The sequence below is a fragment of the Nicotiana tomentosiformis genome, chromosome 5 (genome assembly GCF_000390325.3).
Source record: "Nicotiana tomentosiformis chromosome 5, ASM39032v3, whole genome shotgun sequence".
NCBI classification, from domain to species: Eukaryota; Viridiplantae; Streptophyta; class Magnoliopsida; order Solanales; family Solanaceae; genus Nicotiana; species Nicotiana tomentosiformis.
The window spans coordinates 11,118,690-11,262,868 of NC_090816.1; the positions used below are offsets into that span (position 1 = coordinate 11,118,690).

At 38.0% G+C, this 144,179-nt stretch overlaps 5 protein-coding genes and 3 long non-coding RNA genes across 8 annotated transcripts; 2 read left to right on the forward strand and 6 right to left on the reverse strand.

The window, feature by feature from the left end:
• Positions 1–15,396: 15,396 nt before the first annotated feature.
• LOC138891921 (uncharacterized) lies at positions 15,397–16,452 on the reverse strand. Its single transcript, XM_070175609.1, has 2 exons — positions 16,384–16,452; positions 15,397–15,924 (listed from the first exon to the last, which is right to left on the reverse strand). The coding sequence occupies exons 1-2, from the start codon at positions 16,450–16,452 to the stop codon at positions 15,397–15,399; spliced, it is 597 nt and encodes a 198-aa protein (XP_070031710.1).
• Positions 16,453–17,316: 864 nt separating this feature from the next.
• LOC108946132 (uncharacterized) lies at positions 17,317–20,001 on the reverse strand. The gene is made up of 2 exons (XR_011408077.1): positions 19,750–20,001; positions 17,317–18,365 (listed from the first exon to the last, which is right to left on the reverse strand). It is a non-coding gene; the product is annotated as an uncharacterized lncRNA (long non-coding RNA).
• A 17,724-nt stretch (positions 20,002–37,725) lies between these two features.
• Positions 37,726–43,435, reverse strand: LOC104101939 (endoglucanase 12-like). The gene is made up of 6 exons (XM_009609489.4): positions 43,132–43,435; positions 41,669–42,082; positions 39,525–39,611; positions 39,263–39,418; positions 38,860–39,144; positions 37,726–38,087 (listed from the first exon to the last, which is right to left on the reverse strand). Exons 1-6 carry the CDS (start codon positions 43,327–43,329, stop codon positions 37,767–37,769), a joined length of 1,461 nt encoding a protein of 486 aa, XP_009607784.1. The 5' UTR covers positions 43,330–43,435; the 3' UTR covers positions 37,726–37,766.
• Positions 43,436–47,205: 3,770 nt separating this feature from the next.
• On the reverse strand, positions 47,206–50,742 carry LOC104101940 (xylan O-acetyltransferase 1-like). The gene is made up of 5 exons (XM_009609490.4): positions 50,183–50,742; positions 49,416–49,587; positions 48,396–48,595; positions 48,144–48,302; positions 47,206–47,843 (listed from the first exon to the last, which is right to left on the reverse strand). The coding sequence occupies exons 1-5, from the start codon at positions 50,671–50,673 to the stop codon at positions 47,492–47,494; spliced, it is 1,374 nt and encodes a 457-aa protein (XP_009607785.1). The 5' UTR covers positions 50,674–50,742; the 3' UTR covers positions 47,206–47,491.
• Positions 50,743–57,020: 6,278 nt separating this feature from the next.
• LOC104101941 (uncharacterized) lies at positions 57,021–64,974 on the forward strand. The gene is made up of 7 exons (XM_009609491.4): positions 57,021–57,152; positions 58,185–58,634; positions 60,463–60,515; positions 60,760–60,824; positions 60,945–61,023; positions 63,637–63,942; positions 64,516–64,974. The coding sequence occupies exons 2-7, from the start codon at positions 58,207–58,209 to the stop codon at positions 64,668–64,670; spliced, it is 1,086 nt and encodes a 361-aa protein (XP_009607786.1). The 5' UTR covers positions 57,021–57,152; positions 58,185–58,206; the 3' UTR covers positions 64,671–64,974.
• A 532-nt stretch (positions 64,975–65,506) lies between these two features.
• Positions 65,507–83,313, reverse strand: LOC138891756 (uncharacterized). The gene is made up of 5 exons (XR_011408078.1): positions 83,205–83,313; positions 82,557–82,609; positions 82,131–82,199; positions 81,844–81,935; positions 65,507–67,949 (listed from the first exon to the last, which is right to left on the reverse strand). It is a non-coding gene; the product is annotated as an uncharacterized lncRNA (long non-coding RNA).
• A 7,594-nt stretch (positions 83,314–90,907) lies between these two features.
• On the reverse strand, positions 90,908–91,460 carry LOC117273224 (uncharacterized). The gene is made up of 2 exons (XR_004503201.2): positions 91,195–91,460; positions 90,908–91,115 (listed from the first exon to the last, which is right to left on the reverse strand). It is a non-coding gene; the product is annotated as an uncharacterized lncRNA (long non-coding RNA).
• Positions 91,461–122,534: 31,074 nt separating this feature from the next.
• Positions 122,535–123,116, forward strand: LOC138891922 (uncharacterized). The gene has a single exon (XM_070175610.1). The coding sequence runs from the start codon at positions 122,535–122,537 to the stop codon at positions 123,114–123,116; it is 582 nt and encodes a 193-aa protein (XP_070031711.1).
• Positions 123,117–144,179: the final 21,063 nt, after the last annotated feature.

Consider the following 144,179-nt stretch of genomic DNA (forward strand, 5'->3'; position numbering starts at 1 on the left):
AGACTACTTTGGATTGGATTGAAACCTGGCATAGAGTCCCACACTGAAAACAATGTCTGGTCTACTTGCTGTGAGATACAGAAGTGACCCAATAATGCCTCTATACATAGTCTCGTTTACAGGAGAACCAGGTTCATCCATATCCAGGCGAGTAGCAGTGGCAATAGGTGTATCAATGATCTTTGAACTCTCCATCTCAAATCTCTTCAGAAGCTCTTTGATGTACTTTTGCTGACTGATCATTGTGCCCCTAGGAGTTTGCTTGACTTGTAGACCCAAGAAGAAATTCAATTCCCCTATCATACTCATTTCAAACTCACTTCCCATGAGTCTTGCAAATTCCTCACACAAAGAGTCATTTTTTGCTCCGAAGATAATGTCATCAACATAGACTTGAACTATGAGCAGGTTCCTCCCCCGTTTCTTTAGAAATAGAGTGTTGTCAATTTTCCCTCTTGTAAAGCCATTTTCTAGAAGAAACTTGGAAAGCCTTTCATACCATGCACGAGGAGCCTGCTTTAGTCCATATAATGCCTTTTCAAGTTTAAACACGTGCTCAGGATGCTCATGGCACTCGAAACCAGGCGGTTGCTTGACGAAACCTCTTCTTTCAGAAAGCCATTCAGAAATGAACTTTTAACATTCATTTGAAATAATTTTAATTCCATATGAGATGCAAAGGAAATAAGGATTCTGATGGCCTCCATTCGAGCAACTGGAGCAAAAGTTTCATCATAGTAACTTTCTTCTTCTTGATTGTACCCTTGAACTACAAACCTTGCCTTATTTCTTATGGTGTTTCCAAACTCATCAAGTTTGTTTCTAAATACCCACATGGTTCCTATGACAGTTCTGTCAGCAGGTCGAGGCACCATGTGCCATACACTGTTCCTCTCAAATTGATGAAGTTCATCTTGCATAGCCGTAATCCAGTCAGCATCTTTCAATGCTTCTTTGATATTTTTTAGGCTTGAAGGAGAATCTGACTTGCTTTCCTTTTACACATGCATCGCACACCTTGTGATCCTTGAAGCTTGAGTTGGGCAGGCCTCGAACCACATCCTTCTTGACAACTTGTTTAGCAACATAAAGCTTGCATGACCCAATCTTCAGTGCCATAGTTCAGAATCATCATCTATAGCACTCGGACAACTAAGATCTCCATTTTGCAGAGATTCAAAGTCAGCAATATAGATGTTTTTGTATCTTTTGGCCACCAACGCCACCTCACCAGTCACAAGGTTTGTGACCGTGCATATTTTTGACACAAATTCTACCTTGTTTCCCTTGTCACAAATTTGGGAGACACTTAACAAGCTGTACTTCTATCCATTCACGTAGTCCACATTTTCAATTAAGTGAGAAAGAGACTTTCTAATTCTTCCAACTCTCAGAATGTATCCCTTTTTGCCGTTTCCAAAGGATACACTCCTTCCTTACAGGGCTTTGAGTGAAAGGAAATTTCCCTTTGGAACCCTATCCCTTGTCTGTTTCCCCCATTGTTTTTATACAAGGCAGTGATGGCGTCAGAGGACCAGGTCTACTTGAGTGATTTTTCTATATTGCTCTTAACCATATCTAGATCTTCCTGAAGTTGCTTGTTTTTCTCAAGCCCAGCACACAAACTAGATTTCATTGATTTTAACTCATCTTCAGTCCTAAGAATTTCCTCACTTGCAACTTTCTTTCCCTTTCGAGTACTCTCATGACTGCCTTTTCATCTTTGCTCATCAGTTGTTTCCTTTAGGTCTAATACTACCACTAATAGGTCATCTCTCTCATGATCTATGTTAGCTACTTTCTCAATCAAGGCTTCTTTATCCTTTTTGAGGCTCTCGATAGTCTCTTTTAGATCAATCACAACAACCATTAGGTCATCTTTCTCATGTTCTATGTTTGCAATTATTTCAGTTAGGGTATTTTTTTTCCTTTTTCAAACTCTCAATGTTTTTTTTAAGCCCACCACAACAACTACTAGATCATCTCTCACATGTTCTACTTCTTCTAGTTCTATAGTTAAGGCATTTTTATCATTTATAAGATTATGTTAAGCATCGATTAAAACATTTGCCAAAGACATAAGTTTTTTTGGAGAGTAAGACTTCAGATTTCTTTGAACATCTAAAAAGTTTACCTCATCGTCATCGTCATCGTCATCATCAAGATTGAGCCATCATGGCAAAGATAGAGTCATATTCAGTTGTTTCACTTTCTACTGCCATCATGGAGCTGTCACCTTTGTCATCATCTTCGCCAGATTCACTAGATGAGTCTCACCATGCAGCAAGAGCTTATTTCACAACGTTGTCGGCAATATCTTTTCTTTTGAATCGTTTGTCAGGAACCTGGTTCCTCTTAACTGCTTTGTCTGAGTTGTGTTTGTACTAATCTTGCTTGAGGAGAGGACAATCTTTGATGAAGTGAACACTTATGACATAAGTTATAGCCTCTTGGCTTGCTGGAACTGCCCCACTTTGGAATACCTCTATTTCTGCAAACTATTTTTCGGAATATTTTTGTCAGGTAAGCCATATCAGCATCCTCACCACCTGAATCATTGATGTCCATCTTGAGGACTAGGTTCTTCTCCTTTTTGGGCTCTCTTCTCTCACTATTCTTCCTCTTCTTTATTTCATACGTCTTCAGATTTCCAATGAGCTCATCGATGGTCAGCTTCTGTAAATCCTTTGCTTCCGTAATAGCATTTACTTTGCTTTCCCAGGAACTGGGTAATACACTAAGTATTTCCAGACTAGTTTGTTACTTGGAATAATTTGTCCCAGAGAATGGAGCTCGTTGATGATGGAGGTGAAGCGAGTGTGTATGTCCTAGATGGACTCGTCGTCCTTTATCCTGAAAAGCTCGTACTCTGTGATAAGCATGTAAATCTTTGACTGCTTAAGTTGTTCCTTCATGAGATGTTTGGAGAGCTTCCCAGATCTCCTTAGCATATTGACATACTGATATCCCGTTGTATTCATCTGGTCCAATACTACATATGAGAATTTGTTTTTGCTCGGAAGTTCTTCTATATGGCCTTACGATCAGCATCATTGAATTCTTTACTTATTTTGGGAACTGTTACTATTGGGTCACCAATGGTCTTTGTAGGGACGAAGGGTCCATCCATATAACGTCCCAGAGCTCAGAATCTTCAGTCATGATGAAATCATATATTCTTGTCTTCCACCATCCATAGTATTGGTCGTTGAACCTTGGTGGTCTGTAGGTAGATTGACCTTCTTCAAAATTTGGTGGAGCAGCCATGGGGATCCTTTCTATGTGTTAGCTTGATAGAAAGAACCTGCTCTGATACAAATTGATAGAAACTAAGGGTCCACCAAACTATATAGAGAACTAGGTTCTCTATAGAACACACGCACACTGCAGTAGGTGAATGACACAAAGAAGTTTTACGTGAAAAACTCCTAGCTCACGGGATTAAAATCCACGACCTACCCTTGTAGGATTTCAACTTTACTACTAAGCAAACTTTAGATTACAACCTATTGTAACCTAGGAATTAACCTCTTAATCCCTCACTAACTTATAACAACTCTATTACAAGCCACTTTGTAATAACTCTATTACAAAGACTTACAACTCGACTAACTCTAGCCAAGACACAAACACAAGGCTTATGATTGTATAAAGATTTCCTACACAATGCTTCTAACTAAGCTAAGTGAGAATTACAAATAAAGTACTTTAACAAAGGCGCAACACAATTAGGGACATGTAATGACTCAATACATAAAACTGGTCATTCGTTATGTTGTTCTTTGTTCTTGATGCCCTTGAGAATCACTTGCAAGATTTGCACATACTTGAGAGAAAATGCTTGATCGATTCTTGAATCTGCAAGTGTTTTATTTTACCTTTTCTTGATGTAAATAACCCATTTGTGATATCACTTGAATGATGTAAGCAAGTTAGGTAAAGGGCATTCCCCATAAAGTTGACTGTTGCACTGTTTTTGCACGGTTGCGTCTGCAGACAGCACTTTACAATTGTGAGGAGTTGACTTGTACAGTCACCACGGGAACTGGTGGCCATCTATTCCCCCTATTGTTCCTTTGATTCTGAAGAGTTGAACCACGTCCCCAAACTGAGACTTGTTGTTCTTTAAGTACTTGAGGATGTGTAACAGATTCCTTATCTGATTCTTATCAATAAGTTTGTTAGATCATTAAAACATAATAGGAATACATATAACCTATCAATGCTTAATTAAGGAGTTCAGAAATCGTTAAGCTATAGAGTTGAAGGACATAAACATGATCATTAAAAACCCTAAAAAGGCTTTTGAGGTAGGGGTGAGGGGGAAAAGGAGAAACAAAAAGAATGGGACAAGTGATATGATAATTTGGTAGAGGTTCCCAAATGAAACTACTAATTTCTTCACAACTAAAACATTAATACTACTTATTTCTTCTCCTCGCTGACTTCTTCCTCCTTTCTTCTTTCTTCCTCCCATCACAGTCTCCATCTCTAATTAACATTCCGAGCAAGAAATTTGTTAAACTGATGGGAGTTATTTTCATTTCGTTTACAAATTGAAAATTTCTTAGTAGTTTGAAATGAAATCCTAAGAATAGCTAATATTCCAAATTACGTTGACAGGTAAAAGTCCAACAAGAGTCGAGCATGTAGGGAAACATTTTTTTTTTTTTGGCTGGACCCCTACCTTGTTTATATGATAAGCAAAAGATACAAATGAGGGGGACATAAAACCAAAACCTCAAGGAATAAATAGCCAAATACATGTAACAGTAGTTGACTAAGACCTAGGCTTTGAGTTGTGCGAGCACATTACAAAAAGGAGAGGGAAGAGCTACCGGAGGAATGAGGATTCAAGTACATTGTAGCTCTTCCGATGGTGCTTATGGTGGTTCGAAAAACTAACCAGAATATTTTTTTGCCCTTATCCTAAAGGCTGGAATCTGCATTTTGTCCATTCGAAGGGCGCCTCTGTCTTCATTAGGCAAATTAGTTTCATTGAAGAATAATTAGCTATCAGAAATTGAAGTCGCATATTTGAATAGCGAGTCTGCCACCTCGTTTCCTTCCCTTAGTGCTTTACAGAGACGCCATATTGAAATACCTTATTTTGAATTTGGGAGATGTCATTGTACAGATTCCATGAAGGGTTGAATTTCCCTAGTATCATATTGACAACCAACAGTGAATCCATTTCAAGGGTGAGGTTAGTGCAGTTTTGATTGCAGCACCAAAGGATTCCTTTTAGTGTCGCTTGAACCTCCGAGTAGTTGTTAGTTAAGAATTTGATAGGTGCGGCATAGGCCATTACCATTTGTCCATTTCTCTTCCTAACAACACCACCAACACCTGCTTTACCCTAATTAACCATGGAACTTTCGTCTGTGTTCGGCTTCCATGCATCCCCTTTTGGCATGTCCCATTTAACCATCAAACTTTGAATTTTTGGCTTGTAGGCTTCTACAACTTGACATACTTTGCTCCATGGCCATTCCCAATCCATTTGACTGTACTTTTTTCCCGAAGAGACCTTTGCCTGAAACAACACTTGTTGGCATATCCTGAAAGTTGATATTGATTTGTTTCCATATTTTTTTTCACATCTTGCCTTCCATAATTTCCAGCATATCATGATTGGGGTAATTTGTAGGAGAAATTTGTGGATGGAATTCTTTGCTTGCATGCTCCACCATTGGTTTATGATGCTGAAAATTGTGCTACCTTGTGGTTGGAATTTCAGAGGTGTAGCAATTGTTGTCCATATCCTTTTTGTTGTCTCGCTAGTAGCAAATAGGTGATTTATAGTTTCCTCTACTGGAGTCATGCAACAACAATAATTAGAGATAGTGTTAATGTCAATTTTTTGTAGCACTTTATTTAATGGTAACCTGTTCTTCAAAATTCTCTAAGTGTTAGAAGGAGATTTTGAATGGCAGATCTTTGTTCCAGATCTTGGCTACTAAAGGACTAGTTCCTCTTTTCGTTCCAGATCTTGCTGAACTGAGTACTAATGTATTCCACCTACTCAATGAGTCAATGTTGTATTGGGGTATATTACCCACCGTATATACCTTTTTCTGTCCTTTTCAATTTTAAGTTTCTATTTATTTTAAGTAAAATATTTCACGAATTGGAGAAATATATGCATCATGGGTTAGATGTGTTAGATTATGACACTCGACACCTTTATTTATTTAAACCTTTTTTTTATTTATTGTGAAATCTCCAAGTTCTTATTGAGCTACGAACATTTATAATTAAAATGCAAAAATGAAAGTTCATACAGACAGGAAAAACTTTGTAATATCTAAATACAATATAATTTTTCTTAGTGAGATCCCTACTTGTCCTCTCCGCTGCCTTTCGTAAAATCATAATCGTCTTTCGTACCATCTCGATATGGGTATAAAATACAACATAATTGTACCATCAATAATCACACCTTGTATTAGCTTCCAATCAAGACAACCATTTTTTCTTGCTTTCATACGTAAGAAGTGAACTTGTGATCTGCCACACCTCCTTTTTTTTCCTGAGCGACAGGGAGTTCTTTCAATTAAAGTAACATTAATCAAAATATAATTATTTTTTTAATTAGATTCATCGCTTGAAATAATTTTTATGATATCCCAAATCACCGGTTTATTTTAAAATCTCAAATCGAGAAAGATGACTCTATTTATGGTCCGCGAACACAGAAGACCGGGTAAGGAATTCTCTTAACCCGGGAGAAGATGTGAGGCACTCCCGAGTTTCGTGGTTTTAACACAGTCGCTTAACAATTAATAAATGGCCTAATTATCTAATTTATTACATGTTTATAAACCTATTGTGCATTTTATCTTTTAACGCTTTCAATTATTTATTTAACTGCTTTTAGTATTTATGAAATTTATTTGAACAAGTCGCGATATCGCGCACTCGTTTGTTTTTGTACATATTGCAAATCGCGCCACGTAAAACGCACCCGCAATCTACAACATGTTTGTTTTATTATTATTTGAAGTTATGATCGAGTCGCATAAAATCCGCACACGAATTGAGGAATTATGTATCACGATTCACGACTATACCAGGGGAATCGTACCCATATTCGTGATGATTTAATTACTCGCCTAAAGCAAACTAGGATATTTATGAATTAACAACTTACATTTGGGATTGTTGTGAGGTGTCGAAGTATGGAATTTATTTTGGGAAAACATGTACATTAGTAATTTACTAAAACTAATCTGTTAAGTATTTCAGTCCTTTGATTTAAACAACATGATGGTTCTAATGATATTCTCACCTATAACTAGCATAAACTTGATTCCATTGAGATGATTAGTATAGTCTGAAACGGTAAAGGATTCAAATCAACTCCAAATCTAATTACTTTGCAACTTGGGGGTAACCAACAGAAAATCATGGAAAAGGGTAGGTCTTGGGCCCAATAGTTTTCATGAAACTGGGCCTTGATAAAATATTCACATTAGGGTCCAAAAGCTCCATTCCACCATAAGGGAACGGAAACTGGACCTGTTGGAGCATCGGGCCCAGTCAATTTCAGCCGACAAGACAACTTAGAGTTTTGAGAACCAGAATATCTAATCAATTCATAACATTATCAAATTAAACCAACATCATGCTAAATAACAATTAATCAGAATATCACAAGAATTCCAGTCTGAACAAACTTGAATTACGTTAATGAATCTTTCTATCAATTACAACTATAACCACAGGCATTCACACATTGTAAGAAAAGACTACTATTTATTGAAGAATAAATCTCTTAAGCTATTTTACTCAACATACTCACTCTTTTAGTTCAATAATTTATATATCATTTCTATAGCCAAGAATCCAAACATTTCCACGTCTATGTACGATTTATGTCAGGCTATATAACATATCCTTAGAACTACTTATAAATTCAATTATATCCGATTTTTCGGGTAAACAGTTTGGCGCCCACCGTGGGGCTGAGGATAAAAGTGGTTGTTTGATACAAATCCGCAATACGCACCACTTTATAACTCCGAACCAGCAATGGCAAACCCTCGTTTCATGGCTTTACCTATCAACCACGAAGCCGGCCTTCAAGATGAAACCAACTTGATACCCAGGGCCGGAAGGCCACTTAACGATGTCACTGAAGCTCGAGTCGAAGTACCACTAGATGTCAATTCACAAGTGGCTCTTGAGGCGAACCAACATTTCGAACTGGAAATAAGCATTCAGGGCGGTACTCGATCAGTAGCTCGAGACGCCCATAACGTGGAGGAGATCGGAGTCAGCTTACAGATGATCTTCGAGATGTTACAAGCCTAGCAAATAGCGATAGCTCAGTTGCAGAGCCAAACTCAGGTACAAAGCAGGTCGGAGCCCGATCCGCTTCGGGAAATCACCCACAGAACGGAGCTAGCCATAATGAAGTCAAACGAGCAAGAATCGGGGACTACTCCCGAAATTACCAAATTGCTCGAGGAACTCACAAAACGAGTCGAAACCAACGAAAAAAAAGTAGAAATATATAATTCCAGGGTTGATCAGATCCCGGGAGCTCCACCAATGATAAAAGGGATGGATTCGAAGAAATTCATCCAAAAGCCTTTTCCCACGAGTGCAGCCCCAACACCAATCCCCAAAAAATTCCGTATGCCCTAAATTTCCAAATATAACGGTATGACCGATCCCAACGAACATGTCACCTCTTACAAGTGTGCCATCAAGGATAACGATTTGGAAGACGACGAGATCGAATCTGTGTTATTGAAAAAAATCGGAGAGACCCTCTCGAAGGGAGCGATGATTTGGTATCATAATTTGCCCCAAAATTCCATCGATTCTTTTGCCATGTTAGCGGATTCGTTTGTAAAGGCACATGCTGGTGTCATAAAGGTTGCAACAAGGAAATCGGACCTCTTCAAAGTAAAGCAAAGCGGTAATGGAATGCTAAGGGAGTTCGTGTCCCGATTTCAAATGGAACGCATGGAATTGCCACCTGTCATTGACGACTGGGCCGTCCAAGATTTCACCCAAGGGTTGAACGAGCAAAGTTCAATAGTATCACGTCGGCTGAAGCAAAATTTGATCGAGTATCCAACAATAACTTGGGCGGATGTACACAACCGATATCAGTCAAAAATTAGGGTCGAAGACGACCAGTTGGGACCTCCTTCCGGATCCATGCACCAGTACATGGAAGCTATTAAAAACCAGAGGGATATCGACAGAGAACAAAGGTCGAACAGATACCGATATCAACCGTACGTCGCAGATCGAATGAACAATGGCTCAGCGCGCAATTCCGCTCGGAACAATCGAAGGAGTGATCGAGGACAAAATTCTCGGGGGCTTATGAGCAAGAGTGGCTTCGATAAATATGGCGATCCTATAGAGGCACCTCGGCTATCGGAGTACAATTCCAGCATTGACACATCGGGCATTATATCGACGATCGGAAGAATCAAAGATACTAGGTGGCCCAAACCCATACAAACTGACCCTTCCCAAAGAAATCTGAATTCGATGTGCAAATATCATGGCACACATGGCCACAGGACCGAGGATTGCAGACAAATAAGAGAAGAGGTAGCCCGCCTATTCGATGAGGGCCACCTTCGAGAGTTCCTCAGCGACCGAGCCAGGAATAACTTCAGAGAAAGGGACGCCAGCAAAAAGGATAAACAAGAGGAACCTTTGCATATCATTCATATGATCATCGGTGGGGTCGATACTCCGCAGGGACCCGTGCTCTATTACGGCAAGATACCGGCCACAGGGGAAAAACAAACTCGAGGTTATGTACCAGAGGGCACTTTATCATTCGAAATTGAAGAAGCCGAGGGCATCTCTCAACCTCACAACGACGCTCTGGTAATTTCTATCCTATTAAATAAAGCTCAAGTTAAGCGTGTTTTAGTGGATCCAGGTAGTTCTGCGAATATCATCCGATCTTGGGTAGTGGAGCAGCTCGGTTTGCAGAATCAAGTTGTGCCCGCAGCTCGGGTCTTGAACGATTTTAATATGGCTATTGAAACAACTAAAGGGGAGATTACTCTACCACTGAATGTAGCTGGAACCATCCAAAATATCAAATTCCACGTAATCGAAGGGGATGTGAGGTACAATGCCCTACTCGGAAGACCTTGGATCCACAATATGAAGGCAGTGCCTTCAACCCTCCACCAAGTAATGAAATTTCCTACGTCAGACGGCATGAAAATAGTATACGGGGAGCAACATGCTGCGAAAGAAATGTTTGTGGTCGATGAGGTAACATCGATACCAATACTATCGGTCTCGGAAAGATTGAGCACTAAAGATAGACGAGAAACCAAATAGCTATCACAGCCACCAGTCTCGACCGAACCGGTGGAACAGGAAATAGAGGATGTCAAGGAAGACTTTCTGACACCTCGAGCTTTCATCATCCCCGACGACTCCGACGCCACCAAATCTACGATCGAAGAACTGGAGCAGGTTATATTAATCGAATATCTGGTCGAGAGAAAGGTATACCTGGGAACGGGATTGACCCCCGAACTCAGGGAAAAACTCATTCAATTTCTTATCGATAACATAGACTGTTTTGCTTGGTCCAATTTAGACATGGCAGGGATCCCACCCTTGATAACAACGCATCAGCTGATCTTGGACCCTAGGTTCAAACCGATGAAGCAAAAAAAAAGACCTCAATCCGAGGTAAAACACGCATTTGTAAAGGATGAGGTAACTAAATTTCTCAAAATAGGGTTAATTCGGGAAGTAAAATATCCCGAGTGGTTAGCCAACGTAGTTGTAGTCCCTAAAAGGGGGAACAAACTTAGAATGTGAATAGATTATAAAGATCTAAACAAAGCATGCCCTAAAGATTTTGCGATCGATGCCACAGCCGGCCACAAGATCCTTACTTTTCTCGACGCCTACTCCGGGTATAATCAAATTCGAATGAACCCGGAGGACCAGAAAAAGACTTCATTTATCACCAATTACGGAACCTATTGCTATAATGTAATGACATTCGGGCTAAAAACCGCAGGAGCTACTTACCAACGCCTAGTGAATAAAATGTTCAAAGAACAAATAGGTAAGTCGATGGAAGTTTACATTGATGACATGCTAGTTAAGTCCCTGCGCGCAAAGAACCATTTGACTCATTTGCAGGAAACGTTCAAGATCTTAAGGAAATACAACATGAAGCTCAACCCCGAGAAATATGCTTTCGAGGTTGGATCGGGCAAGTTCCTTGGTTTCATAGTATCGAATAGGGGAATCGAGATCAACCCCGACAAAATTAAGGCCATCGAAGACATCACCATCGTGGATAGCGTGAAAGCAGTGCAAAGGCTGACCGGGCGGATAGCTGCCTTAGGCCGGTTCATTTCGAGGTCATCAGATCGAAGCCACAAATTCTTCTCTCTACTCAAAAAGAAGAACGATTTCGCCTGGACCCCGGAATTCCAACAGGCACTAGAACAATTGAAGCGGTACCTATCGAGCCCACCACTAAATCAAACTCTGAGGACATATGAGAAGTTGTACTTATACTTGGCGGTATTGGAAATCGCGCTAAGAGGCGTCCTAATTCGAGAAGAGGTACACAGTTTCCTGTTTATTATGTAAGTCGGACCTTAGGGGAAGCAGAGGCTAGATACCCTCACTTAGAGAAATTAGCACTTGCACTAATAAGCGACTCTAGAAAGTTAAGACCATACTTTCAATGTCACCCCATATGCGTTTTGACCACTTACCCACTTCGCAATATGTTGCACAAGCCCGAATTATCGGGTCGATTGGCCAAATAGGACGTCGAACTCAGTGGGTACGATATCGAATATCAACCTCGTACGACCATCAAGTCCCAAATTTTAGCGAATTTCGTGGCCGATTTCACGTCAACCCTCGTACCCGAAGTTAAAAACAAACTTTTGTTAAAATCGGGTACGTCGTCGGGGGTTTGGACCCTCTACACAGATGGTGCTTCAAATGTGAAGGGGTCCGGGCTAGGCATCGTACTGAAACCTCCCACAGGTGAAATTATTAGACAATCCATCAAAACCACTAGATTAACTAACAAGGAGGCCGAGTACGAGTCCATGATTGCAGGTCTGGAGCTAGCTAAATGCCTGAGAACAGAAGTCATTGAAGCCAAATGTGACTCTTTACTAGTGGTAAACCAAGTAAACAAAACATTTGAGGTTCGAGAAGATAGGATGCAAAGGTATTTGGACAAATTACACGTAACTCTACACCGTTTTAAAGAATGGACCCTACAACATGTGCCTCGAGAACAAAACTGTGAGGCCAACGCAGTTTGGGGTCGTCGGTCGAGGAAGATAAGATCGACTCGGGGACTGTCGTTCAACTCTCGAGATCTGTAATCGAGGATGGGCATGCCGAAATAAATTCCACGAGCTTAACCTGGGATTGGAGGAATAAGTATATTGAATATTTAAAGTACGGAAAACTCTCATCGAACCCTAAAGAATCGAGGGTTCTACGAACCAAGGCTTCTCGATTCATATTGGTTAAAGATGGAACATTATACAGAAGGACGTTCGACAAACCACTGGCGGTATGTTTGGGATCAGGAGACACCGATTATGTTTTACGAGAGGTTAATGAAGGCACTTGTGGAAACCACCCCGGCGTCAAACCATTAATTCGCAAAATCATCAGAGCAGGGTACTACTGGGATAGCATGGAGAAGGACACTAAGGAGTTCGTTCAAAAATGTGATAAATGTCAAAGGTTTGCACCGATGATCCATCAACCCGGAGAGCAGCTTCATTCGGTCATTTCTCCATGGCCATTCATGAAATGCGGAATGGATATCGTCGTCCCTCTACCATCGGCCCCAGGTAAAGCTAAATTCATTCTGTTTATGACTGACTATTTTTCTAAATAGGTTGAAGCACAGACATTCGAAAAAGTGAGAGAAAAAGAGGTTATAGATTTCATCTGGGACCACATCGTGTGTCGATTTGGGATACTAGCAAAAATAACATGCGACAATGGTAGACAGTTTATCGGCGGTAAAGTGACGAAATTCCTCGAAGACCATAAAATAAAAAGAATAGTGTCTACACCATATCATCCTAACGGGAATAGACAGGCCGAATCAACGAACAAGATTATCATCCAAAACATAAAGAAAAGATTGAACGAAGCTAAAGGAAAGTGGAGAGAAATTTTTCTCGAAGTTCTTTAGGCATATCGGACAACATACAAATCCAGTACATGAGCAACCCCATTTTCCCTAGTGTATGGATCTGAAGCTCTAATTCCGGTCGAAGTCGGAGAACCAAGCGCAAGGTTCCGACATACATCGGAATAATCAAACTACGAGGCAATGAATACTAGCCTCGAATTATTAGATAAAAAATGAGAGGCGGCACGGGTTCGAATGGATGTACAAAAACAACGAATCGAAAGGTACTACAACAGAAGAACCAACCTCCGTCATTTCAAGGTCGGGGACTTGGTCCTAAGGAAGGTCACCGTTAACACTCGAGATCCTAATGAAGGGAAGCTCGACCCAAATTGGGAAGGACCCTATCAAGTCCTCGATATAGTCGGGAAAGGGTCTTATAAACTTGGAGCAATGGATGGAAAACTGTTACCAAACAATTGGAACATATCGCTTCTCAAACGATATTACTATTAAGGTATGATTTTCTCCTCTATCGTCTATATACGTACATTCGACACTAACTCATTGCAGGAATTCGATGAAAAACATCAAGACCTCTGGTTTCAAAGCACGCGTTGTACTCTTTTTCCCTTAAGTTCGGCTTTTATCCCAAATGGGTACTTCCAGCAAGGTTTTTTAACGAGATAACAACTATATGCTACCCGGGGACAAATCAATAGTATCTGAGGCTCCTTCATAATCAACCTCGAATACTAGGGGCTACCAAGCGAATAAATCAAGTTCGGCACAAGAAAGTTGCTCCATATCAAATTCATGACAAACAGGGTCTCGATAGAGAAAAGTGTAAGGGCCAAATGGTCAAAACGAACCATGCCCACGTAGTTTCGCTCGAACTCTGGCACAAGATACAAACACATATGTAATGACTTATAAAGGAGAACTTCTTTTTCAGATATCTCATACTTTGAAAAGATTTTCCTGCTTCATGATTCAAACAGGCTTAAAGGCCAACCACCATCAAAGGGATTTTTGATACAAGCGATCATAAAAGGCCTACGGGCTAAGATATTCTGAGTTCGAATTCAAAACAATCACTCACTCAATTATTAAAAGCCTAAGGGCTATCTTACTTCGAGTTCGAGCAATCACTCACTCGGTCATAAAAAGCCTAAGGGCTAAGATATTCTAAGTTCGAGTTCGAAACAATCACTCACTCAAATTAGAGCCTAAGGGCTATCTTACTTCGAGTTCGAGCAATCACTCACTCAGTCATAAAAAGCCTACGAGCTAAGATATTCTGAGCTCGAGTTCGAAACAATCACTCACTCAATTATTAAAAGCCTAAGGGCTATCTTACTTCGAGTTCGAACAATCACTCACTCGGTCATAAAAAGCCTATGGGCTAAGATATTCTGAGCTCGAGTTCGAAACAATCACTCACTCAATTATTAAAACCTAAGGGTTATCTTACTTTGAGTTTGAGCAATCACTCACTCAATTATTAAAACCTAAGGGTTATTTTTACTTCGAGTCCGAGCAATCACTCACTCGATCGTAAGAGCCTACGGGCTAATATACTTTGAGTTCGAGTTTGAAACAATCACTCACTCAATTATCAAAACCTAAAGGCTATCTTACTTCGAGTTCGAACGTTCACTCGACTACTAAACATGTGGGCTACTTTTATTTTTCGATTTCGGGCAAGCGCCCACTTGACCACTAAGCATGTGGGCTACTTTTATTTCGAGCTCGAGCGAACACTCACTCGGCCATAAAGGCTACGAAGGTCGAATTAGATGAAATCACCTAAATCCTCATGAAAACATCCGCAAGGCATGAATAAAATCTTCACGAAGCAAGTCAGTAAAAGAAAAAGATATATATATATATATATATATATATATATACAAGGATGGTTTACATAAATAAATGCAACATAGAAGAAGCTAAGGGCTAAGCTTACGAGTTATCATCGAGAGCGGTCTATTCTCCACCGGGCTCCGCCCATCTTCGAACCAGCTCGTGCTACCATCATCATCATCATCATCATCATCATCATCGCCATCAGAAGCCAAGGCTTCAGCTTCAGCTTCGAGTTCTTTAGCCCTTTTTATCTCTTTAGCAAGGTCGAAACCTCGAGCGTCCATCTCCTCGAGGGTCTCCCTCCGAGACCGACACTTAGCAAGTTCGGCAACCTAATGTGCCTGAGTGTCGGCAGTATCCGCTGCCTCTCATGCCTCTATTTGAGCGGCTTAGGCATCGGCCCAATACACGGCAATGGACTTGTCCGCCATGACTTTCGACGACTCAACCTTCGCCTTGGCCTCAGCAAGCCGTGTTTCAAGCTCCTCGATCCTCTTGGCCTGAGCCGAACCATTTTGCTTGACGCTTCCAAGCTGAACATCGGTCGATAATAATTTGGCCAAGATGGTTTCTTTTTCTGTAGCCAGGCGGTCGATAGTCGCCTTCCACCGGTTACATTCGGCCTTGATTTGATCGACTTCTTCCCGAAGCAACCCGATCTTTTCAACCTTTTGCTGCAACTGAGATAACGAAGGGTTAGCTTCTAGAGTTGGGTCAAACCCATACTCTAACAGAACGATGCTCACCTGCTTATCTAGTCCGGCCTCTTTTTCACCAGCCTTAGCCAAATTTGCTTGGAGATCCTTTATAGCCTCGTCGTTTTGGCTGCAAAGAAGCCGCAAAGCATCTCTCTCCCCTGAGACCTTCTGAAGCTTGACCTCACACTGGCTGAGGTCGACTCGAAACCTGCTAATGGCCTGCATAGTTGGGAAAAAACACAAGTCAAGTTTAAAAAAGAACGAAGAAACCAAGCACAGTAAAATCATTACCCGCAAAATGAAACGTTGGGCCTTTTCTAGGAGAAGAGAAGCGTCACTAATGTCGGAAGCATCATCGACTCCAGTAAAGAAATCCCGAAAAGGGTCCCCTACACTAGAGCCTCTGCCCATATTAACGTGAAGGGGTAAGTATAAACACTTAAAAAACCCTCCACATGAGTGATGACGCTCTCTTCGAGAGAGAATTTGCAACACAACCTCGGGACCCCAGTTGCAGTCTTTCCTCACAACCTCGAGATGGCCCTCTGTTATCGAGCACATGTACATCGACACATGCTCACATCGACCCAGAACAGATGAAGGATTTTCAACCTTAAAATCAATCTTCAGAGTACACGGGCCAGGAACATACTTATGGGGAGGCGGCATCACCAGCACCTTATCGCCGGATGGCCGTGAAGAGGAAGCTTTCTCCTTCCGAAGTACGGTTTTTGAAGTTTTTGCCATTGATGAAAGAGGAAAAAAAGAAGCAAAGGAAGAAGAAAGGTTGATGGTGCCAAACGCTGATGAAGGCGACTCTACAAGCGACGAAATAGAGGCAGAAAGAGTAAGAAAATTGGGGAGATTGAAGATGTAAAAGTGGTAAATGAAAAATGGAAGGGCTATTTATAGGTTTCTACCGTGGCGATTCAGTATCAGCGGTGGCCGACCACCGTCTGACGTGCATTAAATACCTTGAAAGACTAAATTAATGGGACAACTATCGCATACGTCATGATCGAGTCCATTGAAAACATCAGCTTATAATTCGATCGAGCCGTCGAAAATCATATCGCTTCTCACCACATTCTTCTTAAGAAACGAGGGGACTATCTATATACGATCGAAATAGATTTCAGCCTCCGTACGTTTGATCGAATTCAAATGGTAAGCGATCGAAGTGAGAGCTTGAGACAAGTTTCAAGAATAGTACAAACAAGACTCGAGCTCCAAGACTGATCGAGGAATCAGCTCGGTATCACTATCAAGCCCATGACCAAATCGAACCACAAGTCAATGTGAAGGTTGTCGGAGATGCACTGACCAATTGACACTCACCCCGAATGTCAAACTCGAACCAAGGCCGAGGGCTCGACCCAATACCGAGCTCGAGCCAGTATCAAGCTCGCAGACATGAGCCGTTGCAACCGCACTAGGGGAGAAAATTTTGGCAAGAATCAAGAAAGAGACAATTCATCATGGGTTCTTCACTATATATTTTTTATTATAAATAAAGTAAGATCTTTCTACTATAAATGATGGAATCCATGTAAGCACAAACAGATTCACGCATTGTAAGAAAAGACTACTATTTATTGAAAAATAAATCTCTTTAAGTTTTTTTAATCAATAATTTATATATCATTTCTATAGCCAAGAATGCAAACATTTTCACTTCTACGTACGATTTATGTTAGGCTATATCACATATTCTTAAAACTACTTATAAATTCAACTATATCCGATTATCCGGATAAACAACAACCATTATTTACAACCTTGCATTAAAATAGAAATCTCAAATGAACACCTATACTATCGCTTCCAGCACTGGAGATGGGCAGACATTAGAATCGCATGTTCAAGCCGTAACTCATGACTTTGTGAGCCAGACACTCCACAGAGATGGATCTGACCAACTGGTGGTCAGATTCATCAATTAGTCATTCTCAACCTTCCTTCAAGTGTGAATCACCATTAATATTGAAATTCAATCAACTTGGACTTAATTAGGACATACGAGTTGCTTATCACAACAAAGAAGTTCAAAGCTTGAAATTCATTTATGAAACAGTGAAAGCATTACAGGTACTCTTAGTCTTACTTCATGAATTTGCAAAGAGCAGGCAGAAATCCAAAGGCATAAACCATATTTTATGAAACAGTGAAAGCATTACAGGTACTCTTAGTCTTACTTCATGAATTTGCAAAGAGCAGGCAGAAATCCAAAGGCTTAAACCATATTTTACAAACACAAACCAATCAAATGCTAATAACAGAAGTCTAATAAAGAATGAACTGATTTCAATGTCACTGTATACGGTCGAAATAGATTTTGGCCTTCGTACGATTGATCAGGGTCGAAATATAATGGATCGAAGAAAGACTTTGTAATATCAAGATGGGTCCCGAATATGATACAAACAAGCTTCAGATCCCAGGTATAGGTCAAACACCGAGTTCGAAGTCATCATCGAGCTCGGGTCCAGATCGAACTATGATGAGATGATTTCGAGCTTAAAGGGCAGAGGCCAAATCTGAATCATCACTTAATCCCGAGTCCATATCAAGCTCTAGAATCACTATCAACCGGCACTGAGGCCGACCGAGCTCGAGCCCACAGACAAAAGCCGTTGCAAACTCACTAAGGGAGAGAATCTCTGCGGGAATAAGGAAAAAGCTGATTTATCATGGAGTCTCCACTATGTATTTTTAATTATATCTAAAGTAGGGTCTTCCACTATAAAGAGGATGGCTACATTTCTGTACAAGGCAGTCTTTTTATTACATGATAACTCAAGCACCATATTCTCCTATATTCAAGAACTATTTTTTGAGGCTTTATTAATTGATTCATTTTGCTTAGTCTAAACCATCATCTTCTTTCCAATCTTGCTTATTTTGCATTCTTTGTAATCCATATTTGATATTTCTATTTTGTCCTTACGATTTGTATCAAGCTATATCACATATACTTAGAACTACGTACAAATTCAACTATATCTGTTTTTTGGGTAAACAGTCACAACTATTATTTCCTCATAAAAGCTGTAATACATCCAGAGAACTATCAAAGAGCTTATAGTGAATTACCTAGGAACAGCTTAAGAAAAAGAAAGTGTGACCAAATGAAGGTCAGCCACTTCACAGCTACAAACAAACAAATAAATCCAGCAGCAAACCAGCCAAAAATAGCTTCGAACCTACTCCTAGAGATCTCACCAAGAACTCAGAAGCTAAGAATATGCAGAGAATCCATGTGCTTTTCTTAAAGGAAAAGTGCAAGGATTTTTTCTGAAAATTGCAGTCAATGAGTGTATGTATTAGTGAGGAGAGAAGAGTGTCCTTAAAAATTAGTGAGGATGGAGAGAGTGTGTATGAAAAACTTCTTCCCAGAATTCAGTCTCTCTCTCTCTCTCCTTGATATATAAAGGAATATCAAAGAGAATCTGTCAGCCGTAAAAAAGGGAACAAAAGCATCGTTTTAACCAAATTTTTGTACAGCTATCTTTTTTTCAGATGTTTATCTCATTTTCAGCATCTTTTTCCAACAAAATTGGACAGTTGTCCCCTTTTTATAAATTCCATTCAGTCTCAACCCTTTTACCTTCTATATTTTACTTTCAAGCCCCCAATTTGACCTACTTTCCTTGCATTTTAATCCCTACATACTCTCTTCTAGAAAATTCAACAAAATTCCCTAAATCTTCCTATTTCAATTAACTCCCTCAAGTTCCTGATAGTTGCAAACAACTATCACATGAAAATCAGGCGAATCCAAAGATCAAAACAAGACAAACAAATGCAATTTAAATAATTTTAAAACAAGAACCTGTTTCAACATTCAAGACCAACTAGATTAACAAATCATTCAATTGAACTAGTTAATAAACTACTGAACTAAATCATGCAAAACACAAAACTAAACAATTTTAAATCCTAACGAGTCCGAATCAATTTAACATAGGAGAAGAATGGCATACTCTTTGAGAAAAACTAGAAAGAAGGAAAAATTACTTAATCGGACAGAAAGAAATTACATACTAATGACAACAAAGAGTTTCGAAAGAATCTGGACAAATCAATAGTGGCTTCAACCCGAAATGAGACCTCCAAGATACGGCGTGAAACTTATATCATTGGATAGTTCCCATTAAAAACGTTCAAATGACGTAAATTTCTACCATACATGGGGTGGAATCCACCAAGTAATCAAAGAGGAGGAAAGCGGCGGCTAGGGTTTAGTTTTGAGATTTAAGAATCGACAAGAATCAAGAAAGCTTTGACAAAAAAAATAAGGGGTTTGGTGTTTAGGGGGGATTTGGACACTTATGGGATGGGGTGGGGAGTTGCGGACCGTAGAATCAGGGGAAATCAAGGGTGAGGATTAAGCGTTACCAAAACGCTGCCGTTTGGGGTTTAAACGGCGTCGTTTGGTTAAAGAAGTGTGGTGGACCGAATTGAAGTTGGGATTTGGGCTGGGTGTTAAGGTAATTGGGCCATTGAAATTTGGCCCAGTCCGATGTAAGCTCAAAATAACCTTCCCCCTTTTCCTTTCTTTATTTCTTTTCCTTTGATTATTATTTTAAATTAAAATCCTAAACTTAAAGTCAATTTTCAAAATTAATCCTAATTTACCAATTAATCAACTTAACACTAATGAAAGGAAATTATCAAATTAAAACTAAAAGCTAAAAATATAAACATGACCCTTGTATTTTTTGTGATTTTCATTTATTAAAGCATTTAATTAACATAATTAAATCCTAAATGCAAATAAAAATCTAAAATGCTATGCAATGAAGATTTAAACATTTTGATGGTATTTTTTATGGTTTTTAAAACACTTCTAAATATGCATGAATAATGCAAACAAATGCAAAATAAATTGGATAAAAAATAAAGAAAAATTCCTACAATTCTATGAAATAATTAAAGAAATTATTTTGGTATATTTTTAGGAGTGATTTGCATTAGGGCAAAAATTTGATGCTCACATGATCAATGTTCTTTTAATTTGAATTTCCGTTTCGGAAAAATGACTTTGGATCAAGCTCTTGAGAGTAGTCGATCATCAAATGATCGGACCCACGAGTTAAACTAGCTAATTTGTGTATTTTTCCTACACAACATTGGCGACAAATATAATTTCACAAACTACATATATAAATGAAATAACACCAATTATATATGATTCTTGTAAAATTACGTGAAAACATGTATATATGACTTAGATTTTCCTTCAGCACGATATCTATAAAATCTTGTTTATTTGATCTATTAGTTTACTATAAACAAAAAAATTCAGCACATGGTACAGAAGTTCCCGTTTCCCAAGCAAACCATCGTCAACAACGACCATGCTACGTATCAATTTTCTTTTTATATCTGTTATGCTCTATTTGTTCCGTTTCATTTCAAGAAAGCTATCAACATTAATAAAGTACCATGTATACATCCATCTTTAGGCAAAATTCACCAACTAATTTAGAAATCTCAATTTCGAAACTGAGATACACATCATAGATATAGATAAATTATTCTTCAAACGACAAAAAATGTTGAAGTGCAAGTAAAAAAAAAAAGTAAGAGATAAATCGGTCTAACAAATAAGTACTCTCTCTGTCCAATGTATGTGATATATTTTCCTAATTTATTCCAAAAGAGAGTAGTATCTTTTTATATTTAAAAAAAAAGAATTAATAAGATGATTTCAATAATAAAATAATGGGATAAAATACATATACGACGTAGTAGAACCCCTTTTTAATACTCCACTACTCTTATATTTCCAAAGGACGCACTCATATCACAATTCACAACCAAAAGGTCACAATTCTTCCCTTCTCCCTTCTCCCTTCTCCCTTCTCCCTTCTCCTTCTGATTTCCAATAGGGAAAAGGGCCAATATACCCCTTTACTTTGGTATATTGAGGAAATAGTCTCAGCTGCATCTACTTTCATCTTCCTCTTCTTTTTGTTTTATTTACTTTTTCTTGGGATTTTATTTGTGTGTGTGCGAGGGTGATCACTGTTTCGTCAAATGTTTTTCATAATATGTACTTATAAATAATAAATAAAATTAATATATTGGGTACAAAATATAGAAAATAATATCTTGCCTTTACTATCATTTATTTATTTGCTTGCTTTTTCAGTTGTTGATACCGTTTACGAAAATTCTTGCAGACGCCACTTAAGGTATAACGACCCGGTCGATCGTTTTGAGAGTACTAGTCCTGATCCCCTATTTATTGCTCCCTCTATCTCATTTTGTGGTTACTTGACTGTCGGGACGCTTGGTGTCGGGTTCGGGTGAGTTTCAGAGTGAAATGGGACACATAGTCCCTAAATTGAAAGTTAAAGGCACAGGAGTCGACTGTAGTTTGACTTGTGTGAAGACGGCTCCAAAATGGAGTTTCGATGGTTCCAATAGCTCCATATGGTGATTTTGTTATACCATGTACGTCCCAAGGTGACGTAATGAATGTGAGACTTATTAATTATTATTTAAATAATTTTATAGTCATAATATGACTATATTTGATGTTTGGATAGAAAATATAAAGTTTGGGAAAAATCGAATTTGAGTTGGAGAAAAACCGACTAAGGATTTGCCTTGTAACAGAACTTTTTGAGAAATATATTTCGGGTGATATATGAGGTCTTTTTGGGACATATTATATACCAAATTGAAGGTCTATGAGTCTAGTTCCCAATGTATTAAACTGTTCATTGATACGATATCGGAGTAGAGAGATATCCGTATTTTCGCGAGCTGCGTAAGTATTTTGGTTGGGACCCACTTGAGACGACCTCCGACCTTACGTTTTTTTTTTAAAGGTGTTTCAGCCTCATTTCGGATCATTTCTCACCCAAATTTCATCTAACAGCTCTCCAAAACCCTCCCTAACATATCCCAAGATCCCAAGAGCCAAACTCAAGGGAAATCAATTAAATCATCATCAAAGGTGTTAAAGACTACAAGAGAATGCTTCTATGATGTTGTGGTGTGATTGAGGGCTATTGTGAGCTAAGTTAAGACAGGGTTTCGAGTTGTAGATGTTTTCCAAGGTATGTATAACATCTTCTTGATTGTGCCTAAGGTTAATCTTGTATTGGTTGTGTTGTTTGTATGAGAAACCATAAGATAGCACTTGAAAGAACATGGAATGTAGTTGTCTTTTTGGTTGGACTATTTTGTGGCTAAATAGATGGTTTGTGATGGCTGTAAATTATAAGAAATAATTTAATAATGTTGTATCTGCTGTTGTTAAGCTTTTCTAGGTGTTAATTAAGTTTATTGAAGAAGAAAAGATAAAAAATAAGTGATTGACGATAAACATTAAGGTGCTAGACGTATGAAGCTGTTATGGAAGGCATTTTGTGGATGTTTTGAACTAGAAATAATATAGTACATATAAGTATGATGTTCTAAAGGTTATAAACTAATTTATGGAATAATAATTGGATTTAATTTATATCTCGTTGTGAGTAAAAATGAACTTGCCTCTCAATTTGGTTGTTAAGATAATCGGAGAAACTCATATTGAATTATATTGTTGTTGTTGCTATTTTTGGTTATAGTGGTTGTTGGGATGTTGATGACCCTTAGTGGTCTTTGGTATGTATTGAAAATAGGAGAGTTGTGGTTCGATTTTCCTTAAGCCATACGACTAGCCAAATACGATGGTACGACATTATATGTTAACGGCAATATCATTTTACTTGTTGTAGATGCAAAAAGTTATGTTGAGCTTGGTTGAGTAATAAGGAAGAGATCATACTGGTATGTTAAGGCTATCATTTCTTTCCTTTTGGCATGATCCATATGATGCAATGAAACGAGCAAGCACGTAACTTTCACAAATAATTCTATTCCTGGAGTACTAGGGTTGTCTATGTTCTTGATTCCCTATATGTCCTACTATCATATCGTCTGTTCATGGGTCTTATGATATTCCGAGAGTTCTTATAGACTTACTTCCTTATGCATTACATTTATTTATACATGTACATTGACCCATGACCAGATGGCGTTATATATACGTATATTATATGTATATGGGATATGAGAAAAGGTTATGGCATTATATACGCACCACCACCTGATCAACTGGTATACATTTATGATTTCGCCCACAGAGGCTGAGATGATATGATGGGATGCCCTCAGAGGCTTGATGATGTTATGTACGAATTTATCTATGCATGATATGACATTTATACACATATGCATGACATTATAAATGTTTCATGATTCACAGATCTATTCAGACTTACAAGTTGAGTCCTTTACTCCATGTTTCTTTCATGTCTGTTATATACTAAGTTTTATGCCTTACATACTCGGTACATTATTCGTATTGACGCCCCTATTGCCTGGGGGCCTGCGTTTCATGCCGTAAGTGCAGGTAGACCGGTTGACGGTCCCCCATCTTAGGATCCTTGCTTAGCGAGAGTTGGTGTGCTCTATTTGATCTGGAGCTGCTATTGATTTTTGGTACGATACTTTTGTATACATATGGGTATGACGGGGCCCAGTCTCGTCCTCTATACAGTTGTACACTCTGTTAGAGGTCTGTTGGCAGTCATATATAGTTAGGTAGTATGTGGCCTTATCGGCTTGCCCTACTGTATTCCGCATGTATATGTATATATATGTCTTTTGAGTATGTCTCCTCACGTATGTTATTCACATGATTCAGTAGTTTAGGGACAGATGTTATACATGACCTACACTTATTTCATGTGTATATCTTAGGCGTATGCTTAGGGGTGTTCGGTAAGTAGAACTCGGGCACTCGTCACAGCCCATCGGTTTGGGTCGTGACAAAAGTGGTATCAGAGCAGTTCCATCCTAGGGTTGTCTACAGACCGTGTCTAGTAGAGTCTTGTTTATGAGTATGTTGTGCACCATACTTATAAACATGAGGCTGCAGGACATATAAGTTATTACCCTCCCTTCTTATCTTAGATCGTTCCATATAAGAATTCATTTTCCTAACGATATGTTATGTTTTTAGCGATGCCCAAGAAGGTTACAGTTGCCCAGAAGGGCAAGTCTGTGGATGATGAGACTACAAGTCGAGCACCACGGGTTACCAGGGCTCAGGGAGAATCACATAGTGAGACTCCATCTCAGACTTCACATACCCTACCCTCTCCGGAGGAGAACCGAGGGGAACTAGCTCCAGCGCCGCTCCAGTACCCCCAGCTCCTCAGCCAGATGCACCAGGTCAGGAGATGAGAGATGTTATTCAGCTATTGACTCGATTAGTGACCGCACATGCTTGACGTTAGGAGGTAGGTATTGGTCATGCAGATAGAGCCATCGGTGCGAGGGTTCATGATTTCATTAATTTGGACCCTCTGATATTCACTGGAGCATATCCAAACGAGGACCCTCAGGTATTTATCGATAGGATTCAGAGGACTTTGAGGGTAATGAAGGACACTGCAACTGAGTCAGTTGAGCTTGATTCTTATAAACTTCGAGATGTTACAGTTAATTGGTACGAGTCTTGGGAGTTGTCCAGAGGTGAGGATGCCCCTCCAGCAGTATGGCAAGAGTTTACAGAGGTTTTTCTTCATCATTATTTGCCACCAGAGCTTAGACGGGCCAGAGTTGACAGGTTCTTGACCCTTCGGCAGGGTAATATGAGTGTTCGGGAGTACATCCTTCAGTTTGATTCTTTGTCTAGGTATACTCCCACTATTGTAGCTAAAATGGAGGATCGGGTTCACCGGTTCGTGATGGGGTTGGAGCCGCACCTGCTTAATGACTGTATGTCAATCTCACTTCATCCAGGCATTGATATTTCTCGTATTCAGACATACGCTCAGGGTGTAGATGAGCGTTAGCAGAAGCAGAGGGCTGATCGTGAGCATGATAGGGGCCAGAGTAAGAGAGCGAGATTTTTCAGGTTCTTCTGATGAGTTTCGAGGTGGTCAGAGACAGCAGTACCCGAGGTATCCAGCCCAGCCATCAGCTAGTACACCCATCAGTTTGTCGGTAGGAGATTTGATCGTTCAACATATTCAAGGCCCAGTCAGAGTTCCAAAGCCTCTAGTTCTCAGTATAGGGGTGAGCCAAGTCAGATGAGGCCACCCTTACTGTGATATGCTCAGTGTGGTAAGCAGTATGCCGGGCAGTGCCTTGTAGGGTTGGGTGTTTGTTATACTTATGGTTATCCAGGCCACGTTATGAAAGATTGTCCGACGAGAGGTGGTGCGGGTATAGTTTAGCCATCGAGATCTGTAGCCAGTTCGTCATCATCAGTACGCCTCACTGGGCAAGGTTCACAGGCACCATCTGGTCGTGGTAGAGGCAGAAGTGGAGCATCTAGCTCGGTCCTTAGAACCGTATCTATGCCTTAGCGGGTCGATAGGATCATGAGTCATCACCTGATGTTGTTACAAGTATATTATCAGTCTCCTCGTATGATCTATATGCATTGATTGATCCAGGTTCCACCTTATCGTATGTCACTCCGTTGGTTGCTAGTAAGTTTGGGATAGAACCTGAGTTGATTGAACCTTTTGAGGTGTCTACACCTGTTGGGGATCCAGTGATAGCTAGATGATTATATAAAGACTGTATAGTAGTAGTTCATAGTCATTCTACAGTAGCAGACCTGATTAAGTTAGATATGGTGGAATTTGATGTTATAATGGGTATGGATTGGTTGGCTTCTTGTTATGCTAACTTTGATTGTAGATCAAAGATGGTTCGGTTCCAGTTTCCAGGGAAGCCAATTCTGGAGTGGAAAGGTAATACTGCATTGCCAAGAGGTAGGTTTATTTCCTATCTCGAGGCAAGGAAGATGATCAGAAAGGGCTATATTAATCACCTAGTTTGGGTACTGGATGTGAAAGCAGAGTCACCGACCCTTCAATCTATCCCCGTGGTTAATGAGTTTCCCGATGATTTTCTCGATGAGCTTCGAGGCCTTCCGCCAGAGAGGGAGATTGAGTTTTCTATTGACACATTACCAGATACCTATCCGCTATTTATTCCTCTATATACAATGGCACCTGCAGAGCTGAGAGAGTTGAAAGAACAACTGAGGGATTTGCTTGAAAAAGGCTTTATCAGACCCAGTACATCATCGTGGGGAGCACCTGTGTTATTTGTAAGAAAGAAAAATAGTTCCTTGCGGATGTGTATTGATTACAGGCAGTTGAATAAGGCGACGATCAATAATAAGTACCCGCTCCCAAGAATTGATGATTTATTTGATCAATTGCATGGTGTCAGGTGTTTCTCGAAGATAGACTTGAGGTCAGGGTACCATCAGGTAAGGGTTAAAGAGAAATATATTCTGAAGATAGCATTTAGGACCAGATACGGGCACTTTGAGTAATGAGTTATGTCGTTCGAGTTGACCAATTCCCCAGCAATATTCATGGACTTGATGAACCGTGTGTTCAGACTCTTTCTAGATCAATTTGTGATTGTATTTATAGATGATATTTTGGTTTACTTCCATTTAGAGGTTAAGCATGCAGATCATTTACGTACTGTACTCAGAGTTCTACAAGAAAGGAAGTTGTATGCAAAATTCTCTAAATGTGAATTTTGGTTGAATTCTATAGCCTTCCTTGGTCATATTATTTCAGGTGAGGGTATCCGGGTTGACACACAGAAGATTGAGGCAGTGAAGACTTGGCCTAGACCCACGACACTGACGGAGGTTCGTAGCTTCCTGGGTTTGGCAGGATATTACAGGAGATTTGTAGAGAGTTTTTCTTCTCTTTCAGCATCATTGACAAAGTTGACTCAGAAGGAAACTAAGTGTCAGTGGAGTGATGCTTGTGAGCGGAGTTTCCAGGCATTGAAGGACAGATTGACTTCAGCACCAGTTCTGATACTTCCAGAAGGGACCGATGGTTATGTTATCTATTGTGATGCTTCGGGCATTGAATTGGGTTGTGTATTGATGCAGCATGGTAAGGTTGTTGCTTACGCTTCTAGACAACTAAGAAACCATGAGAAGAATTACCTAACCCACGATTTAGAGTTAGCCGTGGTGATTCATGCACTAAAGATGTAGAGGCATTATTTGTATGACATTCATGTTGATATCTATACGGACCATAAGAGCCTTCAGTATATATTCAAGCAAAAGGAATTTAATTTATGTTAGAGGCGATGGTTGGAGCTACTGAAAGACTATGATGTTAATATTTTATACCATCCAGGGAAGGCGAATGTAGTAGCCGACGCCCTCAACCGTAGATCTATGGGTAGTCTGTCATATTTACAGCCAAAAAAAGTGAGATAGCTCGTGAGATTCATCATCTAGACAATCTTGGAGTTCGATTACTATATCCGGGTGGTACCGAAGCTACTATTCAGGATACGACAACATCCTCTCTAGTAACTGAAGTGAAGGAATGCCAGTATGAAGATTATGTGCTAGCTCACTACAGAGATATAACCCCTCAAAAGGAGAAGACACTATTTGATATTATAGGAGATGGAATCCTCAGATATCGAGGTCGATTATGTGTTCCTAATGTGGCAGGGTTGCGCCAGCAGGTTATGGGAGAAGCTCACTATTCTTGTTATTCTATTCATCCAGGAGCGACGAAGATGTATCATGATATCAGGGGAATATACTGGTAGGACGAAATGAAGAAGGATATACCAGAGTTTGTTGCTCAGTGCCCTAATTGTTAGCAGGTTAAGATTGAGCATCAGAAGCCCGGTGGATTATTGTAGGCTATAGAGATTCCGACTTAAAAATAGGAAGTGATTAATATGAATTTCATCATAGGCTTACCTCGTACCCAACGTAAGTTCGATTCTATATAGGTTATTGTCGATAGACTTACAAAATCAACCCATTTTCTGCCTGTCAGGACTACGTATTCAGCATATTATACAAGGATTTACATTAAGGAGATAGTATGACTTCATGGTGTCCCTATATATATTATCTCATATAGAGGTGCTCAGTTTACAGCTAATTTCTGGAGGTCCTTCCAAAAAGGATTGGGGACTCAGGTAAGTCTTAGTACAACATTTCATCCCCAGACAGACGGTCAGGCTGAATGTACTATTCAGACATTGGAGGATATGCTACAGGCTTGTGTGATGGACTTCAGGGGTAGCTGGGATGATCATCTTCCACTTATTGAGTTCGCATATAATAATAGTTATCATTCCAGCATTCAGATAGCTCCATACGAAGCTCTTTACAGACGAAAGTGTAGGTCTCCTATAGGATGGTTCGAGATTGGGGAAACTAAGTTAGTCAGACCAGAGTTGGTACAATAGGCAGTTGAGAAGATTAAGCTTAAAAGGGAAAGGCTATTAGCAGCTCAGAGTCGTCAGAAGTCCTATGCCGATAATCGATGATGAGACTTGGAGTTTCAGGTAGACGAGTGGGTGTTCATAAAGATATCACCGATGAAAGGCATTATAAGATTCGGTAAGAAAGGAAAGCTTAGCCCTTGGTACATTGGACCTTATAAGATCATATGCAGAGTAGGCCAGGTAGCATATGAGTTAGACTTGCCTTCCAACTTGGTGTTAGTACATCCAATTTTTCACGTGTCTATGCTCCGCAAATGTATTGGAGATCCTTCTAGAGTCATTCTAGTTGACGATGTTCAGGTCACAGAGAAACTATCATATGAGTAAGCTCACATTGCTATACTAGATAGACAAGTTCGGATATTGAGAACTAAGGATGTAGCTTCAGTTAAAGTACTTTAGAGGAACAAGAATGTAGAGGAGATGACTTGGGAAGCTGAAGAAGAAATAAAGACTAGGTATCCTCACTTGTTTCCGCTTCCGAAGGAGGATCAGACTGAGACATCACAGCCTTTAGGTTGGTAGTAATACCGTTACATAGGAGACTCTTCCAAAATTTCTATAGATTTCTCGGAGTTTAACATTCGAGGACGAATGTTTCAAATGGGGGAAGATTGCTACACCCTATGCGTCCCAAGGTGACGTAATGAATATCAAACTTGTTAATCATTATTTAAATTATTTTATAGTCATAATATGACTATATATGATCTTTGGATAGAAAATATAAAGTTTGGGAAAATCGGATTTAAGTTACGGAAAAACCGACTAAGGATTTTCCTTGTAAAAGAGTTTTTTGAGAAATACATTTCATGTGATATATGAGGTCTTTTTAGGACATATTATATACCAAATTGAAGGTCTACAAGTATAGTTTCCATTGTATTAAACCGTTCATTGATACGACATTGGAGTAGAGAGATATCTACAATTTCACGAGACTGCGCAAGCAGCTCGGTTGGGACCCACTTGAGACGACCTCCGACCTTACGTTTTTTTAAAGGTGTTTCAGCCTCATTTAGGATCATTTCTCACCAAAATTTCTTCTAACAGCTCTAAAAACCCTCCCTAACATATCCCAATATCTAAACTCAAGGGAAATCAAGTCAAATCATTTTCAAAGGTGTTAAAGACTACAAGAGAATGCTTCTATGATGTTGTGGTGTGATTGAGGGCTATCGTGAGCTCAGTTGAGACATGGTTTTGAGTTGTAGCCGCTTTAAAAGGTATGTATAACATCTTGTTGATTGTGCCTAAGGTTAATCTTGTATTGGTTGTATTGTTTGAGTGAGAAACCATAAGATAGCACTTGAAAGAACATGGGATGTAGTTGTCTTTTTGGTTGGACTATTTTGTGGCTAAATAGATGGTTTGTGATGGCTGGAAATTGTAAGAACTAATTTTATAATGTTTTGGCTGCTGTTGTTAAGCTTTTCTAGGTGTTAATTAAGTTGATTGAATAAGAAAAGATGAAAAACAAGTGATTGACGATAAAAATTAAGGTGTTAGACGTATGGTGCTGTTTTGGAAGGCATTTTGTGGATGTTTTGAACTAGAAATAATATAGTACATATAAGTATGATATTTTAAAGGTTATAAACTAATTTATGGAATACGATTTGGATTCAATTTATATCTTGTTGTGAGTAAAAACGAACTTGCCGCTCAATTTGTTTGTTAAGATAATCGGAGAAACTCATATTTGATTATATTGTTGTTGTTGCTATTGTTGGTTATAGTTGTTGTTGGTTTGTTGATGACCCTTAGTGGTCTTTGAGATGTATTAAAAATAGGGTAATTGTTGTCCAATTTTCCTTAAGCCATACGACTAGCTAAATACGATGGTATGGCATTATATGTTAACGACAATATCATTTCACTTATTGTAGATGCAAGAAGTTGTGTTGATCTTGGTTGGGTAATAAGGAAGAGATCATACTGGTATGTTAAGGCTATCCCTTATTTCCTTTCTGCATGATCTATATGATGCAATGAAATGAGAAAGCACGCAACTTTCACAAATAATTCTATTCCTAGAAGTACTAGGGTTGCCTATGTTCTTGATTCCCCATATGTCCTACTATCATATCGTCTGTTCATGGGTCTTATGATATTCCGAGAGTTCTTATAGACTTACTTCCTTATGCATTACATTCATTTATACATGTACATTGACCCATGACCAGATGGCGTTATATACGCATATATTATATGTATATGGGATATGAGGAAAGGTTATGGCATTATATACGCACCACCACCTGATCAGCTGGTATACATTTATGATTTCGCCCACAGAGGCTGAGATGATATGATGGGATGCCCTCAGAGGCTTGATGATGTTATGTACGCATATACCTATGCATGATATGCCATTTATACATATATGCATGACATTATAAATGTTTCATGATTCACAAATCTATTCAGAATTACAAGTTAAGTTCTTAACTCCATGTTTCTTTCATGTCTATTATATACTAATTTTTATGCCTTACATACTCGGTACATTATTCGTACTGACGCCTCTATTGCATGGGGGCCTGCGTTTCATGCCGTAGGTGCAGGTAGACAGGCTGACGGTCCCCCATCTTAGGATCCTTGCTTAGCGATAGTTGGTGTGCTCCATTTAATCCGGAGCTGCTATTGATTTTTGGTATAATACTTTTATATACATCAGGGTATGACGGGGCCTATTCCCGTCCTCTATACAGTTATACATTATGTTAGAGGTCTGTAGACAGTCATGTATAGTTGGATAGTATGTGGCCTTGTCAGCTTGCCATACTGTATTCCGCATGTATATGTATATATATGTATTTTGAGTATGTCTCCTCACATTTGTTATTCACATGATTCAGAAATTTAGGGGCAGATGTTATGCATGACCTACACTTATTTCATGTTTATATCTTACACGTATGCTCAGGGGTATTCGGTAAGTAGAACTCGGGGACTCGTGACGGCCCATCGGTTTGGGTCGGGACAGATTTGGTCTTAGAAACATGTCTGGATATTGATTTGGAGGTCTATAGGTCATTTCGGCATTAACTGGCGAAAGTTGGAAGGTTTTTGAAAAGTTTGACCGGGAGTGGATTTTTTATATCGGGGTCGGATTTTGATTTTGGTAGTTGGAGTAGGTCCATAATGTCAAATGTGACTTGTGTGCAAATTTTGAGGTCAATTGGACGTGATTTGATAGGTTTCGGCATCGAATGTAGAAGTTAGAAGTTCAAAAGTTCATTAAGCTTGAATTGAGGTGTGATTTGTGGTTTTAGCGTTGTTTGATATGATTTGAAGGATCGACTAAGTTCGTATGATGTTTTAGGACTTGTTACTTGGTTGAGGTTTTGGGGGTCTCGGGTGGATTTCGGATGGCTAACGGGGTAAAAATTGGACTTAGAAGACTGCTGAAGATTTGTTGGTGTCCAGTACTCGTTTTCTTCTATGCGATCGCGTGAGTAGCTACGCGATCGCGAAGGATTATTTGGGGGCATATGGATTTTCACTCAATGCGTTTGTAAGGTGGAGTACATGATCGCGTAAGTTGGCCAGGTAGAGCATCACGAACGTGTGGGCTAGTCCACGTTCGCGAAGAGGAAGTAAGGCAGTTGGGTTGACGCGTGTTATTCCATGCGAACACGCGTGCCACTCCGCAGTCGCTTAAGGCCTGGGTATTTCTTATCTGCATTCGCGTGGTGCCAACCGCTTTTGCGTAGGTCATTTTGTTGGCAAAAGTTATTTTGTTCTATGCGATCGCATGGGAATTTCCGCGATTCCGTAGTGTAGACACCTCGGTAGCATATTTAAAATTTCAAAAATCAAGGGTTTGCTCTCATTTTTATTTTGGGACTTTAAGAGCTCGGATTGAGGCGGGATTTTGGGAGATTTTCAGAGAAAATATTTTGGTAAGGATTCTTTACTCATTTTTGATTAATCTCCATTAATCTATCGTTAATTTCTTCATTTAATTAAGGATTTGGGTTGAGAAATTTGGGAGGAAATGGTGAAAGTGCTTAGACCGAATTTATGGGTTTTGAAAGGCAAAATGAGGTAGGATTTGGATAATTCTTTTATGGTTGGACTCGATATAGAATGGATATTCGGTTTTTGTAATTTTGGTCGGGTTTTGAGACGTGGGCCCTGTTTGACCTTTCGGAGCGACTTTTCAATTCTTTGCTAAAGTCATAATTTTATTATTTAAATTAGTTTCCTATAGTTATATTTATAGTATGAAATTATTTTGGCCAGATTCGAAACGATCGGAGTTGGAAAATCGAGGGAACGGTCTTCTTATTGATTGATTGAGTGAGGTTTGAGGTAAGTGACTTATCTAACCTTGAGTGGGGGAAATTCCCTTAGGATTTAGTAATGTTGTGATAATTTGTGATATGTGAGGGTCGTGTACGCGAGGTGACGAATGCGTACACGGGCTAAATATTGAAATTCTGGTTTTATCTAAGTAGTTTCCTTTTTATGCCTTAACTGACTTACTTTTGCATGTATAGTCATCATGTTTAGCTTAATTTCACTTGTATACTTGTCTTATCTATTATTTGCAACTTGTACTACATGCTTAGTTGAATTACCTGCTTTCTTGACTCCATACTCCTTTTTTAACTGTGGAATTCTTAACTTGAAATTACTACCCTTAAAATATCCTTTTTGTTAGTTGTTATGTTTTGGTTTCCGTGATTATTGTTGAGATGATTGTTTGGTTATTGTACGAGGTTTCTGTCGTGCGGTTGTTATTATTGCACAAGGTTTCTGTCATGCGGTTGTTATTGTTTGCACGAGGTTTCTGTCGTGCGGTTGTGATTATTGATATGCATGCGGTGGTATAAGATCTGGGTGTTGAAACACATGCGGTGAGATATGGTGAACTTGATACACGTGGCTAGTAGGGGAACTACTAGAAGTCATGCGGTGTGATAAGGTGGGCTAAAACACGGGATGCTATTTCAAAAAAATAATTTTCAAACAAAATATAAAGGATCCCACGGTGATATAAGGAAAAATTGTGAGATATTTACTTTTGGGACTACGAGGTGGTATCTCGGGAGTGCCCCTGTTGATTTCCTCTATTTGCTGTATTGTTGTTGTTGTTGTTGTTCCTTAACTTGTAAGATTTGTGCTTTCATTTCATGTTGTATTTGTCTTTCTTGATTCTGTGTTATTACCTTCCATAAATTCTCATTGTTTCACTTCTTTGTCATTTCATTATATTATTATATTTTTTGCCTTATTTCTTATTATTCCGAGTAGGGCCCTAACCTGACCTCGTCACTACTCAACCGAGGTTAGGCTTGGCACTTACTGGGTACCGTTGTGGTGTACTCATACTACGCTTCTGCACATCCTCTTGTGCAGATCCAGGTATTGCCTATCATACCAGGTATCAGTGAGCTAGTCCGTACGTGGAGACTTCAAGGTACATCTGCCAGCGTCTGCAGACCTCGGAGTACCCCTCTATCTTTGTCATATTGATTCTTTATCCTCATTAGACTATAATGTATAGGGATATTTAGTAATTCTATTTAAAGCTTGTGACTTATATCTACAAATTTTTGGGAGTTGTTATTACTTGAATTGCAGTCTTATTTATTACAAATGTTGACGTTTTGAGTTTAGCTTAATATCTTAGTTATTCTGCATACTTGTTAGGCTTACCTAGTCTTAGAGACTAGGTGCCGGCACGACATCCTATGGATGGAAAATAGGGTCGTGACAAGTTGGTATCAGGGCACTAGGTTCACATGTGTTATGAGTCACAAGCAGGTTTAGTAGAGTCTCGCGGATCGGTACGGAGACGTTTGTACTTATCTTCGGGAGGCTATGGAACTGTCAGGAAAAGCTTTACTTCTTTGATTCCTTATCGTGCGAAATTTTTGACTTCTGATTCTAAATTTCTGTCTTTTTATTCTCTCACAGATTGTGAGGACACGTACAGCAAGATCAGATGACCATACACCTGCGCCCCTGCTAGAGCCATGAGAGGCTGGGGTAGAGGCCGAGGACATCCACGAGGTGCAGCCAGAGCACCCGCACGAGCTGCTACAAAGGAGCCTCCAGTAACTCTAGTTGGAGGGCAGACACCTGAGACGCATGTTACTACACCAACCCTCCAGGAGTCTCTTGCCCATTTTCTGATCATGTTCAGCACTTTGGCTCAAGCAGGGTTGATACCACTTGCTCCTGTCACGTCTCAGGTCGTGGGAGGAGCACAGACTCCTGCCACCCGTACCCTAGAGTAGTGGGTCCAGGTCGACCAGGTTCTAGAGGTCATAACAATGCAGCCGGTAGCCCCAGTTCAGTCCGAGGTTAAGGCAGCCATTTTTGAGGAGGAGCAACTCAAACTCGAGAGGTACAAGAAGTACCACCCTCCTACTTTCAGTGGCTTGGCATCAGAGGATACCCGGGATTTTCTTGAGGAGTGCCACTGTATCCTCCATTCTATGGGTGTTACAGAGTCTAGTGGGTTTTCTTTCACTGCGTTCCATCTTAGAAGAGCGACCTATTAGTGGTGGCGATCATATGATATAGGTAGTCCAGCCGAGGCAGTTTTACTCACTTGGACTCAGTTCTCAAATATGTTTTTAAGGGAGTATGTTCCCTAGAGCTTCAGAGATGTATGGCACGCAGAGTTTGAGCAGTTACGCCAGGGTTTTATGACCGTGTCGGTGTATGCGGTCCGATTCAGTGATTTCGATAAGCATGCACCAGCCTTGGTTGCTACTGTTTGAGAGAGGGTTCGTCGATTTATCGAGGGGCTCAACCCCAGTATCAGATTTAGCATGGCCCGAGAGTTGGAGATGGACATCGCATACCAGCAAGTAGTGGGGATCGCCAGGATATTTGAGGGTATGCTGACTCGGGATAGAGAGAAGAGGGAGGCTAAGAGGTCTCGAGACTCTGGCACATACAGTGGTACTTGTTCCTCAGTTGCAGCTCGTCATGGTAGGGACTATGTGAGTCGCCTTGTTCATTCAGCAGTTCCAGCTTCTAGCGGTATTCCGGCTACCCCTAGGCCTCAAGCTCCCTATTATGCACCGCCATTGTCTAGTGCACCTCCTGCACGGGGTACTTTCAGCAGTCAGTCCAGTCAATCAGACTCGAGCCAACCACAAAAGCCACATCCTCCGAGAGCTTATTTTGAGTGTGGTGACACTCGTCATGTGGTGAGGGATTACCCCAGACACAAGAAGGGTGCACCTCCACAGATTACTCAGGCTCCGCATATTCCACCGAGCCCTCAGGTTTCTCAGTCCATGGTCGTCGCCCCAGTTTCCACCCCACATGCACAACCAACTAGAGGTGGAGGTCGAGCAGGCAAAGGTCGCCCTAGAGAGGGAGTCCAGACCATATAATATTCCCTTCCTGCTAGGACGGAGGCAGTTGCATCTGACTCTATCATCACGAGTATTATTCCGGTCTGTCATAAAGTTGCATCCGTCTTATTTGATTCAGGCTCCACTTACTCCTACGTGTCATCTTATTTTGCTCCATATTTGGGTGTATCCCGTGATTCTTTGAGTTCTCATGTTTGTGTATCTACACCCGTGGGAGATTCTATTATTGTTGACCGTGTGTATCGGTCGTGTTTGGTTGTTCTTAGTGGTTTTGAGACCAGAGCCGATTTATTATTGCTCGATTATGGTGGATTTCGATGTTATCTTGGGCATGGACTGGTTGTCGCCCTATCATGCTATTCTTGATTGTCACGCCAAGACGGTGACGTTTGCTATGCCAGGTCTATCGTGGCTAGAGTGGAGAGGTGCTTTAGATTATGTTCCTAGCAGGATTGTCTCATTTCTGAAGACTCGGCGGAAGGTTGAGAAGGAGTGTGATGCGTATCTGGCATATGTGATGGATGTTAGTATTGATACTCCTACCATCAAGTCAGTTCTGGTAGTGAGAGATTATCCAGACGTATTTCTGGCGGATCTTCCGGGCATGCCGCCCGACAGGGATATCGACTTTGGTATTGATCTGTTACCAGGCACTCAACCTATTTCTATTCCACCCTATCGCATGGCCCCAACAGAGTTGGTCATCGGCCCCTTGTAACTTCGAAAAAATATATGTATATATATGTATATATGTCTTAAATGACAAGTTTTTAGTTTTATTGGCACCTTAAGATTCAAATTTTAGGCAATTACATTGGTCGATTTAGAGAGCGCAACTTGACTTTTAGTACTCTGCCTGAGTTCGAATCTGAATCTAGTATTTGCTCAAAATTTTATTCGATAATGATGCTCCCGTCATTTTTAAATCTTGGATCCACCTCTGATCTTAGGTGGCTCTTTTCCTGTATATAATACTCTATATAAGATCAAATATTTAGAAGGGCATATGTAACCTTACCTCCTGAATATATGTGATATGAATGGACATATTGAACTACAACAATAACATAGCCAGTATTATCCCACACTGTAGGGTCTGGGGAAGGTAGTGTATACGCAGACTTTACCTCTATCTTGTGAGGATATAGAGGTTGTTTTCAATAGACCCTCGGCTCACGAAAGTATAAACACCACATTAATGAAAATAAAGACAAGAAGGGTGAGTACCAAAAACCATATAAAAACAGAATAAAACAACAAGATAGTAAGGTGATCAACAATGAAAGAAACCAACGGTTAGCCATAAAAACCTACTACCAACAATAATATATAGGTATAGAACAAGACATTAAAATAAAACAATAATATAATTAATATATATAAAAACATTTATTCAGTTAGTCGGGCTAAAACTCCAACTAATGGAGCTGTATTAGATGTAGCTGCTTCAGCTTGCTGAAAATTACTTCTGGAATCGTTATAGTTATCACTAAGATCAGGTCCTCCAACTATTGCCCCATCTAAAACATTTGGATTTGCTGCATTTTTATAAAACCATAAACTGAAACCTTCACTGCAACTCACGGTAGTCCTGTCTTTCTTGATTGACACAATTGATGCTCCTCTATGATGAATCTTTTGTGGGTAATTTGTCCCAAACCCTACCATGTAACTCATTTTTTTCGGGTTTTCGCCAAGTATATAATCCACCTGATCATATGATAAAAGTTAGAAAATTCTTAGTAAAGAGTATGTTATGTACTTATGTTGGGTCCTTTTTATCTTTTGGCTGTCATCAATATGGTTATAGAAATATATTACATGTGTCCGATACTACGATGATACGTCCAAAATTATTTTTCAAGATAATAGTTCTCATGAGAAAGTTATTTAAAGGGCAACCCGGTGTATAAAGCATCTTGCATTCACGCAAAATCTAGGGAAGGCCGCACCTCAAGGGATATAATGTAGACAGTCTGCCCTATTGCAAGCATTAGTGGCTGCTTCACGAGAAAGTTATTTGGTCACCCAAAAACGTATCCAAAGAGAACATTTTTTATTAAAAGAGGAAAAATGATTTTTTCTCACTTATGGACGGGAATCATTTTCCTCACATCATCTTATCTCTTGACTTCAGATTATTTACTCTTACTAATACTTAGACACTATTACTAATCTTTAATACTAAAAATAAAATTGTCAAAAACATTAACCCATTTGCTATATTATTATTATTAATTTTTAATATATTTTCTTTCAAGAAATATTTTTCACTCACTAATCAAACATCAAAAAATATTTCCTAGGGATATCTTTTCGAACAATTTCCAAATTAATTTTTTCCAGGAGAAATGAATTCATGCCAAACACATACTGTAAAGTCACTGTACCTACATGTGTTTTAATATTTGTACCTTTTCAAATCGAAATTATTTCGGTAAAATTGAGTTTTGGGATAATATATGTATGTACATGTGTGTACCTGAGATTTAACGAACGTGATTAGGTTCGAAGATTCCACTGTTCCAGTAGCACATTGGAGAGAATTTTTAGTAGCAAATAGTGTATCTGCATAACTGGTTATAACAAATGTTGCAGCTGTAACATATTGAAGATTATTCCAAGGTTGCCACCATAGAAGTCCTCCATTAGTCTTCTTTATGTTGTTGTTCCCTTTTTGTATGCAGTTGCATATGAATTCCTCAGCATTTTTCTTGTATTGACTCAATGAACTTTCGTTTCCTGGAAATTTCTTCTCTAGCAGATTCTGTTCGTGACACGAATAGTAGAATCAAACGAGTATAAATGTGTTTTTATCGACCATTATGGGAAGAATTTAACTTTATAAATACTGACAACGTAAAATATTTGTAACAGTTAATTACCTTGGCGATTAGAACTTGTGCGCCGACATACTTGTCGTCCCAAGAAAACATGGATCTAGTGCCACCTGAACTAGTGGCTTGATCATTGATGTAATCTAGGTATGTTTGGTCTTGTGTGGCTTTTAGCAACCAAGTAGAAGCCCACAAGAGTTCATCCTGTGATAAGCCAAATGAGAAGTGAAAAACATATATAGACATCCCATAAGCTTTCCTAAAAGATGACTTAAAAAATTAGAGAAATTATAATATGCATCTGTTTTACCTCATAGCCGGTGCTACTGTAGAATTGACCTGCCACTGAAATGCTAGTTTGGTACTTGCCTTGGAACTTTTTAGCAAAATCAAATAACTGCAAAATAATGCAAACAATGGATGAGTATTATTTGACTCTCACTAAGATCACATTAATACATTCACACAACAAACTCAGCTCTAATTAGGGCTGTCAAATTTGGCCCAAGCGCAAATGACCCGTCCAAGGTTGGGCTGGTTATTGACCCGCTCATTTATTGAACTCAGCCTATCTTTACCCAACTTATCTCAATCCATTTAAAATATGACTGATTTTTAGCCCAATTGATCTATGAGTAACTTTACCAAAATATCCTAGAAATATTTTTTTTTTGTTTGATATGTTATATATGACTATAACAAAAGAAAAAATATTTTATTTAGTAATTATACAATTAATAAGAATACAATACATATAATGTAAAGCTTGATAAGAGTTTGGCGTATTGGGCTATGACCCAAATTTTAGCCCTTCTTAGCCCAAGTAATAATTGGGCGGGTCAAATGATCCGCCCAAGTAATAATTAGGTGGGTCAAATAATCCGCGCAATTATTGACTCAACCCATTTTGATATGCCCAAAATTGGTCAAATCTGCCCATTTGACACCCCTAGTTCTAATTAATATGGTAGGAGTTATAGTATTTATCTATCGTATTAAGTTCCCAAATTTCTCCACCCGGAAAATCTAAGGTGAATTAGAAAATTGTTTGAATTGGTCAGGTATTTGTTTCTTGAAAACAATTTCTATGTTATTCTTTTATTTTGAAAAAAATATGTCTCGGAGAAATTCTTTTTTTAAATAGGCTTTTGGTTGTTTTGTTTTTCGAAAAGAAAAAAAGAGAAAATTCAAAAATTTGCTGAGCTGTTTTTTACTAAAACAGTTTTTTCGTTAATATTTGTTACCTAATCAACTCCACAGGCATAAACAAACTACCAAAAAGCAATCCTTATTTTTGGGTCAAAATCTGTAAGACATAACACCCTTTATTCAAATTACTTAGGCTACATGATAACTAATCAGCTATAACAAATTAAAACATAATATAAATTTATGTAAATCTCTACCTCCAATATTTATAACAGAACAATTGAAATCTACCGTGATTTAATGCAAATTCACATGAAAAGGCATATTAATTTATTTTAGTTAAGTGAATTCTTTAATGACCAACAATTGAATTTCTTAATTAAATAATTAGAACTAGCCAATATCTTTTGCCAATCATTTTTTTTCACTTGAATCGCAATTACAAGAATCTAGATTTGAGTATCGGACTCATAAAAAAAAATCTCTCCTTTTTAACTGGGTGTAGAGGACACGCGTCGGTAATCATTAGTTTGATGTAAATACCGAGTGTGGTAACTGATAAGGATTCCTATAAAAATTCTTATAACTGCACTTAGATTAAATATCAATTACTTCCTCCATTTTAATTTATATTAACCTATTTCGTTTTTAGTCTGTTTAAAAAGAATGACTCTTTTGTAAATTTAAAAATAATTTAACTTTAACTATCATTTTACTCTTGATGAAATTTTTTTATAATCATACAAATGCTATGGCATGCTAGAAAAAAACACTAATTTTAAAACTCTCATAGCCACAGAAATATTATGGTACATTTTAAACCACAAATTCTAAAAGTATTTATTTCTTTATTAAACTCCACGTCTAGTCAAATAGGTTAACATAAATTAAAACGAAGAGAGTAATAATAATTAACTATGTTTTCGGCCTCTCTGAAAATATCGTCGAGGATATGTCGGATCCAGGAGTGGCTCAAGCACATGTGTAGCCTAAAGCTAAAAATTAATGTGAGGCATTAAAAAAATATTATATATATATATATATATATATATTTGAAGTCTATTCTTCTAATTTTTTGTGATGCAAAGTTGTTAATTTTTTTTAAAATACCTATTAACTTATTATTTCTAAAAAAAATGGGGGCCTCAAATTTGGGAGCTTAAGACACGAGCCTTATTAGGTAGTATAAAGTTAGAGTCAGTCCTGATCGGATCCTCCAAAATTAATGTATTTTTAGAGAATCTGTACGGGTGTGATAATATTTTGGAAAGTTCTAACATAGATAATTAAGAGCTTAGTTGTCACCTCTTTAGCATGGATGAGAAGTTGAGAAGAATAATTCGAATCCGACTTGTTAAAAGCAATGGCAGCAGCAGCAAAAGCAGCAGCAGTTTCTCCAACAAGATCAGAACCAGGATGTTGTTCATCAACTTTGTAAGAATTCCTCGGCGTTGTCATATCTTCTGGTCTTTCCCAACATTGGTGATCAGAATTGCCATCTCCAACTTCACCATAAAAAACATGAGGTTGTGTATGTGCTTTAATGAAATAATCAGTTCCCCATTTGATTGCATTTAGAGCATTTGTTAATTCTTTCTTGGCTTCTAATTCTTCGCCAAATTCAACTACGCTCCATGCTAGCATTGTCACTGTAAATGCCATTGGAAATCCAAATTTGACATTGTCTCCAGCATCATAATATCCTCCTGTTAAGTCAATCTAATGGCAAAAGAAAAAGAAAAAAGTGTAAGACCTTTAGTGGCAACCATTGATAAGAAGCGGCAGAAGCAAAAATTTTATCAGGGAATTCAAAAAATAAAAAGGATAAACACGTGAAGAAGTTAAGAGGATTCAAAAAAATAAAAAAGTAAACGCACAAAGAAGCTAAGTGGATTCAACATCTAATATATATACAACGAAAAAAATTGACCTTATATACACCGTGTAACTTTCGGCAAAAGGGTCGGCTGAACCCTCCTTCTTGCTACTCTCCGCCCCGGTTGATAGTTATATTTCGCCACTAAAATTTAGTACATACTAAAATGTTACTTTTTGTTGCGACTACAAGGGTTGCCACTAACACTACTACTTTTTAGCGATCTTTTTGAGTTGTCACCAAAACCTTTGCTTTTTGTGGAGACCATCATTTCTTTTAACGGATCAAAACAATAATGGAAAAATAATGATATATAGAAAACTTTTTAAAAACTAAAAGTCATTAATACTGGCAGGGGATTAGATAGATTTCAATATTAAGATCAAAAGGGAAAAAAACATATGGGAATAGAACTCGAAATTTAAGATTAAAGGAAAAAAAAAAAAAGATATAGGAGGGACATGTTGCCTAATCTCTTACTTTCTACGCAGAGGAGTATCTAGCTAGGAATGATTAAACTCAGTTTCAATTGTTTGAATTATTGCTTTATAGAATTATAGCTTATACATAAATATTCTTTACTCACTAAATTTAAATCCTAGATTCGTCTCAATTTGTACGAGGTGAATGACATACCCTATCGTTAAAATGCAACCCAGCACACAAAGCATCCCACATTCACACAAGATTCGGGGAAAAGTCACATCCCAAGAGGTGTGACGTAGACAGTCTATCCTAATGCAAGCATTAGTGGAGCTTCCACGGCCCGAACCCGTGACCTATAGGTCACACGGATACAACTTAACCGTTACTCCAAGTCTCTCTCTCAATAACATATCCTATCATTATCCCTATAAAATGAGAAAAGTTTTAGAGAGCTTGATATATATACCCCTGCGTCTTTGCCATCTTGAAGTGCTGAATCTCCACGCCATTGAACAAGCTGGTTAGGGGGCAATTTTCCTGATCTTTGAGCTTCAAAATACAGTAAAGATTTTGTAAGGGCTATTCCATAGTCTATTGAAGCAACTGCATTTCCTAATAAAATCACAAGGTAAAATCCAGTCACAAAATGACTTGTTGAAGACATGATTATAAAATTTACAAGAGGAAGTTTTGATTTAATTTCTTTGGAATTGGTTTGTAAGTTGTCCCTTATATGGTTTTAGCTGGCTCTTGCATGACAAGCTTGTAAATATGGAGAGTATATATATTTAACAGCTCAACTCAGTTGAAGCATTTACTATAATTCTCATTCAAAATTGGCATTATTTAAGACAAACTAAAATTAAAAGAGATATATTATTGTTTGTCCTTTTTTAACTATAGAAAGTAGTTGATGTAAAAATGGAGAGAATTTAGGCTAACAAAATTTTTTGATAATTTGTTATTAATCCGTTGCTAAACAGGGTTAGCAATAAATTTTTTGTTTAGCTACAAAATTTGTTCGTAGCTAATTCATGTTTTTTTAGTAATGATTCAGGCACTGACAATTTCAAAAAAGATTCTGCTTGTGATTTATATCAGATTAAAGTTATTTTGTTTAACTCTAGGAGGAACATAAAAATCAATGCAACTATGAGTTGTTTTCTTATTCCCTTCTTGATTATGAGTTAATACTAGTTTAAGTTCTAATATTTGAAGCTGCTGTTTGAATTTTATAAAAGACACATGATACTACTATATTTACTTTAATTTGGAGTATAAAACTTAAACAATAAATAAGATTTTAAAATATTAGTTTTACAAATACTAATTAACATTATATTTAAAAATAAATTTAATTATGATAACGTGATAAGAAATTAAGCAAACAAATAACAACATCATGTGCCAAGTATTTAGTAGTTTGGCGTAAATATCAGCCGTCTACAAGTTTTTCCTACTCTATAATCTAATTTTAGGGGAAAAGAGAAAAGACAAGAAAATCTAGCTACACGCTTATACGTTTTGAAAAAGTTTAAAAATAAACAGATTGGATTGCGTAGATAGATTACCTTTTGATAAAATATTTTTGGAGATTTAATAAAGTTTTAGGTCCAGCATAAATGTTTTCCGAAGAGTTTTTCGGAAAATAATGTTATTAAAATTATTATTTTAAGATTTTGGAAAATCATTTCTGAAAACTTCTCTAGACAACACCACTAGTAAAATTGCTACCCATGTGAACCTAAAAAAGAAACCATACATATGGGCAAAGTGTTTTCACCATTTGAGATGTTTGAATCTAATGCTTATAATTTAGGTTTTGACTTCGATTTATATTTTTATTTTTAACTCATGTCTGGTATATGCTTTTGGAATTGGACTAATTCTAATTCGCATAGCAAGTCCTATTTTGGTGGGTAAAACGCTCCCTACTAAAAGTTACTTCAAGTCTCAAGACTCAAACCCGAAACCTTTTATTAAGGATGAAGATGTATTTACAGGTAAAAACTTAACGCACCCGGTGTTTATACCAAACCATGTTAACTTACTATAGCTAGGCGATTTAATGATGTTAAAATGCATATAATTAACCATGATTAAGCGTTTAAAGTTTATACGCCAAACACATATTATGCATTTAGTGGTTTGACGTAAACAATGAGTACGAATAAGTATTTCTACTCAACAGTTGGTTAGATTACTAAAACCAAGTCTAAATATTTAGTGCACTGGATTACCTAAATTATTATTTTGCAACTAGAATATACCAAAACTCTGCCTTTATATAACGGTACAAAGCATAACCCAACATTTTCTCTTATGAAAATCTATACACAAATTATTTGAAAAATCTTACTCACCTATTACTCATTTTCTCAACCCATTTATCCATTGTCCAATGACCGATTTTAATTACCTGTCCCAATAAATTATGAGAAAATGATATTGTATAGTTGTTTTTAAAATAATTGTCGAAATATATATATATATTGTATATATATATGTATGTATGTATGTATGTATGTATGTTATATTCAAATTTTATACACCTTTCGGCTATAGAATGTAAATAGTTTCTGGCGCGGGCTAAAAGTAGAAAAAAAAAAAAAAAAAACTAAATTACTCCCTGTTTAGCATCATTGATGCATCAGTTTGTACTTTGTAGCAACTCCCTTCGAAACTCGCTTTAGACCTTCGAGTTGATATAATAATACAGTAGATGTAGTATCAATTTTGTTCGAAAATAAATGAAAATTTCAACAGTTATGCAAGGGGTAGAAAATCTTATATATTAGTATCTGAATATTCAACACAATAAAGATTCTAGCCCGTCATGTCCATATTTACACTCCAGAGCTTACTAAGAATCAAAAACAACAAACCAAAAACAATCCAAGTACAGTTAATTTGCTTTATTTTTTTTTAAACAACAAACCAGAAATTCATCTAAACTGTCAAACATTATAAAATAAAGGAAAATTTTACAGTATAGCCGCTCCCAAAAATAATAGTAGTCGGTAAAATATATATTTTTTGGATATCAATCTATAATATACATATAACATACCTGTTTTATATATGTGGCAAGTGAATGTAATTATTTTTTATCGACCAACTAAATAAGTAACTTGCTCTCCAGCAACTCAACAAGGACAATGTCACTGTATAGGATATCGAGAGCCCAATATCCCGGCCATGGGCTAATCAAAATGTATAGGGGAAGTACACAAACAACCATTCTTAGGGCAGTTATTTACTGATTAACCAGTACTTATTTTGTCCTGAAAAATTGAACTAAAAATCTTAATTTCAGGGAAATTCAAGACATTTGTGTCCCAAAAAATTGAACTGAAAAACTGAAGTTCGAGACATATTGGCTAATTCCTAAATAACAATCTTTTAGAGTGACTAACTAGTGTCAATTCTACAAATTGTATACTTCCCCACAAACAATGGACTTTCTTAACTTTTGAGCATAATTCTTGCAACCTGAAGACGTTTAAGATCCCATTTGATTGTCAGTTGGTGGGCATAGACAATCCTTCTGCATATGCTGATAATGAGTTTCTAATTGTTGAATGTAAATTTCACAAAATGTTTGAATGCAACTGCGCGGGATTATATTTAAAAGAAAATTAAAAAAACCCGGTTATATTAAGTTATTACTCTATTTTTCATATTACCATATCAAGAGCACTCTGATGAGTTCTTTTGCAGATAACGTTCACCTGATATACTGTTAGTGCATAAAACTTCAGCTCCAGTTTTCTTCCTCGCTTAAGAATTTTGTGGAAATAAACAGCAGCTTCTTGTATTATTGTTCAGTTGTAAGTACTGCAATTTCTTTTCTCACGAGTCATTTTAAAATACTATTGTATACAATAGTTATTTTAGCTTCAGTAGAGTTATAAAATGACTCAGATGGGGCATCCAAACAAGATAAGAATTTTCTAGCATAGATTATTTTATTATGGAATAATTATGAATGTGTTGTGACAGAAAAGGCAAAACTTTGTAGTATAGGATAATCATTTTAAACTAATATGGAATTAATATTTTTTTTTTATCGAAACTCATTTGGATTATGGATCAAATCACATTAAAGGATAAATGAATCTAAAATGGGTATGACCCATATTAGCTTATGTGGCATTTATTTTTGGATTTTTATCATAAAATTTAATGTCATGTCATATTTATGGTACGGGTTTGAGGCAAAATGACTTTTAAGTGACAATGATAAAGTTTAGTTACTTTTAAGTGACAAAAAATAGTTATATGACTTTAGTAAATTGAAAGATAGTTCAACCATCAGTGAAATTAACCCATATCAAGAGCATTGTGATGAGTTCTTTTGCAGATGACGTTCACCTGATATAGTCGAAAAAACTTCAGCTCCAGTTTTCTTCCCCGCTTAAGAATTTTGTGGATATAAACAGCAGCTTCTTGTATTATTGTTCAGTTATAAGTACTGCAATTTCTTTTCTCACGAAAAAAGGAAGAAAAAAATAAAAGTAAAAATGGGATGAGCAAATGCCCTAATCAATGTGCATACAATCTGCATCTATTATTTATTTCCTTTAGACAATTTCATTGTACAATTCTGTTCGTCCTAAGTTTTCCTCCAATTTGCAGACTCTTCAATAGTCTTATAAGCAGAATGTAAAGGCCCAAAAGAGCACAAAAAATACTAATCAGCATATCAAAATCAAAATGAGGAATAACCACCAAAACTTATAGCCTAGTGGTATCCGCGGAAGCCTCACACTATAAGTGTGTGTTCGCATTAGATTACCCTTTCCCTTTCCCACATCTGCAAAATATCAAGAACGGGACATTATACGCGTATATAGAAACTCATTCCAAGTGTCAGGCAATCCGGGGAGGCACCAATGTATACAATCAGCATAAATGGCTGGATCAGCTTGCTGCTCGGGAGTAAGCATTTTGCCTTGTCGAATAGTGTAGAGTGAAGTGTGTGCGTCTTTCCTATACTCTGATAGAGATGTGATATTCATGAAGTATACTGGAACGACTTTCATCGATTGAGTTACATCTGATGCTATTGCAAATAGCCTCTTATCAGTCCCAACATTAAGTGGCCTTGACATGTTCAGTACTGGTGTCGTCTCTTTCGCGCATTTTATCCCATTCGGATTGTTCCAGTCCATACTCCTGTTTCATACATTTCCATACAACCATTAGTTTACTTAGTAGATTTACTGTTATTCAAAGGAACTGTTTTCTTGTAAAGTGTATAGATTTTACTATATACACAGAATTTTGCATTACCAACCTATCGTAGCTAGTAACGTACCTTATTTTCTAGGTTATTGATCTCACTTTTTATAGACGATTTCATATATATATAATGATCATTTCAGGATCTGACTGTCAGTGTATAGAAACTATACTCATAAATTATAAGCGCTAAGGGAAACAACAGCTGGCACATAAGAACAAAGGGATCATTACTTGATATGCATAGGCGACATGCTCATGAAAAAGACTTGTGTACGATTAGGATCCACATTGTTTTCGATCCATTGAGACCACGTTGTCAACACTCGTCGATAAGCTATCGTCCTATCAATCTCATCGTACTCTGTCGATCCTTCATCAAATGAACCTCGTCTGTATGAAAAATGAGTTAGAAACTTAAATGTTGAACATTGCAGATAAGAAAATGAAGTCGGTATTTTCTTTCTGCTAAAGATGTTTACTTACAGAACTTTCATTTTGCCACCACCCATCCACCAAACATAAGTATTGAAGATGAGATAGTCCACATTTTTCCAGTTATTGCCATGTTTTTCAATTGATTCAGGCATAATGAATCGGGTCGAAACGCTGTGTAGTGCTGGATCATCTGAATTTGACTCCACAAGATATGGAGCCCAGTAAAATTCTAATGTGGCATTATACTCCTGCAAAATTTACCTCCAAAGTTAAAAAGAGTAGCCCGGTGCACTAAGCTCCTGATATGCCCGTGGTCGGGGAAGGGCCGGACCACAAAGGTCGATTATATGTAATCTTACCCTGCATTTCTACAAGAGCATGGTTTTATGGCTTGAACCCGTGACCTCCTGGTCACATGGCAGCAATATTTACCTCCAAAGTTAAATAGAAATTTTTTTTAGGGTAGTGACATTAGTTCAACTACTAAAGGAAACTTGCAATAGAGATAAGCAACTCACAATTAGTATTAGGTGCAAATGGTCTTAAGCAATCAATCATTCCCTGTTTACTTAAATTAATGTTATCCAATTAAGTGAAGGTAAATCATTATTTTGACATGTAATCAAAAGTCAAAACTACCAGCCCTGCTGATTAATCAGGAGTAATTTATACGGGGGCAGATCCGGTGTATAAGTTACGGGTTTGGCCGAATCCAACAACTTTAGTCAAAATCCTGTATTTGTCCTAAAATATTTATTGAATATATATAAATTATTAATTTTAAACTCAATAACTTAAAATGACTAAAATCTAGAACCCGTAAACTTTAAATCCTAGTTCCACCTATGAATTTATAAAGTATCAATAGACTCTTATCATCCCAAAAAAGGAGAATTCCTAATATACCAGAACATATTCATTTTGATGCAAAAAAGTAATTCCTACTCGATACGAATCTGATTAGTCCGCTAGTGAGTTTCTAATACCGAATGATTAAAAAAAAAAAATATCATTTGAAAAGTTTATGTTATTACTCAAATAGAGGAAAAGAGAAATATAGATATATACCTCAATGCTGAAAATATTCAAAGAGTCAATCTTTTTGAATTTGTTCCAGCTGAAAGGAACCCCAGACTGAAGCAAACAAATCATAGATTCCCATTGGTTCCTATTCAGTGAATCTCCCACAAACATTAGTCTCTTATTCCTCAGCTTTTCAAGTAGCAATCTTGGTCTAAACCTGAAAATTTAATGATACAAAAATGGTGTTCAGAAAAACAAAAAAAAAACTGAGAAAACAGAGAAGAAGGCCATAAAAATGTAATCTTTTTGAATGGGAGCCTTAAGGTCAAGATGTCTCTCTATGAACCTATAGGTCACGAGTTCACACCGTGGAATATACTTACATCAGGGTAGGGTGCCTATGTCACACCCCTTGGGGTGCAGCTCTTTTTCGAACCTTACGCGAACGCGATATGCTTTATGCACCGGGCTGCCTTTATTTTTGAAAATTCAAGAATACAACAACAACAACAAAAAACCCTGTGGAATCTACAAGTCAGGTCATGGCAAGTTAGTATATACGCGGACCTTACCCCTAACCTTGGAGTTAGAGAGGATGTTTTCGAAAGACTCTCGGCTCGAAAGATGAATAGAAAACAATCAAATAGGAACAACAAAGGCCAGAAAAATGATACCAACAATGTAAGAACCAGAAAAATAGATAGTAAGAAACCAGCCATAATACTAGCAATCTAAGAGCAACGATAAGATACTAACAGACTAGCCCTAAACAACCCGGTACGGTAGAATTCAAGAATGATTTTTTAACTTACTTAGGTAAAGAACAATCTCTGGGTTGCCACCTCCAATTCTGATACAAAGAATCTTTTCTTCCATTTTTCATGCAAGTAACCTGTTGTGTAAGAAACTTGCATTCATATTCTTTATAAATTGGATGAGTAACATTATCATAAACCCATTGCCCTTTAAAAAGATCACATTTTTCAGGTGGCAATTCAATTTTCTCCTCTTCTTCTTGATTGGCCATTTCAATCTTCATATCATCACTTGACTTCAAGATTGTGGAATTTTCTAGAACCCCATTTTCCTTATTTGAAGATTCTTGAACCCCATTTTCTTGAATTTTATTAGGTCTTGAGAATTGGAATTGAGCAATGGACTTAACATCTTCACTGTACATGAAAAGCCCAAAAATGAATAAGGAGAAAACTATTATGCATATTGGCAGATTGTTGAGTTTTCTGCTACTGCTGCAGCTAAATTGTTTCATGTTGAATAAGTTGGAGGAGAAGAAGAGTGGCATTTTCTTTGAGTTGGAGTAAATGCATGAGAATTAGGAGTTGAGTAAGCTGAGATAGGGGGAAAAAATGCAGGTAAGAATATAAGTAGTAATTATAGGGAAAGAAAAGAGTGAAACAAATATATTATATGGAGTATTAATTTTTTTTTTCCTGTTATAAAATTTTGTTTTTTAATGAGATTTGGTGAAATGGGATTTTCTGCAAGAAACTGATTTGAGAATTGGTGATTGGATGCATGTCTTTCTCACCTTCTATCTGTTTAAAACTACTTTGTTCTTCCACTTCTAGAAAATAAGAAAACTAACTGTTTTTTATCCTTAAATAATAATTGCGTTAGTTTCAATTTGTACACACTTCAATTATTTTATTGGTACACTGTATATGTTATCTTCCATCAGTACTGGTAGTAACTTAGATGAAAAAAGATTGCTAGTACTGTAGTAACATTTTTGTTTATGTTAGAATTTTAGTTGTGGACTTTCATGATTTTTACTCACTTTCTGACCATTAAGTTACACTCTTTCTTAGTCAAATTAAAATATATTCTCTACAGTTTCACCATAGAGTTGAATGATCGCTTGCGTTCAGTTGTAACTTAACATACGAGAAATTTTTCTACCTTATGACGGTTATAGTTACTATTATCGTTCACTAGGGCTACAATTGTTGGTTCCACTGTCATCATGTTACCAACTTTCTTAACTTTCTGGCACTGAGCAGGTTTCGGACCCCCATATCATCTTATGATTTTGCGGAGACTTATATTTTTGGTAAACTTGAGTGCGCAAAAACTAACCAGTTAGACATCTCTATAACAATCATCATCTATAACAACACTTCACTGTAACAACTTTTCTTTAAAACCATTTTTTATGTTATGTTATAATATATATTCTTTATAACAATACTTTACTAATATTAGTCAAAAAAATATAGAAACAAATGAGAGAAGAGAGTATTGATGGTACTCTTGTTAGTGGAAGGAAACCACAAGAGTTATTTCAAAGTGTTCCTTGTTTGCTCGTTTATAGGGCTGTTTTCAATCCTGTTTTATAATGGCATAAATAGGAAATGGAAAATTAGTGCTCACCATTCAGAAAAGGTGTTATTTATTCTGTCTTATTTTCAGCTGCTAATTTCTTTAACTTCGAGAAGTCTAAATTTCAGGCGTCGACATTTTAAGTCTTAACTCTTTTTAGGATTTGGAAGTTCCAAATATTAATAGTCGTGACACGCACAATTCATTTGTCATTTGTGGGGTTGACATTTAAATTTTCGTTTCTATGCTTCTGCTTTTATAATGAGTTTAAGTTATATACAAATAACGTAAAAACTATTTATATAATAAGGTTAATTAAAAGATAATTATGGATAACTATTTAATAAATATTGATCGATAATCTAAAATAAATAAAAAGAAATTTGCTATAGGTGGTCAACTTACATTGACAAATCTATAACTCAAATCCTTTTATAATTTATTAATTAGTTGATCTACAACGAAATTTAATACTAGAATAATAATCCACCATACTTATAAATTAGTTACTTTTTCCATCTCAATTTATGTGATGGTGTTGAATTTCGAGAGTCAAACAAATAATTCTTTAACCGTAATTTTTTATATGTCGTTTAGATATTTTGAACTATTAATTAGTGACTTATAGTACTTTTTACGTAGTTTCCTAATATATAAATTTTATTTCGAAAAACTTAGAGATTCTATGTTCATATACACAGTCAAAATTAATAAGTTTGAATCTCAAAAAATTAAAAAAATATCATATAAATTGGGACGAAGGGAGTATATACCTATAGCATGTGTTGTTCTGTCAGCTAACTAATCTTTCACTTCAATTGAAATAAGTACGAGCTTTAACATTTAATTCGTCGAGCTTATTCAATTAACAATGAAAAATGAATAAATTAAATAACAAAATGCGAGTTCATTAATGAGCAAAATTTAGGAAATAATTGGTTGTTTTGCCAAATGAATTGATTAAATGCGTTTGCCAACAAATTTAGAGGGCTAGTGCTATTGCATGAGCATTATTAATATATTCCTCATTATACCGTATTAATATTTTAATAAATGGACAATTAAATGAGTTTTTTTTGTCACCAATAATTCGACGTGGGGGTGGTTGGGGAGTACGTAGTTGATATCACGATTAAGGTTATTAATTAAACAATAAATTAAGGTAAGAGTCAAACAAGTATAGGAAATAATGGATAGCTTTATGTTTGAGAAAAGTTAAGGGTAAGGATTAAGGAAGCTTTTTTCCTTCTTCTACACCAACAACTACTCCAATGTCTATCCCTACAGTTAGGGCAGAGCTAGGAGTCCGGTTACGAATTCAGCCAATCTAATAATATTTGCTCAAAAAAAGTATTTTTGTAAAAATTCATAGAATATGTGCAAAAATTAAATTCAGAATTCACTTATAAATACTTAAAAACGATGTTCTACAATTTAAAATCTATAAAATTGAAATCTTAACTCTACGTGTCTTTCACTTCTTTGGAGTTTGTATATGTGATGGATGACCCCATTATATTCCTTTTTCCAAGTTAAGACAATTTCAAGTATTGCATTTTTATTTTAAAACAGGAGAAAAAAATATGGGAAAAAGAAAAAAGAAGAGGAAGAAGAAAAAGAACTAGAAGACCAAAGAAAAGGAAGCTAAAGTAGAATACTTCACACTTGTTAAGGAAACTGTATTGGGATTAATTGTAGTTTAAGGATTACAATTTCACCATATTCTCTACTCATATAACATTTTTTTTTTACAATTATCACGAGTCCATCTCGATATCATGCATGCGTAAGTAATAATTGTTAAATTGTTACTTTATATACACACAAATTATTACTTACGCATACATGGTTATAGTGAGAATACAAATTAGTTAACCATGCATGCGTAAGTAATAATTTGTGTGTATATAAAGTATATGTCTTGCATTTATTAACTTAGTATAAATATCATGAGTAAGTTCTTTCCTAATTATATAAATCTCCTCTAGCAAAATGAGAGAAGAAAAACATGGCTAACAAGACGATAATGAAATTAAAAAAATTCTCGAGAAGAATGCTACATTATACTACTAAATATTTGCATTTTACAATATCGATCAATTTCTGTCAGTATTATAAATATATAAGATTGAATATTTAATACATAATCAAATTTAAAGGAAGACACGTTTGATGTTACTGAATCTTGGATTTTTCTGAATTGATCTGGTTGTCGGTTAAATTTATCTTATTATAATATTTTTATCTTTCCTGTAGCTATTATTTAGAAAAGTTAGCGTTACTTTTAATTTCCTATATTGAATACCTAGTAAAGTGCATTTCATAAGTATAATTCAAATATTGTATTTTTTTCTTATATAGTGTTATTAGAGGTTAGTTGTGATAGCTTAAGGCAGGCGCATCGCCTTGTTAGGCAACACATTTAAGGGTCCGTTTGGCTATACAAATTTTTTCATAAAATTTTTACTTTTTTCAAAATCAACGTTTGGCCATAAAAATTTCAATTATCACTTGAAGATGAATTTCGGAAGTTTTTGAAAATTTGAAAAACTTCAAAAGACTGTTTTTCCAAAATTTTCACTTCAAATCACTCACAAAAATTGAAAAATAGCCCAAAATTATATTTTTGTCCGAACACAACTCAAACTTTCAAATATCATTTTTACTTGAATTTTTTTCCATTTTTTTTGAAAATTTACAATTTTTTTGTCCAATCGCACATGGTAGTCGTTCATAACAATTGGAATGTAACTATCTAAAAAAGGAGAAGAAAAGGGTTGATCAAAGTTTTGTATTTTATCGACATATAGTCTGTTTGGCCAGGGTTTTCCCTCCTTAAAAGCATTTTTTATCAAAGTTGAATTATTTGGCCAAGGTTTTAGAAGGGAAAAGTGCTATTGAGTATAAGGAGAAGCAATTTTGGAGAAGCGGAAAAAAATAGCTTTTCCCAAAAATGAACTTTTTTGAAAAGCATTTTTGAGAAAAATACACTTAGAACCACTTTTTAAAAAACAGAGCCAAATAGTAATTGATGCTGAGAAGTGATTTTCAAATTAATTAGTCAAACACATACTGCTTCTCACAAAAAATATCTTTTTGAGAGATGTGTTTTAGAGAAAAAACACTTCCCAAAACAAGTTTATTTTAGAAGTTTGGTCAAACAGACCGGCTATTAATATACTAATCTGCGGGGTTAGGACATAAATGTTGCACCGAAAAAACTTAACGACCCTTGTATGCCCCCAGATTGTTAATTACCTGCACGCACCCCGAAAATTCGAGGCACTCCCCACGGTCAAATTGACTTACATATTTGTGTATTTGTTATTGGATATCTTACATAGATATCCCAAATAAGTTCCAACTTATCAACCTCTAGCCATTAATCATCGCTTATTGGTTTATTGGTATCGAATTATTGGGGTAATGGATGGTGAACGGATTGAGATTTTATAATTAACGGCTTAACGGTTTGATGACGGATTACTCAATTTTCTTATCGGATAAACCGTTAACCCGTTAAGAATTTTTATATTTAGATCTTCCTATGGATCTTGAAGTAGCAAAAACTCCTAAGACTCGATATCCATTCCAATTTATAACTTTTCCACCCGAATTTCTAATTCTATCCGGCTTATCAAGTTTGTTAGGATGCATACAGGAAGTCAGTCAATAAAACCATTAATAAAAAAGAATCCATTTCAATATTATACGGAAAAAAATCTATTTGGTTTAGCCGATAAACCGTCCGATAATCGTTAATTTGATACCAATCTGCCCATTGTCTTATTGGATGGCTAGGAGATTACAATATTTATAATTCGATAACCGATAAGCCGAACCGTTAAGCCGAACCGTTAAGCATAATTATCCGCCTGATCCGCCCAAATAAGCATCCCTAATATTCTTAAAGAGAGAGTGGTACTAAATAGTGTTTTTAAAAAGTAAGGACTTGAGGTGGGGCGTTACACGTAATACAGGGCGAGGCAAAAGTCTCGAGACACGGGACGTAAGCCCCACAAATCTTTACTTTTTAAAATTTATGAATTAATAATATAGCACTATAACAGAAAAAAATATAAAAGATATATTAAAAGTTCAAGAAAACTATTTTTTTTAAAGAAACTCATACAAAATAAAATATCTAGCATGTTTTACAAGTATAAATAATGCAATATTGTTAAATTTACTATGAAATATAAATTAACTACAACGTCTTAACTTTCAAGCAATTAAAAATTATAATTTCTTAAAAAATATTATCAAACTGCATATTTTACCTCTTTAAAAACTCAATAAATTTTATCAACACTGTAATTTAAAATATTACTCCTTCATGAGTAAATATAAAGTTATTTTTAAATAGTAAAATAATAAATGTATGATAATTTTAAGAGACATAGAACTAAGACATGAAAATCTATCAAGTAAAGATATAAATTTTGGTTATATATTTTTAGAAGAAATATTCAAATGATATTCACTCTCTCGATATTCTCAATTAGTAAATATGCAATATTATGGTTCGTTATTTGAGTTATTCACAATTTTCATATTCTAATAGATAAAAAGAACTTTAATAATTTTTTTGTTAAAGAATATTGAGAGTCAATAGTGCTAATTAGTGAATTCAACACATGATTTGCATAAGAACTGTTAGGCGAGTCCCGAGCTTTGAGCGTTAGGCATGTTTATGGCGTACAGTCGGCGCTTAGAGCGTAAGCCTCATAGAACTTAGTCTCACACATGAGTCTCAAGGCGTTTTGATAGTGCCCCGCCCCGAGAGCGAGCCCCGATGCGAGTCCCAAAAAAGCCTTTTAAAATACTGGTATTAAATAATAGATATAACGAATAAGAGTCATATTTGTCCTATTATTTTAAACAAATAATCATATTTCTCGTCCATTTGAGTATCCAAATATACATATCCCTACGGTTGCATTTTTGAACAAATATACCCTCATATGTTAAAGAGATTCGGACCAACAATAAAATAGACACGTGGACGGCTTATAAATTTTGATATTTTTACCTTTCTATATTATATTATAAATTTATGTACAGAGAAGTTATCATTGAATTATATTTTCATATATATATATATATATATATATATAAAATAATATATTAGACTAAAATCTTTCACATTTTCTGTCCCTCTCTCTCTTTCTCATGCCTAATAGTTTCTTGAATCAAACGATTCTTTCAAAATTCATTAAACATATTTTTCTAAACTGGGTAAATATTTTTCTAATTTTATATCTATACGAAAAAATCACAATAAACATTTTAAAATACCCGGTTCGTTTACCCAAACCCATTATCCGACCCATTAGGTGTCTCAGAACTCTTTCTTCTTCATTAGCTCAATTGTTCACCACACTGTCCAACAGTCTACTGACGCCGCATTTCGTCTGCCCCTTCCAACTTCGCGCTCTTCAGGTTCTTTTCATTAACCAACTATTTTACACTTCTCATTCGATGAATAGCATATCTACTTTTTTCTCTGTTTTTTTTTTTGGGGGGGGGGGGGGGGGGGGGGGATTTTTCGTGTTTACTTTATCATATTCTTCCAGCTAGGAATATTTTACAAAATGAAGAGCAGAATTGAAAACCTATCTATTTGGATTCCTGTATTTATACCACTAACGGAAATGATATGGGAAAAAAGGATTTGCAAGTGTAGAACCTAGATAAATTCAAAGCTGGATTATTTAATTTTGAGGTCTTGCAATAAATTCACACTAAGGAAGGTAGAAGAAAAAGGAAAAAAAAAGCAAACTTGAAACTGGAAAGAAAAGATGCTTGTGTGTGTGTGTGAGAGAGAGAGGTTTAGGCCTTTAGGGTTTAGGGTGGTGGATAATTCAGCTGATGAAGAGGAAGAAAGAGTTCTTGACACCTAATGGCTCGGATAATGTTTTTGGGTAAACGAATAGGGTATTTTAAAATGTCTAATGGCTGTCCTCGTCTATTGTAGTATTTGGTCCGGGGTTTTTAATGGTTGAGGAGTATTTTTGTTCAAAAGTGTAACAGTATACAATAAGGGTATATATAGTCGAATGCTTAAATAGAGGGAAGATATAAACAATTTTTGAAAGTAAAGGCGAAAATGTTACATATTTCTAATGGCCGCCCACATGTCTATTGTGGTATTGGGTCCGGGTCTTTTAATGGATGAGGGGTATTTTTGTTCAAAAGTGTAACGGTACACGATAAGGTTATATACATTTGAATGCTCAAATGGAGGGAAGATATAAACAATTTTTGAAAGTAAAGGGGAAAATGTTACACATTTCTAATGGAATATGGATACAGGAGATCAAACAAAATGTTCATTTGATATTGCAATTTCCTTTTGGCAAATCGAAAGTTAGTATTGGTTTCAATGTTGTGATTGGAAGTTATTTTACTTTTGAAAAGAAATTTGGTTGTTACAAACTGTGGGCAATTTTAACTATGAAGATATATCTGCAGTTAATTAATCTGCTCGTGCGATATGCCGTATCTGGTTCGTGAGCATCTATTCATTGGCAACATAGGCGATGCAGCAGAAGTTCTTGAGCATGGTAGTGATGAAATTACGCATATCTTGTCCGTCCTTAGCTCAGCTTCAATATCCTTTTTCTCAGAATGGCGTTCTAGTCTTTCAATACCAACGAAAGAGATTCGGAAGGAATATGTTGGGGATTCAGGAAGTGCCGATGCTATAACTGATGAGAATAAGAGCTCATCATCACCTAAGAAACTCCTCTACTCGTTAGAGCATGCAGGTAAAGATTTAAAGTTTGTAAGGATGGCTGCGCCCTTGAGAGACATGGAGAATGAGAATTTGCTGGATTCTTTGGATGCTTGTTTGGATTTTATCGAACAAAGTAGAAAAGAGGGGTCTGTGTTGGTGCATTGCTTTGCTGGTGTATCAAGAAGGTATAACTTCTACACGGCTAGTTTTTGGGTCAATTATATCCCAATTTCTGGATGCTGTAAATTAGATGGGACGTTCTTTTAAGTCCCGATGGACCTCCACCCTATTAGATTGACCGGGTTTGAAGAATAGTGTGAATCTTTGACTTGACCAAAGTTAATCAGAGATATAATATGGATATTACAAAACCATTTTCAATTGAGGAAGCTTATACTACATATCAGAAAAGGGAAAAGCTCTTACAAAGTAGTATTATTTTATAAGAAGCTGTAGCTTCTTTTCAGTCCACATGAAAAAGCAAGATATTCAGTTTTTGTCCAACATAATTGTGGATTAAACAGATTAATATGGATACTTACTGATTCTTGATGTTCTAAATTCTCAATTGATAAGAAACGCTCAGTGTTTTTTTCTTTCCCCCTGCTGATATTCTACATGATGTTATTTGATGTACGAAAGAACTGTTTTAAGTTGCCTTAGCTGAACTGGCAAGTCTATTCACCGGTTAAAGTGGTACAATACCTCATGGAATGAATATGTCCTAACTGATTCAACGAAAAAGATGTGTCAGATATGGACATCTACCTTTTATTACATACCTTTTGTAGAGGATTCAAATTCATACAATGGCTTCTTTTGCTTTTCTTCATGAACACTTGAGTTAATTTACTGCTTAGGCTGTGCTACAGTTAAGCTATAAAAATGAAAATAATACATCAAGGCTTAGTAATTACTAGTTTAAGCAGTTACATGCATCAAGAGCTGGACCTTATCCTCGCGTTTTTTCTTTCTTTTGTTAAGATGAAACTCATCCATTAATTTTAGTTGTCAAGTTTTGGAAAATGAGATAGGGTGGATACTGCTTTATCAATAACTTGCCAAACTAGTAAAATACGAATTGAGTTTTGTTGCAACGTAAAGATGCAAATGGTTCGATAAGGTTACCATTAAGAAATAATATGCTGCTTTCAATGTTGAAACAGTAACTTTGGTAACAAGCTACTGTATCGAACCATTATATTGTACAATATTTTCTTTTTCTTTTTGGTTGAAGACATTATGTTACTTTCTTGATGTATATATCCATATGACAAGCATAAAAATGGGGTCTGAAATTATGATGCTTGCTTGGCAAAGACGAAATTGGTCAAAACTTAATATTTTCATTGGCTTATACTTCTTATTCTTTCTTTTCTTTTTGGTGGTTGGGGGGAGGGGGGAGGGCCCTGCCCCCTAGGCCGAACTCTATCATGATTTAATCTTTTTGCTTAGATGCAAAGCTCCTCTCCCATGTCTATCAAATTGACTTATAGTAGTTATGCCCTTCGCGGCCAATATGATTAGTCACCAGCGTAAATTGGCAAGTTTCTTTCTAGAGTTATTATTTGGCTTCATTATAAACTCTGGTTATGTCACACTGAATTGGGTTTCCTAATATATTTGTTCTAAACAAAGCTAAATGGAAATTTGGTGATAAAGTGTTGGCCTCTTGCTCATTTCATTTTGAGTTAAATTGTGTTTGATTGCCTAATGTTTCACGTACTTCTTAGACTCTTCATATTTTTATGGCGCAGTTCCGTGTGTATCACGGTACTTCTGTGTTTATTTAAAGGAATGGTCATTAAATTATCTCCGATAATATTCTTTTCTACTGGTGTGGTTATTATGTACTTTTCCACTTGAATGTAAGAATGACGGGAGATACTTCTCTGTGTATGGCTCTCTTATGGAGACCAAGCAGCCTACATTCTTCTTGGTACAAGTTCTACTGCTTACAATCTCCTGCTAACTTTACCAATTGACACCCTCATTTTGCTCTTTTGGTTGCAGTGCAGCCATCATTGCAGCTTACCTGATGAAAACTGAACAACTATCTCAGGAAGGTTCGATTTTTTTCCGTTTCTACATGTGGACCTTCACTATCGAAAACTTATTCTTCCCTTTATTGAGAGCATATTTCAGCATATAATAGGAAATGTTGGTAATTTCCTTTTGAGCTGCCTGGAAATATTACACAATTTGCTAAGAATTAGAGATTATTCTTCTGGTTTTACACATCTTGTGATCTTGAAGCTTGATGCTTTTTTCTTATTATTGTTTGAAATTTCTTCTGTCTTTTTTCTACAGATGCAATTGAATCTTTACGTCAAAGCTGTGAATTTGTCTGCCCAAATGATGGTTTCCTAGATCAGGTGAAATAGGCAGTAAGAATTGATTTGTAAGCAACGGTTTATGATGATTACTGAAATTAGTTTCCTGCTTTGTCCACTACCTGACTGGATTCTGAGTGATTTTTTTTCTTTTTTCTGCAGTTGAAAATGTTTGAAGAGATGGGTTTCAAAGTTGATAATGCTAGCCCCATTTACAAACGCTTCCACCTAAAAGTCCTAGGTCCCTTTTTCACTTTCTATTGCTTATCTTGAGATTACTATTACTATTTTTTAACTAAATTGTTAAAAGAAGAAAAATGGGAAACTCCTGCATATGCAAAGGTACATGAAGTAGCTTTATGTCAAAATGACCCATCCAATAATCTATACAAATCTAGAATAGCGAATTGACTGAAGAATATGGGAAATATACAATATTCTAATGAGGACTTTCAAATCTGTGGGAGCCTCGATATTGCTTTTTACCATATGAATTGTCTTTAGGATTTGTATTGATGGACTAATCTAACAATCCATGTACCAAGATTTAGCTCTTAATACTAGATTGCTTGAATATTCAATTATTTCATCTTCTGTCCTCATTCACCTTCTAAAGGTGAATTGTTGTGATTTATTAAAAATCTCAAGCGTTGGAGGAGAGATATACTTCTAGTATGAAATTGCACGTGATATCTTGTGCTAGTTAATTTGTTGATCATGAATATATAGGGCTTACCCAATTTCATTGCCCATTTTTTCCCTCTTCTGGTTCCTCAAGAGGCACATTGCCCAGGAGCTGGTGGTCCAACATATGATATACGTGAAATGGGAGACCTCCAAGAATTATCATAGCAAACTGTTTTATGAAAAATTGACGTTCTATCTATCTTATACCACTAGTTGTGAAGTAAAAGAGCAATTCAAAATATTTGGATTAGAAAAGACTATGATCCAAATAGTATCCTATAGAGGTTTGGAAGTGTCTGGGAGAGGTTGGATTTGTACGAGTAACCAGCTATTCAATGTTATAGGGAGGGATAGAAAGATGCAAAATGAGTGGACAAAGAGTACCTTCGTGTCGATATATAAGTCCAAGGATATTCAAATTAGTGCGAACTTTCTTGGTATAAACTTACGAGTCATACAATAAATTTTTTGAAATGAGAGATAGAGAATAGACTTAGGCACATTACAAGGGCATAAAACTGTTTTGGATTTAAGCTTGGTAGTGGATATAAGATAGTGGCTATTTTTGTTAAGAAGGTTGGTGGAAATTTATTACAAAAGGAGCTACACATGATATTCATTAACATAGAGAAATCATATGATAGAACACCAAGAGAAGTTCTATGGTGGATGCTTCAGCAGAAATTTTTTTATAAATCAATAGAAGAGGGCAAAAATGGAGTCAATTAAGATATAGCTTTTTAGTAAAGTTGCATAATAGATAAAGAGGCATGCTCATAAAATTAAAATGGGATGGCAAAAATGGAGGAGCTCTATGTGATAGAATGCAATAGGAAGATAAATGGAAGGATAATTATATAGAACGACGGTGAGATCAACGATGTTAAATGGTAGTGAATGTTCAGTCTATTAGGCTAACACACATAGAATATAAGTGTTGTAGAAAAAGCATATGTTAAGATGGATGTACGACGAAACAAGATTAGAAATCAATAGTCTGGCAAAAGTTGCAAGTATTACACTTACAGGATAAAACCCTTTTAAATATTTGATGGCACTTGTTGCTAAATATCAATTAATTACATTTACCAATAAAAAAAGAACACTTAGAGGATAAAACGAGAAGAAAATTACTTAGATAGCTTGTCAAGTCTTTACGTAGACCTCTAAAAGCTCCGTTCTGTAGCTGTAACATTATGATGATTGAATGTGCTAAAAGGTTATTTGATAGACTTAAAGTCATGGAGAGAAGTTGTCGTAAAAGATTTCTCTCTCAGATTTAATACAGAGTGAGCTAAAAGCGAAACATAAGGGCAATAAATGATCCATAAAGGTAATAACTAGTTGTATGCCAGTGTGCAAATTAGTGCAAATTTACGAAATCTCAATAGTTTTAGAGAACCCCTTAACTAGCCTTAAAAGCATATTATTTAAATATTGGAACAAAATTGTCCAAATAGAGCGGAGCAGACATAGATGATTTGTACTGCCTATCCCAACTAGTTTGACATTATGGTATAGTTGATTGACAAGATTTGACTTGTGAAGTACTCCTATTGTTTTAAGGGTTATCCCTCTTTAGAGATATTTCTATTTTCCCCTAGTTTCATATGTACCAATTTAATTTTTCAAGTTTTGCTGCAGTTTTATCTATCAATAAATCACTGTCTACGAGTTTTTCCCCAAAAACCTTTTAGCTTGTTTGTGTTCAAGGGAATAGAACTTGATTAAGGCTCTTCATTTTTTTAATGTAACAACTTCTTGAATTACTTGGTAAAATTATTACTAGCTTGTATCATTGCTTTAGCTGATTAGAAACTTTATGCAAGGTTCATTGTTGTGGAGGATGGAAGGAAAGAATTACAAGTCAATAGCATCTTATTTGGACTTCCAGATTATAAAATTTTATTGATAAAAAAACTAAGTTGCTGTCTTAGTAGGCCACAAATTGAGAAACTTGACTAGAACCATGATAATAAATACATTATATTGCCCTGCGTGAGAAAGATGAGCATGAAATAAACCTTCCACCATCAACAGTGTAAAAACTATTGGGGGGGGGGGGGAATTGCAACATCTTGAACTCTTTGCATAAATATATGTTGCCTTACAAAATTATATTTTATATTTCCATCCTTGAAATAAATATATTTTTTTAATGTATCAGGTGATAGTTATAATCGTGGAGAAAGAATAGACACCTCTAAGTTTGGGGCTGATCCAGGCTCGGCAACGGAAAGCATTCCCTCAGATGTGGATGTGTCCTTGACCAAGGAAACAGCTCCTGCCCGAGTTTATCGCTGCAAGAAATGCCGGAGAGTTGTGGCACTTCAGGGTAACGTTGTAGATCATGTTCCAGGAGAGGGTGAAACAGCATTTCAGTGGCATAAAAGGAGAAGTGGCAATCCTTTTAACAAACCTGATGACGAGTGTTCATCTGTCTTTGTTGAGCCTTTAAAATGGATGAGAACAGGTATTGCGCACTAGTTCACCCCTTTATTTCTAGGCCAACATTACCTAGATATGGTTGGCTCAGTTCATGGAGCAAGAATTAAATGCAATATGTAAAATAACCCGAACGGTGTGTCAGAAAAGATGGGATTAATTCAGCTCATACGTTAATATGTCTTAAGAACCCTCGACTTAGATATACTCTTTCCTTTTTTTGGAAAAAATAAATAAATACTATACTCTTTCCTGAGTCATGGAGGACTTAAACTAGATACATATGAGCACACATTTGATGTGATGGAATCCTGTTCATTAACTTTATGGGCAATATATTTGTAGTTAGGTGAATCTTCTATATGCAACACATTTGTCCATAGGACATAAGGGTAACCACTTGGACCCTGAGTTTCTCATCCTTCATATGTTGCCCCTGTAAATTATTGTACACATGGTTCAACATGAGAACATTACCTGGTTATTATTTGACAGATTATATTGCTTACAAACAATCCCTCTTTCTTGGTCATATATTTGTACAATGTTGGATATCTGCATTGCACCTTTTTCTGATCTGCCTCGAAAATGTCGCCTGCAGTTGAAGAAGGTGCCCTGGAGGGCAAGCTTTTATGTGCGCACTGTGAAGCTCGCTTGGGTTACTTCAATTGGTCAGGTATTCAGTGCAGTTGCGGAAGCTGGATTACCCCTGCTTTTCAACTCCATAAAAGCCGAGTGGATATCAGCAGCATGTGAAATTTTACAAAGGAAGAAGGTTGTGGCGTGGAAATACTAATACATTGGGAGCTTATTATACATTAAAACCAAATTGATCTTGCTTATACAGTTTTGAGAACCTCTACAAAGATAAATACTCGGGAACCAATCCCTCTTACCTGCTCTTTCATATAAATTACTTGGAGGCTTGGGACTGGGCTGCACCTCTTATTATAGGATATACATTCATAAGCTGTATAATCAAAGTATACCGAGTGAATGCACTTTCTTGTCCAATGGAAGATTTATCTGCACAAGTATATAAAGATTGTGTCTTTATCTATTTGTTGGAAGCTTTTAGATTCCTAAACTAAAGTTATTACTGTTCCTGCCAAAGTTTTTTAAAGTGCATTATTCAGATTCAGTCAGTTTGGTGAGTATTATTACGGGGAATTGTTTCAATTTGCAAAAGAATTCTTATAACGTGCCATGTATAACTTACAAACTGCATGCAAATTTATTTCTTTGTTTCCTTTTCCTTTTTTAATATTTCAAAAAAAAATAATTATAATCCCTACCTAAAAGGAAGTGTGTCCACACTCTTTGCCACATCAGTATTCCGAGGTGAAAGACTTTCAATAACCGTAGGTTTAGTTGACATGACCTTATTTTCCCTTTCCCTTCCTACGGGCGGGGAGGGGCAAAAGAGAATACATTCGAAGTTCTTTCGCTAGAATGTTATACTGTACATGTAGGGTTAAATATTTTTTATGTATATATATTAGATATTAAATTCTCTTGACTTTCATGTGGCCATTTTTTTATTTTTGAATCTCCTCGATAATAATCCTGCTTTTTAAAAATAAACTTCGCATTTTATTCATCTCCAAAAAAGATACATTGAGTTGAGGGAGTATAAATAAACTAGCTAACTCCCTAGATCACCATTGTATGACAGCAGATGCCAACTTTTACAAATGAGAAGTAAATACATATGAGAAATATAACACAAGTTATGTGCCTGGAAGAAGTAGATCCAGCCTATGCAAAAAAAGTACTACCATGAAGTCTATCCCTATTGTTAAAGACTGCATGGTCAAGGAGGATCAAAGGTAATGCAGTTTAGTCTAGTCCTTCGAAATACCGGCAAGTCCCATCTATCCATGTTCATGAGGCCCTTGACTTGAGGGGGAACGTCAGAAAACACTCGAAACAGTTGGGAATGAGGGATAGAGTGACTGATGAATGCAAGCTTGTCTGCAACTTGATTTCCCTCTCTATAACAGTGATTAAGAGAGAATCTCGACTAATCCATGAACTTTTTAAGTTCTTCTACCTCCTTGCAATATTCCAGGGAATTGTATTACGACCATTAACACAATCCATTAATAATTTAGAGTCGCTTTCAGCACTAATAAAATGATAATCATTAGACAAGTGAGGCTTGCTCAGTTGGTAAAAACACCTCCACCCACGACCGTTAGGTCCTGAGTTCGAGTCACGCTGGAGGAGAAGTGTGGAAACACTATAGATCCTCCTAATTTGGGAGGAGTTTTAAAAAAAGATGATAACCATTAAATAGACACCATTTAATGATGTAGTGAAGAGCAACTGCTTCTGCCCAGTTGCTAGTTCCTGAACCAAGTACTAAAGAGTAGGCAAAGACAAGGCAACTCTCTTTATCCCTTATCACACCTCCAGCTCCACACTTTCCCTCTTTGCAACTACCATCAGAATTTAATATAACATATGATGACTTCGGTTTAATCCATTTAACAATAATGGATTTCTCAAAATGGATAGTACTTCTCAAAAGCTGACTGATCTCCTTCCAGTTGGGAACCAACTGAATTTGCTGGAATTGAAGATTGACAAGTTGGGACATTGAGAAAACAATCAGAGAAATTGTTATTCTCACATTAGTCGTGGTAGAGTCATACTTGATGCTACATCTAGCTCTCCAAATCTCCCAAGATGTGATAATAGGCAGGCATTTAACAATGAATGCATGGACATGATTTGTGACTTTACATCTCCACCAGTTGATCATAAGTTGTCGGAAAGAGATGTTTGAATATGCAATGCCAAATGGAACACACAAGATTCTCCATAGCTCCCGCGCAAAGAGGCCACTGCAGAAAAGATGGTCAATAGTTTCTAAACTTGAAAATCTATAACAACAACAGCTGGAGGAAGTAGGGATGCCCATCTTAGCTACTTTAGCATATGTGGAAATCTTATCTCTCAGAGCTCTCCATACAATAAAACTCATCTTGAATGGGACACATTTCTGCCAATTCATAGTATAAATTCATGACTTATGCTACTTCTTTCTAAATAATTGCCAAGCTGAAGCAACTCAAGAAGAACCACTATTATCCGTTGTCCAAACTGGACTATCAAGAATTGTGAATTTTAATGATATCGAAAAAGTATTCACTTTATCCACCACATGTTGCGGAAGCAAAAGATCTAATTCTCTCCAGTTTATGTGATTACTAAGCAATATACTAGAGAGAGTAATATTCTTAGGTTTGTAACCTTCCGGAAGAAAGTTGTATAATGGACCTAACTCAGACTAATTGTCAAACCAGAAAGCAATATTTCCACAGCTAGTTTTCCATAGAATTTGCTTATCCACAAGCTTTTTAATTTTGCACATTGCATTCCATGATTGTGATTTCCCAGAGTACCATTGTTTTATAAGTGGATGAACTCTCTGACAATATTTGGCCATTAGGAACCTATTCCATAATGATTGACCGGTTCTAAAGTTCAACCACTGCTTTGCAGTGAATGCATTGCATATGTCATTAAGTTTCCTGAATTTGGCACCCATTCCTCATATGGAAAACACAGGTTATCCCAGGAAGCCCAATGATTTCTTTTCTTCTCAGCCGACCCTCCCCCAAAAAACCTGGTAATCATCGTCTCTATTTGGTTGAGAACACCCTTCGGAAGATTAAAAATATCTAGTAGATATGTAGGCAATGCTATTAAGACATGTCTACTTAATGCCGCTCTACCCCAGAGGACAAAAACTTGGAATGCCACCCTGAGATCTGATTCAGGATCCTGGTGATAATCTCAGAGAAAATAGAATTCTTCTTCCTTCCAACATACAAAGGGCAACCCAGGTATTTGATAGGAAGACTTTTGTGTTCCATCTCAGTAATATTTTTCACCCTTGAAATTTCCCCCACCTGTACATTAGGGGCTAGAATAAAGCAAGACTTTGACTTGTTGACTAGTTGTCCTGAGACCTTTTGATACACTGATAATGCTTCCATCAACATCAGCAAAGAGTTCCTGCAACCACTAGAAAAAAGAATGACATCATCAGCAAAGGCACGATGATTTATTAAAGGACCATTTCTGTTCATGTGAAGGCTTTTGAACTCCTCAAGAGTAGTTGTATATATATATATATATATATATATATATATATATATATATATATATATATATATATATATATATTTAAAGAAATTCAGCACAAATAACAAAAAGAGAAGGGGAGATAGGGTCTCCTTGTCTTAACCCTCTTTCAGACTTGAAGAAGGCTTGTCTAGTACCATTGACAATAAGGGAATACCAATTACTCGAAATGTGTATAAAGATTATGTCAATCCGAATTTCACAGAATCCAAGTTTTCTCATAAGGATACAAAGATATGGCCATGACACCCTATCATATGCCTTGGCCATATCTAATTTTAAAGCAACATTTCCTTCCTTATTTGGCTTCCCTATATCTTGAATGATTTCCTGGACGAGTAAGATAATTTCACCGATAGATCTGCCCTTTACAAAATTACTTTGATTACAACTTATCAAGTGAGGTAAAATGAAACTTAGTCTAGAGTTAAGGAGTTTAGCAAAAATCGTACTTATCACATTGCAAAGACTAATAGTTCTAATATCATTAAAATATTGGGAAGAAGGTACTTTAGGAAGCATAACTATGCAAGTATGAGTAAATCACTTAGGAATGTTAGCACCACAAAAAATAGATTCAGAATACTAGATAATATCATGGGAAATAATAGACCAACAAGATAAGAAGAATTTAGTAGTGAATCCATCAGGGCCAGGAGAACTATCTAAGTCCATAGAGAAAACACTTGTTTTCAGCTCTTCCTCCGTGGGAAAAACAATCAATTTTTTATTAATATCCTCTGAAACAACTGGGTCAATAATATTCAATTCAGAGTAGTCATTATACTCAGGTTTCTAACTAAACATTCCCTGGAAATATCTCGATGCACCTTCAGAGACTTCTTTAGTTCCTTCCACCCATCGGAAATGTTCATTCTGAATCTTGTTGATGCCCAGTTACCTTCTTTTATCCTTGATCACACTGTGAAAGTAAGAAGTATTAGAATCACCTTCAGAGAGTCATTTACTCTAGCTTTCTGTCTCAAGATAAAATCCTGAATTTTGAGATAACTAATATATTCAGCCTTTGATTTGTACAACTTGGTTCTATTGCTCTCGTTGTTATCATTCATTAGAACCATTTCAAGGATAGAAATTTTTCGCTTGAGTCTTATAGGTTCTTCATGAATGTCTCCATAAGCTTCTCTTTATCAGGAACTGAGTTTGGAGGCAGTCTTTTTAAGCTTCTGGTGTAAGGACCAGAGAGGATTACCTTGGATATCCTCTTCCCATATACTTTTGACGACATTAGAGAAATCCTCATGATCCGTCCAGAAAGTGAGAAATTTAAAGTACCTTACATTAACCTCTTCAATATAGCTTAATTGGATAAGAAATGGCATATGATCAGAACATGCATTAGCAAGGTGGGTAACATTAGTCCTACCATACAATTCATACCATTGTGAGTTATAAACCATCCTATCCAATCTCTTCCATATAGTATTGGGAGCTCCCCCGTTATTACACCATGTAATCACATTGCCAAGATACCATGCATCCTGCATACCACATTCCCTTAGGCATTCTAGGAAGTCAAAACTCTTGTCGATCCTATAATAATTGCCTCCTATTTTTTCCTATGGAGCTGTGATAACATTAAAATCACCCATCATAGCCCAAGGACCTGTAAGAGTGTTGGATAGATTGAGAAGGCTAGTCCAAAGATCCTTCCTCAAATTTGTCCTACATTTAGCATAAACAAATGAACAGTGGAATTGAGTATTTGTACAAATATGAGATATTTTGCAAATCACTAGTTGATCAGTGTCTTTAACAATATCAACAACAAAATCACTAGACCAAAAGACCCAAATTTTATTGTTAACATTTGAGTAGTATCCATTCATATTGAGTTGTCTCATGTAATAGTTCATATAACCCACTCTCCCTTTAGGTTCTTGCAGGCAAGTGAGGGAGATTTTATATTGGTCTTTGAGAGTTTTGAGTCGCTCAAAGGCACTTTGAGTTCTAATACTCCTTATATTCCACAAAAGAGTGTCAATCATTGGAAACATTTGTGCAGGGAACTATGTTTTGAGTTTTGATAGAGATAGTCTTTTGAGAGTTGGACCAACCAGTCTTTCCTCTTTCTAGACCCCTAAGAGATAGATTGTTGACCTCATCAATCCTGTTATGCTCTTGAGTTATATTCAAGTCAGCTCCAGGATCTACTTCCATGCAATTTTTGACTATGACATCGACTTCATTTTTAGATAAGGAAGCTTGCACCTTTTGGAACTGAGTCTCTTCCACCTCTTCTTACAATTCAGATTCAAAGTGGGAGTATTCATCTACTTCATTTTCATCAAGATGTGAACCAAACTTAATACATGCATTCTCCATATTTACATCATTAAACTTACAATGCTCCTCAGCTCTAATTCTAGAGGAATCACCAATGAAAACAGTCGAATTGTAACCTTCCGTGTTATTAGGTACACCTTGGTTCCTATCCAGATCTTCTGGAGGCCTCACAATCATGGAGGAAGCTTGTATAGACAAGTTTTTTGAACCACTGATTTTACTCTTGTACTTTTCACTTCCAGACTGCTTCTTCTTTTTCTCATAAGGAGGAACCACTTTCTCAAAGGAGGACTTCCTATGCCTTCTGACCTTCTTGGTAGAAGTGCATTTCATTTGACCATTCGAGCTTATTACTTCTTCCGTAGGTGCCCGGGGTTGCATGATTATATCAGTAGTCGAAATTTGTTCTTTCCCTTGGGATTCTGGATTAGTAACATTATTTTCAGATGACCCATTATGTATTTTTTTTGGAGGATTTTGAATTTCTTCTAGCTCCTTTGAAAGAAGAAGATTTTTGTTACTATTTCTGCACTTCTTCCTCCCATTATTTTTGCCTACAGTGGTCCATCCTTCTTCATCTTTGATCTCCACCTCCATAGTCGAGGTATCTTGCTCCTTGTTAATTTCACCGCTTTCTGCCTTACTACCCACTATCAACTTACCAATGTTTCCTCCACTTGTAGCATCAATAGAAATGTTATTAGCAACAGAGTTTATATTAACTTTTTCTCTATTTTTTTCCAGTAGATTGTCTTAATTCAGGATGCAATATACCACACTTGAGATCACTATGTCCCTGCATCTTGCAATGGTTACAGTATTTTGGAATGGTTTCATATTCCACCTTCTGAACTATAGTCTCCTTTTGACTTGATTCATTAAGGATATCAATCAATACTTTCTTGAGAAAAGGCTTTGTTATATCAATTTCGACTTTGAATTTAGCAGTGGTAGGCCTCATTTTTTATATAGTCGCCTTGTCACAAATAATTGGGATGCCAATTGGTTCGACAATTAGACAAAGAGCTACCCATTCAAAGAAATGCCACTGTAAACCAGGAAGATTAATCCAAACTGGTGCCATAGTAGTTTCAATATCTGGCTTGAAATCGATTTTCTATTTTTGTAGCTTCATTTGCATACCACCAATTCGGATGAAGTCCCTAGCATAGACACTTTTGTGATCCTCTTCAAAATCAAAATCAATGAAAACATTCTTCAGATTATACGCACCTATTTTGACAACACCTTTAAGCGGAATCGTTCTAATAAACTCAGAACGAATTCTTTCAATGGTTGGTCTGGTTCTAGAGAATTTTCTCACAATAGTTAGACGACAAGTCTTTGCCAAAATCTTATGTTCTTCTTTTGTGAAACTGACCACCGCCCTTCGTGATAAAATTTCATATGGTCTGTGCTTGAAATGAACCTTCTTCTTTGAAATACTGACGACACTTCCAATAACAGGTGCATACTTTAGTGGATTATCACCAAGATGAGTGTTTTCAGTAATCATGGGGCCTCCGATTTGGTGGCGGAATATTTGCGGAGCAGGGGCATTAGGGTGAATCAGTAGGGGAAAAGCAACATATTGTATGTTGGAGGGTTCCGACGGAAATGGCACCGAATAGCCCGTGCGACGCCTACAATTCCCTTCGCTGCAGGCCAGCCTATCTCCTTTCCCAGATTTTCCAAGCACGATCTTGTGCATGTGGTGAAGCTTGCCTAGAAGGCCTGCTCCAATTGTGCTGCCCGTATGATGTCTAGGATCTTAGCCTCAACATATTATGGCGCTTCTGTCTTAGGATCATAATACATGCGCGCCTTGGAGGTTGGCTAAGGACATGTCTTGTCCCTCGCCTAGAACTAAGCATCGCTCTCGCGTGCACATCCCAATCCTCAAGATTGACACTTGCCTCGTGCTACCGCACCCTGCTTGTGCCTTGCCCGAGTAAGGAAAAATTTAGTCCTTGACCATTGTCATGTGCGTCTTTCGTGGCATGCCCATACATAGACCTCGCGACACACTTCCCATCCCGAATAGTGCAGTGTAGCCCCACAACTGCACGTTTAGGCCAATAGACCCTTGCTCGTATGGCTGAACCCAAGCCATGCTTACAAGTCGACACATGATGACCCTAATATAGGTGCATCAAGTATCCAATCGGCACGTAGGTCTCTATCCAACACTTCGGCAGCCCGCTGGGCATACTGTCCCACACATCAAGCCTCCGACACCCGTTTAGTTCCCAATGCTATCCCGAAGGCGTCGTGCCGTCCATAGAATCCCCTAACTTGTATGGATACCTAGGACACTCCTTTGAGTCATCCAGGAAGGCCCTTGAGGTTCCCCCTCAAGGTCGCTCATTTGATAGGGCTTGGTGGCAGCACGTATGTGGGAGGCAGGTTGAGCTTTCAACACCTATACCCCCTTATATATGCTTAAAATTAAAAAGCCCAAGTTCATAGAATCAGAAGAGCATTTTCTCACTTGTTCCGAACGAAGTCACAACCCCAAAATACGGGTTGTGACATCCTCCCACACTCATTATGTCATCGTCCTCGATGACACATCAAGGCCTACGACATCCCGGAGTCCTGCTCAAAAGGAGTCGTGCCCCATGCACTTCTCCCCCAAGTATCTTCTAAGCGTGCCTCTACACTTCACCTCCTTTTGGTGTTCATTTGGAAAGTGCCTCCGCTCTTGCACCCTCTGGTGTCTAACTTTGTGGTTGACCCATACTAGTCAACCACACCATGACCCTCACGGCCTTCATATTCGTCTGAAGCTTTTACCTCAATAGTAAGCACATCAACGTGCTCTTTCACGCGGCCCCCATAGCCTTTTCACGCCCTCTGGCATAGCTCCCGTAGCATAATCGCTCCCATAGTCTTTTCCTTACCCTCATTACCTTTGAAGATGTGTTTGCTTCCAGACTCATAATTTCGCCCCAATGCCTCTACATAGGCAGATCCTCCCACACTCAATGGGGAGGATACTTCTTAGCACACACGTCCCACTTGGCATTTGGCCAGCTCTTGGGACGTACTCTTGGTGAGTACTACATTCTCAAAGTTACAGCCTTGCCGCATTCCCGAACAAAGCTCTTTATTTTCCAATTGTCACTTCCTCAGCAAGTACCCAATGTTCCTGGTAGTACGTTTGTACTCGCCCTATAGTCAGGTACTCTCTTGGTCTTGCTAGCACGATTTTCCGGTCCGGTTGTGCATTGCACTTGGACTCTCAACAGTCCCCGATAATTCGGCATAATCCATTCCAGAATGATGACATCTTCCAACTTGGAAATCCTCCCAATTCTGAAGCTTCGCTATTTCTTCGAATTAGTCTCCTCACCTTGGTAATACCCTGAGGCAGTGCAAAAGTCTATCCCGTAGGAAAGACACTTAACTTATGCGTTGCATGCATCCTTAGCAAGATCTCTGCTGCGATCATGCCCAAAGTTAATAGTCCATGTCTCCTACTCTTTGCAATATGGTTGCTCGTTTTGGCAAACAAAGCCTTTTCTTGACCATCCGACTCATCGGCATATCACCACATTCAATAGAAGTCCAGACTTTCTTCGACCAGCAGTATCAGGTTATCGATCTCTAGTGGCATATGTACATCAATCTCTACTTTGACATGATCTCCGCACTGACATCCAAAATGCACTCTCCATATTAACTCTTGACTTGACATCATGTCATGGCATAGTATGGCCTTAATCAGCTATGATACTATGTTACGGGACCATTTTCTGAGGGCTCCGTGAGGACAACAAGATAGCTTGACTACTACTCTTGCTTTAGTCCTAACCAATAAATAAGCACAATGTTGTGCTTGAACCAAGGCAATCACGCAAACTCAAAGGTTGGAAGATAATGAAATGAAAGACACACAAATATTGGGAGGCCAAGGCCAATTTTCGGGTTTACTTCATATATAAAAGAAGGAAATGCAAGTAAAGATATCTTGCCAGGGATGCATGCAACGCATCAGTTGAGTGTCTTTCCTACGGGATAGACTTTTGGACTGCCTGAGGGCATTGCCAAGGTAAGGAGACGAATTCGAAGAAATAACGAAGCTTCAGAATTGGGCGGATTTCCAAGTTGGAAGAAGTTATCATTCTGGAAAAGAGTACGCCGAATGATCGGGGACCGTTGTGAGTCCAAGTGCGATGCACAACCTGACTGGGAAGCCGTGCTAGCAGAACCAAGAGAGTACGTGACTATAGGGTGAGTACAAATGTATTACCGGGAACATTGGGTACTTGTTGAGGAAGTGACAGATGGAAAACAAAGATCTTTGTTCGGGAATACGGCGATGCTATAACTTTGCGAATATAGTACTTACCAAGAGTACGTCCCAAGAGCTGGCCGAATCCCAAATCCCGTGACAATTAGTATCTAAGCGAGGTTAATTGACCATGACAATTGATGGAGATAATGTTAATTTAGACAACATTCGTGGGAGAGATGAGTCACCAACAAATAGACCGAAACCAAAGAAGAGAGGAACGAGCAAAGCACGAGATCCCGCCATAACCATAACAAGTGAAGCACCAGTTCTTGAGCTACCCCCACAATAGGTTGGCCGTGGTGAAGATTATGAGGCTTCTACCTCAAATCTCTTAGGCATGAGAATGGATCTCACCGAAGCTAGTTTAGATGCTTTAAATCGGCACATACAAGTTGTTGAGCACAACTTTATCTCGCTTGAGTCTACTACCCTAGATGGTCTAGGAGACGTCAAAGAGACATTAGATCAAGTGATTGATGAGCACAAGGAAGGACTGACCAACCTTGAGCTTAAGCTGACTGAGGCTGTATCGGTATTGCACGGGGAAATTGAAGCCCTAAAGAAATAACTGTAGGCAGCAAGGCTATCCGGTGGCACTGAACATGTAACAGTGCGTGAAACCAAAATCGAGGGCCCAAAACCGATGGAGTTTAGGGGTGAACGAAATACTCAAGATGTAGAGAGCTTCATCTGGAAGATGGAAGACTACTTTGAGCACCTTAGCATCGTTGATGAGGCTGCCAAGATCTGGGCAGCAACGATGTATCTTGCCAACAATGCTATACTTTGGTGGAGGAGGAAGAAAGCCGACATGGAGAAGGGAACTTGCTCCATCAAGAGCTGGGAACAGTTCAAGTTCGAACTTAAGCGCCAGTTCTGCCCCCAAAATATTGTCAATGAGGCACGTAGGAAGTTGAGAGAGATCAAGCAAACAACTTCCACTAGTGAGTATGTGAAGGAATTCACTAATCTCATCCTTCAATTTCCGAACATGGCAAGCGATGACTTGCTATTCACTTTCATAGATGGCCTTCAGAACTAGACAAATAGGAATTGCAGTGGCATCAAGTCCAAGACGTCGATGAAGCTATCGCGGTGGCTGAGTCCTTAAATAATTATAGGATAGAAGCCACAAAGGCAAGGGACACCAACTTCCAACCTAGTGGAGACCATGAACATCGAGACAAGGGCAAGCAAGTTATTGCCCTAGACCGCGATTCCAGACAAGAAGGCAACAAGGCGTCTCACTGGCGCGATCGGTATAACCAAAATAAGAAGGAAGTTGGTCCCCGCAATGGTTGTTACATCTGTAAGGACCCTAGTCATGGCTACAAGGATTGTCCTTCTTTGAAGAAACTCGGTGCCTTAATTGCAGCCGAGCGGAGGCTAACGGAAAAGAAAATCCAAGCTGACGAGCAGGACGAAGAGGTAGTTCAACAACAGTCGGGCATAGCTCATATTAAAGCCAGCTGCCCAAGGGAAGCATGACATTGCCAAACTAGTTCACTCGTTGGGTGACAATGTGATTGGAAAGGATCCCCGATCGAGAGAGCCAGGATACTTGTTCGTGGATACAAGATTGAACGGACAATCTGTCCATATCATGGTAGACACCGGCACGACACACAACTTTGTGTCGGAAGTAAAGGCTAAGTCACTTGGCCTTGCGTTTGGTTCTAGCAATTCCGTACTGAAGACGGTAAACGCCAAACCCACCAACGTGAAAGGAGTTACCCGCAATGTGCAGCTCAACTTAGAAGATTGGCAGGGAAATGTGAGTTTCTTTGGCGCTTCCCTGGATGTGTTTGATCTGGTACTAGGGCTAGACTATTGGGGTGAAGTGAAGGCCTTTATCTGCCCATATCTCAACTAGATCTACATTTATGACCTGAGGGGTCCATGTGTGGTACCGACAATTCGGGTGTCGCAAGTGGTTAGTCAACTGTCCACGATGCAAATCGTGAAAGGCTTCAAGGAAGAGGGAACAACGGTTTTGGAAGTCTGAATAGAGACTACGGAGGTCAAGGTGGACGAAACCTTGACTCATTGTGAACAACAAATCCTTAAGGAGAAGGACTTCATACCGATGGTGAATCCACCTGCCATGGGTCCGTACATGGCACCTCTAGAGTTGGAGGATTCAACGAAGCAACCCGAAGAGTTGCTTGGGTCGGGGCATGTCTATCCGTCAGAGGCACCTTGTGGAGACAAGGGTGATATGGACCGGAGGCAATTCAACTGACCAAATGTTTTCGTAACTCCTTCAGTCGTCGACAAGGAAGTCGAGGCAATTATCAACCATCAGGTGGTACAAGGAGTAGATTGGGGCAATTCAAGCGCCCAATTTCTTGTCTGTTTGAAGGGGCAACCACCAGAAGATGCATCGTGGGAAAAATATGAGGTGCTATGGCTGTTCAAAGATCAAGTTCACGATTACTTGAACCATTGTGGCACCGCGGTCGTCGCCATTTGAAATGGGAGAGGGTGCACCGACCCGCATATTTTCCGACCAAATTTTCTGCCTAAAGGGCTGAAATCAGAGCCAAACTTGGCTGCCAAAGACCAGAAGGTCTTAGAACATGGAGGCAACAATCCCACAGGCTGTCCGACCCCACATGGAGGCCACACTCTGCCAGCAAAGTCACATATAACACAACTGGGCAGGACTATATCCTGCCAGGACAATCATGGAAGCAGCTCATTACCAACAAAGGCATGTGCTGCATAGATGTGTAGGACTATAGCCCGTCTGGGCAATCATGGAGGCAACTATCTGCCAGCAAGAACTGGGGCACATCAGCTGGACAAGACCATTGGCACATGGGCTGCCAACACATTCATGGAGATCACATGATGCCAACATAAAGCAGTGCACCACATTTGGACGGGTCCACAGCCAACCTAGTTGCCTGTGGACATTCATTGTATATATAGACATATATATGCCTTGTTAGAGGGCATATATCTTTACTTGTATTTCCTTCTTTTATATATGAAGTAAACCCGAAAATTGGCCTTGGCCTCCCAATCTTTGTGTGTCTTTCATTTCATTATCTTCCAACCTTTGAGTTTGCGTGATTGCCTTGGTTCAAGCACAACATTGTGCTTATTTATTGGTTAGGACTACAACAAGAGTAGTAGTCAGGCAATCTTGTTGTCCTTACAGAGCCCTCAGATAACGGTCATGTGACGTAGTATCAGAGCTGATTAAGGCCATACTATGCCATGATATGATGTCAAGGCAAGAGTTAAGATGGCGAGTGCATTTTGGATGTCAGTGCGGAGATCATGTTAAAGCAGAGATTGATGTTTATATGCCACTAGAGATCGAGAACCTGATACTGCTGGTCGAAGAAAGTCTAGACTTCTATTGAATGTGGTGATATGCCAATGAGTCGGATGGTCAAGAAAAGGCTATGTTTGCCAGAACGAGCAACCATATTGCAAAGAGTAGGAGCCATGGACTATAAACTTTGGGCATGATCACAACAAATATCTTGCCACGGAGGCGTGCAACGCATAAGTTGAGTATCTTTCCTACGGGATAGATTTTTAGACTGCCTGAGGGTATTGCCAAGGTGAGGAGACGAATTCGAAGAAATAGTGAAGCTTCAGAATTGGGCAGATTTCCAAGTTGGAAGATGTCATCATTCTGGAAAGGAGTGCGCCGAATGATCGGGGACCGTTGAAAGTCCAAGTGCGATGCACAACCGGACTAGGAAGTCGTGCTAGTAGGACCAAAAGAGTACTTGACTATAGTGCGAGTACAGACGTACTACCGGGAATATTGGGTACTTGCTGAGGAAGTGACAGTTGGAAAACAAAGAGCTTTGTTCGGGAATATGGCGATGCTATAACTTTGAGAATGTAGTACTCACCAAAAGTACGTCCCAAGAGCAGGCCAAATGCCAAGTGGGACGTGTGTGCTAAGAAGTATCCTCCACATTGAGTGTGGGAGAGTTCGCCTATGTAGAGGCATTGGGAAGTAATTGTGAGTGCAGAAGCAAACACATATTCAAAGGTAATGATGGCAAGGAAAAGGCTATGGTAGCAATTGTACTATAGGAGCTATGCCAGAGGGCGTGAAAATTCTACGTGGGCTGCACCAAAGAGCACGTTGATGTGCTTACCATTAAGGAAAAAGCTTCAGATGGACATGAAGGTCATAAGGGTCTTGGTGTGGTTGACTAGTATGGGCCAACCACAAAGTTAGACACCAAATGGTGCAAGTGCGGAGGCACTTTCCAAGTGAACACCGAAATATGGTGAAGTGCAGAGGCACGCTTGGAAGATACTTAGGGGAGAAGTGCATAAGGCACGACTCCTTTTGAGCAGGACTTCAAGGAAGTCTAACCCACATGACAAAGGGAGCCGCGATGAACATACCTGAGGGGGCTGACTCCGGGATGTCGAAGGCCTTGATGTGTCATCGAGGACGATGACAGAATGGGTGTGGGAGGATGTCACAACCCACATTTTGAGGTTGTGACTTCATTTGGAACCGGTGAGAAAAAGACTCTTCTGATTCTCTAACGTAGACCTGTCTACTCAGGGAAGTTGGGCTTTTTAATTTTAAGCATATATAAGGGGGGTATAGGTGTTGAAAGCTCAACCTGCCTCCCCCATACATGTTGCCACCAAGCCGTATCAAATGAGCGACCTAGAGGGAGAACCTCAAGGGCCTGGCTGGATGACTCAAAGGAGTGTGCTAGGTATCCATACCAGTTAGGGAACTCTATGGACAACACAACCCCCAGGGTGCGCATGGATTATGATCCTAAGACGAGAAGCGCCACAACATGCCGAGGCCAAGAGCCTAGACATCATACGGGCGACATAATTGGAGCAGGCCTTCTAGGCAAGATTCACTACACCAGTGTCTTTTTGATCCCTATGTAATAGAAATTAAAATAATAACAACTAGTGTTTATTGGCGAGTCAGGATTATGGGCAACCACGTTTGGTTGGGTTGTGGGGGGGGGGGGGGTGAATTGGGAATGTATCAAAGCAATGCTGAGTTGATCAAGGGAAAATAACAGATGATCAATAACTGGATTGTAATTTGGGTAGATCCTTAAAATATACTAAAATCTAGTTTCATGGTCTACATTGAATTTCGAAATAGAAGAAGAAATTATTTTGATAGAATTCAAATGTGTACAAAAAGTCAAAGCAACTCGCTTGTAAAAAATCCTTGACCAATTCAGTCTTCTTAAAACTGAATTTTGCTAAGCAAAATTTCTTTGCATGTCATATTTTCATTCTACTTAAATAGAACTATTTTCTTTTTTTTTTTTAAATTATTTTTGCAATTGTCACATATTTTCTTCGGGTCTCTCTAAAACAGTGTTGTACAATTTCTGTTGACTTATTTTTTTCTACGATAGGAAAGTACACTAGTCTATATATGTAATAAGATCACGTTATTATAAACTCACTAACTTCAAGTTTTGGATTTTCCTCTGTTGCCGCCGATGAGAGCTCTAAATTTAAAAGAGTACATGTGGTACCAGGAAAACTTAAAGAATGCAGGCTGTTATCTCCACTGTTATAAGTGGATCATATGCTAGATTTATCCTAGAAAGAAAGATTGCAGACAATGTCATCCTTGCACATGAATTGGTCAAAGCATATTCCAGGAAACATACCTTTCCCAGATGCATGATTAAGATTGATCTTTAGAAGGCTTATGATTCTGTTGAGTGGCCTTATTTAAAGCAAGTTATAGAGGATTTGGGATTTCCTCAATTATTCACTTCTTGGGTTATGGAATGCATACAGATTGTGAATTACCCTATTGTAATTAATGGTGAACACTCAAGACCTTTCAATGCTGCCAAGGGACTCAGATTGGGTGATCCAATGTCACCCTTCCTATTTGCAGTGGTAATGGAGTATCTGAGCATAAGTTTACAGGATCTTAGGACAAACAAGGAGTTCAAATATCATCCTAGATGCTCTAAACTAGGAATAACACACCTGTGTTTTGCTGATGACTTATTGCTCTTTGCTAGAGGTGATGCAGTATTAATGAAGGCAATCTATCAAAAATTTACACAGTTCACTATAGTATCTGGATTGCAAGAAAATCTGACCAAAAGTGCAGTATATTTTAGGGTAGTCACAATAACAGAACAACAAAAGATTCTACTTTAATTAGGCTTCAGTGGTGGTGATCTTCCTTTCAAATATCTTGGAGTTCCCTTAACTACAAAGAAGATGAGTATCATGCAGTGGCAACCCCTAATAGATAAAATGACAACAAGAATTTCATCATGGACTTCACACAAACTCTCTTATGCTGGAAGGATTCAACTAGTTCAAAGTGTGCTCTTTGGGATACAAGCTTTCTGGGCACAATTGTTTATCATTCCTACTAAGGTGATTAAAACAGTTGAAAGCATATGTCGATCCTATGTTTAGTCAAAAGCTAATGTGATCACAAGAAAGGCTCTCTTAGCTTGGGATAAGGTCTGTATACCTAAAGCAGGGGGGACTAAATCTCTCTAATATGCATCTTTGGAACAAGGCAACCATAGCCAAGACATGCTGGGACCTAGCTCACAAACAAGATAAATTGTGGATCAGGTAGATTCATACATATTATATCAAAGGCCAACAATTTGCTAGTGCACCAATACCCCAACAAGCATGCTGGATGGTGAAGAAAATATTTGAAGCTAGAGTAAACATTGAGAATGTGCAATGGGAACAAAATGCAAAGAAGAGTTTGATAAGGCATATTTACTTTAACCTGCTCGGTGTCTACCCAAGAGTTGAATGGAAGAGTCTTATTGTCACGACCCAAACTGTAGGGTCGCGATGGGCACCCGATGCCTAACTCAACCGAGTACCAACGTAACATATCATTCTTATTATACCGTCATGGGTAAGTGGCCCAGAAGGTCCGTCATGAGATAACGGAAATAAAACATAAGGGAATACTAGACATAGGACGACCCAACATGATATAAAAACTCATACATGTGACATACGGGCCTATAAGGCCGACATGATTATTCGTATAGTCAAAACATAGGCCGATAAGATCATACAAGTATCCATATATGCGACATTTGTCTACAAGCCTCTAAGAGTACATGCACGTCATAAAGGTCGGGACAAGGCCCCACCATACCAATAAACACATATTTAAATTATACTGACCAAATAGGCAACTCCGGAACAAGTGGAGTGCACAAACACCTTCCGCTGAGCTGATAGCCTACTAGGAGAACTCTCAACCTGTCTATCGGGACCTGCGGGCATGAAACGCAGCGTCCCCAGTCAAAAGGGACGTCAGTACAAATAAAGTACCGAGTATGTAAGGCATGAAAGTAGTATATAAAAGACATGAAAGAAACATGGAATAAAGAACTTAACCTGTAATTCTGAATAGCTCTGTGAATCATGAAAAATTTATAATGTCATGCATATGCGTATAAATGTCATACCATGCATTGGTATATGCGTACATAACATCAACAAGCCTCTGAGAGCATCCCATCATATCGTCTCAGCCACTGTGGACGAAATCATCAACGTATACCAACTGATCAGGTGGTGGTGCGTATATAACGCCATAACCTTTCCCCATACCCCATATACATATACTATACGCGTATATAACACCATCTGGTCATGGGTCAATGTACATGTATAAATAGATTCAATGCATAATGAAGTAAGTCAATAAGATCTCTCAGAATATCATAAGACCCATGAACAAACGATATGATAGTAGGACATATGGGAAATCAAGAACATAGGCAACCCTAGTACTTCTAGGAATAGAATTATTTGTGAAAGTTGCATACTTGCTCATTTCTTGCATCATATGGATCATGCCAAAAAGGAAAGAAGGGATAGCCTTAACATACCTTATCACAATCTTTCCAATCACCATGTTGAACTCTCCTCTTCGTACCTTAATCTACAACAACAACAATAATACTATCATTAAGTTACGAAAGGTACAACTATCGCACAACGAACGACAAGCTTATTTTGTATTAAAACTGGCAACATCTCCCCTATAATCCTTACTTTCTTCAAATTCAAGATAATACCAAAAATAATAGTATAAACATGTATACATTATTTTCCAACATTATATACACCACAAAATACTACAAAGCATCCCAACACACCCCAATCTCTTCATACTCAAAACGACTACCGTAGTAGTGTCAAACGACCCGAAAATATTACGACGAACGACCAGCCCACCACCCTGTATTTATGTGGTGTTTCTCCATAACCTTACTCCTCCAAAACTCCACAAAACAACAGTAAAATATTCAGCCCAATAGCAACACAAAATAATCCACAAAACAATCCGCTATAAGTGAATAACTCGAACTCACGACTTCTGATCACCGTTCCGTGAGTTCTAACTATTAGGAAACGAATTTATCAACCTTCCTTGATATTTAAACACTTAAATACAGAAAGTACACGCTTTATTAACTATAAAGTACCTTCCAAAACTCAAACTACAAAAAAAGAGGCGATATAGCGATACTTACATCGTAGGGATCATTTTAATGTTATCGTTTCTTGATTCCGTGCCCGGGATGATAATCTTGTTTGAAGCTCTTGCAGAGAGCTTAAGAGTAAAGTTAGAGGTCTTATTTGGTTGCGTGTTCTGGAAAATTGAAGAAAGAAACGAGATAAGGATATAAATATCCATTTTGTTTGAAAAGTCAAAAGGTGCTACTTGGCACCCTAGCATTGGTCCTTCTTCCAATACTTATAACTTTTTATCCGGGTGTCGTATGAACGTACGATTAAGAGAGTTATAAACTACATTCCAAGACCTTCAATTTTGTATATAATATGTCCTAAAAATACCTCATATAACACACGAAATGTATTTTTCAAAAAGCTCTGTTACAAGGCAAATTCTTAGTTGGTTTTTCCGCAACTTTAATCCGATTTTTTCCAAACTTCATTTTTTCTATCCAAACATCATATATAGCCACATTGTGACTTTAAAATTATTTAAATCATAATTAACAAGTCTCATATTCGTTACGTCATCTTGGGACGCACAGGGTGTAACACGTATGTTCAACAATGCAGCGCGCCCAAAAGCAAAGTTTGTAATGTGGTTGATGATGCACGGAAGAGTTTTAACTGCTGAAGATTTAGTAAATGGGGTATGAATGTCAACACACAATGTACATTGTGCCATATGCAAGAGGAGACACGATACCACTTACTTGTGCAATGTGAAATATACAAGGAGAATCTGGCACAAATTGTGGCAATGGACAGGGATACATGAGGTGAATACCATGAACTGGGATGGCTTTAGCCGATGGACCATCAAATGTGCTAAAGGGAAATCTCAAAAGGCTCAAATCTTTAAATTGGTGTATGCAGAGACGAGTTACCATATATGGATTGAGGGGAATATTAGGATATTTGAACATAAAAGCAAGTGCTGGGAGGACATTGCCATATGTCTGCTGTTCACGAGCCTCTTCTGGGATTGTCCATAAACTTAGGAATTGTCTGTTTTGAAACATCTTTGTAGCTGAGTAGATAGTATACTGTCATGTCCCGCCACATCATCATGCCACATAGGTGCTCTTTGGCATATATTTTTGTCACATGAAAGCTTACCCGCCACATCATCATGCCACATAGGTGCTCTTTGGCATATATTTTTGTCACATGGAAGCTTACATATGAAATAGACTATCACATGTGGGAAGGTTATAGAGAAATATGAAGATTTTTCATGAAAGACCTTAGAAACCTATGGAATTGCTAGGAAAGTCCTTAGAAGATTCTAACTATGTAGAATATTCTAGAGAAGGGACTTACTTGTAAATAATAAGAGCCTTGTGTAATAATTATTATTTATCACTAGCCCCTGTGAAATTAGTATATAAATGAGGTTATTCATTTGTAACTCATCAAGCAAAACAATAAGTTCTCTCTAATACAAAAGTTTCTTTTGGCAACTCTCATGTGTTCTAATATTCCCTTAGCGATTTTTAGTGTAGTAAGGTTGACTTGGCATAGCAAGAACGTGAGCAAATTGTGCAAAATCGTGAGCGAGTTGTCAAGTGCCGCACGTATACTTAGTCAAAGACTAAGGACGTGACAATACTGTGTAGAAAAGTTCTTTTGTTTCCAATTTTAGATACCTATCTTTGTTGGCTTAGCCATGCTCTGTAAATACTTTACATTGGTGATTAATACAATTAAATTAGTTACCAAAAAAAAAACTTAAAGAATGCCAATTAAGCACAAGTACTTATTGAAGTATTTAACTATGAATTTTATGAGTACAAGGAGAAGCAATGCCGTTAGAATTTATGAGCTGTATTTCCCACCCGAAGAAAATGGCATCTTCTTCACCAAACCAATTTGAGAAACTTACACTCAACTCCTCCCAACATTGGGAATTCCAACTTTCACCCATGCACTTACATTTATTATTTCATTACCTGTTAAGTTTCTACAGTTTGAAATCGACGTCATTTTTACATTTCAACAGACCAAGACCCGAAAACAGAAAGAAGTTGTGTTTCTAAAGAAATTGGTGTTAAAGATTTCAATTTAATTCATAAGTCCATACTCCTAAATAGAATTCAAGGTGCAAGTATAGTAAAAAAGTACTGTAGTTCAGTAATTGGGGAAAAGATTTTTATATTTGTAATATTTTGACGACATGGCCAAGTAGAGTGAATCATTAATTAAAAGAAGATTTCAATGAGTCTAGAGTATCAATGTACCATCACTCCTTTGTAACAATGTGTACAATACATACATTTTACGATTTAAATTATTTGTTGACAGTGTAAAATTTTTTACATTAATAATGTATTACTTATTGTAGTAGGTTATTTGCCTTATTTTTCAGGATATTAGTATACTTTTTATAAAAAATTACATGTGATTATCTTTTAGCTGATCTTGTTGGTAAATATAATATTATATAAAGGATGAACTCTAATATTAAAACTTTTGAAGTTCTTGTCAGAGTCGAAATCAATAAGTATATTATGAGAAATCCATCCAAAATATGGGCTGATTCATCATTTCAGTTAATTCCTTCTGTCTGATCCAATTTCTTGCAAAATGGAGTCCATTATTATATTTTTAATAGGAAATTTTACCTCTTATGGTAAAGGTATACACCTTATTTATTATAAATTAAAATTATTTTAAAATATTATTTTCTATAGCTACATTTTATATTTTATAGCAAAAAAAGTATTTTATGGTACATACTATCATTGAGGCATGAAATAAGGCATGTAATACGTTATTTATGTTTTTCCTCTCTCTTAGACAACTGAACATACCTATTTTTAAGGGATTGCCGTTACTGTATTCATGAATACATAACGCGAATATATGTGAATACATGCACGTACAACTGTATTCATGAATACAGCAACGCGAATACATGCGCTATAGCTGGACTGCCCTAATTTTAGGCATTTTTTTCTGTTGTAATCATGAATACATGGCGCGAATACATGTGAATACATGCGCATACAACTGGACTGCCCTGATTTTAGGCGCTTTTTACTGTTGTATTCATGAATACATGGTGCAAATACATATGAATGCATGCGCGTACAACTGGATTGCCCTGATTTTAGGCGTTTTTTGCAGCGCGAATACATGTGAATACACTACCGTAACAACTGAATAGTAGCTATAAGAAGTAATTATATATATGACAACTATAGAAAGTTAATAGCCACTAAACAATAGTGGTTTCTGAAAATTACTCTTTTTGATATCCTCAATTACAAGGAATCTACTTATAATTAGGTAAGTAATTATTATGTCTTGGAGCTTTTTGGGTAAGTAATTATTGTTTTGGAGCTTTTAGTTGCATAATTTGTAATATCAAAATTAGTTGTAGTTTATATAATTAACTCTTATAAATTATGTATTTATGACAATTTCCCTACATTTTTCCCGATATTAGATTGAACAGATTATCCTCCAACTGGATCCTCCTGTCATTGACCTAAAAGCCAACTTTCTCGGCAAAGTCCACCGCCCAAATAAAGAATTTTCCTTTCATCAATTTTGAATATTTTTTTTATTGTATGCATGCATATGCATATAGACAATACAACAATATTATTTTATCATTTTTAAGGAAAAATTGACAAAGACAATTTGGTATTAAAATTTTATTAGATTATTAATTAGTTAGTTTCTCATTTATTTTGATGTTTCAAGCTACAAAGTCAAAGGTGGTTAAGTTCTGCAACCATGAGGCCTCGGCTTCAATTCTCGCTAAAATATAAGGTTATGTTCAACTTCTATATTTTTTTGGAAAATTCCCAAGGAAATTCGCCGGCTCTATCCTTCGGAGTGCAATAGCTCGCAAAGCACATAGGAGATGTAAACCGTACTAGTCAAGTCAGGCGACGAGCTTTGACTTCTATATTGATATTCCATATTATCAAAGTCGGATTCAAAAGTTAAATTTTATGCGTTCGGAATTTTACAACAATGACCTCAAATGCAATATTTTTAACACATGTGTTGGATCGAATTTCGTCGCTAATATGTTCAAAATCGCTTGCCGCTAACGGAATTTCTTAATAATTTATCATTAATTCTTCGCTAAATAGAATTAGTAATGGATTTTTTTTGTTTAGCTATAAATTCTGTCTGTCGCTAATTCTCTTTTTTTTTTTTTTTCTGTGTGGTTATGATGCTTCTTTAAGTAGAAAAATATAACATTGTAGTGTGTTCTTCAATTAGTTTCCTTATTATTGGTGTCCCTTTTTTCTTAATTGGTAGATTATATCAAAGTCAATTTTTACTTGGCGAATATCTGAAGTTTTCCTTCTTAGTCTGTCGATTGGGTCTTATGTGATAATACCTTTAAGACGATTTCTTAATTTTGGTTGCTTAGAGTTGTGATGAACTGATTTATCTTTTTTTTCATTTCTATCTTCTAGTTATAATTTGATAATCTTGCTAATATGATTTCTTAAGAAAAATATTTGTTATCATTATATTTGTTAATAACGAAAAAAATGCTAACATACCTAAAAATAGTATCTAATGGTTACAATTACATCTTGCATCTCTTATTTTAATACAATCAAAGACCTCTCTTTTTAGTTATTTCCTCGCTCCAATTAATCCGGATTCGCGTCATGTAAGACTTATTAAAGGGGCAGCGTTACCTATCAGAATTTTTTTAATTTTGAAGGATTCGAACTTAAAACCTTTGAGCAAAGATGGAGAAATCATATTCATTCCATCACGATTCTTGATAATTCCTTACTCTCATTATTCATTGACCAAGTCGTCCAAAAAATTTAGACACAAAGAAAAACATGAAGTTTCTTACAAGCAGCCAAACTCAAAGCTCTCTATCAAGTATTAATCATTCTATACCTTCGAAAATCAACGTCAACTCAAAATCAATTATCGCTATACTACAAAATCACAATTGTCATTTCTATCATACTTATCTGTACGAGGTGTTTACAATAAGCTGATTAATATATAATATAATAAAATTATCTTATATAAAAATTGGATGCAGATAAATTTTTATCGTTGCCAACTACTACTACATGAGACTACAAATTGAATTAAAACATTGAGTAACAGACAAGATGGCCAGTTAGGGAAGTAGTCATCAGAGCCGGAAAAATATTATGCTATATAATATTAGCATCATTAAATGAAATCTAGTTAGTTTTATACAATATTGAGTATTTTTCTTAGTTAATTTTATTTTGAGAAAAACGTATAATAGCCTATCTCTTGAATGTTATTTTTGACATTTTGAAAATACATATAACAATTTAATTTTAAATAAAGGGAATTTATTGTTTCATTTAATAGGTGAAAAAGGTATTATTTATTAAACTCTAAAGATTAATGGGATTAAATGAAGTTTACTCTATTACTCCATATATTTCAATTTATGTCTCATGCTTTCACTTTTAGTCTGTCTAAAAAAGAATATCATACTTCGTTTTTTAGAAATAATTTAACTTTGAAGTTCCTACTTTGCCTTTAATGAGATAAATTATAGCCATACAAATATTTTTTGTTTGTTTTAGGACATAAATATTAAAAAAATTTCCTTCTTTCTTAAATTTTGTATCGAATCAAATACCACAAAAGCGGAGGAAATACTAATGATATTACTTATTATCGTTTTAAAGAGGGAAAAAAAAAAGAACGAAAGAAGAAAAGGAAAGAGAATCTAATGTAGCACAAGAATACGTCAAAGTTGCTTTCAAAGATAATGGGATTTTGCCAACCAGCAATATTAATGGTTCTTATACTTTCAAACCTTTTTTCAAATATAACCAAATTCTCTTATAACTCCCATCTAAGTTGCTTTCTCTTTATCTTCTGTATCTATTTTCCTTCATTTCCTTTAGGTGGTGGACCAAAATTATCTTTGTATTTAGTTTTATTTATACTTATTGTTTATACATATGTATAAGGTTCGAATTATTATCACGGGTTGCGATGATGTATAAGATCAAAGCTCCGAGGGTCGACTAATTAGAGGTCTTGTATTCGAGCCCTAAGTATGAGAAAATCTTGATAACAAAAGTTTTTCCTTAAATGAGCCTTACAAGAAGAGCATCTAGCTTAGTTGAGCCTCGTTACATATATCGTACCCCGAATGAAAAATCAAAAAAAAGTTTGAATTCAACACACCAAATTTGCCGAAACCGCTAACTCATGGTTGGATTTGCCCTGTACGTGGCATCTTTTCATACCCTAAGAAGTGACATACTATTTAATAAAAAGAAAAATGCTTTATTTGCTGAGTTGAATAGGTCATACCACTTTGAATAACATAGGTAATAAGGGAATCAAAAATTCATATTTATTCCCCAGGTGTCAATTGAGCCATTGAGGGTTAAAAAGAAAAAGAAAGAATAGACATACCACTTAATTTATCATTCATGTTATACCAAGAGATATACCAAGAGATAAACAAATGGCACTGAGGACTCCAGTTTCTCTCAAACAAAAACAAAGAAAAGCCACCAAAAAAAATGGATACACAAAGCATTTCGTATTTACACAGAGCCCACACAAAATATTCTGCATTCACGTAGGGTCCGAAAAAAGATCGTATCCCAAGGGGTGTAATATAGACAGTTTACCTTAATGCAATCATTAGTGACAGCTTCCACGCCTCGAATCTGTAACCTTATAAGTTAAACGGAGACAACTTTACCATTATTCGGCGGCTACCCATGGCGGCCCAACCCTAAAGCAAGTGAAACACTTGCTTTAGGCTCCAAATATTTAAGGCCCCCAAAATTACTAGTATTTCTCTATATATATAGTAGTATATTATTTATATAATTATCTTTTATTATTGATAAATTTATTTCTTTATTGTCATATTAATTTTTAATAACTCGATTTCTTCCTCTAATTAATATAACTAAAATAGTTTTCTGTCAATCTCATTTTACTTTTTTACTTAATTATATTTCTCTATTCATTAGTTGGTCACGTAACTATATCTAATAATCTAACTTATTATTTATTTTCCTTACATAAATTATTCTCTCTCCGTCCCAATTTATATGAAAGTGTTTGCATGGACATGGATTTTATGAAATAAAGGAAGACTTTTGAAACTTGTAATCTTAAATAAATCATAGAAGTTTTTGGGCTAAAAATCATCTCATTAATGGTAAAAAAAAAAAAATCTAAAGTTGAATTGTTACCAAATATAAAAAGGGACTTACTAAAAAAAAAAATGAGTCACTTATGTTTTCTGGGTTCTCCCATTTCAGTTGTGATGCAATCAACGTTAAATTCATTTAATTTTCTGTATTTTATAAAACTAAATTCTCATTTTTTAATTCCACATCCTCACTTATCTAATTTTTTTAAAAATAATATTCATTAAATAATAAATATATATATTAAGTCCTCTTATTAAGATTTTGCTTCTTCTCAAAATAAACAATAAATCTTTTGAAAACAGGAGTTGCATTCCTTGACTTAAATAGCAGAAAGACTATTCAAAATATCAATGCTATATTCAGAATCAATTTGACTTAGCGCACGGAGTTTAAGAAAAGAGATTTTTTTTTAAATTTGTGGTGAAAAATGAGTCACATATATTTTGTGTCACTATAAATCATTGCATAAAGCTAAATTGTTTCCAAACAAGAAAGGTAATATTTTTTTTGACACGGATTAAAAAGAAAATAAGTTCACATAAAATTAATAATTCATTTGACAAATCACTCACTGCCTCCATTGTTGACTATAGTCATTTGGCACTGAAAATAAGCTTATGAAATGGCTAATATCCCAGTAGAGAAGATCAGGAGTGATGACTTCTCTCAGATTTCCCATTACTAGAAGTCAATCGACTTTCACTAAAGCCACCATTTTACACCGTATCGCGTCCTCATCTCCAGGCGCAGACGCAATAACTTCAAACAAATCCATTAAAAAAATTAACAATGAATTTCATTAAATGCTATATTGGATCGAAATTAAAATTGAACTGACTTTGATCAGAAACTTTGACGGCTTGTTCATATTCGGATCGTTGGATGTGGCGATTGAGCGAAGTGAAGAGATCTTCAATGGATAAAGCTATGGTAGCAGCTGATGCCTTTGGTTTTTCTTTGGGCTTCAGAGCCATTTGTGTTAGAATAGCTGGCCCAAACCATATAGGCCCAAAAGCTTGAAGAAGAAATGGATTCTTGTAATATTATTGTAGAAATAGCCACAAATGTAATAGATAGCCATTCTTTATTGATTAGTATAAATAGATAAATAATGGTTAAGTTGTACAAGAGAGACATATTATCAATACACACATAATTTTCATCTCTGTCTTTTCTCTCTAGAATATTCGATCTAGGATTTTCTATCAAAGGAAAATCATGGATTTTGGCTCGATTATCTCCAATCTAACATGGTATCAGAGCGAATCCTAGTGAATACTACTCTAATCTAAGTGTTCATCGGAGAAATTATCAGAAATTCTCGAGTTCTCTGGTTCCGACGAGTTTAGAGGATTTTCATTTTTTTATTTGATTCAGATCCTTCGGCTGGGTTTTTCGTTCAAAGGTCTCGTTGAACAATTTCTGTGTAGATTCTGAACCATTTTCATCGATCAATTTCACAGCAATTGCGCCATGAAGATCAACTTGGAAATTAGAGTTTTCTGTCATCATCAGTCTTCGCATGCGGTGACATCCTTCTTCGCATGTGGTGACATCCTTCCCTGGCATATGTTTTGGGGATTTGGAAGGAAGGGATACTAATTTCTCTGTCCGCAAAGAACAAAGTCCAGTTAATTGATGGATCTATAATTGAACCTATAACTAACTCTTCCCTATATCCTCATTGGCAACGATGTAATAATATGGTTAAAATATGGATAATTAATTCATTTTTAAGGACATAGCTAAAACAATCCTTTACTATAAGACTGCTAGAGAAGCCTGGAATAACCTTGTGGAAAGATATGGTGTTGCCAATATTTTTTAATATTACAATCTTTAACAATCCATTTCTTCTACATCCTAAGGCTCATCTGATATTGCCACCTATTATACTAAACTCAAGGGGTACTGGGATGAATTATATACAATTTTTTTAGGGAGACCTTGTACATGTGGTGCCATGCATGAATTCGGTGAAGCACATAAACTTATTCAGTTCCTATCAGGGTTAAATGAAACCTATTCAACTATTAAGAGTAATATTTTAATGATGAGTCATGTTCCAAGTGTGGAAAAGCATATGCTATTCTGATCAGAGATGAGAAGCAAAGAGAAATTAATTCTCGTCCCCAACCTTTTTCTTCTAATTTCACTTCCTTCATAGCCAACTCTAACTCCAATTCTGGTCCTAGTCAACCAAACACCACTAGAAATTTTACTCAAAGGGTGAATTTTGAACCCAGAAGATACACACTCTGTTGCAAGTATTGCAAGAAGCCTGGTCACACTGTAGACAAGTGATACAAGCTACATGGCTTCCTACCAGATTCTAAATTCACCAAAGGAAAAAGAGTTGTTGCCTGTGTTCAAATTGAATCTACAGATCAAACTCCACCCAAGCTTGATTCACTTCAAACTGAAGACATTTCACATGGGTTTTCCAAGGAACAATATGCTCATCTTATGTCTCTATTCCATCATATGTAAATGTCTTTTTCAAATCAGCAGTCTACCTCCCAAGACTCTCCAATATATGTAAATTTTGCAGGTTGGCATGATAATCATGTTAGTAGGTTATATAGTTATCTTGTATGTCATGCTAGTCATAACAATTTCAGCTACTGGATCCAAGATTTAGGAGCAACCAATCACATGACACCTCATAAACACCTACTTCATAACATACAACCTTTACTCTCTCTTTCTCTTGTCACTTTACCAAATGGCTATAAAGTAAAAGTTACTTCTTTTGGATGTCTTTCTCTATCCTTCAGTGTCATTCTAACTAACGTACTATTGGTAATTTTATTTCATTACAACTTAATTTCTATACATTAACTTCTTTCTCAACTCAAATGCTATGCACTTCTTACTAATATTTCTTGTTGGTTACATGGCCCTTCTCTGAAAGGGCCATTGGAAATTGGTAAGGTTGAGCATGGACTGTACATTCTGAGATTGCCATCTCATGGTATTGCTACAACTGATCATACTCAAGTCAATGACTGTCCAATTTCTTCTTTTCCTAAGTCTACTTCAACCTCTATTTTTCCTGCTCCTAATTCTATACTTGATACTTCTAATATTATTCAAGTTGCTTGTAATTCTAGTTCTATCAATAAAAATGATGTACTTTGGCATCAAAGAATGGGACATATGCCTTTTGTAAAAATGGTTTCTATTCCTTTTCTATCCAGCAAAATTTCTTCTAGACAATCTTTTACATGTACTATATGTCCAATGGCTAGACAACAAAGACTTCCATTTCCTGCAAGTTCATCACACTCTAACAGACCTTTTCAACTTGTCCACATCGACCTTTGGAGGCCTTACCACACTGCCACATACAATGGTTTCAGATACTTTCTGACCATTATAGATGACTACAGCAGGGTTACCTGGACACATCTTCTTTCCTGTAAAGGCAATGCCTTCTCTATCATCAAATCCTTTATTGCCATGGTGTCTACTCAATTTCATACTTCAATTGAAACAATCAGAACTGATAATGCATTTGAATTGGGATCTGCTCATTCTCATGCTACATATCTCACTTCCTTTGGTATTTCTCACCAAACTTCTGGTCCACACACACCCCAACAAAATTGCATAGTAGAAAGGAAATATAAGCATTTGTTAGAGACTGCTAGGGCCCTTCTATTTCAATCCAAATTGCCTACCAAATACTAGGGGGAGTGTGTACTTACTGCAACCTACCTCATCAATAGATTTTCTTCCACTGCTCTTTCTAACAAAACACTCTATGAAGTATTACTTGATCATCCTCCTACCTATGATCACCTCAGATCATTTGGATGCCTAGCATATGCCATTGTTCCTCATCCTTCCAGGGATAAACTACAATCTAGAGTTATCCCTTTTGTGTTTCTAGGTTATGGTTTTGGTAAAAAGGGTTACAAGTTACTAAACTTAGGAACCAAATCTATATTCTATTCTAGGGATGTCACCTTTGTTGAGCATATCTTTCCTTCTACCTCTACACCTTTTGGTTTCCTTCCTTCTTCTATTTCCTCCTTTTCTGATCACTTCACCTCTAATCCTGCTCCCTCTTCACCCCATCATTATCCTGTTTCTTCCCCTGATTATGCTCATGTTTCTTCACCAACTATTGAACCACAAACACAAATTCCTCTTTCTTCTCCTTCCTCTCCTCTTTCTTTGAGAAGATCCTCTAGGACTACATCTGTTATGTTGTACCTCCAATTACTTCTACCATCTCTTCATCATCTTCTTAATCTTCCTCTCCTACCCCTTTACTTGAGCCTTCTTTCTACCATCAAGATGCCTCCAATCCTGCCTGGCAAGGGGCAATGTTGAAAGAATTCCAAGCTTTTGAGTCTAATCAAACCTGTGATATTGTTCCTTTACCACCTGTCAAGAAGACCATTCCTTGCAAATGGATGTATATGATTAAGCAAAAATCAGATGGTAGCATTGAGAGATACAAGGTTAGGTTGGTAATAAGGGGGGATACTCAACATGTTGGTGTTGATTATTTTGAAATATTCTCACCAGTGATCAAGTTCACTACTATTAAGTGTCTTCTTGCCTTAGCTGCCGAACACTCTTGGCCTGTATACCAGCTTGATATAAACAATGCATTCTTGCATGGGAATCTATCTGAGGAAGTTTACATGAAAGTTCCTCTTGGTCTCACTGTCTCTTCCTCTTCTTCTGGCCCTCCTTTGGTATGCAAACTCAAGAAGTCATTGTATAGTCTCAAGCAAGCATTAAGACAACGGTTTACCAAATTATCCACTGCTCGCACTTCTATGGGGTATTCTTCCAGTTTGAATTACTACTCACTATTCACTAAAATTACTCCTTCTTCTACTGTTTTTATTGCTGTATATGTAGATGACATATTGTTAGTTGACAATGATGTCTCTGAGTTGGACTCTATCAAATCTTTCTTAGACAATCAATTCAAGATCAAAGATTTAGAATCTGTTCACTATTTTCTAGGTCTTGAGGTTTCCCACCTACCTCAAGGTCTCCTAATTAATCAACATAAATATCTCAAGGATCTCCTTAGTGAGTTTCATTGTGACTCTGCTTCTCATGTTGTTACACCATTGGACATGTCTATTAATCTCACTCCTTCTTCTGGTGATCCTTTGGCTGATCCTTCTCCTTATAGAAGGCTCATAGGCAAATATAAATTTTCTGCAACACACCGATCCTGGTATCTCATTCTCTATTCAACACCTTAGTGAGTTCCTTAATGCTCCATGAACTGCTCATATCCAGGCAGGTCTACATGTTTTGAGATACTTGGTTAAGGACCCTGCTAGAGGCCTTCTACTAAACAACAGTCAGGATTTTTCTGTTCTTGCCTATTTAGACTCTGACTGGGCAGGGTGTCCTTCCTCTAAGAAGTCTGGGACTGGTTATTTTGTTACTCTTGGGGGAAGTCCTGTTACATGGAAGTCAAAGAAACAACCTACAATATCATTGTCATCTGCAGAAGCTGAATACAGGGGCCTTAGGAAGACTGTTGCTGAGCTTACTTGGCTTGTTAGGCTTTTAGCAGACTTGGGTCTCTTTATCTCTGCTCCTATTCCTTTGTATTGTGACAATAAATCAGCCATCAACATTTCCAAAAACCTCTCACAAGCATATTGAGATTGATTGTTTCTCATGAGAGGACCAAGCATATTGAGCTTGATTGTTTTTCTGGGAAAAGCTTACTAGTGGTCTCATCTCTCTGCATTATATTTCTACTGAGTCTCAACTGGCAGACATTTTTACTAAACCTCTCACAAGCATTCAATATCAGGTTCTCTTGTGCAAGCTGGGAGTATTCTCACCCTCCAACTTGAGGGGGGTGTTAGAATCGTTGGCCCAAACCATACAGGCCCAAAAGCTTCCGAAGAAGAAATAGATCCATGCCCACATACTTGACAATATTAAGTCTTGTAATATTATTGTAGAAATAATCACAAATGTAATAAATAGCCATTCTTTATTGATTTAGTATAAATAGATGAATAATGGTTAAGTTGTACAAGAGATATTTTATCAATACACACAGAATTTTCATCTCTGTCTTTTCTCTTTAGAATATTCGATCTAGGGTTTTCTATCAAAGGAAAATCATGGATTTAGGCTCGATTATCTCCAATCTAACAATTTGTGAAACGATTAGAGATCTTCTCCTTCTACGATTGTTTTGAGAATAAAGAAACGAAAAGTCAAAATTGAGGAGGGTTTGATGATTGGATAATCTAATTTGGGCCTACCTCAGATAAAATATATTTGGGCCGAATCTATGTACTAGTGGGCTGTCCTCTTGCTTGTTGGATCCAATCCAAGTACTTGTGTGTAACTCTTTGCTTTAAGTTAAGAAGAATTAAGAACAAAATTCATTTATAGCCACTCGGGCAAAACTTTTAACACCCGGTAGCCCAAAATTATAATATATATATATATATATTTTTTTTTTTTTTTATTACCCAAAAGTAATTCTAGTGGCTAGCCCAAAAGTACTTAACTAAGAGGCTTAGATCTGCAAACAAAGATCGCGAAAAAGAGAGGTGACCACGCCATGGCTGCAAAATCATCGATTGCATGCAAAGTAAAAACCTTTGAATCGTCGACCGTCCAGTGATTTGCTAGGCCAAGATACGAGTCGGATATCCTTTATGCCTGGTTTAGTTAGCCCAAAATCCATAAAAAATATCATCACTGCCTCAATTGTTATGTACCAAAAAAGAGGAACTAAAATCATAGAAACGGAGATAGAGAAAGAGAGATCTGGTTGTTGTTGTTGATTGATGCTGAAGAAATGACTGTATAGTAATATGTATTTCCAGAAATTTAAGGGTTGTTGATTTTGTTCTAAAAGTGAAAAAGGAAAATCATTGGCTAAACAGAGAGGGGCAACCACCCTTTGAATAAAAATCCCAAGCTTTCTGTTATTGCTTCATTTTTTTCTGGGCTAACTTTCTTTGCTGGGGAAATCCTTTAATTTTTACCAAATAAATTTCCACATATATGCCATTAGTTGATTTTGATGGGAATCATAATTTTAGGCCCACCATTAGTATATATTTACATGGATATTTATGTATTTCTTTCAATGAAAATAGATTTGAATATTGGTATATTACAAAATATATACAAAATAGACTGTCACAATACAAAAGTTATACAAAATAAATTATCACTACACAATTTATGTACAATAGACTGTCACTATACAAAATATATACAAAAATAGACTCTCATTATACAAAATATATATAAAATAGACTGTTACTATATAAAACTATACTAAATATACTGTCGCTATACAAAATATATACAAAATAGACTGTCACTATATAAAATATATATTAATTAGACTGTTACTATACAAAATAGACTATCACTATACAACAAATATATAAAATAGATTGTCACTATACAAAATAGATATTTCGGGCTATTAGATGTAATATGTTTGAGCCGGAGGTCCATTTTGTGTCAATGTGCAAAAACATGGGTTATTAAAATTTTGAGGGGCTATAGAGGGTAGTTTTCTCAAGAATTAACCCAAATAGCCGCCCACCTAATATTTTAAATTAAAAATAGTCGGAAGATGTATAATATATGTATTCATGTATAAAATATGTATAATTATATATAATTAATGTATAACCAATGTATACCGACTACAAAAAGTAAACATTGAATCTAGCCGGCTATTTATGTAACAATACCTTAAATTAAGGGCAAATCCCATAATTAGTGAGTCGGTCAAAAATAATTGCACCACTAACTAAATATACACTGATTTTTTTAATATATATATATATATATATATATATTATATACATTAATATATGAAAAATATATATTTTATAGGCTATTATGCATCATCTGGGGTCATGAGAAACAATGAAGGAGATTTGGTGACCGGGTTCTACGACTATACTTATGGAGCATCTCATTCCTATCCAAGTTAAGCTACTTTCTTTAAAAGCAAACCTCCATTTGGCATACAAACTTCTGCTCATTCAAATAGAAATTGAGACAGACTCGTTAGAAGTAATCAAGAAGGTTATCCTTCATACGACGTTATTATTCGTGATTGCAAGTTTTAATGCTCCGATTGAAGAAGGCGATAAAGAAGGAACACATTTTATTAGACTTATTATAAATAATATTTGTATTATGTTGGCGGAACTTGGCAATCAAAATGCCCTAAGAGGCGTTTTTATGGGATGTAATACTATTAACCAACTTTAGTATTAATATATAAGTTTTTCCATTTCCTCAAAAACAATAAAAATAATGCTAAAAATAGGTTTCACCATCACCATGAACAAGGAGGGGACGAAGACATGTAGCTTCTCTATTTTTTATAACCAACTAAATGGTAAGTATTATTTTATCATTAATATAAGATATTTCGGGTATGAGTTCTGGGTATGAAGTTATTTTTGTTAATGTAAGATTTTTTCGGTACGAATTTGAATTTAGTCGGATCTCAAAACACGCGAATATCATACACAAGTGAGAAATCAAAAGAATGTAAAGAGTATAAGTGGGCTCCTTTATATCTAGAGTTGCATATGATATACATGTGATTTCATAACTTTCACACAGACACTGTCATGTCTGCCGACAAAAGGAATGAAGGAATATAATGACATGACAAAGATTCCTTCCATTGCACGACATTTTTTGTTCTCTTCCACAGTGACGATGATTCACATTTTCGCAGGTAATGCTTTTGCCTTTTGATTGTATGATCTATCTACCTCGTGTAGGTCACTTAGTTAGCTTTTTTTGTAGACGAAATAGAGGAGTTGAATGGAGAATTTTCACAACTATCGTTCGTTTAGTTTACTGGAAAATTTTCACTACCAGATAATTATCGTTTTTCGATTACTAAAATAGCCTATAAGTAGTCGAAAATCCACTTTTTGGATTATATTCCGACCACTTTGGGATTGTAAGAAAATAGTAGGTCAAAAATTACTCTCACTACTTTAGTTGGAACTTTACGACTATTGTAGTGGGACAATTTTATTTGCCAAATGACCAGAAAACAGTCGTAGATCTTTTACTTCAATTTGTATGTCTTTTGACGAGTTTTATATGTTAAAAAAATAGAAAGTATATAGGGAAGTGATAAATATATGAAATATAATCGAAATAAAGCAAATGATGTAGAAAGTTGGATTATACCAAGCAAACTTCATCTCATTTCACCGCCACTCTTTTTTCCTAGAAATATCACTAAACTTTTAATTACCTCATGTTTGCATTTGATCATTGAAAAAGAAATAAAAATTTGAGGATATGTTTCTATAGCTTTTCTTTGCTACATTTTTAAAGATTTTTATTCTAGCAGCAAGAAGCATATATGAAAAAGGGTATAGCTCGGTGCATGAAGCATCCTGCATTCATTACACAGGGTCCGAAGAAGAATCGCACACTACTAGAAATTGCCAAATTTTCGACCACGAAAATTTTCGGAAATCAGTCGCCGATGGATTTCAAGTGGTTGGAAAAATTATGGTCGCAAAATATTTGTGACGGAATCGGTCGCAAATTTTCGACCATTTTGGTCGCAAACAAGAATTGTGTAGTTGACTGGATGGAATTAAAGCTTGCGACCACTTTGGTCGGTATTTTATTAATATAAATTAATTATATATTTAATTTTCTGATTGATTTGGTCGGTAATTTAATTATTATTTTTTATTTTATTTAAACTTTCTGACCGAATCGGTCAGAAATTAAGAAATTACAAAATAATTAATTAAAATGCTGACCACTTTAGTCTCAAATTTGGGAATTTTTGGGTCCAATTTGCGACCACTTTGGTCGAAAATCAGTCGCAAAATTTGATAAAATACAGCAAAATCCTATTGTATTTTAAGCCACAACCCTTGTCAAATCAAATAACCAATATACAACAGCCAATATCACAAATATTCTACCAATGGAACCTAAAACAACAAGTATCAAACTTGTTCAAACATAATAAAACCATCTATTCTATTACACCACATAAAAATATAAAGCTATCAACCAAAATCACATTACACCAAGACTAAAACGAACAGAGTTTTGTAACAACCAATCAAGTCTAAATATTCTATTACACAATCTAAATTACTACCTATCCTCATCGGTTTCACTCTCCTCATTGTTAGATTCTTCTATTGAATGACGTTGTTTTCCATGGTTTGCCATGAATGTCCGTATCATACTTATTGTTTCTTGAGAATTATTCCATTGTTAAGACAATTTATTGATTTGCGTCCGCATAGTCTCAATTTCTTCAGGTGAAGCAGAAGCACCAGTAAATAATGCGGTTGGACGACTAGATGACGGTTGTACTCCAAGTCCGTAGACTTTACCTTTATTTATTTTTATGAAAAATAAAAAAATATATTTAAATGAGCAAGAGAAGATACATACAACTTGTGCAAAATAATATTAAAACGAAGTCATATCTAAAAAATTACTAAAATATTTTATACCTTTATTTACTCCACCGGCTGCCTGTGTCCATATCGAAGTCATATCTTCGGGCGTTGGTTGAGAGTCGGGCTGAGTTTGTTGCCACTCCTCCATTCTTCTTTGATACCTTTCTTGAAATGTTGTTGACATAACATTATATAAACAAATTAAACTTAACCAAGAATAAAGGTAGTATTGAATTTAGAATCTCACATATGTCTCTGATGCACGCGGTTCGACCCATCTTTCTCTTGTGCCATCCTCCTCCTCCTCCTTCTTCTTCTTCTTCTTCTTCTTCTTCTTCTTCTTCTTCTTCTTCTTATGTACTGATAAGTGGGCATTTTGACTACTTATTAGTGCTTTTTAGCTTTTGTTTTAGTCTAAGAGCATTGAATTATGTTCCCGAAACTAGTAAAATTGTGCAAAATTACAGGAATGTTGGAAGTTGGGCTCCCATGATAAAATCCGACTAAAAAAGAAGCAGTCCAAACACAAGGCAATAAAGGGTACAAAAGCATACAATATGCGGTCCGCAGAAGAAATTGCGGACCGTAGATTTTCATCTGCTGCCGCAAATAAAGAAGGAAAAATTAGTAGACATTTGTGCAAATTACAGACCACACATGAAGTGTGCGGCTGCAAAGCTGGGCTAAGGGTCGAAGATCAGAGAGTATGTAAAAAGACCAAGTCCAGACCCTCAGTGAATTGCAGACCGCACAAGATTTGTGCGACCGCAGAAGATTGCCTTGCGGCCATAATCCTAATATTGCGGACCGCAGAAGAATGCCTTGCGGCCGCAGTTCTAAATCTGCGGACCACAGAAAAAGTTGCCTTGCGGCTGCGGTTCAGAAATGTGCGGCCGCAGAACTCTATCTCCTGCCAGATGAAGAAATCTGCGGACCGCACATGGAATTGTGCGGCCGCAGAATTCAGCCTTGTATAAATTAATGAGTTTCACAAAATTAGATCAAGTTTAAACCTCTGAAATTGCTGTAGCCGTTTTTCTTTGCTATTTTAGGAATTTTTACTTTGCTTTGGTGTATTTACAATAGATTTAATCATTTTTAGTTTCCATTATGAGTTTAATTAGTCTTTCTTCTCTATTTTCTACAAACCCAATTATGAGTAGCTATATTTATACTAGGGTTGTGACCCAACCCTAGTGTGTAAACCTTATGGGTATCTAATTTAGTGCGTGTTTATTATTGGGTGTTTATTATTTAGCTTAGTTCATGCTTTAATTATGGAATTAATGGTTGCAAACATTAGTTCATGCCTATTTGACTTAGTCTCTACTTGAGAAAGGGAGACTTAGTATAAGATAACTTAGCTAACAAGGAATTGGATCAATTGAGAGATTGATTAAACCAATTAAAGGGTTCAACCTAGATATAGTAATAACACGACTTGAAATCTTATCAACTGTTTTGGGTGATACACATTTGGGCTTAAGAAAGCCAATATGGACAAAACCACTCTCTAACCAAGAGGTATTGAGTGGGTAAATTAGAGTTGATAGCTATAATACACCCCAATCAACGAAACAAGCATTAAAGTCTTTATCCCATTAGGCAAACACGTAGGTCATGGTCACAACCCTAGGCTTTTTATCCATTTGGAAAAAGTTTAAAAATAATTTTCTCTAGTCTTCTTCCTTTATTTTGAAATCAATAGAGTAAAATTAGAAACAAAAAACAAATCTTATTGTGGAAGTTAAATCTAGATAATCCAATCACTCACATTAAAATATATACCCCTAAATCCCATTTTAGATCCATATAGATTCGACCCCGACTCTTAGTTGGGTTTCTATTATTGCAAACGACCATTTCATACCTCTTTTAAGGTGTGCTTTGGACGTGATCAATTTTTGGCGCCGTTACCGGGGAGTTAAAACGGTGTTAGCTATATATTTGGGGTGTGTTTTTAGAATATCTTCTTTTCCTTCTGTGTTACTAACTTGTTTGAGAAATTGTAGGTACAACCACGACAAACAATGAGCTCAGAAATATTGCTTTGGGGGATGTGGACATCAAGGATAAGCAAGTTGATGAGGTTCCTCTTGAACCTCAAGCCAATAGAAGAGGCCGAGTGCCTCATGACAATGTCTGTGTTCCACCCCCACCTCCATCACGAGCGGCTCCACACCAGATGTTACCCAATGAAGGATATGCAAGTACAATAGTCCATCCTCGTATTATGGCCGGCAACTTTCAAATCAACAATGTGATGCTCACTTTGCTAGAGCAACGAGGTTTCTTCACCGGTACTCCAAGTCAAAATACATACAAATGTTTGAAGGGGTTTGTGGACACTTCTTGGGGGAGCAAACAAACAAATGTCTCCGAGGATGCATTGAGGCTAAGGCTTTTTCCCTTCTCTCTACGGGAAAATTTTTTAGATTGGTTGGAACGTTTGCCGAACCATTCCATTCACACTTAGGATGAGTCGGCGGAAAAGTTTATTTCTAAGTTCTTCTCTCCGGGGCACATGGCTACACTTCGGGATGAGATTTTAGAATTCAAGCAAGAGCCAAATGAACCACTACACGAGATACGGGAACGCTATAGAACAATGGTTAAGGAATGTCCCAACAACAATATGACAGAGAATATGATTCAACAAACTTTCTATCGTGGGATCAACACAACCAACCAATATGTAGTGAATCAACTTGTCGGTGAGAACTTCATGACTATGCCTTATGCAGAGGCGTGTGAGATTTTAGATGAAATGGCGAAAACATCATCGACATGGCAATCCCGGGCTAATGTTCCACAAGGCGATCCCAATGTGATCCACCTTTACAAAGAGTTGCATGACAATGGGCAAGCCATTGCCGAATTGACTACCACCATGAATCAATTAGAAAAGGCTAAACTTCAACAAGTTCAAAATCCTAAGCAAGTCAATGTCATGGAGGGAGTGAACATGATGGTGAACAAAAGGAGAACCAAGGGTCCACAAGTGCAATATCGAGTGGAAAATTTTGTGCAAGAGGATAGTGGTTTTGATCAAGATGATTCTTACAATGACCAAGAAGAGGAGGTTCAATATGTGAACAACTTTCAAAGGCAACAAAACAACTTCCAAGGCCCAAACCAACAACAATGGCGACCTCAAAATAATCAAGGCAATTGGAATTCTAACAATCAAGGGAAATGTTATAACAACAACAATCAAGGAAATTAGAACGATAATAATCAAGGAAATTGGGGGGGGGGGGGAGGGGTAACAATCAAGGCGGATGGAACCATAATCAAGGCATTCGGGGCTCGGATTTTCAAAGGCCTCTAATGTATCAACAACCGAACAACCCACCTCCTTATCCTTCCCATGGTCCTAGTTCTTCAACCAATGAGATGGGGTATATTGAGAACATGTTCAAGCAAATGATGGAAAATAATGACGATTCGGACGTCCAACTTGCCTCACACAACACATCGATCCGCAACTTAGAAGTTCAATGGGGCAAATCTCTCAAGCTCTAAATTCTCGTCCTAATGGGGTACTACCAAGTGACACGGTGGTAAATCCAAAGGGTGGAAACAACACAGAGCATGCCATGGTCGTTACTACAAGAAGTAGAAGAGGTAGGAATGCATCCACCTCATATCAAAAGCAACTTGTGGACGATGAGCAAGTGGAACAAGAAGAAGAAATTCTGAACAATGTGGTGCAAGCAAATGATGAAGTTCAGATTGATATTGATGATATTGTGGAAGAGACTTAAGAGGAGGTGAACCCGTCTAGGGATCACATCATTGACATATCGTAGCCGGTAGTGCAAAAGGCTAAGGCACCATTGCCTAAGCCTCCACCTCCATACCCTCAAATATTTGCCAAACAAAATGGCGAGAATCAATTCAAAAGGTTCATTCAAATGATGAAACGTCTCTCAATCAATGTGCCATTAGTTGAAGCTTTGGAACAAATGCTTGGTTATACAAAGTTTATGAAGGATCTTGTGACAAAGAAGAGGTCAATGAATTTTGAAACTATCAAAGTCACTCATCAAGTGAGTGCAATTGTGCATTCAACGGCTCCTAAGTTGGAAGATCCTGGTGCTTTCACGATTCCTTGTACAATTAGAAGTGCCGAGTTTGCTAAAGCTCTTTGTGATCTTGGGGCAAGTATCAATTTGATGCCCTATTCGGTTTTTAAGACCTTGGAAATTAGGCAACCAAGACCCACCTCTATGAGATTGCAAATGGCCGATCGTACCATGAAGAGACCTTTGGGAGTGATTGAAGATGTCTTGGTTTGTGTTAATAAATTCATTCTTCCGGCGAATTTTGTCATTCTAGATTGTGAAGTTGATTATGAGGTGCTGATTATTCTTGGAAGACCTTTCCTTTTTATGGGGAAGACTCTTTGTGATATTGAAGACGGAGAACTCACTTTCTGGGTGGGTGATGAAAAAGTGATATTCCATGTGTGCAAATCCATGCGGCAGCCAAATAGCAACGAGGTGTGTTCTTTTGTGGACTTGGTAACCGATGTTATTGTTGATGATACAAGTGCCACGATCAATGTTGGTGATATATTGGAGGACGTCTTGCTTAACTTTGATGATGAAGAGATGGATGTCTTCATGGAATATGTGAACTCTTTGCAAGGAATGAGGTCGTACAATTATGCACCCCGAAAACTATCTTTGGATCTTGAAAATAGGACAACTCCTCCTACAAAGCCTTCTATTGAAGAGCCTCCTACCTTGGAGTTGAAGCCATTGCCTCCACATCTTTAGTATGAATTTCTTGGCCTTGTTATACTTTACCTGTTATTCTTTCCTTTTGTTTGACTAACATGCAGGTAGATTCTACATTGGCGGTGCTACATAAGAGGAAGAAGGCTATTGGGTCATTGGCGGATATTCGGGGGATAAGCCCCGCATTTTGCATGCATAAGATCAACTAGGAGGAAGGCGCCAAACCATCTATTGAATATCAAAGGAGACTCAATGAGGCGATGCAAGAAGTTGTCAAAAAGGAGATTATCAAGTGGTTGGATGCCGGGGTTGTCTACCCCATTTTCGATACTTCGTGGACTTCTCTGATTCAATGTGTTTCGAAGAAGGGGGGCATGACGGTGGTCACCAATGACAAGAATGAGTTTATTCCTACAAGAACTGAGACCGGTTGGAGAGTGTGTATGGACTATCGCAAGCTTAACAAAGTAATAAGGAAGGATCGTTTCCCAATTCCTTTCTTAGATCAAATGCTTGATAGATTGGCCAACCGTGCTTTTTATTGCTTTCTTGATGAGTATTTGGGCTACAACCAAATCCTTATTACTCCGGAGGACCAAGAGAAAATAAACTCTACATGTCCCTATGGTACTTTCGCCTTCAAGCGGATGCCATTTGGTTTATGCAATGCACTGGTGACTTTTCAAAGGTGTATGATGACTATCTTCACGGACATGGTAGAGGACTACCTTATGGTTTTCATGGATAACTTCTCGGTGTTTGGGGATTATTTTGATGACTGTCTTGCAAATTTAGATAAAGTGTTAGCAAGATGTGAAGAAATGAATTTGTTGCTCAATTGGGAGAAGTGTCATTTCATGGTCGAGATAGGCATTGTCCTTGGCCACAAAATCTCAAAGAATGGAATTCAAGTTGACAAGGCAAATATTGAGTTAATTTCTAAACTTTCACCTCTAACTTCGGTGAAGGGTGTGCAGAATTTCTTAGGCCACGCAGGGTTTTACCGGTGTTTCATCAAAGATTTCTCTAAGGTGGTGAACTCGTTGTGCAAGCTCCTTGAGAAAGATGCTAAGTTTAACTTCAATGATGACTGCATGAGAGATTTTGAATTGTTAAAGTTCAAGTTGACAACTACTCCCATCATCACCACTCCAAATTAGAGTTTCCTATTTGAACTTATGTGTGATGCAAGTGACGTAGCAGTTGGGGCTATTTTAGGGTAATGGATCAACAAGATTTTTCATCCGGTCTACTATGCTAGTAATACCATGAATGGTGCCCAAGTCAACTATATCGTTATGGAGAAAGATCTCCTTTCCATTGTGTTTGCAATTGAGAAGTTCCGCCGTACTTGATGGGTGAGAAAGTTATTGTCCACACGGATCATGCGGCACTTCGTTATCTTATGAGCAAGAAATATTCCAAAGCTCAGTTGATTAGATGTGTGCTTTTATTTCAAGAGTTTGATATTGACATCCAAGATAGAAAAGGGAGTAAAAATCAAGTGGCGGACCCCTTGTCTCGTTTGGAGGAGGAGGGGAGGCCATATGATGGCATTGAAATCAATGACTCATTTCCCGATGAGCAACTCTTGGCCATTTCAATGAAGGAGGTTCCATGGTTCGCGGATCTAGCAAATTTCCTTGTGTATGGTATCATCCCGGATGAGTTCTCTTCAAACCAAAAGAAGAAGCTCAAACGTGATTGTCAAGATTATTATTGGGATGAACCATATCTTTTTCCGGATTTGTACGGATGGGGTGATTAGAAGATGTGTACCGGAAGAAGAGCAATATGAAATTTTTGGGGTTTGTCATTCTTTGCCATATGGTGGTCATCATGGTGGAGCAAGAATGGCGGCAAAAGGGCTAAGTTGCGGTTTCTATTGGCCCACTCTTTACAAAGATGCTAGTGAGCTAGTGAAAAGATGTGATGAATGTCAACGGGCCGGTGGAATGTCGAAGAAAAATGAAATGCCACTCACTACCATTTTGGAGATTGATATTTTTGATGTGTGAGGTATTGACTTGATGGGTCTTTTTGTGAGTTCTTGTGGAAACACCTATATCTTGGTCGCGGTGGATTATGTGTCCAAATGGATGGATGCCGTTGCTCTACCCAACAATGAAGCGAGAAGTGTGGTGGAGTTCTTGAAGAAGAATATTTTCACAAGGTTTGATACTCCGCAGGTTATTATAAGCGATGGGGGTCACGTTTTTGCAACAAGTCTTTCGACACTTTACTTAGCAAGTATGATGTTACTCATAAAGTCACTACTCCCTATCATCCACAAGCTAGTGTTCAAGTGGAAGTCTCCAACCGGTAGATAAAGAGTATTTTGTCCAAAACAATGGATGCTAACCGGACGGATTGGTTCAAGAAGCTTGATGATGCATTATGGGCTTATTGGACGGATTACAAAACACCTATCGGAATGTCGCCATACCAGTTGGTGTTCGGCAAAGCTTGTCATCTTCCGGTGGAACTAGAGCACAAGGCCATGTGGGCTCTAAAGAAGTTGAATCTTGATTGGGATGTATCCGCTAACTTGAGGGTCGCACATTTGAATGAATTGGTTGAGTTCTGATACCATGCTTATGCAAGTTCGTCCTTGTACAAAGAAAAGATGAAATATTTTCATGATAAATACATTTGGAACAAAGAGTTCAAGGTAGGGGAGCTTGTGTTGTTGTTTAACTCAAGGTTGAGAATGTTTCCCGGGAAGTTAAAGTCTAAATGGAGTGGTCCTTTTGAAATTGTGGGTGTGACACCTTTTGGTGCATTGGACTTGAAGAACAAAAATAATGAGATATTCCGAGTCAATGGTCACCGGGTGAAGCACTACTTGGGAAAAGTTGGAGATGGCCACGTTGTGGCAGTCATTCATTTTAATTGATGGTATTCTACGTCATGCTGCGACGTTAAATCAAGCCCTTCTTGGGAGGCAACCCATGTTTCTTTTTCTTTTCTTTTCTTCTTTTGCATTTAGGTATTATTTTTGTGCTAACTTGATTTGAAGTGTGCTACAGGGATGAGTGTGCCTTACAGGAATGGTGGACAAAAATCTAGCTAAGTGTTGCAAGATTTGCGGATCGCAGTTGAATTATGCAAACCACTCATCTATAGTTGTTGCAGCAAAAGTGCTTTGTGGCCTCACAATTATCTTGCGAACCACACAAGTGGAAGTTGGAATATACCAACTCTCTGAAGTTGGTCTGTCAGAAAAAAGGTCGATTTGCGGCCGCACCAGGAAATTTGCGCCCGCATCAAGGAATCTACTGCCACACACACAATTCTGCGGACCGTAATCAAAAGTCAACTTAAGCTCCTAGGTAACAGAGTGCATACCATAACTCAAATTGTGTGGCCGCACTCGCCCCTCTTTCCCTTAAGAACATCAACAATATAAATAGAGGGCTAGGGCTACTGTTACACTTTTCCCTCCCTGAGCACAAAAATTTGCACTATATTGAAATCTCTTGGTAAATCATCTGCCCACACACCCAACAATTGTGATCACTCATCCCTTGCACTCATTCACATCTGGTATGCTTAAATACCTTGTTAGAATTTTTCATTTTTTAGTTTAAATTGTAGTTTTAAAGTGATTTTAGGCCATTTATCAGTAGAACTCAATTGTACAACCATGTGGGGGTAAATCTATTATAGGTTAACTAATACTTGCTTATTGGGGACTGGGCCAATGTGTACTCATGCTTTTATGTTGTTGCCATGTCAAAATTTTCACAAAAACAGCAAAACCTAGTTAATCATACTGGACTGTTCGTATTCTTTGAATTCTGCGGCCGCAAGAAAATTGTGCGGACCGCAGAATTTCTATTGCGGCTGCAAAATAATCATTGTACTGTTATCATAGAGTCCACAAATTTGTGACTTAAATGTGCGGCCGCAAGACAAATTGTGCGAACCACAGAAAACATACTACGACCGCACGTCAGCCAATTTTCTGTCATTAGAGAGTCGGCATATTTTGAGTCTCTTAGTTGTGGCCACAATTGAAATTGTGCAGACCGCACTTCACTTCTGTGGCCACAATGCTAAATTCGGCAGTCTGCGAGGCTTCATCTGTGGCTGCAAGAAAATTGTGCGTACCACAGATCCTTCCCTTTAAGGACATTGTGTATGTGACCCACATTATGTTTTATGGTGTTTTCTTGTATATCTCCTATGTCTGATTGAACATTGAATTGCAACTAACAACTGGATCTATTTGATACAGATAATGGTTAGATCTAGAGGCAAAGGTGACACTTCTAAAGGGAGGGGTGAACCTTCTCGGGGACGAGGCAAGAGAGCCTTACCTAGTGCCCAACAACGAGAAATCAGAAAAAGACAACAACCGGTAGAGGGAGAGGTGCAGATCTATCTGAGACGAGTTCATACGCCCCATCTAGGGACGTATCAGAGGACAACTCAGCCTCTGTTCAGGATCAACCGGCAGTGCAATCCAGGCCGTCAGGGAGATTTCAACTGAGCGTTTGAAAAGTGCTAGTCAGGCTTTTGAACCATCCATTACACTTGTCCTTGAGGCACCATATACATTAGTTCAGGACATACCCGATGATGGTAGAGGGGGAGATGCTACAACTGCTGGGATTGAAAGAACAAAGAAGAAAGTGGTTTGGGAGGACCGATTCGTCAGCCTAGCAGCTTTCACTAGTTTTCGCACATGGTGGCCGGCGAGGTCGCTAACACTTGAGCGACAGTCTTACTCACAGATTTAGAAAGGTACAACTCGGCTGTGTTGAGGCAGTTTAGATAACGCAAAGAGTGGATGTGGTTTACCCAGAGTGTGGTGGATGCTAAGGAATACCTTGTCCGGGAATTCTATGCCAATGTGGTGCATATCAAAAAGGGGACAAAGGTGACAAAAGTGTGAAACCTCAAAGTGCGATTTGACCAGCACACACTGAACCCATACTTGGAAAAGTGTGCACTTGGGGATGCAGCTCGTCCTTGGTTAGCGAAGATTCTAGGTGCACCAGGACCACTACCACCATGGATCACCGCTCCTATCCACCGGAGCACATTGAGCTTCCAAGAAAAAGGGTGGCAATCATTTGTCTATAGCAGACTGGACCCGAGTCAAAATGAGACTCACTTGCCGATTCCTTGGGTAGTCTTAGTTGCCTCTATTATGGACGGGTACCCTATCAATGTGGGTGCCGTGATGTCGGCCAGCATCTCAGTAATCGCCCGATAGGTTGACTCTTCCTACCCGTACCCCAAAACCATAACAGAGTATCTTACAGATGTAGAGGTGGAACCAAAGGATTTTGATACAAAGGTGAGGCTGAAGAAGCCTTTCTCATGGTACTCACTTATGGATGCAAACAACCCGAAGAGAAAAGGTTAGCCGTCTACCACCACAGGCCAGTCTGATGAGCCAACTGTGGTAGTTGCGGAGGGAGTTGATGTCCCATCTACTTCAGCCGAGCCTTCCTCCAGTGCCTCAGCTATGCCTTCACCATCATCCATAGCCCCTTCTGCAGCTCCTGCCACAGTTTCCACTTTGGCTTTGAAGACAGTGCCCGTGCTTACTACTCCACTTTCTGCGCTGCGAGTCTCCCAAACATTGACGAGCCTGGAGAAGTGGATGCAGAGAGGAAGTGGAAAGCTGTCTGACTTATCCAGTGCTATTGCAGCATACTCTACTGTTCAGGAACCTCAGTCCCCCCCCGACAGTTGAGGAGACATTGAAAATCCTAGAGAACTAGAACACCATCATAGGTACCTTGATATAGCACGGGTCAGTGATCGAAGAGCTGGGCAAATAAGTAAATAAGATGAGAAAGTCCTAGGCCAATAAGAAGTCAGTGGACAAGCTCCGGATGTAGATGACCAAGCTTGCTGCAGCTGGAGATATCCCTTTTGACATTTGATCGACCCACACCCTTCTGACCCAGATCTTGCAGCACCGGTGGCACCAGCTGGCCTATCTGAGGAGCCAGACTCTGCTGCCGATACTACCGAGGTAGTGCATCAGATGTTCACCAACCCAGTCATTCCCAGAGTTGAGGATGATCAGATCCAGGTGGATGAGACTAAGGGCGGTGACATTGCTGTGGACACAGAGATGTCTAAGGAGCTCTAGGGAGTTTTTATTCACTCTTTCCCCTCTTTTACTCTTATTTTGTTAAGCATTGGAGAAAATGATTATTTTTATTAGGGCGGGGGGGGGGGGAGTTTATTTGATTTTATTTGGTACATTCTGAGACCATTGGCCTGTAATAACTTGATATTATTTTCTTTCTCTTTCGTATTTTATATATATTCTCCTTTTCTCTCATTATGTATGTGAGCACCTAATTTTTTACCATGCTTATATTTTTCCCACTCATCTCACCAATACCTCACTTCTCACTCCACTTTCCTACTCATTCCCCACTCTTTGTCCCCCACACTTTGTTCCCACTCCACTTTCCTTTGTCCCCCATGCTTGTCCCTCACTCACAACCCCCCACATGTCCCTCCTAGAAAAGAAGATGGATGCCCCTCATTTTGGGCGGACCCTAGCAGCCCTCCACTTTCTTTCTACATAGAAGACGTCTCCTTCCTCACAATAGAGAAGAACGAAAATCCTCTCCAAAAATCAAGCCGCCATACCTCTCTTTCTTCTCTCATCTCACTCACTTTCTGACCTTTATACACCTCTCACCCACACAGTGTGATTGACGGCTGAAACCTTGGTTTTACTACTGATTTTGCTGCTGGGATTTTAGCTTAAACCAGACTCTACTCTTATTTGGATTATCCTTTAGTGTTTTCCTATTCATCTAGGTCAGTACCAAGTTCCCTATGTTATATTTTTATCGAATGAGCAAATGTTGTTATTCTTGATTGTTTTATGAGTATTTTTTCGCTGCTCTCTTAATGGGTTAGTTTAAATGTGTTTTTTTCACCTTAATCTGGGCGGAAACAGTGAAGTAGATCACTCGTATGGGTCAATTTGATATCTATGGTCATTCAAGAATGTGGCATTAGTTGTTAAACCTTTTCTTTAGTCTTGAACAAAATTGAAGTTTTGTTTAAATCATGCAGACTTGGCAGTTATTCAAACAGTGGTTTTACTATAGTGTTGTGTGTGAAATATGTGGATTTGTATTAATTTTGGAATGCAATAGAGCTGTTATTACTGACTATATGACTGTGATTTGCAAATTTGACTACTAGTTGGTCAGATCAGTGAACTCTAAGGCTAAATGGTGAATTTGATCAGAGTCATTGGTGGATGGAAGTTAAGCTTAAGATCGATCATATCCTGTTTAAGTTTAGACATTATTATGAACAACTCATGTATATATTCAAAAAAAAAAAGAATTTATGCACATTACCATTATTGAGAACCGTTATTGAAATGGCTAGAATTGTAAATGTTAGAGTTCAGTCAGCCTTTTTTTTGAAGTTGAATGTCGATTTTAAAACTAACAATAATAATTTTCTTTTGCTTTGTCATTGATCCCCTACTGTTGCTCGCTATTAAGCAGCAACAACCTTGTGAATTCATAGAAGTGGCTATTTGGTGAAGATCTTGCAATTTTCTTTGCTTCTTATTTTATCATGTATTTGATAGACTGTAAAATTGAGTGGATAGGATAAGCATTGCATTCACGTTCTTTTAGAATTTGAACATTTATTTATGAGCCAACAAGGCCAGATATGAGATTAGACTTAATAGAATGCTAAAGTTAAAACATGGAAGCCAATAAATCACAGTTTATTCAAAATTAATTCAAGCCAAGTTGTAGTCAATAAAGAGACCATGCTAGAACCGCGGGACTCGGAGAATCCCTTACACCTTCTCCCCGGTCAACAGAATTCTTTATCCGGACTTTGTTTTTGCAGACCAATAATAAAAGAGTCAAACCTTCCTTTGACTAGGGATTCAAATAAAAGGTGACTTGGAACACCAAAAATTAATTTCAAGTGGCGACTCTGCAAATAAAATAATTCCTACTCAAATTTGTCACTTTAATTGGAGAACTCTTTAACTCACAATCCATAAAACTTATATCTTTCGGGGGTAAAAAGGGGTGTGATAGCTGTGGCGACTCTGGTGGGGACAACCAAAATTCGAGCTTGCACATGTTGACTTTTTATTTGGCTTTATTAATTTTGTATATATTGCGATTTATTTGTGTCTAATGTGCTAGATGTTCACTTTTTATCGCTTTGATATTGTTGAAATATACATATAAACTGTCTTTTCTCTTACCCCGTGAGTGTTCTTGAATTTAAATTGGGAATTTGCTTGACATAGCCCGCTTTCTTTGAGATAGCCGAGGTCCTTGTCACCCAGTGAAGGATTTTAGTCACTCATATTTTAGGCGGGGAGCACCACCAGCTAAGCCGGAAAGCAATGCTACCGGTACGCTGACCCTCCTCGGCTCGAGTAGTCCGCTCGAGTAAACCAGTCTAGATACCTACTCCACCAGGATTTAAACCTAGAAGAACAAACCTCATGCCGGATCCCTAGTAGGTTAGCTTTATTTGCATCACATGCATTTGACTTAGCGAAACTCGGCACAGGGGCCGGGTCCGTATAAGACAGGTACCCTCTTTGAGACCATCATGTTCACTTATGTGCTATTTGTTACATCATTTGGAAGGCTTGCTTGCATTATTGAACGGTTTTAAAAAATTAGTTGGGCTGAATAAAAATAAATAATAATAATAATAATAATAATAATAATAATAATAAAAAATCATTCTCGTAGTTTAGTACAAATAATATTTTTTTAATGAGATTTTTGTAGTTGTGTGACATGAGGTGTAAAGACGAATTTTCAATAAAAATCAAAAGAGAAATACTTGGTTTCACCGAACTACGCGGGTTTGATTCTCACCAGATGTGAGATACGTAGGCAACCTCCATCGGGTTCAGCCTATATTTTTCAAAAAAACAAATTGTCACCTTTTACTAATTTGTCCTCGTATTCCGATCGTTTCGCCAAGACAACCTTTGAACTTTCCTCGGGAGTATTGAAAGGTCATTTTCATAAAAATAGTCTTTTAATTTATTTTTGTCTATCTTTTATCATTTTGTATCTATATTTGGCCATTTTTCCGAAACATCCTTTAAGCCTTCCGTAGAAGTATCATAGGGTTGTTTTCGTAATAATAGCCATTTTTTTACTTTTATCATTCCACCTTTTGTGTTGGCTAATTTTTTTTTAAAAAGAAAAAAGAAATCGAGTCTTAACCTTTTTTATCTTTTGCATATAGTTTAGGTAAGTCATGACCCCCCTTTTGTCTTATTCTTAGGTTCACCATGAATTCTCCACAAAGAAGCAGTCAGAAAAGGGTAAGGGACGAGACACCTCCCATGTTCTTGATCAGAGATAAGACCCCGAGTTGTCTCCGTAATTGGTGGCTTGGTTTTGCTACATGGGAACAGAATCAAGTATTTAAGCACCTCAGGTTCCTCCCAAACATCATGGGAATTAAACCTAACAGAGATTTAATCAAGTTCTTAGTGGGTTTTTGGGATCCCATAAACAATATCTTCAGGTTCAAAGATTGTGAAATGACGCCTACATTGGAAGAATTAGGTGGGTTTACCGGATTGGGGAGAGACCTTCGTGGGAAAAGCCTGCTGCTCCGAAAAAAGTTGGTATGAACAACTTTTTGAAAAAGTTATGCCTCCGTCGAATTCCAATGGGTTTCTTGGACGAAGGTTGGGTTCCGTTGGAAAATTTCAATGACAAATTTGGGGACGAGAAAGGGTTCGAGAACTTCTCGGGCACAGAATTCGTCAACTAATTGAGTTATGACGCCTGGAGGGAGTTGAGAATCTTCGCGTTCATGATATCATTTCTTGGGACCATGGTTTTTCTAGAACGTGGTGGGCGCATCCGAATTCGATTGGCTGCGTTAGTCTCGTATTTTCAAAGTAGCGAGGATCATACCATTCTTCCCATGATTTTGGGAGATATTTTTCGAGCTTTGACCTGTTGCCAAGAGGGTAAAGATTACTTCGAATGATGCAACATTCTGTTGAAGATGTGGTTCATAGAGCACCTTTATCATCATCAAATTGTAGTAAATTTCAATGATAACTGGCTAAATTACATTGGATGTCACCCAGACAGGACCGCGAATTGTAATCTTCCAGAGGGGGTGAGGGCCTGGCGAACATTACTTGGTTCATTAAGTGTTGATAGAATCACTTGGAACTATTATTAGTTCCCTTCTGCTAGGGTTATGCATATGTCGACATATCGCCCGTTCTTTATACTCATGAGTTTCTGAGGCTTCAAACCCTACGCACCCCTACGTGTCATGCGCCAGTTAGGGAGAGAGAAAAAGAGGCCCCCGATTAAAGACATGCGTCCGTTTGTGTGGGAATTCAAGGGAGAGGAACTTCCAAGGGAGACATATGCACAAAAGGTTTGGTTCGGTGGTCGATTTTCTGACTTAGACGAGATGGTAGCTGATCGTGAACGTGGGGAGGTAAGCTCCACATACCTTGAGTGGTTTCACAACCAGGCTATCCCAGAGCAAAGGCCAGAAAGAGCCATACAAAACGCATTTGATTGGGAGGAAGAGATCAAGGCTAGAGTTAGAGAAATCAGAAAGGGAAGTAGCACGAGAGTACCAATCCCGTATTGATATTTTACAAGAAGATAAGGGCATTCTGGAAAATGTCATGGACATACAACGGGCTGATTTCGAGCGGGAAAAGGCTCAGTGGGCACAAGAGAGGCGAGCACTCAAAGCTCAATTTAGACAGAAAATAGTGATCACTACCACTCAACAACATGAAGAAACAAAAGCCCAGTTTAAGGAGGTCCGGGATCATGAGCATAGAGGTTTTGCTCCATTAACACAAGGTCTGAGGGATCAGATAGGGGGAGCTGAGTCAAGAAAGGAGCGCCAGATCACAGAGTTTGAAATAGAAAGACATCACTACCAAAGTATGATCAATCGGTTGGAGGGAGAGTCACTAGAAATTCGACGCCAGAAAGATATGGCCTTAGAGCGCGAGCATGATGCGCTGGATCTAGCTGAGACCCGTGGTCAGCGAAATCAAGAGTTGCAGTTGGCTCAGGAACATATTAAAGGAAAGATCCTCGAGGTAGCCACATACACCTCTCGAGCATGCAAGAGTTGCCAGGGAATGACGCCTGAGCGGTTTGCAGAAATATTAATGAACGTCGCCAGTCACATATATGCAGACTTAGAGAGGATATATCGTGATGCTGGGGATTAGCCGTAGGAATAAGTGCCTTGACTACAGTGATATCGTTGGATTCTCCTGCAAAGATCAGAGTCTCTTTTACTTGACAGTCCATTTTGATTGTTCATTAGTTGTCATTGAGTCTGTAAGAGTCTTTTAGTGTGTTGAGTCTTTTAATTTCACTTTTCATCTTAAAAAAGTCTATTTTTGAGTCGAGTCTGGTCTAGTTTAGAGGTTCGTCTTTATGTAATTTTTTGTTTTTAGGTCTTGTATTAAAACAAAATTATCATGTCCTTGAACTACGTAATGATACATGATCGAATGAGGCATGAGTTAAATGAAAAAAAAAAAGGGGAGAAGAAACTAAAAGCGTCAATAAGAAGCAACCTGATAAGCCGGAATGAAACATGAAGCCTTCCAAAAGCATGTTAGAAATGGTGATAATGTTAGAAGCATGGCATATTACGTGATTCATATCTATAAAATGCTTAACCCTAACATGTTTGTTGTCTCTTAAAAACTAGTAAGCTTAAGGTGGTTGGTTTGTGGAGAAGCTGGAAACACATCATTACTTCACCAGATCTAAAGGAAAGGTATCGATGGCTAACAATGATGAGATCGAGTTGGTCAGTGATGACCCCCAAGTTCAGTCAGTTGAGCAAGAGTCGGAGGAAATAAGAAAATTGAGACAATAGTTGTCTGATGTATATCAAGATTGGGTTTCCGGTCCCTCAGAAAGAACTTCCACCGTATTCCTAACTACTCAACCACCGCTCCATGCAACGAGCGATAACATTCTACCACCAGGGTATGTGCCAAACTACAGCCTCTGTGCTGCCCCTGGTACCTCTAATGTGCGACCTCCAGTCGCACCGGTCGGGAACACTCCTCTCGTCGTGTCTGGCACACCGGTATATAAAATCCCGCCGCCACCTCCTGTTATGAGGCCGAACAACGAGCCACCATCTCATGCTTATGATGGCCAATACTACTCTCCAAATGTGGCTTTCAAGGTCTCACCTCCATACAATCAGACTCCTTAGTACGAGTCACCAGTGGAAAATGAAAAGGCTGCCAAGACGTTTGAGCCGGATGAGATGTCCAAGAAAATGAGAAGTCTTGAACAGAACATAAAGAATATATAGGGACTAGGTGGTCACAAAAGTGTTTCATTCAGTGATCTATGCATGTTCCCTCATATCCATTTTCCACCAGGGTTCAAGACCCCAAAAGTTGAGAAATATGATGGGCACGGTGATCCTATCGCCCACTTGAAAAGGTACTGCAACCAGCTGAGGGGTACAGGTGGAAAAGAAGAATTACTGATGGCTTATTTTGGGGAAAGTCTTGTGGGGGTAGCCTATGAATGGTTCATTGACCAAGATATCTCTCACTGACATGTCTGGGATGACATGGCCCAAGCATTTGTCAAACAATTTCAATACAACATTGATATTGCGCCGGATCGCAATTCTCTGTCCAATATGAAGAAAAAGCCGACTAAAAGCTTTAGGGAGTATGCAATCAAGTGGAGGGATCAATCGGCTAGAGTTAAGCCACCCATGGATAACCACGAATTGATCACTATTTTTCTGGAGGCTCAAGAGCCTGATTACTTTCAGAACATGATGTCCGCGATGGGTAGACCTTTTGCGGAAGCGATCAAAATAGGAGAGATGGTCGAAAATGGCCTCAAGACTGGCAGAATTGTAAGTCAAGCTGCTCTCAAAGCCACCACCCAAGCTATCCAAAATGTGTTGGGAAGTTTGGCAAATAGAAAGAAGAGAGATGAAGGGTTCATGATGACTTCGGCATCCATGGAAGTTCAAAGAGGGGCATCGCACCCTTATGCGCAAGTTCAGCAGGGGCAATCCAGCTACCCTCAACATTATTATCCCCCACCAATTACTCAGTACTATGTGGGCCCACCATATTATACAGTGTTTAATGCTCAATCATATGCTTGGCCTCCCAATCAACAAGTATGAGCACCAGCTCCAAGGATCCCCCGACCTCAGCAGAAAAATTTTCGGGCACCCTACAATGCTCGTCCCAGGCAGGATTATGGTCGAGAGCAAAGGCCGGTGGAAACATTCACTCCATTGGCTGAATCATACTCTAGTCTATTCCAGAAGCTAAAGCAGATGGGCGTGATTGGACCCATTGCTTATCACCATATTCATCCCGATTCACATGGATTTCAAGCAAATGTTAGATGTGAATATCATTCAGGTGCCCCAGGGCATAGCACTGATGACTGTTGGACTCTGAAAAGAGCCATAGAAAGACTCATCGCGAAAAAGTTGATTGTGGTAACAAATGACGAAGATCCTACTAATGTTACAAACAACCCGCTGCCAGCACACAACGATGTTTATTTTGTGGGAATGATCGGCCGAGATCAAGAATACAAGTTAGTTGGCCGAGCCGAAATTACAGTGGGAGCGATTCAAGAAGGAACAAGACTGGAAGTAAGTCCAAGCCGAGATGTGCCATTGATTGTGAAAGGCACCCAGAGCTCAAGGAAGGCAACTTTATTTGTTCTAAAAATCTCGAGGTTGGAAGTTCGCTCCAATGTTCCAAGCCCAAAGTTGTATGTACTTGGAAGTCACCCCATCACAAAGCAGAATCAGGGCGGTACGAAGGGTATAATAGAGCCGATCATAATCAAGCCTGCCATACAACCCCGTGTGACAAACACAAAAACTATTCCTTGGAACTATAACAAAACTGTAGTAACCTACAAAGGCAAGGAAATCATAGAAGAAGTGGGGGAAGCTAGAGGTTTGAGGATGGCCAAGCAAATCAGAGAAGGCCAAATGCCAATAAAGAAACCGGTCACGGAAGAAGAGGCGAAGGAGTTTTTGAAAAAGATGAAAGTTCAGGATTACTCGATCATTGACCAGTTGAGAAAGACTCCTACCCAAATCTCTTTGTTATCTTTGCTCATACACTCAGAAGAACATGCCCGTGTACTAATCAAAATCCTGAACGAGGCACATGTCTCAGAGAAGACCATCGTGAATCAGTTAGAGAAGATAACCAACAGATTTTTTGAGGTGAACAAAATCTTGTTACTGATGATGAACTTCCCGAGGAGGGAGCTGGGCACAATAGGGCTTTGCACCTGATTGTCAAATATGAGGGGCATTATGTAAAGTGAGTCATGGTTGATGGAGGCTCGAGTGTGGATGTATGCCCTCTCTCTACCTTGCAAAGCATGAAGATCAACACAGACAGAATCCGACCCAGCAATGTTCGCATCCGGGCTTTTGATGGCTCAGTGAGAGATACCATTGGGGAGATCAACCTCACCATGACGATTGGGCAGGTTGATTTTGAAATTGTCTTCCAAGTATTGGACATGGAAACTTCTTATAACTTTCTTCTCGGAAGGCCATGGATCCATACGGCCTGAGTTGTGCCATCCACCTTGCATCAGATGCTCAAATTCGAACACAACAAGCAAGAAATTATTGTTCACGGAGAAGACGAGTCATCCATTTATAAAGACCCGTTAATTCCGTGTATTGAGGCCAAGGAAGGATGTGAGCCTATTGTCTATCAGGCTTTCGAAGTGGTTGATGTGGACTATGTTAAGGAAGGAAAATCCATTTTGCATCATCGTCTCTCCTCCACATCTGTAATGGTGGTTGCACTTATGATAAGACAAGGTTATGAGCCAAGAAAAGGCTTAGGGACATCATTGCAAGGAATTTCAGAACCCATTTCTCCATTCAGAAACAAAGGTACTTTTGGTTTAGGCTTCAGGACAACACAAATAGACGAAGACAAATCCAAGCACCGCCAAAAGTATGGGTGGGTCTTGCAGCAACCTATCCCTCACATTTTCCACACTTTTGTCAAGCCACAACTCAAAGAGGGTCAAAGTTCCTTGGCGCAGGCAAACATTGATGAAACTTGCCATGGCATGAGCTGGATGTTTTCTGAAGTGAATATGGTTCAGGCTGGTGAAGGCACTAGTCGTGCCGATATGCAACTAATTAGCCCAGACACCATGCTCAACAACTGGGAAGCAACTCCTCTCCCCACAAGGAAAGAGTCTTGGTAGTTTGCTTTTGCAGCTTCTTTTTTGTACTTTGGGTTACTTTTAGGGTTGTAATCCAAACATCTCAGTATGATTGTTTCTGTTGTTAACCCTTCTATCCTTTCAAATTCAATGAAATGTAATTCAGTTTCGTATTAATTTTTGTATCCTTTTCTTTTCCTAATTTCTGTCATTTTGTTTCCATTTCAGTTTTGTTAATGCGGGCTTTAATAAAATGACATGCATGTGGAATTCACTCCCAGACCTTAAAAAGCTGTCTAATTTCGAAATAATGCATCAAGAGGTTGAGTATGATAAAGATGAGGCTGTTGAGAAAATAAAAAAAGAGTTGGAACAATTTAAAAACAAGCCTAAGCCCAACCTCAATGAAACTGAGCCAATTAATATTGGAAGCCATGAAGAAGTTAGAGAAACAAAGATAAGCATTCACACTAAACAAAAAACTAGAGATTCCTTAATTCAAATTTTATTTGAATACTGAGATGTGTTTGCTTGGGCTTATGATGATATGCCGGGTTTAAGTGTTGATCTAGTGGTTCATAAACTCCCCACGTATCTTGATTTTCCACCAGTCCAACAAAAGCAACGAAAAGTTAAAACGAACATGAGTGACAAAATCAAAGAGGAAATAATGAAGCAATTAAGTGCCAATGTGGTCAGAGCTGTCTGATACACCACCTGGGTGGCAAATGTTGTTCCTGTGCCAAAGAATGATAGAAAAACTAGAGTATGTGTTGACTACAGAGACCTGAACAAAGCAAGTCCGAAGGATAATTTTCCTTTGCCAAGCATCCACATTCTTGTAGATAATTGCGCAAAGCATGAGATACAGTTGTTCATGGATTGCTATGCTGGGTACCACCAGATTCTAATAGATGAGGATGACGCAGAAAAGACCGCTTTCACTACTCCATGGGGTACTTATTATTACAGAGTCATGACATTCGGTTTGAAAAATGCAGGGGCAACTTACATGAGGGCCATGACTACCATTTTCCACAACATGATGCACAAAGAGATTGAAGTATATATCGATGATGTCATCATAAAATCAAAGACACAGGCTGATCACGTGTGCGATTAGAAAAAGTTCTTTGAACGGCTTTGAATGTATGACCTTAAGCTTAATCTAGCCAAGTGTGCATTTGGGGTTCCATCTGGGAAACACCTCGATTTTATAGTCAGCCGGAGAGGCATCGAATGAGATCCATCTAAGATAAAGTCCATTCGAGATCTGCCACCCCCGAAGAACAAAAAGGAAGTCATGAGTTTGCTCGGGAGGTTGAACTACATCAGTAGGTTCATTGCTCAGCTCACAACCACGTGTTAGCCCATCTTTAAGTTTCTCAAAAAGGATGTTGCTATCAAGTGGACGGATGATTGCCAAAATGCTTTTGACATGATCAAAGATTATCTGTCAAAACCCCATGTACGAGTCCAACCTAAACCTGGTAGGCCTTTGTTTTTATATCTATCGGTGATGGATAATTCCTTTGGATGCGTTTTGGGGCAACATGATGCAACATGCAAAAAGGAACATGCAATCTATAATTGAGCAAGAAGTTCACCAATTATGAGGTTAAGCACACCCTTTTAGAAAGCACATGTTGTGCCTTGACTTGGGTCGCTCAGAAGTTGAGACATTATCTTTTGGCCTACACTACTTACCTCATATCCAGAATGGATCCTCTGAAGTACATCTTCCAAAAGCCAATGCCTACTAGCAGGCTCGCAAAATGGCAAATCCTGCTCACAGAGTTCGACATCGTCTATGTCACTTGCACCGCGATAAAAGCACAAGCTTTGGCCGATCATTTGGCAGAGAATCCAGTTGATGATGAGTACAAGCCACTTACCACATACTTCCCAGACAAAGAGGTCAACTCAATAGAGGAAGTAGTTCAAGACGACAACCTTGTATGGAAAATGTATTTTGATGGAGCTGTCAATATCAAAGGAGTTAGGATCGGGGCAATCCTCATCTCACCTATTGGACAATATTACCCTGCAACGGCCCGACTTCGGTTCTTCTGTACCAATAATATGGTAGAATACGAAGCCTGTATCATGGGTTTGAAAATAGCCCTCGATTTGGATGTGCATGAATTATTGGTTATGGGAGATTCTGACTTGCTTATTCGGCAAGCCCAAGGTGAATGGGAGACTCGAGACATCAAGCTTATTCCATACAAACAATGTGTGCAAGACTTGAGCAACAGATTCAAATCCATCGAGTTCAGGTACATTCCCAGGTTTCATAACGAGCTAGCCGATGCTTTGGCTACTTTATCCTAGATGCTCCCTTATCCTTCAACACTCATATCGATCCACTAGAAATCCAAGTTCGGAATCAACACAGTTACTGCAATACAATTGAGACAGAACCAGATGGTGAACCATGGTATCATGCCATAAAACGATTCCTGAAAACAAGAGAATACCCAGAGCATGCCAAGAGAAATCAAAAAAGAACTATAAGGCGACTCGCCGGTGGTTTCTTCCTGAATGGGGAAATTTTGTACAAAAGGATCCCAAATTTGAATTTCTTGAGATGCGTAGATGCCACAGAAGCTGAACGAATCATGAATGAAGTGTATTCGGGGGTATGCGGACCTCACATGAATGGATATATTTTGGCGAAGAAGATTCTGTGAGCAGGGTATTATTGGCTTATAATGGAGTGAGATTGCTTCAGTTTTGTTTGCAAGTGTCACCAATACTAGATTCATGGTTACATGATTCACTCGCCTCTTTTGGAGTTGCATCCCATGTCCTCTCCTTGGCCTTTCGTTTCTTGGGGAATAGATGTTATTGGGCCAATCGAGCCAAAGGCTTCAAATGGGCATAGATTTATTTTGGTTGCAATTGATTACTTCACTAAGTTGGTGGATGCCGTCACTTTCAAAGCAGTCACCAAGAAAGCAGTGGTAGACTTTGTTCATTCCAACATCATATGTCACTTTGGTATTCCAAAAACCATTATCACTGATAATGCAACCAATCTAAATAGTCATTTGATGAAGGAGGTATGCGAGCAATTTAAAATTGTGCATCACTATTCTACCCCTTACCGTCCAAAAGCCAATGGAGCTGTTGAAGCGGCAAACAAGAACATCAAGAAGATTCTTAAAAAGATTATCCAAGGTTGTAGACAATGGCATGAAAAGTTGCCTTTTGCTCTTTTGGGATACTGCACGACTGCTCGCACATCTGTTGGTGCAACTCCTTATCTACTGGTATACGGAATGGAAGCTGTAATACCGGCCGAAGTCAAAATTCCCTCTCTCCGGATCGTTATGGAATCAGAGATGGAAGATACATAATGGGTAAAGATCCGTTTGGAACAACTGATATTGATTGATGAAAATGGCTAGAAGCAGTATGTTTCGGTCAATTATACCAGCAAAGAATGGCACACGCTTACAATAAGAAAGTGCGTCCATGACACTTTAAGGTAGGCCACCTCATTTTGAAATGCATTCTTCCACACCAAGTAGAAGCTAAAGGAAAGTTCGCCCCGAACTAGCAAGGACCCTACATCATCAAGAAAGTGTTACCAAAAGGGGCCTTGCACTTGGTAGATAAAGAAGGACAGGTACCAGACATGATGATTAATGCAGATGCAGACAAAAGATATTATGTTTGATATATACCCATTGCAGAACTTTCACGCATTATTTTCTCAAATTGAGACGACGAAGGCTATTATTGGTCTCTGTCCCAAATAGGTGTCACCCTTTTGTTAACCCTTTTAAAGTCATATTTGTCTTCTTCCTTTCCCTCTTTTGGAACCCGTATACTTGTAAAAACAATTATACAACAAACCTTCTGAGTTCAGTGAACTACGTCTAACATGATTCCGAAAGGATACGTAGGAAGCCTTACCCTAGGTTCGGTCCCATAATGCAAAAAAATAATATAAAAATAAATGCAAAAGAGTCTTATCAGTGAAAACCCATATGGGCACTGTAAGGCGACGGTGAGCAGTGAAATGAGAGAGTCTTATTGGTGAAAACCCATATGGGCACCATAAGGCAGCGGTGAGTAGAGAAATGAGAGATGTTAGTTAGCAAAAATCTGCAAAGGGCGCTACTAGCCGAATGAGGGTCTTCGATGCTCCGGCGTGAGCACAACCAAGACAGTTTCAAGATGAACATTGCGACAAATTTTTAGAATTAGACAGCTTTGACGGATCAGGCGTCCAGTCCAAAATACATGTCATGATTCATTGAAGTCGGCACACACCTCCATATAAGTCTCCCTATTCTTCTCCCCGAAATAGACACCTTTTGTTTAGTCATAATTCCCTTTTAATTTCAATTGTTCTTTTGTGTTTCCCATAATTTTCTTTGAGTCCCTTTAGGTCTAATCTTGCATCAAAAGCAAAGCAAAGAAATAGATGCAAAACTGTCTACAATTTTCCCGTAGTACCGAGCACAATTTGGAGCATATACGGAATTGACGAAGGCAGGAATCCATCTGTGATCTCTTTTGATAAGGTGGGCAAAGTGTCTCAAAGAAACTGAAAAGATTGCCTAAGAAAGAATTGCTTTATGGGAAAAGTTGATAAGCACTACGGACACAAACTGGTTCTGAGTGCAAGACAACTAAGTTTGATTTTAAAGGAAAATTGCTTTGCCTTAGGGATAAGAGTTAGCGATACCATAGACATTCGGGTATGAAACAACCAGGGGAAATATCAGAAAGACAAAGTCTCCAGAAAATTATACAAAGTATTCGAGCATCTCGGTACCACTCTGATAGAATTAGTTCTTCGACAATGGGGTGGCCGTGAACTCAAACACCTCAGTGTATCAAGGCCACAAACCGACCATTTTTTAAAACTCACAATTTTCCTTTCTTTGCAGCAGGAACAAAATAGTGTAGAATGGCAATTCCTAAAGGACGGATGTCACCAAAGGTAAGTTTCCTCAAAATTTTCACTTTACTTTATTTTTAGCATGCATCACTACTATTCATACCCCTCATTTTCATAGCTTAACCCAGGTAGAACTTTTCTGCCTAGGGGGATCTAACTCATAGTTCCGAGTAGAAGTACTTTTCGCTCAGGCTTGTTTTACGTAGATTAACCCAGGTAGAACCTTTTCGCCTAGGGGGATCCAGCTCATAGTTTCCGGGTAGAAGTACTCTTCGCTCATGTTGTTTTATGTAGCTTAACCTAGGTAGAACCTTTTAGCATAGAGGGATCCAGATCATAGTTCCGGGTAGAAGTACTCTTCGCTCAGGTTGTTTTTAGTAGCTTAACCCAGGTAGAACATTTACGCCTAGGGGGATCCAGCTCATAATTCCGGGTAGAAGTACTCTTCGCCCAGACTGTTTTTCGTAGCTTAATCCAGGTAGAACCTTTTCGCCTAGGGGGATCAAGCTCATAGTTTCTGGGTAGAAATACTCTTCACTCAGGATGTTTTATGTAGCTTAACCCAGGTAGAACCTTTTCGCCTAGGGGGATCCAGCTCATAGTTTCCGGGTAGAAGTACTCTTCGCTCAGGTTGTTTTACGTAGCTTAACCTAGGTAGAACCTTTTCGCCTAAGGGGATCTAGCTCATAGTTCCGGGTAGAAGTACACTTCGCTCAAGATGTTTTACGTAGCTTGGCCCAGGTAGAACCTTTTCGCCTAGAGGGATCCAGCTCATATTTTTGGGTAGAAGTACTCTTCGCCTAGATTGTTTTTACGTAGCTTAACCCAGGTAGAACCTTTTCGCCTAGGGGATCCAACTCATAGTTTTCAGGTAGAAGTACTCTTCGCCCAGGTTATTTTATGTAGCTTAACCCAGGTAGAACCTTTTAGCCTAGGGGGATCCAACTCATAGTTTCCAGGTAGAAGTACTCTTCGCCCAGGTTGTTTTACGTAGCTTAACCCAGGTAGAACCTTTTAACCTAGGGGGATCCAGCTTATAGTTCCGGGTAGAAGTACTCTTCGCCCAGGCTGTTTTTCGTAGCTTAACCCAAGTAGAACCTTTTCACCTAGGGGGATCCAACTCATAGCTCCGAGTAGAATTACTCTTCACTCAGGATGTTTTACGTAGCTTAACCCAGGTAGAACCTTTTCGCCTAGGGGGATCCAGCTCATAGTTTCCGGGTAGAAGTACTCTTTGCTCAGGTTGTTTTTTGTAGCTTAACCTAGGTAGAACCTTTTCGCCTAGGGGGATCCAACTTATAATTCTTAGTAGAAGTACTCTTCGCCCAGGATGTTTTTCGTAGCTTAACCCAGGTAGAACCTATTTGCCTAGGGGGATCTAGCTCATATTCCCGGGTAGAAGTACTCTTCGCCCGGGATTGTTTTTCGTAGCTTAACCCAAGTAGAACCTTTTCACCTAGGGGAATCCAGCTCATATTCCGGGTATAAGTACCCCTGGTTAAATTTTCCTTTCCAGTAATACAGGGCGCCAACCCCTGGTTATATTTCCTTTTCAGTAATACATGGCGCCAACCCCTAGTAACATTTCCTTTTCAGTATAGGGTACACCAATCTCTAATCTCATTACCAATATAGGGTACACCAATCCATAACTGTGTTCTCCAACATAGGGTACTCCACTCCCTAAATTATTTGACCTTAAATGCATGGTACACCACTCACTGATTCATTGCCAATATAGGGTATAACATTCCTTAGTCGTATTTTTTCAACATAAGGTACACCAATACTTAGTTGAGATATCTTTTTGACAATATAGGAACACCATCCAAAAAAGGAATAAAAACACAAAAAAATCATCATGATCTTTTCAGGGTACACCATTCCCGATCTTTTATTGCTTTCAATAAAGAATTATTTTAAAATTTTGTTATAATAACTCACGAAATTTTTTCTAGTGAAAACTAGTGCATAAAATTTTGTTCATTTGTTTGTTATGGTGTATGAGCAGGTTTTACCTCGAGACACATGATTCGAGATGAACGAAAGAAGAAGTCTCAATCCAAAATAAATGAATAAAAAGAGAGAGAAGTGAATCCCAATGCAGAAGCAGGTGGAAAGGATATGGACTACTCAAGACGACTGAAGTTACGAGCATTGCATCTCTCGTTTTGATTAGAAGAAGTCGTAGAAGAATGAACTAGCACCTACAGCTAGCAAGCATCAAGGTTTAGATCAGAGTCTGCGTGAAGAACCAGTCAAGATTCAAGATCAAGTTTTAGAAGACTTATAGATAGGAATCTTGTAACTCATAGCTGATAGGTTTGTTTAGTTTCTTTTTGATTTTTGATGTAATAACTGGACTACAGATCGGAGCCTCAACGGAACCTCACTCGACTCTCCAACTCAGCATTCCATCATTTTCCTTGAACTACACGCGGCATAATGTCCATAACCAAGACTCGGTCGGACTCTTTTCTCTTATCTCTTCCCTTTTGAATAACCGTATGGCCAAAAATTAGTCATATTGCTCATATTTTCTTTGCCTGAAAACTCTTCATGTTTCTAAAGCAAATAGGGGCATGCTGTAAGCACCTAATTTTTAACCGTGCTTATATTTTTCCCACTCATCTCACCAATATCTCACTTTTCACTCCACTTTCCTACTCATTCCCCACTCTTTGTCCCCCACACTTTGTCCCCACTCCACTTTCCTTTGTCCCCCATGCTTGTCCCTCACTCACAACCCCCCACATGTACCACCTAGAAAAGAAGATGGATGTCCCTCATTTTGGGCGGACCCTAGCAGCCCTCTGCTTTCTTTCTACACAGAAGATGTCTCCTTCCTCACAATAGAGAAGAACGAAAATCCTCTCCAAAAATCAAGCCGCCATACCTCTCTTTCTTCTCTCATCTTACTCACTTTCTGACCTTCATACACCTCTCACCCACACAGTGTGATTGACGGCTGAAACCTTGGTTTTACTATTGATTTTGTTGTTGGGATTTTAGCTTGAACCAGACTCTACTCTTATTTGGATTATCCTTTAGTGTTTTCCTATTCAGCTAGGTCAGTACTAAGTTCCCTACGTTATATTTTTATCGAATGAGCAAAAGTTGTTATTCTTGATTGTTTTATGAGTATTTTTTCGCTGCTCTCTTAATGGGTTAGTTTAAATGTGTTTTTTTCACTTTAATCTGGGCGGAAACAGTGAAGTAGATCACTTATATGGGTAAATGTGATATCTATGGTCATTCAAGAATGTGGCATTAGTTGTTAAACCTTTTCTTTAGTCTTGAACAAGGTTGAAGTTTTGTTTAAATCATGCAGACTTGGCAGTAGTTCATACAGAGGTTTTACTATAGTGTTGTGTGTGAAATATGTGGATTTGTGTTAGTTTTGGAATGTAAGAGAGCTGCTATTACTGACTATATGACTGTGATTTGCAAATCTGACTACTAGTTAGTCAGATCAGTGAACTCTAAGGCTAAGTGGTGGATTTGATCATAGTCATTGATGGATGGAAGTTAAGCTTAAGATCGATCATATCCTGTTTAAGTTTAGCCATTATTGTGAACAACTCATGTATATATTCAAAAAAAAAAGAATTTATACACATTACCATTATTGAGAACAGTTATTGAAATGGCAAGAATTGTAAATGTTAGAGTTCAGTCAGCTTTTTCTTTTGAAGTTGAATGTCGATTTTAAAACTAACAATGATGATTTTCTTTTGCTTTGTCATTGATCCCCTACTGTTGCTCGCTATTAAGCAGCAACAACCTTGTGAATTCATAGAAGTGGCTATTTGGTGAAGATCTTGAAATTTTCTTTGCTTCTTATTTTATCATGTATTTGATAGTCTGTAAAATTAAGTGGATAGGATAAGCATTGCATTCACGTTCTTTTAGAATTTGAACATTTATTTATGAGCCAACAAGACCAGATATGAGATTAGACTAAATAGAATGCTAAAGTTAAAACATGGAAACCAATAAATCACAGTTTATCCAAAATTAATTCAAGCTAAGTTGTAGTCAATAAAGCGACCGTGCTAGAACTGAGGGACTCAGAGAATGCCTTACACCTTATCCCCGATCAACAGAATTCCTTATCCGGACTCTGTTTTCGCAGACCAATAATAAAAGAGTCAAACCTTCCTTTGACTAGGGATTCAAATAAAAGGTGACTTGGAATACCAAAAATCAATTCCAAGTGACGACTCTGTAAATAAAATAATCCCTACTCAAATTTGTCACTTTAATTGGAGAAACTCTTTAACTCACAATCTATAAAACTTATATCTTTTGGGGGGGTAAAAAGGGATGTGACAATGTATATTCAGTAGTTTTTGTTTATTTGCTTATTTATTTTTGTTTCTTTGTGAGTTCTTAGTTTGAGTTAGCAGCTTCTTTGTTTGATTTAGTTGCCTCTTTATATGTTCTAGTAGATAATAAGCCTTTGGTTTTCTTAATGCCACGGTTCTTTCCAAAGGTAGTTGTTGTGTGAACCGGGTGACTCGTCCCAACGATGGATGGCGTGACAACCTTTTTAAGAGAATGAGTCTGTTTTTGGTGGTTAGGTAATAATAGTAGTAGTAATGAATAAAAAGTCCTAATTAAGTCATGCTCGAAGAGTCAAAAATTCTTCAATTGGTACCAATACACTTAACTGCGTGCTTATGGTTAGAAACAAGATTTTTGAAAGAAATAGCTCTAGTTAGTGACTTTCTGACTCGTGTGTTGACTTTGGCAAGGAAAGCATACAATCACTTATGTTGATCGGGGATAAGGTGTAAGGCATTCCCAAAGGCTTGCGGACAACAGAAGAATGCCTTGCGGCCGCAGTTCTAAATTTGCGGACCGCAGATAAGTTCCCTTTCGGCCGCAGAACTCCAGCTCATGCCAGATGAAGAAATCTACGGACCGCACATGGAATTGTGTGGCCTCAGAACCTCCCGAGGGGTATTTTTATCTGAGATTTTTAGCCTTGTATTCCTTCTTAGCCAAGCTCATCAACTTTAGAGCAAAATACAGTTGAAACTCCTGAAGTTGAGCCAGAAACTAAAATTCCTGAAGTTGAGACTCCTGAAATTGAACCAAAAGAAGAGGAGTATTCTATAGCCAAACATAGACCAAGAAGAAAAAGTAAACAACCATTAAGGTTTGGATTTTATGTTACATTTGCTTTTTCAGTTGCACAGGAAACTGAAGAAATTGGAGAACCATCAAAATATTCCGAGGCAATTTCTGGTGCTGACTCAGCCAAGTGGCTGATTGCAATGAATGAAGAAATTGAGTCTCTCTACAAGAATGGTACTTGGTCTTTTGTGAAGCCGCCATCAGGAAAAAGAATTGTTGGTTGCAAATAGGTCTTCAAGAAAATGGATGGTATTCCAGGGGTTGAAGATGCGAGGTATAAGGCACGATTAGTTGCAAAGGGCTATAGTGAGGTACAATGATTTGACTTTAATGATATTTTCTCACCAGTTGTTAAATATAGCTCTATTCGTGTCTTGCTTGCCTTAGTTGCCATGTATGATTTGGAATTAGAACAACTTAATGTTAAGACAGCTTTCTTACATGGCGAACTTGAGGAACAAATATACATGCATCAAACCGAAGGATTTGAAATTAAAGGAAAGAAAAATCATGTTTGCTTGTTGAAGAAATCCTTGTACGGATTAAAGCAGTCTCCAAGACAATGGTACAAAAGGTTTGATTCTTTTATGTTGGATCATGGTTATTCGAGGAGCATGTATGATAGTTGTGTTTACTTTCGGAAGTTAAATAATGGTTCATTTGTGTACTTATTACTTTATGTTGATGACATGCTCATTGTTGCTAAGGATTTAACAGAAATTCACAATTTGAAAAGTCAGCTGAAAAGTGAATTTGAGATGAAAGATTTGGGAGCAGCTAAGAAAATCCTTGGCATGGATATCGAAAGAGATCGAAAATCCAACAGGCTATTCCTGACCCAGAAGAAGTACTTGGAGAAAGTCTTGGAGAGGTTTGGCATGAAAGATGATAAACTAGTTAGTACCCCTATTGCTGCTCATTTTAAGTTACAGCTACTCAGTCCCCGCAGTCAGAGGAAGAAGAGAGGTACATGGCATATGTTTCTCATTCCAGTGCATTCGTCAGTATTATGTATGCAATGGTTTATACACATCCAGACATTTCACAAGCAGTGAGTGTGGTAAGCCGGTATATAGCTTGCCCTAGTAAAGCATATTGGCAGGCTGTGAAATGGATTCTTAGATACTTGCGAGGTACTTCAAACACATGTTTGGAGTTTGAGAGAAATACTAACACTTTGGTTGGTTTTGCAGACTCATATTATGCAGGTGATCCTGACAAAAGAAGATCACTGACAGGCTATGTATTTTGCATTGGTGGTTGCGGTATTAGTTGGAAAGCTACATTATAACATATAGTAGCTTTATCTACTACCGAAGCAGAATATATGGCAGTGACTGAGGCAATCAAAGAAGCCTTATGGTTGAAGGGTCTATTTGCGGAACTCAGTTCACACCAAGGTGGTATTACCATTTTCTGTGATAGTTAAAGTGCCATTCACTTGACTAAGGATCAGATGTATCATGAGAGGACGAAGTAAATTGATATAAAGTATCATTTCATCCAAGAAACCATTGCTGAAGGAAAAGTCTCTGTTCAGAAAATCAGCACTAGAGACAATCATGCTGACATGTTCACAAAACCTCTTCTAGTGTCCAAGTTCAAGCTTTGCCTGAACTTGATTGGCATTTAAGAACAATGATTTTGCCCATTGAATTTTTTTTGCGGAGAATGTGGAGCAAATTTACTATATATAAGCCAAAATTAGGCCAAGGTGGAGATTTATAATATGGCCATTAATTTGGCTTCTTTTCAAGTGGGGGTCAAGTTTTCATGACATTTGCCCTGATATAATATCCACTATAACAAAATTTGTGGTGACATTTGCCATGACATAATATCCACTATTAGGCTAAGGATTTCTTTCTTAAAATAGAGGAGCTTCTCCTCATTTGTAAACACACCAATTCAAGAGCTTTTCACTCTTGTCTTTCTTTCTCCTCCTTTAGTAATTGAGAGTATTTTGTAAGAGAGTTTAGTGTTGGAAATACTTGTGTGATCCCCTTTATTTGGAATGATCTTGTGAGGTTATTCTCTTAGGGTATTTAGAACTAATTAGAGTATTTACTCTAATTTTGTACTCTTGTTAGTATAGTAAAATTGCTCTTATCCGCTTGTGTACGTAGGTCACCTTGACCAAACCATGTTAAATTTGTGTCTTCTTTATATTCTTTAATTGTCGTTATTATCAACTTACATTGTATTTGTTATTGTCATTATAATGTTGTTTGGCTAAATTCTGTACTACCCGATTTCCCGACCCTAACAAGTTGTATAAGTGTCACGACCCAAAATCTCACATGTCGTAATGACGCTTATCTCAATACTAGGCAAACCGACAATCTCGATAAACTACCATATCTTTTAAGTTTGAAAACATGATAATTAATTTAGCGGAAGAAATCTCACAAATACAAATATAACACTCCCAAAACCCGATGTCACTAAGTATATGAGCATCTAATATGAATACAAAGTCTGATTGACAAAACACTGTTTGAAAGTATAGAATAGTACAGTAACTGAAAGAAAGAGAGTCAAGGTCAGCGGACTCGAGGCATCTACCTTGATAGTCTCCAACTGATAGAATTTTGAGATCTAGCGGTCGTCGTGTGCGAAAGCACCTGGATCTACATACGAGGTGCAGAGTGTAGTATGAGTACAACCAACTCAATAAGTAACAAGACTAACCTCTGGGCTGAAAGTAATGACGAGCTCCGCAGGTACAGTCCAGTATAAATAATGGTACAAAAATATAGGCATGCTTTCAAGTTCAACAGTTAAACTCAGTACAAGTGAAATAGATCAATATTGTATGATATGAGGAATATGACATCTTAGTAGAAGGACCTCATGTAAATACTGGTCACAAATTATCCGGTCACTCAGTACAGTTTATGGCAAACACAGCCCAAGGGTGTTCCAACCCGTATATATATACACATCGACTGACAGTTAGTCACTTAGTACCGTATAAGACCAATCCAGCCCTGGGGTAATTTATCCCCGAATATAAATGATACGGACAAGATCCATGTACACGTAAACTCATTACAATATAAATACTTCGAGAAAGATTCATGCCCAAGGAAGATCCATCCCTCAATATAAATTCTTCGGGCAAGATCCATGCCTAGAGAAGATCCATTCCTCAATATAAATGCGTCGGGCAAGATTCATGCCCAGGGAAGATCCATCCCTCAATATAAATGCGTCGGGCAAGATCCATGCCCAAGGAAGATCCATCCCTTAATATAAATGCATCGTGCAATATCCATGCCTAGGGGAAGATCCATCCTCAATATAAATCAACCGCGCTCACTGGGGGTGTGTGCAGACTCTGGAGGGGCTCCTTCAGCCCAAGCGCTATAAATCAATCGTGCTCACTATGGGTGTGTGCAAACTCTCGGAGGGGTTCCTTCAGCCCAAGCGCTATATAAAGCCTATATGGCCTACTGCAGGCGGGCAGTCCCGATCTGTATAATAATAAATCCTATAAGGCCTGCTGCAGGCGGGCAACCCCGATCCATAAAATAGTAAAGCCAATAAGGCATGTTGTAGGCGGGCAGCCCCGATCCAGAACAATAATAATGTATAAAGCCATTTTGGCCTGCTGCAGGCGGGCAGCTCAATCCCATAAATATCCTCACAATGGATAAATATTACTGAATGTGAAATGTATATTTTTGAAACAATTAATTCAACAGCAACACGACCATATGGGTCCTAAAGTATCGACACATAGCCTAAACATGATCTTTATTACGAGCCTCAGCTGAATTCCTCTAACACGTGACACATGTTCATATAATAACATAATCCTTTAATTTTACAACTTCACAAGATTTATTCAAGATACAATTTATGTGGTGCACGTCTACATGTTCATCACCTATCGTGTGTGTCACCTCCAAACAATTTATATCATACCAAATTCGGGGATTCATACCCTAAGAACCAAGTTTAGAAGTGTTACTTACCTCAATCCGAGCAAATCTTTATTCCAATAAGCCTTTTCCTCGTGATTCGGCCTCCAAACGCCTTGAATCTTAGTCAAAATAATTCGATACAATCAACACGAGGTGTAGGAATCAATTCCATATGAAAATGCTAAATTTCACAAATAAATCCGAAATTAACTCAAACATTGCTTGTGGGCCCCACATCTCGGAATCCGAAAAGTTACAAAATGCGAATACCCCTTCCGATACGAGTCCAACCATACAAATATTATCAAATTCCGACATCGGATTGACCTTCAAATCTTCATTTTATATTTTTGGAAGATTTTATAAAAATCTTATTTTTCTTCCATAAATTTACGGATTCATGATGTAAATGAATATGGAATCATGAAATATAATCAATATAGGATAAGAAACACTTACCCCAATGTTTTCCCGTGAAAATCGCCCAAATATCGCCTTCACCGAGCTCCCCAACTTTGTTTTGTCAAAAATGGCTAAAAACCCCCATTTTACGGGGGGTTTTACGTCTGTGGCGCCACAGGTGGCATGGGGAGCTGTCTGTGGCGCCCTTTCCAGTACTTCCAGTAGTCCCAGCACCAAGGATAGCGCCACGCGCTACCTTGGGTGCTGACGGTGATAAAAAATCATTCCCGACACGGAAATGGGTATAACTCTCTCATATGATGTCCGAATTTGAATTCATTTTGCTATGGCTCCATAATTTCAATACATATCTAATGCCTCAATAAAACTGAATTTGGAGATCATTTGCTTAATGTGATACCACGTATTCTTAAAGAAACGACATCGAAATATTCTACATTCGATGCTGAAACCTAGCAAATCAAGTCCGATTGACCTCCAATTTTGCACACAAGTCATAAATGACATAATGGAGGTATTTCAATTTTTGGAATCGGATTCCGGCCCCGATATCAAAAGTCAACCCCCTGGTCAAACTTCTCAAAATTTCAACTTTCGTCATTCCAAGCCTAATTCCTCTACCGGCCTCCAAATAATTTTTCGTACACACTCCTAAGTCCAAAATCACTATACGGAGCTATTGGTATCATAAAAATTCAAATCCGAGAACATTTACATATAAGTTCACATCCGGTCAACTTTTCTAACTTAAGTTTTCAATTAAGATACAAAGTGTCTCATTTCACTCCGAAATTCTTCCGGACCCAAACCAGCTAACTCGGTAAGTCATAAATCAACTTTAAGGCATAAAATGAGCAGTAAATGGGGAAAACAAAGTTGTAATACTCGTAACGACCGGCCGGGTCGTTACGTTCTCCCCCACTTAAACATATGTTCGTTCTCGAATGTGCTAAGAGTTGTTTCCATGCCATCAACTCACTATTCCATCTTACCACGCACGTACTCGGGGGTGACCCCACGATACCCTATTCTGTGTAAATTGTATAGGCCTCACAACGCAGCATAATTAAAAATCATTACTTCAACCTTAGCCCATAAACTTTGGAATTAATTTTCCAACATTCAAAATTGCTTTTCAAGACCTGAATCTCATATCAACACGATGTATGAGTCTGAACAGGTTGTATCATGCCATAACCATAACCGCATATATAATCACTTAATATACTACACAACTCGCATGATTGTAACACCATTTTCGATAACATTATCTACTCCAAAGTAACCCGGTAATAGTATTAAACCCCATATCAAACAAAACCTCATTCTAAAACTTTCGCACACTACCGATAATGAAAGAAACACGCGAAATCTCATAACATCTTATCAGATCGATAAGTCATGGAGCTCTCTCTCCCCAACCAGAACCATAATCACTTTCTAAGCCGACTTTCAATATTATCCTCCCAATATATCACATTGCAAGTTCAAAAAGAACTACTACAACTGAAATACTATGAGCTCATTATATATAGTAGAACCAAGACACACGAATTTAATAACAATAACCAACTCTTCTATAGCTCGTATTAACATCACTCGCACGGACAACTCACATGTTATAGCATCAATATCTGGACCCGCACGGACAACTCACATATCAATAATATCAATAATTTAAATATCAATAGTCTAACAAATAGGAGAGTACCGTAATACTAATGAACATATTTAACTCAAAACATAATGCTCCTTTCAACCGCACACCCTTCTCAGGGATTACCGAGCAACTATAACATTCACCTAAATATATAACACTGACTATTCCGTTCAGAATTCGTGATCTTTCTTTCAAGAATGAACTGCCACCTCGTACATATAAATCTAAATCCCTCACAACACATCACATCTATCATGTGGCAAGCACGAGAATCTCATATAACCCTTTCGAAAGTCACCCACTATGCTCAAATCTAAATTGTACCGCCTGAATGGGCCAAAAGACACAACCCCCCCCCCCCAGCGGAGTAACTCTGCTCTTACACCACCAATCAAATTCATACTTCGTGTGCACTACATCTTTCAAAATAACAATTTAATCACACAATCAAATCGTAGATAGCAGACTCCCCCACTTGGCCCAAGGCCATATAATAAAACATCTGATATCTCACCATACCCAGATAAGATCTAAATTAACCATACTAAGCAATAACAGATCAACTCTGGTCTTTAGTCCCCCAATAGTTATCGTACACGACCGATACACACGGTTCATAATTATAGTATCATATGCCGGCGTAGATACATGAACATGTGAAACTAAGGACTCACGGGGCATATCCAGATAATGAACAAAATATGATGAAACATACGAATATGTGGAACCGGGGTCAAATAATATAGAAGCCTCTTTGTGGCAAACTGAAACAATACCTGTGATCACTGCATCTGAAGCAACAGCATCTGGCCTGGCAGGAAAAGCATAAAATCGGGCTTGACCGCCACCTAATCGGCCTCCCCCTCTTAGGCGACCCCTAACTGACTGAGCCTCATCCCGAGCTGGTTGGGCAGGTGGTGGAGCAGCTGGTGCAAAAGTCGTAACATGACTCCTCTGCTGAACTAGACCTCGTGTGAGGTAGGGACAATATCTCTCTATGTGGCCCAAGTCTCCACACTCAAAGGAACCCCTCTCCGAAAAGGCTGGTAAGTTCTGAGGCGGACCTCGAGAACCAGAATAACTACCAAAAGAACCTGGTATAGGTAATCCCTGAACGGAAGGAGCACAGGGCATACTTTGGGCTGGAAGTGCACTAAGAGATGACTGACCCTGATGAGAACCGTATGAATCATGGCTGGATGATGCACCCCGGTGAACTGGACGACCCTCCCGAGCGTGTCTGTAAGGACGACCCTTGTTGTGGTAGGACTGTCCTCCAGAAGGTATCCCACCAAAACCGCCCAAACCTCGAGGCCTTTTGGCCTCCCTCTCAACACACTCCTGACTACGGACCGCCTCTATCTGTCGAGCAATGTCAACCACCTCTTCAAAGGTGGCACCAGATACCCTCTCCCTAGTCATAAGTAACCGCAGGTGATAAGTGAGGCCATCAATGAACCTTCTAATCCTTTCCCTATTAATGGGAACCAACCAAACTGTGTAACAAGTCAACTCAGAAAATCTCATCTCGTATTGCATCACAGATATGTCATCCTCACGTAACTGCTCAAACTGCCTCCGCAGTTCCTCTCTACGAGACTGCGGCACAAACTTCTCCAAATTGAGAACTGAGAATTCATGCCATGTAAGTGGTACTGCACCAATCATTTTGCGCCTCTCATAAGCCTCCCACCAACTGAAAGCATCTCTAGAAAACTAAAAAGTGGTGAATGAGACCCCACTGGTCTCCAAAATACCCGTTGTACGGAGAATCCTCTGACACCTATCCAAGAAGCCCTGGTCATCCTCCGACTCTGCCCCACTGAAAGATGGAGGCCGTAGTCTCCCAAACCTCTCTATTCTCTGTTGCTTAACCTCAGTCATAGCGGGAACTACCGAGGGCTGAGCAGCTACAGCCGGCTGAGCTGGTAGTGCCCCCGGTATTTGAAGTTCCTGCACTACCTGATCTAGAGTATGGGCAACAGGGGTATGAGTACCTCCCCCGGCCTGAGAAGTGGCAGGTGCGGCTTGAGCCGAAACCACCTGAGCAAGACCAATGCAAACTGTCAATATCTGGACCAAAGTCTCCTGAAGGCCTGGAATCACAATGGGCACAGCTGGTGCCTGAGCTGGTCCCACCGACTCAACTACATTTGGAATCTGCTCCTGAGTTGGATCAACCGGTGGTGCTACAGATGCTTCTCCAACTTCTGTACGAGCGACACCTCGACTTCCACCTCGGCCCCGGCCTCTCGCGTCCCTAATTGATGGCTGACCATCCGATCTGGTAGTACGTGTTCTCACCATCTATGAGAGAATAGAATATTCTGAATTTAAGTTTTCCGGAATCAACAAGTTCGCACGATAGAATTCAAAAAAGTGAAATTTTCCTAAGGGTTTGACAGCCTCTCGAAGATAAGTACAGACGTCTCCGTACCGATCCGCAAGACTCTACTAAACCTGTTCATGACTTATGAGACCTATGTAACCTAGGCTCTGATGCCAACTTGTCACGACCCAAAATCTCACTTGTCGTGATGGCGCCTATTTAAATACTAGGCAAGCCGATAATCTCAATAAACCACCATATATTTTAAGTTTAAAAACATGATAATTAAATTTAGCAGAAGAAATTTCACAAATACAAATATAACACTCCTAAAACCCGGTGTCACTAAGTACATTAGCATCTAATATGAATACAAAGTCTGATTGACAAAACACTGTCCGAAAGTATAGAATAGTACAGTAACTCAAAGAAAGGGAGTCAAGGTTAGCGGACTCCAGACAGCTACCTTGATAGACTTTTCCTCACGATTTGGCCTCCAAACGCCTCGAATCTTAGTCAAAATAATTCGATACAATCAACACGAGGTGTAGGAATCAATTCCATATGAAAATGTTAAATTTCACAAATAAATCCGAAATTAACTCAAAAATTGCATGTGGAGTCCACATCTCGGAATCTGACAAAAGTTACAAAATACGAATACCCCTTCCGATACGAGTCTAACCATACAAAAATTATCAAATTCCGACATCGGATTGACCTTCAAATCTTCATTTTACATTTTTGGAAGATTTTATAAAAATTTTATTTTTCTTCCATAAATTTACGGATTCATGATGTAAATGAATATGGAATCATGAAATATAATCAATATAGGATAAGGAACACTTACCCCAATATTTTCCCGTGAAAATCGCCCAAAAATCACCTTCACCGAGCTCCCCAACTTTGTTTTGTCAAAAATGGCTAAAACCCCCCCGTTTTACGGGGGTTTAACGTCTGTGGCGCCACAGGTGACATGGGGAGTTGTTTGTGGCGCCACAGGTGGCATGGGGAGCTGTATGTGGCACCCTTTCCAGTACTTCCAGCAGTCCCAGCGCCAGGGATAGCGCCGCGCGCTACCCTGGGCGCTGACGGCGACAAAAAATCATTCGTGACACGAAAATGGGCATAACTCTCTCATATGATGTCCGAATTTGACTATTATTTTTCTCCATGGCTCCGTAATTTCAATACGAATCTAATGCCTCAATCAAAACTGAATTTGGAGCTCATTTGCTTAATGTGATACCACATATTCTTAAAGAAACGGCGTTAGAACATTCTACATTCGATGCCGAAATCTAGCAAATCAAGTCCGATTGACCTAAAATTTTGCACACAAGTCATAAATGACATAATGGAGGTATTTCAATTTTCAGAATCGGATTCCGGCCCCGATATCAAAAAGTCAACCCCCTGGTCAAACTTTCCAAAAATTCAACTTTCGTCATTCCAAGCCTAATTCCTCTACCGACCTCCAAATAATTTTCCGGTCACGCTCCTAAGTCCAAAATCACCATACGGGGCTATTTGAATCATAAAAATTTAATTCCGAGGTCGTTTGCACGTAAGTCCATATCCGGTCAACTTTTCCAACTTAAGTTTTCAATTAAGAGACTAAGTGTCTCATTTCACTCTGAAATCCTTCCGGGCCCGAACCAACTAACCCAGTAACTTATAAATCAACTGTAACGCATAAATTGAGCAGTAAATAGGGGAAACAAGGTTGTAATACTCGAAACGACTGGTCGGGTCGTTACAATAAGTTTTGTATATAACATATAGAATGTGTGTGTGTATATATATATATATATATATATATATATATATATATATATATATATATATATATATATAATATTTTCGACTATTAATTTGAGAGCGGCTATAGAATATTATTTTCCCTTTTTCATTTAAGATATCCAAAGTCTTTCTTCAAGAGATCCAAATACTCATTCCTGACTTCCCTGGATTCTCTAATAGCCTTCTTTACTCTCAATAGCTAACTCCACACTCAAGGGCGAAGCTAGAGTTTCGGTAGCAGGTTCGGCCGATTTCAATAACTTTAGTGTAAACCCTATATTTGTCTTAAGAAATACATTGAATAATTACAAATTCTTACTTTAGAACCTAGTAACATAAAAAGACTAGAATCCCGAACCCGTAACTTCAAATCCTAACTCCGCCTCTGTCCACACTTACCCAACGGTATGAACTTGTTAAGTCTCATATTGGTTGAGGAGCTGAGTTGTGGTCTCCTTATATTGTCTTGGGCAATCATCGGTTCATTAGCTAGATTTTGGGATTGAGTTAGGTCCAAAGTAAATTTCTTTACATGGTGTCAGAGTCAAATCTATCGATCCATGTTGTTATGTTTCTCAATGTTGGGCCCCTTGTCTTTTGTTCTCCACGTTTTAGTTGTTCAGGCCCGGGTGTGCGAGGGATGTTACGTCCCACATTGAGGGAATGAGTTGTGATTTCCGTAAATGATTTTAATTTGGAAAATTTTGACCTAGCCAGTTTTAGGGTTGAGTAAGACTCCATGTCCATTTTTCATAGAAGCAAAGCCTTTAGACAAGCTCACATATGATAATCTTGCTTCCCGTTCTTTTGTTTCACGTGCCCTAAGATCATCTGATGTTAGAATTGGAGTATTAGACAGCTCAATACAGTGAGTTCTTCCACTCCTACCACTTCTTTTCAATTTAAGTTTTCCTCATACATCTAGCCACTTTTTTCACTCTCAAGCTGCCTCCGCGTCATCCTTTCTTAACATAAATCAATCACACCTCTCGGCTTGAATTAAAACCCTTTGAAAGAGGTTTTTCCAAAATTTTAATTGAGTCTATTACTTTTGCCCATGTTCTAAAATTATCATTTGTCTTACCATATATAATCACATAAAACTAGAATTTTTTATCTTTATTCCCTGTAATAAAATATTCACACAATGCATTCATGCATGCAATGACATATTTTATATCTTTTGCATTTTTTGTTGTAAGTAATACAAAGATTGTCTACCAACCATTTTTGTTGCTTATCTAAAATAATATATTCTTCTTGTTTGAAAGAAATATTTGATTTTGGGAGACAATTAAGTTGTTGCTTTCAATAGACTACGAATATGCAGATCATGAATGAGGTCTAAAGTGAACATTCTTTAGCAGAGTCTGCTAATATGTCTCTGAAGACTTGATCTATGTTACCTTTGTCTGTCTATGTCTTAGCCTTGCTAGCTCTGGAATCTGATCTTTGACATTTTGCTGGATATTTAAAAGAATAACATTGTTAAACGAATTAATCTATTTAATTCATCAGCTAAAGTGTTGTCTCTTCCTTTAATATGTTCAAAGTAAGGGCGGCAAGTGGGCCGGTCCGGGCCTGGAACCGGCCCGAGACCGCGGGCCAAGTGGGACGGGACCGGTAGGACCGCTAGAGGTGGACTTGGACCGATCTCGTGGGCCGGTTCTTGCCTTTGAACCGTTAGGACCAAGATCGTTTGGCTCGGACTGGTCCCTTGGCGGGCCCAACGGTAATTGTTTTTTAAAAAAAGTAGTCATTTGGCTATTTAAAAAAATAGTCGTTGAGCTTTAAAAAATAGCCGTTGGCTATTTAGAAAATAGCCATTTAACCCCAACTTTATTTTAACTCCAAACTTTTTATAATTACACTTTTTCCCTATTTTCAACTATAAATATCCCCTCATTCTTTTATTTTTCTTACAAAATCAATATCAATCTATCACAATTTCTCTCTAATTTTCTTCTATACTTGCTACTATTGTTTACTTTATTCCAAAAAATAGTAAAAAAATATTGAGGTTGTTACAATTTGTGAAAAAAATTGCTACTATTTAATTTTTTTTTTAAATCAATTTTTAGCCATTGGGCCCACTTAGCCCGCGGGCCTGACCCGTTTAGTCCGGGATCGAGATTGCGGCCCACAAGACCAGCCCACTTAGCCCGTTTAGGGCCCGGACTGGCCCCACATGCCACCCCTAGTTCAAAGATAACTTTGTTATATATAGATATTGTGTCTAGAAAATTCAACCATCTCTTCTACTAGTATCTTTTTCATTTATTTTCTTATGAAATTTGACTATAGGTTAATAGTTTGTTCTAACCAATATTTCTAATTTATTCAAAATATACAATTTAAAACTATTTAACACATAAAGGACAATTAAGATTTCTGCATCTATACTACTCATAGTACCTTTTTCTTTATACTTACAACTCTGATATGCGCAAATTCTTTCTTCAGTCTTAGTACTGTATTTATTAGTCTCACTTTTAGGACTTCTCCCAAAGAAGATACGATGTGGGTTAGAAGATAAGGGCAATATGTACAACGCAATAACGAGTTCCACGCATAGGCGGACTTACGTGTATGGTAGGGGTCACCGGACTCCCTAAACCTATGAAACATTTCTCTCTATATATATATATACCTTGAGAAAAAACTTTATATTTGACTAGGCACCCTAAAGTACAAAAGCCCGATTGGGGCATTGGTAGAATCTGCTAGTTTACCTCCGTTGTAGTGTCGGATATCCTAGGTTCAATTTCGTACTCCCTCACCTTTAGTAAATTTCCTTTTTTAGCTGAAATATATAATTGTAGCCTAGATTATTTATTTATGTCTTACCTTTTTACCTTAGATTTTCCCTTTTTTAGCTGAAATATTAATTATAGCCTAGATTATTTATTTATATCTTGCCTTTTTACCTTAGGTTTCATTCATCTCTCCCCTCCCCCCCCCCCCCACACCCACACCCAAACCCAAAAAAAAAACTTTTTTCATTTAACATTTTTTTCAACTCCTTTTTGTTTTAATTAAACCTCTTCCTTAAAAGCTCAAAATCACTTCTCTCTTTCCTTTTCCAAAATTACATACCCAATGCTCACCTCCTCACTAACTCATACATGTCGGTCATCACCGAAAGTTTGTCGGCATCTGGCAGGACCCAACAACTATCGGTAAAATTCTC

Coding starts and splice junctions, on each gene's coding strand:
- LOC104101941 (XM_009609491.4), top strand. CDS start 58,207: ATGCCGTATCTGGTTCGTGAGCATCTATTCATTGGCAACATAGGCGAT. Junction 60,516..60,759: donor TGAACAACTATCTCAGGAAG/GTTCGATTTTTT, acceptor TTTTTTCTACAG/ATGCAATTGAATCTTTACGT. Junction 63,943..64,515: donor TTTAAAATGGATGAGAACAG/GTATTGCGCACT, acceptor TGTCGCCTGCAG/TTGAAGAAGGTGCCCTGGAG.
- LOC138891921 (XM_070175609.1), bottom strand. CDS start 16,452: ATGGCAAAAACTTCAAAAACCGTACTTCGGAAGGAGAAAGCTTCCTCT. Junction 15,925..16,383: donor CACGGCCATCCGGCGATAAG/GTGCTGGTGATG, acceptor CCAACTATGCAG/GCCATTAGCAGGTTTCGAGT.
- LOC138891922 (XM_070175610.1), top strand. CDS start 122,535: ATGCCTACTAGCAGGCTCGCAAAATGGCAAATCCTGCTCACAGAGTTC.
- LOC104101940 (XM_009609490.4), bottom strand. CDS start 50,673: ATGCCACTCTTCTTCTCCTCCAACTTATTCAACATGAAACAATTTAGC. Junction 49,588..50,182: donor AGAGATTGTTCTTTACCTAA/GTAAGTTAAAAA, acceptor TTAAATTTTCAG/GTTTAGACCAAGATTGCTAC. Junction 48,303..48,395: donor GGTGGCAAAATGAAAGTTCT/GTAAGTAAACAT, acceptor TTTTTCATACAG/ACGAGGTTCATTTGATGAAG.
- LOC104101939 (XM_009609489.4), bottom strand. CDS start 43,329: ATGTCTTCAACAAGTCATTTTGTGACTGGATTTTACCTTGTGATTTTA. Junction 42,083..43,131: donor AAGATGGCAAAGACGCAGGG/GTATATATATCA, acceptor TTTTGCCATTAG/ATTGACTTAACAGGAGGATA. Junction 39,419..39,524: donor ACAGTAGCACCGGCTATGAG/GTAAAACAGATG, acceptor GGCTTATCACAG/GATGAACTCTTGTGGGCTTC.